The sequence below is a fragment of the Botryllus schlosseri genome, chromosome 4 (assembly GCF_051294905.1).
Source record: "Botryllus schlosseri isolate E-star chromosome 4, Bs_hap1, whole genome shotgun sequence".
Classification (NCBI taxonomy): domain Eukaryota; kingdom Metazoa; phylum Chordata; class Ascidiacea; order Stolidobranchia; family Styelidae; genus Botryllus; species Botryllus schlosseri.
The window spans coordinates 8,761,083-8,905,261 of NC_137239.1; the positions used below are offsets into that span (position 1 = coordinate 8,761,083).

The 144,179-nt window shown below is 40.0% G+C and overlaps 1 protein-coding gene and 3 long non-coding RNA genes across 15 annotated transcripts; 2 read left to right on the top strand and 2 right to left on the bottom strand.

The window, feature by feature from the left end:
- Positions 1-29,999: 29,999 nt before the first annotated feature.
- LOC145438071 (uncharacterized) lies at positions 30,000-94,767 on the top strand. Of its 12 annotated transcripts, none has more exons than XR_013914800.1 (3): positions 31,345-32,491; positions 35,450-35,553; positions 35,620-36,935. XR_013914800.1 is itself a non-coding variant. In XM_080315453.1 (2 exons), exon 2 carries the CDS (start codon positions 92,433-92,435, stop codon positions 93,318-93,320), a length of 888 nt encoding a protein of 295 aa, XP_080171579.1. In that variant the 5' UTR covers positions 31,342-32,491; positions 92,282-92,432; the 3' UTR covers positions 93,321-94,253. The 12 variants fall into 12 exon arrangements, 3 of the variants coding, with proteins under 3 accessions (XP_080171579.1, XP_080171580.1, XP_080171581.1); XR_013914801.1 differs by having other exon boundaries at positions 31,345-32,487; XR_013914799.1 differs by having other exon boundaries at positions 31,355-32,491; positions 35,343-35,553.
- LOC145438131 (uncharacterized) lies at positions 40,448-43,260 on the bottom strand. The gene is made up of 3 exons (XR_013914845.1): positions 41,461-43,260; positions 41,349-41,408; positions 40,448-41,287 (listed from the first exon to the last, which is right to left on the bottom strand). It is a non-coding gene; the product is annotated as an uncharacterized LOC145438131 (long non-coding RNA).
- A 26,698-nt stretch (positions 94,768-121,465) lies between the features above and the next one.
- On the top strand, positions 121,466-122,519 carry LOC145436989 (uncharacterized). Its single transcript, XR_013914523.1, has 2 exons — positions 121,466-121,752; positions 121,966-122,519. It is a non-coding gene; the product is annotated as an uncharacterized LOC145436989 (long non-coding RNA).
- A 4,589-nt stretch (positions 122,520-127,108) lies between these two features.
- Positions 127,109-133,940, bottom strand: LOC145436990 (uncharacterized). The gene is made up of 6 exons (XR_013914524.1): positions 132,771-133,940; positions 130,424-130,535; positions 129,902-130,081; positions 129,482-129,694; positions 128,176-128,263; positions 127,109-127,250 (listed from the first exon to the last, which is right to left on the bottom strand). It is a non-coding gene; the product is annotated as an uncharacterized LOC145436990 (long non-coding RNA).
- Positions 133,941-144,179: the final 10,239 nt, after the last annotated feature.

The following is a 144,179-nucleotide window of genomic DNA, read 5'->3' on the forward strand; positions in this document are numbered from 1 at the left end:
GAGGACAGATTCTAGGTGGGTCAGTGCCTGATCAATATTTTAATCTATATTTTCGGAATCTGTGCAACAGTAGCTTTCGATCAAGACCAGATTAAGTAATTTCTGCGCTCGGGAAGATAGCTTTTGGATTGCCAGAAATCCTACAGTCGCTTACGCAGAACAATTCGCCACTCCAGCCTCAGCGAAGCGGAACGAAGTTGCAAAATCGGTCGTTGCCGTTCCATGTTTAATTTCTATAGTATTACACTTGAGATAACATATTGCTCGTTAACTTAGGTGCGTCAACCTGTACTGACGCATAAACCAGTCCTTGTGATAGCTAGCCATCGGCTCATTCTAATTCGGATCTGGTACACCCCTGTACACCCCATCCGAGTGGTACACCCTTTGCAAATTCTGGTACACCCTAGGGTGTACGAAAACCCCGGTTGAAGAACACTGCGATATAGGACAGGGCATCGATTCGCAGCTCCGTGAATATGCCATAACACGACGATTTTTGTGATACAGTAAAACTTTGGATGGGTATTAGCGCCCGTATAGAATGATGTTGACAGTACCGGATTTAAATCAACAGTATCCAGCAAATATGACCGGTTCCAGTCAATATTCCCTCTAAGTTGCGCACGTGTGAAATTGCACAATGCTGGCACGGTCTCTGCGCACAGAAAATCGAAGCTGCGCACAAAAAATCCGAAGTGATAACTATTTTTTGTTATATTTTAGTCGTTCCGCACTGTTGTCCAAGGGACCGCGCCGTGAGTTAGTGAGTGCACGCAGACTCGGGAAAATTAGAGGGAACATTGGTTCCAATACATTTTCAGTTCCGGTCGCGGCTGGCTTGTATAGCAGCCGGCCCAGCATGCTGTATCCTTACAATTATACTCGAGTCACACGCAGTGGCGGCCCTACGATTGGGGGCCGTAGGCGAAACCTTCCAGGCCCCCATATCTGTGTTATCGCAACTTCTGAGGGGCGGAGCCCCCAGACCCCCTCTGCTTACGTTGAACGGAACTTGAATTGTTGTACATCCGGATGTGACTGTTCAGTGTTCATGTGTTCAGTGCTCCTTTCAAAAAGAGAAAGCATATAAAATAATTGTAATGCCGTGCCGAGGTACAATAAACGACCTGTTATATTTGAAAACAAGTGACCCAAGTGAACTATAGCGCGTGTTGAGCCAGACTTGGATCAATTACATTATTTCAGTTCAATTACAATTACAATTACAATTACTTTCATGAATGTTTCAATTACATTACAATTACAATTACTCCATGCTAAAAATATCAAATTACAATTACAATTACAATTACTCCTTGCATGCTTCAATTACATTACAATTACAATTACAATTACTCCTTGCATGCTTCAATTACATTACAATTACAATTACAATTGCTGCTGTTGAACATGAAATTGAATAATCATAAATTCAACCGTGCTCCTTGACAACCGTATCGTCGTATTTAACAACAATTCAAGTCTAGTTCAGATTGTGTAGTAATAAATGCGTTTATGTGCGTACACCGTACAGAGTATGCTATGTAAGATGTCATTGTGACGTAATATAAACGTGTTTTGTATGCTCGGTAATTATGGCTCACGTAATTGAAATGTAAAATGTTATTTACGTAATTTCCTATGGGTTAGGATTAAGGATAGGGCGCAGTATGTCGTTGAAAAAGTATTATAATATATGCACGTGTTGGATTTGCGTATATAGTATATAATTAAAGAAAAATTATTATTTTTATCGAGGGACGTAGGAATTAGGATGAGGAGTAAAAACAAAACCGTGATTTGTCAGATAAGACGTTATATAATATCCAGTGGTCTGGTTAGTTAGGCAGACGAAGTAACGATTCAGCATCGTGATCTGAAATCGTATTGTAGATTGCCAACCCACGGATAGATGCGCAAGATGTGAGTCACGGATGAATGCACCGACAAACGTACTGCCCTGCAGAGCCGGCTAAAAGCAGCAAACTTTGTAGTCCTAGAGCTGGCGATCCATGCGTCCAAATTCGATGCAACTGGTCTTTATCGTAAGCTATTGATGTACTAATTCCGAAAATACAAAATAAAATCTCGTCAGGGCAATGTAACTGGTCCAAAATAGCCGTTTAAGGCCGACTGTTCTGAAAAGTGAGAGCGCTGCAGCAGCATGACCACAACAATTACCAATTACGCCCAGCGATTGTTCAGAACAATGCCGATTCCCAGACTTTCGCGACTATTTTGGGATGGTACCATTGCCTGGAAATATACTTTTATTGCGGAATCAGTGCGACACTAGCTTTCGATTAGGACCATACATATCAAATTTCGGCGCTTGGATCGCCAGCTATAGGATTATCAATTCTGCTGCTTTTAGCCGGCTCAGCAGTTCGCTTCTCGGCGTATTCAATCGTGAGTCACGTGTTGCGAATCCATCCGTTGATTAGTAATCTAAAAATTGTATACAATGGCAGCCGAGGCCATCATAGCGGTAAAAATGAAAAAAAAACTTCGCCCGCAAGGGCGCAGTCAAGGGCTTCCACGAATGGATCCACCAAATTCCTTGTCGACATTTAAAGATAATGCATTATAAGTCAATTATTTTATGTTGTGCTTGTCAGGTCTCAATAGCAATTTAATGTAATTGAAATTGTAATTGAGCAAAATTTTTGTCAAATTACAATTACAATTACAATTACACAAAATAAAAATGCTTCAATTACAATTACATTACAATTACATTGAAAAATGTAATTAAATACATTCAATTACAATTACAAATTACAACTGATCCAACTCTGGTTGAGACCCACCAATTTAGAAGAATTATGGGATGTAGCATGGCATAATAGTATACCAAGACAACTTCAACCCAAATGGACCACATATATCCATAAAGTTGTCGGGTGACATTAGTAATAAGCCAGCACACCACGTCAAGGTTTCAGCCAGGTGCTGGATTAGGACTGTGTATTTTCTACGAATAAGATTTTGTTGCATGATTAGGCATAAAAGCAAAATGTGTGGCAATGTGGTACAACACCAGTAATACCACAGGAACACATCATACTGGCATCACCTGTGAAGAGCTAGTTCCACGATCCGTAAGAACTTGTCTCGTTGGATTAAACCTATAAAGCCACAAATAACATAGACAAGAGTCCACTACAATCAAATACCATAGGTATTTGACAGCACTGTTACATCTTTCAAGTCAATAAGGCTATATCATTGGTGGAAAAGCAGCAGCATCTTCAATTTGTGTAGAACATTCCTGAGCTGCCATAGATGGCATGAAATATTTGTGTAGCAGTTTAAAATTTGCATTGTCGCTTTTTTTCTGAATCTGAACCAACTTCCTTTTATGAGACCCAGACTTACATTTAGCATGTAGGCCTACTCACAGCATTGTAGCATATACTTGACTACAGTAATTAGATACTGATGCTACCAATTACAACATGACATAGAAATGAGTGATACCAAACTCATAGTAGCTAATGAAATTTATGGTCGTCAACTGACGGGTGCGCCATACTAAATATGCTATTTACCGAGTGAGTCATCTTTATATTAAGCTGGTAGCCCGTTTCAAGAATGTAATTGTAAAAATTGTCTTATGAACCACTTGATCTAAGGGCAAGTTTTGGTTGGAGTCAAATCTGTGGAAAGTCGCACTTCTTTTTCATCAAATCTCAAGCAAGAAGTTGCATTCATTTTTCACTAAAGTTGCACTAAAGAGGTACATTTATGTATAAGTTCCTTGAAATTATTAAGGTATGAGATATTCTAATCGATCCGTATCCAAGGCAATGTAGCAACACTCAGTGTAGGCGACTTCAACAAAATCCATAGCCTGAAGAAATTGGGCCAGTGGTAACATAATTTTCCGCAGTCTAGCCTGAATGTACATCAAATTACCTTAAATTTAATCGACAGTGAAATAATCAAGCGATTTATTTACATATAGTAACCAAATATTTCCAGTAAAACTTTAGTTGCATGAGAAATCGAAAAGCTGCAAAAAGTTACTTGAATAAATGAAGAAAAGTTGCAATATCAGATTCCTCCAAACAGCTTAAAACACCAGCATACTGCATAACTTCTGAGTATTTAGGTAGCTGCCGGAAGCTGCAAAAAAAGTTGCAAAAACTTTAACGTGATCATTCAATTCTTTCCCCTGCCCTGCTGAAATTGATTCCATAGATAAATTGTTTGGTCATATTTTGGGACATCTTTTTCTGTGACATCACATCAAATTCATCAACCTCACAACAAATTGAATGTATGTAGCCTTCTGTACACCTTTCTCAATGATAGCTATTCAAACCTGTGAAGTATCGACATAGATCTTTGAGGCATAAAATATCAGGCATCAGGCCGCTAGAACCTTTCCTGCATAGACATCAACCACTGATAAAAAAATCTGCCAACCAGCAGACTTGGACAACTAGAAAATTTTCAGCTTTTCTGAATTAGATTGGAACTAGAATTAGAGCTCCACAGTTTTTTTCAAATTAGATTAGAATTAGAATCAGAGCTACACAGTTTTTCCAAATTAGATTAGAATTAGAATTAGAGCTACTAAGTTTTTTCCAAATTAGATTAGAATTAGAATTAGAGCTACTAAGCTTTTTCCAAATTAGATTAGAATTAGAACTACTTAGTTCGCAAAAACTTGGAAATTGAATGAAATTGTATATGGGAAATGAATACAGCAAAATTCAGTTCATATCAAATCACAGTGCGTGGTGCAAAAGGCCGTCAGGCGATAAGAGCCACATATTTTTGTTTAATAACCAACAACAACAGTGCATTCCCATAACCACGAGAATGGTTAACTTCTATACACCAAGCTTGGCTCGATTTTAACTATACTACAAGCTACTCTAGCAGGGTATTATTCGTCATAATATCTACTATGACTGCACGGTGTAAGTAATGCGATGGCGGCTTGGCAATGGATTTTCACTGGATTTCCCTGCGCAAGAGGGATATTCTTATGTTAACTCACTGAAATAAATAGTGCAATATGCCTCGGCAAAGAGGCATTTTCAGGAAAACAATAAGTAGATTAGAACTAGAATTAGAGAATAAGGACATTCCACAAATTAGATTAGAATTAGAATTAGAGCATAAGAACATTTCACAAATTAGATTAGAATTAGAATTAGAGCATGGAAACAGTTCACAAATTAGATTAGAATTAGTTACCGGCATTTCGCTCTAATTTAGTGAAATTAGACAACTAGAATTATCTAGTTGTCCAAGTCTGCCAACCAGGGCTTTGGAGCCGGAGCCGGAGCCCCGGAGCCGTGCATTTATACCGGAACTGGAGCCGGAGCCGGAGCTCGGCATAAAATTCAGCCGGAGCCGGAGCCCGTTGTTTGAGGAGTAGCTCCGGCTCCGACGTATTTACTAAGATGCTATTATATATGCAACAACCATATCTGCTTATTTCACATAATTTAACAGCAGGCCTAAGATTTAATGTTGTGCTCAGCAATGGCATGGAGTAAAGTGCGTTCTAGTGCAACTATGATGTTATCGACAATTGACAAGTGTTCATTATGACTTCACAAGCCGGCACCTATGTCTTCGTTGCTGTATCCGATGTAACTGACGGCTGACAGACTCTAGATCAGTGATTCCCAACCGCGGCCCCGAGGGCCACATGCGGCCCCCAGCTAGCCTTTCTGCGGCCCCCACAAGAATATTGACTAATCGATTTATGAAAAATCAATTATATTTATAAAATACTCTTGCTTGGCTTGGAGTCTGGAGTTTTCAATTAGGATTGCGGGAAAGTTGTGAGTAGACTACTAAGATTACGTCACTGCTGTTTCAATGCAATGTGCCCTAGGGGTGCTGCAGTTCGATGAAAATTATTGGATTATCCACCGATCAAGGATAATCCCAGAATTATCAAAGAAAAACTGATATAACTCCACTTCTACGGCTTGGAATTGAGTCAAATTTGTTTTGCATAGTTTTTGAAGACAGCCCAACATTTTCATGGGGTTGGCAGAAAAATTTGAAAAAAATTTTTTTTGCGTTTTTGGGCTAATTCAAAATTTTCAAACTCTACGTAAACCGCGAATATTGGTTGGAATGAATTCAAATTTGGTGTGCGTCGTTTTTTAAGGCTACCTAACGATTTAATCACGTAGCCCGCAAGATTAAGGAAAAAGGGTTATTTTTGAACCGCCCTAATGTACAAAATACATATAGGTATAATTGAACAAAGGCGCCTAAATGACTGGTGCCGAATATTCCTGTCTTGGCAATCTGAACCTCACGAGACAAATAGGCTACCATCCCACAGGGAAGAATTATATGCCAGTGAAGAACTACCAATTCGAAATCGTGTGCATCTTTGAGCTTAGTACGTTTGGGCGATTCTATATTTTTTGATATAGCAGACTGGAGGTCACGAAATAACATCATGTTGCGAAGTCGTACCAACGGGTCCGCCCGTCCGAATATGTTCAATTATTATTTACGGGCCCAACAGTTTCCAAGACACCTCACTCAGCTCTACCGGTAAATCTAATTACGTGAGCAGAGAGGACAAGTAATTGATAGCAATATATATGCAATTCCCGATCTTATTGACCTACTTTATTTTGAATTATCGAAAATTTTCGCGCTCCACGCTGGCTCACTTAACGGTGATCCTGATTTCGTGGCAGAGCGAACAACGGGACGGGGGGTCGGTTTATCACCCTATGGGAGGTCAAGACCTAAGTGTTTTGAGGGGCCTGACGAAGTGCTGTATCGTTCCTGCCAACGGGTATACGCCCGAAGATGTTTAATTATTATTGAGTAGTCCTACCTTTTCAAACACAACTCACTCGGCTCAACCGGTCAATCTGATTACGTGAGGAGAGAGAGAATAAAAATCGATACCAATATATTTTCAATTCCCGATTTTATTGACCGATTCAATCATGAATTATAGAAATTTTTCGCGCTTCGCGCGATTAGTCGAGAGAAGCTGCCTAAAACGGACACCCGATTTAGATGATAAATAGCGGTAAACAGCCATCTGGCCTAAGGTGGCCAAGAGCAACGTTGGGGGGGCTGACGAAGTGCTGTTACGGCCCTGGGTATTGATAACTAATTTACGGATAGATGTACAACAAGTGACTCACGATTAAATACGCCGAGATGCGTACTGCTTAGCCGGCAAAAAAAAACAGCATAATTGGTAGTCCTATAGCTCGCGACCCAAGCGTCCGAATAATTTGATATGACGGTGTTTATCGAAAGGAGGTGTCGCGCTGATTCCAAAAATACGAATTGAAATCTCGTCAGGGCAATAAAACTACTCCGAAATAGCCTACAAAGGTTGATTGTTCTGAACAACGGGAGCGTGGCAACACAATGACCAATGGCGTCAAGCGAATGATCGGAACAATGCGAATTTTCATATTTTGGTGACTATTTTGGGTTCCTTTCATTTCCCTGGTATTCGTGCGGCCCCGACCGTACTCTGAAATTCTAAATTTGGCCCTGCCACCGAAAAAGGTTGGGAACCACTGATCTAGAGCGTCACATTGTGCATGTGCAATGTGCACAGACGAATCTCGCTAATTGGCAACACGCTTTTCGCTAATTGACCTCTCGCAACCAGGGCTGTGGAGTCGGTAAATTTTACCACCGACTCCGACTCCGACTCCACACCTTTTCAATATATCGACTCCGACTCCGACTCCTGAGTCTTTAAACGTACCGACTCCGACTCCGACTCCGACTGCAACTCCTGGGTCTTTAAACGTACCGACTCCGACTTCGACTCCCGACTCCGACTCCAGCATTATTACCAATTTACTTCGAAAATTATATGCCACATTGTCGGTTGAATGACTATCATACAACCATTAAACATATGCAAACATATGATTACCGGTGGCATGGTAAATTGTTTCATTGTGGCACAGCTCGAATTATCCACTATGCAATTAACATGAAAGAAAGATTTGCTAAATACACTTCCTTTTTCAAGTTTTTATAACATGGACTCTCTAATATCCTGAAATGTATGGATCATCCAAATATGGCAGATATCCAATCCTGTATAGTAAAAATGTAGATGAAAAATCCAAGTTTGGCTCTTGTGTATGAGTCAGCAACTAATAAAGAGATTGAACTTACTAATTTTGTCATTGCACACTATCCTGATTACAAGCACACGCACTCTTACTACTAATAGACATTGGTCATAAATGGAATTTAGTTAAGTAGTCAAGACCATAGCTCAGTGGTTCTCAACCTTTTTCACCTCGCGGACCGGTAAAATTTCAAAAAATGTCCGGCGGACCGGTGAACTTTAAAAATTGTAATCAAGTCAAAATGTAAATTGTGCAACCGCTGTTTGCAGTTATAGGGGGCTAGAGAGTGACATTTAGAGGGTTTTGATCGTAATTAATTATCTTCCTGACGGCATCCATGTGATTTTAAGGTAGTGAGTCTGCTGATTCGTGGTAAAATTGCCTTGTCCAGATAAACGTGCTACCTCCGAGAATCGTTAACAGTCTTACGCACCGAAGGCCGTGGGTTTTACTTAGTGGTTCCCAACCTTTTTCGACTCATCGCCCTCTTATCAAGTTCGACACTAATTTTCGCCCCCCCCCCCTCAAATATACGGATCCGAAAAAGAGGGCATATAATTAGGAAATTTATTTACCTTTATTCACCTAACTCTGATCACTGATGGAAACTGACTGAAACAAAGGGTAATTTTTCCGAGTAGGTGCTCGGAAAACCGGTTTCCGCGTCTACGTTCCGTTGAGTTGAGCTTTTTTTCGCATCATATGCAGAATAAGTCCTCTTTGCGTGCATATTTTGGCCGCGTTAATTAAATATATCTCACTGGACGTTGTAACATGTTTTCCCCCCTTTGGTATTTTCTACCACTTGTTTCTCAAAATCACCCACTGGGGGGCGATATCGCCCACGTTGGTCGTTGGGAACCACTGGAACCGATCGCGCCAACTCGAATATAATCTTCTCTTTGACAATATCGAGAGAAAAAGCATTACAGCCACATCGTCGTGCTACCTTGCTCATTGCCCACTGCCACCAGACGCAGGCTACTCTGGCAACTACGAAGACAATGCATGCCGCAAGAAAGCATCTTACAGCAGCTATACCGGCGATGCGCAAATCCGGGCCGAAAAAGCACTACGTCAGCCCACCCCGAAAGACGTTGGTCTTGGAATCCAGTGGGCGACAAGTCAAACTTCCGGAGGCTTCGCCCGCAGACCCTACATTCGCGTTGATGTTTTCACCTGCACTTATGAGCACTTTCATTCTGCTCGGTGTAAGCAGAGAGTTCATGTAGCTTCATCGCGCCAATAGCGAAAATATTCGATCATTCATGACTCAATCGGATTTTACGCTGCCGAATTTTTGGCACATCTTTCGGAGTCCCATGTCAGCGTAAACTTTATTATATGTTGGTACGTCGTGGCGTTGTAATGGCTGACGCCGAAATGCCTATTTCTATAAATCAGAGGGGGGGGAACATACGGCCTGCGATAAAACCATTACCGAAAATGGACACCACCGAGAATGCAATGTATGCAGTGCAGGCATGTCATGCATACGTACAGGTCCTGTTCATGTGCATGACGGCTCTGCCACATTCGGTGTCGATTCTCCGGTATAAATTTTTCGACAACGCATTATCAGTAAGTTAGATTCCTAGCATTGGCCGTTCTCGGTAATGTCCATTCTCGGTAATAGTTTTCTCGGCACTGGTAGAAAACCGTAAATGCCGATGGTGCTAGTCTTCTTGCTTCTACTAACATACGCGTAAGCTCCACTCTCGCACGCTGCGCACACACGCAAATAATAACATAGAATCACTAAAAATTGACGTAGTAAGCATGTGATGGGAATCTCGGCAGACTAGGGCCGCGGGGGTTCTATACCAATATCGAGAAAACTATTAGCGAGAATGGACATTACCGAGAATGCGTGCGAGAGTGGAGCTTACGCGAAAGTTCGTAGAAGCGAGAAGACATGCATTATCGGCATTTACGATGTACTCAACACCAATGAATTGATATCTTGGTAAATTTGAGGTACCTGGCTTATCGAAAGCCTTGAAGTCTTAATTAAGGATTGCACCATGTGTTGATTGATCAGAGAGAAGCAGACATTGCGGCGCCTGTATGACAATGCTGTTCTCAAATCCACATTGTCTTCGTCATTATCGGCGAGAAATGGCTTTGAAATGACTTTGTTGTCGTTACAATACATTCATTGCATGCGATTTATTCCTCGTATATATGGAAAAATGGGCGAATAATGTATCGATTCAGCTATCCGGCCCGCCAAGTACTTAACTTTCCTACATCCGACCCGCCCACTGAAGAAGTTTCCCGCCCACCTAATAAGCAAGACATTCAGTGACACTAGATCGCGCAAAGAAATTGAAAAATGTTGAAAATGTTTCAAAAAAAACACGCTATGATTGATGTTCATCTGCAAAATAATTGTGGGCCCTTTTCAAGCGCGGCCCCATTCCAAAAGGTATGAAATTGTAATATGCCTGGCGGACCGGCGGTTGAGAACCACTGCCATAGCCTATGTCTAGTCTACATGTACTTAATCAAGCATTCAAGGATTGGGACTTGCAGTATTTCTTAATCATTTGTTCGACCAAAACAGCTAATATACACTACAAATATTTTTAATTTTGTCAAGTGGGAAGCATCGTTTGGTCATATTTACATCATTTTTACAATTTTACAAAACCAGCCGATGCATTTGCTCCGTCACAGTATCATGGTATAATTCCAAAAATTGCATCAATTTTGACTGCATCGCGAAAACTCATCTTGCGATTTTCTTCCCCTCTGCAACTGAGTTGTAATTTGCAAGTAATGTCTAATTTTATCCATATTAGGGGTGGGCAACTTTTTCGGCGAAAGGGACACATGAGTCTTACGAACCTTTGCGCGGGCAACTGGAATGTTGATAACCTTTTTTTGTCGTCGATAGGAGCGAACCGAATTAGGTTATATTGCAAACAGGACTTATATTAATACGCTCTAAATTGATTACAATATGTCATGCAACAGTGCAGTGCGCAGTCAGGCCATGGTCGCGCGAAGCGCGAAATTTTCGCATCTGTATACTACTGGGCTCATTTGGCAAGGACAGGATTATTCGACGTTTAGACATAGCAAAATCGACGGTATCAGTGAACATATCTATATCATTTTGTGCAAATGTTTTGTCGACGATCTCGCTGCGAGTGCACAAGCGAATCCGCATGTTGGACGACACGTTATCTCCTAATTGCGAATAGTTAGACTCATTTCTGTGAATATTATGTATTTATAATTTTCAGAAGGGGGCTCAAATACTGAATGCAAGAAATCTAGTGACAATGAATCATGCGAAGTACCGAGAAAAATTTCAAGTCAAATAAATCTGCTATGAAATATTCTACTTTATGGTCATATACGAAGATCTGGGATAAATGTTGCTGGCCCCTGGATACGTCAATGCGTCAGGACTGTTGTTTTAGTCATCATCAAATTTCGCGGTCATGCTAATCAAATTTAGGTTGGCCTTGCAATTGTACCTGATGTCATAAATAATTTCGAGAATTACCTCGCAGGCCACACCTAACCTTCTCCTGTGCCAAATTTGGCCTGCGTGCCACTATAGAGTATGTCATACTCTATAGTGCCACGGGCTGGCCGCACCCGATCTGTATGGTTATTAATAACAGTGATTGGTGGTACATAAAAATTATTTTGAAAATTCTTTGAAAGTAAATGTTTTCATGATAGAGAAGTTGGAGTCGGAGTCGGAGTCGAAGTCAGGGTCATTCTCACAAACTCCGACTCCGACTCCAGTCAGTATTTTCCCACCGACTCCGACTCCGACTCCGACTCCAGCTATTATAGTTTTCACGACTCCGACTCCATCAAGCGAAATTTACCCCGACTCCGACTCCGACTCCACCGACTCCGACTCCACAGCCATGCTCGCAACGGGTTACCTCGCTCACATCGCGGCAGCTGGTAATGTCGTAAACGGAAATACATTGCGATTTGTTCTAAATAACACAATCGGGGTCCATGCCGATACATGCGAAACCGAATTCTAGGTATGCCGCATACCTAAGAAAATGTCTAGGTATATGCGTGGCATACCTTGCATACCCAGGTTCGGCGCCTATGCTTGAGTACATTGCGGGTCTACTGTATACCGCCCGCTGGGCTCAGTTTGCAAGGACACGACTATTCGGCGTCTTGACAAATCGATATCGTAGGTTTCCGGTAATATGCAACAATCATTTTGTGCCTAGATTTCATCGTCGTCGATCTTCCTGCGAGCGCAAACGCGAAAAGAATTTCGCCCGTAATTGCGAATACAGTTAGACTCAAACGGATAAATTAGACGTTTTTTCATTTTCAGGAGGGGGTAGGCTACCATGCAAGAAATCGTACGCGTGAAGAAAAATTTCACTGCTATTTTAGTTTATTGTAATGTACGACTATTTACTAAAAATGTGACTTGACCCTGGATCTGCCGATGCGTCGGAACTGATATTTTAGTCATCGACATCCCAAGTGTCGCAGCCAGACTGGTAATTATTGGTTGGCCTTGCAAGTTCACAATCCGAGCCATTCATTTTCGATAAATTATCAGGATTTCGACAATATAATAGGAAATTACCTCGCGAGCCACTCAAAACCCTCTGCGGGCCAAATGACGAGCAGAAAATATGTTTTAGCTGTATTCTCAAGCGTATTGTTTATATTTCTAAATTGAAAGCAGTGAATTACACTAAATGGTGCTTAGTGGAAGTGTTGATATTGGGAAATGAGAAAGTGACGGTTAATTACCAAAAAATATTCATTTGCCGTGATATTTCGAAACGATGTTCAACATGATACATTTTGAACTCTCTTTAAACCCATACCCGCGTTTTCTACCAATACACGTTGGTCTTGGGCACCCCATATAGTTGTAAACCAGACCCCAGTCGGGATGCACGGTTTAACGCTACTTCCGAGTGAGATATCTTGTATACACTAATTGTTAACGTTTATGCCAGGACTCGTAAGAAGGATAACGGCTTGATGTAAAATGACCAAGGTTGTGGTCCGTGGAAACGCTGTTCTTGTATTGTTACATCGAAGAAGACTGTGATGTCGGGCATATAAGCCGAGGGGGATTCCTGATTAAGAGACCGCAACTGGTCGCCTCGGCATCCCCTATCTGTTCATTATATCGCGTTATGTCTTGTATATAGCATTGTACGTTGTGTGTGTGTCTTGGCAGATGAAAAAATAATCTGACGATTATAATTATATTATTACGCCATAGATACAAAAACAATAGCACCACCACGAAATCCGTATGTTGCAATGATGAGTTGAAGTCGAACATCTGATTGCGAAAACGTTTGCAATTTTTCCGCCTAAATCTATCAAGTTATTGGGTGCACCGTTTTGAGAAACCATTGTTAAAACTTCAAAGACATTATTGATAGCACCATGAATTCAGGTCTGCCATGATAAACTCCACTTCTGCCGTTACATTAGTAATTCTTATAATCAGACGCTATCAATCTCCCCCATATTTTAGCATTATGCACTGTCAGTCATTTAATCAATGATCAGTTGCGATTCTGCGATTCAAAATTTAAACAGCGCTTGACATAACCAATTTAGCGATGGTGTGAACGTGAGGTTCACGTTCGCGTTCTGATTGTGAGCCTCCGAAATTTAGAGGTTCACTTTCACAAACAAACCTTGATAGGTTCTGCACTGTGAACCTTTTTTAATGTATTACAATTTTCACGTCAGTACAACATCTTTGGTTGAAATTTATTGCATTTCAACTACGGGCCACTCTATGAATCGCGCTGGCAGCATAAAAAATCAACACTTAACTAGCATGCACATTGACAATCTCGAAAGTTTTGCCTGCTTTGTTACAAAAGTTTGCTCGAAATATTCAGCTTTCCGGTTGTGATTCTCTGCTGTGAGCTTGACCCGCAATCACACAACATCAAGAGCGAATGATGCTTATTCAATCAATCAATGAAATTGATATCGTTGTCTGATGTAAAATATCCAGCAGGTGCACGGGTTCAATCTTGATTTCATATGTTTATTGTATCATAAAAACCAAATCAGTGCGATTGGGGTGTTGGTTATTGCTGTATAACTTGTTAATGGAGTAATATTGGTAGCAAGTAAAGAAAACCGTGTTACACTCTGCTCAATATCAACGTAGCAATACTCAGACGCCGAATTGATTGTCCGGTCTTGCCTTGAGCGTGAAGGCGTCAGCTTATATTCCCTTGCAAATCCTCGTCCAAATTGTTGAAAAGCGACGGAAGATATTGATTTTATGGGAATAATACATCTTTTGATTTCCCCAGTTGATACATTTGGCGACGTTTAAATTTTCAATATATACTTCAGCATTGTGTCATTATATGGCCCGAGTCGTCGCTAGGTATCGTATACATTATTATAGGCCAGGGGTGGGCAAACTTTTAAGCTCGCGGGCCGCATTCAACATCTGAATCCATTCGTGGGCCGCACTATATAAACTTAGGATAATAAACCAAAACGCAATATTGGTAGTGAGGACATGGAGATAATAAGTGCTTATTTAAAACAAACCGAACATTTCTTTGATGATATCGTACACACGTCAGAAACACAGTGGCGAGATTTCATAGGCTAGTTGATCTCAATAACCAATTTGTCAAAACTATTGAGATGAAAGTCGGTTGTCCCGATTCTTAGAACAGGATTGAAATTTAAATCTGTGAGCAGCGATCTGTTCAAAGATTTACTAATTTCCCTTTTGGTTCAGTTCCAGGACACACAATGCTGACAGCATCATATAACCATGTCAGCTTCAAACACGCTTCTACTATGCGTAGATAAAATATAAATACCTCAATTCTACGCATACAGAGAACGAATCTACCTAAGACATACACGAATCGTTTTTTATAAGCACATCACAGAAATAATCACAACTGGGGTGACCAAACTGAAATCCCATTCGTGATCCGAATTATATCAATCTCGTTTAGGATTTATGTGATGTTAAGTAGTTGAAACCTTTTAAACTGCGTCGGTCTTGATATCTGGCTGTCGCCCCAGAAATTAAACATAAAAAATATTATAGGAAGTATTTACCTTAGAACAGCGGTTCTCAAACTTTTTAAGACACGCCCCTTCCCCTTATGATGTTGAACGATTTCGCCCCCCCCCCCCCCCCCCTTATCGTGATATCACAAACGCATCCAGGATGCTAGCAAACCTGACGGATAGTTTGTTGGATGGAAGGTCACGACTGTAGATGAGAGATTTTTAAATAGGAAATTCAGACGAAATACAGAGCAATCAATATTAATTGGAAGCGCGAAAAAAATTTCAGTCGAGCTCAGCTTCGCGCCCCCCTCCAGTTGCTTTCACGCCCCCAAGGAGGGCGCCCATCCCCCGTTTGAGTACCACTGCCTTAGAATTTCCTGGTGAAATATACCAAGAAAAAGTATTATCAAGTCCCTGCATTAATTCGATTTTTAGTACGCATTTTATCAATGTTTTTAATAGGTTTCTTAAGATTTTCGCGGGCCGTGGTTCACCCACCCCTGTTATAGGCTATCACTTAACTGAAATCTTGGGTTGGAATTAGCAACATGACGGTATGTGACGTCATGAGGTTCACGTTCGCGTTCACACAGAACCTTTCAAAAAGGTCCGCGTTCACACGAACCTGAACCTTTCGGAGATTCACACCATCCCCCGTTGCTAGTTCTTTATGGGGCGCATCATTTTCCTTTAAAGTTCGCATATATACTGTACTGTGGGTGTCTGCTTGAAAAGGGCAATGCTACAATAAAATCGAAAAGTTAAATCGTATTGAATCGCGCCTAGCGCGAAGAAAATTCCAATATTAATCAATATCTCTCAGAAACTCTGTTCTCAATTCGTAAATTCAATTTCATGCCGGCCGCCAGCGCATAATAATCGAATTATGTGTCGACGGCCGCAGAATTTTCCTACTACGGCCGCAGGTTGACCACTCCTGATATAGGTCTACAAACAAACTCAAACCGACTAGAAAATGACGACAGCTGTATAAAGATTGGACTCAAGTTGGCGGTGGGGTACCATTGAAATGGTCATAATATATATCATAAAGCATAAAATCGGTCATATTGATGGTCTGTGGGCATTCTACAATTTCTCTAACGACGCGACCAGTATATAGTGAAGACATAATTAATCACTGACGTGATATGCTGCGTCATATTAATATAATCTATTGAATTGCTGCAGCCGAGTGGCTTGCAGCTTCTGTTTATTCAGGCGCATGAGATGTCTTTTTAGTCTTCTGATATATATAATAAGGCTCCAGCACGTAGCCTAATTGACTCGATCGGGTGAGACGTCACGATTATACAAACATGTTGGGTGTTGCCCACCCGCGTTTAGATTATTAATGTGGCTATTAGTGGGTTTTACCAAATTTGGACTACGCTCAACAGAATTTGTATCTTTGAGCAACCTTTGTTGAGAAAACTCATTAAAGCAATGATGAAGAGGCTGATTACGGAGGCCTTGTGAAATATGGATGCAACCTTGGATTTGATGAGTGTATTTTGGATAATTTCCGGAGCGAAATAGAAACAGTTTGACTTGTTCAAGAGTAGATGGAGATTTCGTCCCCCAATGTTCAATAGGCTACGCAGCCTTCTTGCAACATGATCTGCTAAGATGGTGTCTATTGTGCGAGTCAGTGTGTCGTCGTTGCCAATGATAGAACATTTTTATCGTGTTTGTTACATATAAGAAAAGCGTCATCGCTGAATGACCCAATCCTCTTTATCCTGCTCAAATTTTCATATTCATAGAATTTAACAGCAGGTGCCTTTAACCGAATTGCGCAACAATTTTCTGTTTCTTCCTGTATATGAAATTGTACAGTGAATTGACGTATATTCTGTGTGTGTGTGTGTGTGTGTGTGTATGTGTGTGTGTATGTGTGTGTGTACTGTATCATCTTATGATTTGTTTAGTCCACATTAATTGTTCACTCAATAGTAGTAATAGATAGGTCAAGTATAAACTCGATTTATAACTGGCGTGTGTTCTATCTTGTGTGGCATTTTAATCGAGTTTTGCATATATCAACCCGGTTGTATTTCTGCGTGTAAGAATGTAAGAATAATTACACATGTATGTTGACTATGTAACTATATGAATGTTGGTCGTCACTGTCGTGTTTGAATGGTTCCGTATATTCAGACAACTTGACTCGCTATTATTCGAGCGCAATCGGAGACTAGATTTGCAATTATTCGATCCCTATTCAATCAACAGCTCCGTCACAGTTCCAACAGTCAGCGGTGGAGGGATCAGTATAGTTCATAAAGTTGTTTTTCTATCGACGAATGCTGCAGCACAGCCATCGAAGACACCATACGAATAGCATGCATTTAATGCAAAATAATCAACGACGATGTTGTCTGATGACTCGGAATGGGAAAATCAGCATGCCCAAGATAAAGCGAAGGACCAGAAAAAAGTGAAATCGATTCCAAACAATCGCACGGATCAACGAGGACTATTTGATGGAATGGAGCGTTAATTTAGATATCTACAATCGCCAGATGTGGTCAGTGACTAGTCCCTTCTATTTTTAGGGTTATTCCAATAGGCCATCACTATACTTGCACTAACGTTTTGTCTGTTTCGAATTCTATACCTCATCGGATTCTAGAGTCAGACTTTTAGATTCTGTAAATTAGGAAGAATTGTAGGGCTAGATTTTGATCGCTTTTGTGAAATCGGTATAGTGATCCGAATGTAGCTTATGTAGGCCTATGTATCACTTAGGTATAACAATTTCACTAATTGCACCTATTTCAGGCGCCACTAGTCATACTGCGTCGGTCGTAAGCGATGAGTACAGCATAATTTTGAAATCGGTAACCAACGATTTAATATAGCCAAGATCAGTAATCCGCCGTCCCAATTCACTTTTTCTAACAACTTACCTTATAGCAGCCAACTTTTCAGACTTCAACTTTTTTCATTCACCCCAGGGAGTTATGGAATGTGTTGGGAATCGCTTCTAAAGGGTATTAATTGACCATTACTTTTCATGAATACAACTTAACTTTGCAGTCGGTTATGCTTGATAATTCCATAAATGTATCAGCGCAGTAAAGGAGGTCTGTTACGGGTATAAGCCGAACCTCATTCTATACTCTGTCTAGCATATGAACACCATTAACCATTTTTAATGGAAAAGAGGTGAGTCACCAAATATTGTAGAAACTGGCTGGTTTGATAAACACGGGTGAACCCAAAAAGTCGAAGTCGATATTTCTATATTTATATGGCACGACAAACGCAACGGTAAATGTGTTACAGCGTTCATTAGAGTCATTGTGAAGCCTAATGCAAAGTTTGAAACCGTTGACGAAGGCGAACTTGCAAAATTGAACAAACCAACCGGTTGATAAAGGCTGTGAATATGCACGGTTGGGCGTACAAAATCGATTACGGAAACGTTGCACGAAGTGTAATACTGAAGTCTGTCAAGATTGCGACAGCACGAATTGCCGCCGTAGCAATCGATAATGCTGTATTGCTCAGCTCCTGCACAGTTGTTGGAGACTTCGGAATACATTAGGACCAATGTTACTGCAGAAGCCAGGCCGTCGACGAGCACTAATGAACGAGCTGGTGCATATGTCGAGCTCTTAGATCCGACGTTGACGCGCAGTGTTGGTGCAAGGTTGATATTTCCCAAGTCCGGCGTTACAAGAACGAGATATGACAAACAGATGAAATGGTCGAAGATAATTCCCCTAGCTCAGGGTTTCTCAATCGTTTAGTAACTTCATTCCCATTAGATTTATCTGCATGAATGACTACGCCTCAAAAATAAAGAACACACATTCAAATATTTCCCACATTTAATGCAATGGAGGAGCTTGACGCCTCTCTATTTGTGGAGGTGTTTTGGAAATGCATTCGCGAAAATTATGCACAGTCCAAAGTCACGCACACGTTGTTCTTTTTCATGCACATGCTTCAAACACCATGCTGTGAGAGAGGAGTGATGTAAATGTATGATGATCGAAGCCTCAAAATATGCATTTAGTAAGCGTCAACTTATATCTCGCTTATCACGTAAATTTCCGTGTCGCTGTTGCAGAATATTGCCGCATTGCCAGCAAAATGAAGCTGCTGAAGTACCTCAGTTTGGGAACCGCTGTAATATCTTCTCACCAGACGTGACATAAACCGTCAATTCCAGGTAATTGCGGTGAATCACTTCCCGCTTTTCCATAACTAACATAGGCAATCACAATAAAAAGTACTACATAGCCTCGTGTAAGTGCGATTATGAATACGGCGATGTTCGTGGCAGGCAGGAAGAATGACCTATAGATCACACGAAGACAAAGTATTCTGGTAGAAAAGACGGAAGGATATTTAGCCAATGTGTAAGGAAAATATAGTTTGGAACGGAGCGCATATAGGAAATTAGCCGGTCGTGCAATAAGGAGACCAAAGAGCGAACATCCATCGATGGAGGCACTGGTACTGATTCAACTGCTTTGCATAAGTTTTGTCCAAAGTAAAATTATGCGTGCGACCAGGGCGGATCCAATAAACTATGTTGCTCAATACCACTGATTAAAACGTTTTAGAGAGGCGATAAAACAATGCCTAATTCAGCAACGTTTTTATTGAATGCAGGATAGCTGTAGAAATTCGATACACTAAGTATAGTTTTTTTTTTTGTAGTTATGGGCAGCTAAGCCTAGCAGCATCATAACTTGTTATGCTTGTAATTATAAAACGTCGGACGATACGCGATAGTGATATGTGATCATCAATGACCTGCGAGGTGTAATATTGCTAGATGTCGTAAACTTAGATATTGAAACATTACACGCTAACATGGCCCTGCGGGTAAACACCTGAGCAGTTAGTTCGACAAAATTTGTAGCGATCCCTCGTTATCCCGCGATAGTGTTTCCCATGAGCAAATGACTCAGTATGATTATTTTACCAGTCCAGTAAAATGCCAGGAGCACACTTACTACCGAGTTCACGCCAGCAACGGCACACTCTTAGAGGGAAGATTGCATATTTACACCCAAAAGGTGGTATAAAAAAAACAGAGGCCGACTGAAAATTGTATCGCATTCATAAATCCTACGTGCATACGTGCATACCTTTCGTGTAAGTATCCTTTGGATTAAAATGTTGTCATTGATTTATACGCTGGTGTAAGTCTGTTTCATGCAGCCCAGTGTATATTCACGCTCGTTTAACACGGGTGGTATAGGTGCACGGGTCTCAATACATACTTTTCTCGCTAAAAGTGCAGGCACATAAAGTTCGTTTGGACCACAATTGGGCCGTAGCGAGAGCGACAGCCTTGGCGATCAAAATGTGCATATGCGAATATGCACGCAGTAAAACATCGAAAGTCCTACACTGTAAACCAGTGGTTCTTAACCTTTTTTCCTCCAGCGCGCCTCCTGTAAAAAATATCGTGCTCCAGCGCCCCCACCTCATATTGTAAGGACTGTAATAAAGACAATGGGCGAGATGGAAGGCCGTAAAAGCACTTCATCACCCCCCTAAAAACGATAGTCTTGGGCACCCATACCGTGATAAATCAAACTTATGAGGGCTTGGTCCCCAGGAACCCCGTTGCGTGATTTCGATGGTCAGCAAAGTTTATGTGGCCTGGACGCCTTAGGAGCCAAAATTTTCTATAATGCATGAATGAATAGGTAGTAATTGCACATATATGTCACTATAAACTTGTTATCCTCCCAGCCCACGTAATCAGATTAACCAGTAGCGACGAGTGAGCTGTTGTATATTGGAAAATGAAGGCCACGTAATTATTAATCGAACATATTCGGGCGTGCCCGTTGGTACAATTACTTCGTTAGATGTAATTTTGTTACCCCTTGTCCGCTATATAGTACAAAGTTATTAAAACACATAAACGTAATAACCTAAAGTAAGCACGCGATTCAAAATTGGTATTTCGTCACTGGCAAATAATTTTTTTCTGGTGGATGTTGGTTTGTTTGTTTTGGGGTATTCATGGTGTTTATCGACTACTATTGTCATTTACACCAGGCCGATATTCTTCTTATTTTCCGTAACTGCCGACTTATAGCACGACCCACCTCTAGGCTTTTGTAAGACACCGCTGACGCGGATGAGGTGGCTAAGAGGACTGGTGGATGTTATTTGTCCTTTGGGGTGCAGATTGCGACGACATGATAATGCGGTTCGAGCGATTTAAGCACCTATGGATAATTAGACTTATATACATCGAAGTTTACGCTCAACATAAGGGCAATCCTCTTCGGCTAAGGTTTTCTTGCTGACAATCTTTTTGACACACTTCTCGGGGTCCCATATTCACCGGAACCTCATATGTCTTCGTGCATCCTGGCGTGGTAATGGCCGACGCTGAAATGCCTATTTGTATTTTCTATAATTATGCGTATCCTTCCGTGCGGGATGCGCAAAAACATCATGTTTGATTTATGTCCATTCACAGTATAATTTAGGGCAGCCTTTGAGCTAACCGATTGGGGGTTTGGGTTGTAGCAGTTTCAGTCCTGGTGAGAGGTCATAGTTCAGTCGGTCATTTCTGGACTTTAGTATTGGAAATACTTCGCGCTTTAATCGCGCTCGAAGACCATTCGACTATAATAAACCATATATTAATTGTGTGTGGTATTTTCAGAGTCAAATCAAGGTTGTTATATCAACAATCGGGTAGGGTCTCATACCCTGTGGTTCCAACCCTCCCGAATTCACATCGGCGATTGGCAATACGGCGAAATTAATGGTATTGTGGCTATAATGGCTTTGCGTAACTATAAGTAAGTCAACTGAGAATTGGATGCATATATCTGCTCACATTGAATTTAGTACTGTACCCAGTTATTATTTTCAAAATGAATGTATTCCAAACAAAGCAAATCGTATTATACGACGTTTATGTGAGGTTGTGAGCCACAACACTGGATAGTATCATCCTTTATGATACGATGAAGAAATATTATGACTATTTAATTTTGTAGCTCTCAAATACAAGTATGTTTAGTTATTCATTTCGAGCCCAAAGCTTCATTACTTATTTTATGTACAAGGGGCTCTCACTCTCAATCAAAAATGATATACAGTGCCTCCTTCTTCGATTTTCACACGCTGTGCGCTGCGGGATCTTATACCTAATTCGAAACATTTTGTTGAAAATAACCCTAGCAAGTGTGACGTCGATGTTTTAAATAACGGGAAATTGGCGATCTAAAAGTACGCGCAATTCGCTTTATATGAATTATAATAACGCACTACATTTTTGTAAACATCTTAGCAAACATCGTCGCATAGCGCGAAAAAAATTCCGGGATTTGATATGTTTTGTGGACTGTTAATTTGTTCCGAATACTCATTAAGAATATGTCCTACTACCCCATCATCTACGGCGAAGCCATTTTTCTTCAGCACCCCATTGTAGCCTCCATGAGCCCAGCTCCCCCCGTATCGCCCCCTGAGCGTTTCCGCCCCCTTCAAAAATGCCAGCGCCCTTGGGGGGCGCTGGAGGCAAGGTTTAGATCCCCTGCTGTAAACCAATCGTTGGAAAATAATGTGTTGTTCAGTTTTTCACAGTAGCGTTGGGGGGGGATGAATCAGATACATGGTACCCACAGGACTCAACTTCACTCCATTCCAATGAGTGTTTTAGACCGACTTTGAGAAATATGTTTACCCGTATTTTACGTGCTTATTATAAGTTCATTTCCTTTTCATGGTCGTTAATTTCAGTGAGTAAAGTACTCTATTTTAAAATTATCTCATCATCGTTTAACGTGTCTATATAAATCAGGGTTTCTCAACCTAGGGGCGCGGGAAGCTCTCAGGGGGGAGCGCGAGAAATTGACCACGTTTGTATGAATTCTGACTAAGAATAGCCTTCACAATGTTTCTGAGAAGACGATTGTTAAAGATGAAACTTATTTCGTATTCAAGAAATCTCGCCAAATTCCAACTCCATCAGTCGCGCTCAACGTAGTATAGGCTGATCTCAACTTCATTTGAGCAAATTTTTGATATTCTTTGAATATTTGGAGCAATTGCCACGTGTAAGTCATTCATTACTTCATAGCTTGGGCAGTAGCCTAAAGTTCGGTGCGCTGGGTAGCTGTTGTTAATAATTGGCGAACTTCACTGCCTAAGACAGATTTACATGCAAGTTGCCCGGTTTCGCCCTCAATAAACTACCCTAAATAAACACAATTTATTCAATTCGAAAAGTGATCAAATTTAGCATGGTAGTACAGAAAGATGCCGTCGTCTCTGTAGTCACTACCAGCATTTGGATTAGTCTCAGTGCAACCTACCTTGAAATAATTTGATGTCCTGTTCAATGTTATTTTGCTATTTTCAACAAGTTTGGGGAAATTTGTCAGAAATGTTAAAGACTCAACAACTAGAATGCGGATTCAAACTGGGCATAAGACATACCATATCTATACTATATTAGATCAGGGAAGGGCAGCCTGTTGCTGTAGATGGGAATTTGTACGACCGTCGACTCCTAATTCAATTAGTATGTGTTGGCATCCGTGGACATGCAAATTGAAATTACAAATTCACTCCCGAATTTTTGAGAGATTTTAATTAATCTTGAAATTTTCTTCACACTCCGCGCAATTCAACATAACTTGATTTTTCGATTTTAATATAGTAGCGCCCTTTCTCATCCTGAGCCGGAATCGTGTGCTCCTCACGAAAGAAATTTGTTTGTGGTACATTTGGACGAATTCAATATATTTCCACTACCGATACAATCGACAATCCTGATCGGGGGTCAAGAAATAACTGCATGCAACCAAGTGACTAATAACATTTGGCCCACCCGAAGATGCATTATCATTACCGGTGTATCTGATCCCATGGGCTAAGAGAGGATAAATATTTGATAATAATATGTGATACTGCTACTATTAATTACGGAATTCAGTCGTGAATCTGAAAAATTTTAGCGACAATAAACAATCCCAGCATCTATTCATTGCGACATTGCGACTCGCGATTTCGGTACGTACAAAAGGCTTTTGTTAAAAGTATAACAGTCCGGACCCCGGAGTTCACCGGCAATGGATATGGACAGATTAGGTATTTCGCGTCCAGTTAGTTCATTACGGATATGCCCTGGAAGGCGGCCTTGGGCTACATAAGTAATCGAAATGGACCGTGTTTAGCAAAAAGGTTGCCTACCTCTGTACTAGATGATGTGCATGCTCGTTTAGACATGACGAAAAGTGTAGGGGGGGTCAGGGGGTCGCAATATTTTCGACCATCCCCAAGGGGGGCGCATGTCCAAAAAGGTTGAGAACCGCTGATTTAAATGAAGTGGACTAATTTCCAGCTAATCCACGTCATATCTTTTTTCGTTTACTGGCGATGTCTTCATCCAAACGCCACCGTAGGCCCTTTTCAACATCAAAGTAAGTGGAAAAGACATCCTTGCCTCTTCAGGCATACCTGGAACACGCTTTTTGGTCATGTCGGTGTGACGAAATTGGTAACCGTAAAAACTATTATTTCAAAAATGGCCGGCATTTCAATTTGACTGACCTTAGTTTCTACTGGTTAGAGTTGAGTCAAATTCGGCGTGCAACGTTTTTTTAAGTAACTTGACGATTTGACAACCAAGCCGATGAAATTTGCAAAAAAAAAGTTTTTTTAACACCCCTATTGGTCACCCCTTATTGGTACACAACGTTATATATACCGTGTGTTTAATCTGATGCTTGCCTGACATCTTGTCATCACCTCCACGTCGCATATGGGTATTTGTTATAAAATTAATCTCTAACGCGTAAGCATGATTCGCAGGAGAGGAGTATCTCAGTCTTGTCTGTCATTCAACAATTAACGTGATATCGAGAACCTGCGTCACATAGCCTACTCTCACTCACAGTTACTGTGACGAATGGGCAGAGGTGGTCAAAGTAGCCACGCAAGCTACTCAATTAGAAGTAGAAGTAGCGAAGAAAAAATCTACTCAAGTACGAGTAGAAGTTCTTCTTTCCTAAGCAACCTAAAACTACCTGAAGTAGAAGTAGAATTGACTGACTTCAAATATACTCAAGTAAGTAAGTAATTGTGAAAACGATCGTAATTCGTTCGCATGGACTGTCAAAAGCTGCAAATGAAGCTATGCGGAATGTGTAGAGAGCTTGATTCATATTGATGCATCCCAGGATGTGTCAAATTTTCGACAGAATAAGCAGTCGTCTACATCAGAGGTCTCAAACACGCGACCCGCGAGTCGATTTTATGCGGCCCGAGTCGGCATTTTGGATTTTCAAGTAATCGACATTATTTAATCGCCACATATATTTTTTTAGATTTGAGAGCTTGAAATTCACTCCAAAACTACCCAAAAACCCGAAACTACTCACCAAACTTCAATATTGCAACACTTTTAAAGGCTACCGTGCAGTGGCAGACCAGCTATAATGTCACATCACCTGTTCATTATGATGAAACATGACTCGTTGATGATTTGTGACTGAAAATTGTGATTTCGGCATATCCGCGATCTTCCGTAGAAATATATGTATTCGGGCTGACTATGGGGTATATATGATGAAAATGACTTGAGTTGAGTCGGTTCAAACGCTAAAATTAGAGAAGGACTTCTGACTTGGAACGTCGTGGGTTGGTAAAGCCATGGACGCAATGAACTATCAAACTTTCATTATGAATACTAATATATAAGAATAAGGTCGTAGCCGGCGTTGCGTAGTGTAGGGTATTTCCCTATCCAGGCAAGTCGTAATGGCAACCATTGGCACTATGTTGCCTCGTTGATATGTAGTTAGTCACATCTTGGCTAAATGTTGGATCTCTATTCATGCTATTATCGACAATCAAATGTGGCGATTCACAAAGTAGTTCGTTCGACAGCTGTGACACCAATAGGTTTGTAGGCGATTGGAAAATTCTTTATTATGACACAATAATTTTATGTTGTTATTTATCTGATATCCGCTAGCTTCAAAATTGTAACGCGACAGCTTTCACGATGTCATTATGTATTTGGCTCCTTGCATTGTTTCTGTATTTCAATATTTCGACAAGTTATGCCATGTACAACAACAATTTTTGTTGTTGTTTTCGTGTCAGGCGTGAATATTACGATACTACATTTCACGATGTGAGTGGAATGCCATCAGTCTACAAGGTTCCATCAGATAATGCATACTTGAAAATACAATGAATACCCCTATTATTGATGCCGCGGCCCGTGGCGTCATCAAAAACTAGGAAATTGGCCCGCGAGCACATTTGAGTTTTAGACCTCTGGTCTACATCATGGGCTGTAAATGATAGTATTGATATGGAAATACGATACTAATCCTTTGTTTACTCGAACACCCCGTTTTAGAGAATATCCTGGCACCCGCCCCCACATTATGAGGCCCCTATTTCAGTCGAAGAACGATACGGAGAAGTTGTGTCGGATACGGCACTTTGCGTGATTAGTAGGCCTATACGTTAATTAAAAATATGGCAGATCGTAAAAATGCCATAGTGTATAGCTTTATTTTCGGAAAATATAAGACATTACTATACATTTGCTTTTATACTTCCACATATATGTTCTCCAGACAGAAGAACTGAAACTATAATTAGAAATCAACGTATACTACTCGTATTTGAAAGAAAATACAAATACTACTTCTAAAAATCGGAAAATATTTTTCATGTCTTTTGTCCAGAAAGTTTCAGCGATAATCTGCTAAAACAGGTCTAACGTTAAAAAAGTCAAAGTCCACTTTTCCAGATTAGGACAAGTCATGTGCTGCTAGGTATAAAAGGTAATTGCTAGATTCCGAAACCGTAGTTTCAAACGTTATGGGGGTCATACTTACTGTGATGAAATATTTGATATAGGCGACAATGCGGTGTGAACGGAACCACGGAACCCGGTATCCAAATTATATTCAGTGATACTCTCGTTAAAAATATCTGTCATTTCATATCTAATGTGCGAGAAGCGCACCGAAAATTCTGGGTATTACATGACTTTTATGAAAATTAAATGTTTTTACTACTTGAAAATAGCCACGAAATTCCTTAGGCTATCTTACTTATTGGGGGATTAAACTACTTCTACTTGACAAACTGAAAATAGCGAAAAGTAAGTAAGTAGTTCACAAAACATTACGAAGTAGAAGTAGAAGTAGCGAAAATCAGATCTACTTGAGTAAGTACCAGAAGTAGAGGAAAACTACTTGAGTACTTCAAAAAAGTAGAAGTACTTCGTTACTGACCACCTCTGCGAATGGGGTTCTGCGTTATTGGTTTCATTCGCCTTAAATCATCGGCTTCATTTCATCAAAACTGAATCCACATTGCGAGTTGGTAGGTTTGGTTCGCGTGCACAATGGATGCATGGAAGAGGCAATGCGGGCTTCCTGTTTTCGAGAATGGCACTACCTTGCGCTGCAGATGGAACTTCCTATCGCAAGATAGAGTAATGACGATAAGCCTACCCACGATGAAACCTAAAACCGCAAATAATGGAAGCGTTGACAAAATTTACTGAGTCCCTGTCGAAAGTGATGATTTTCATATCACTTGAGACATTGTTAAACTGTTTGTTAAACTTTGTGTGTCCTTTGCTCAGTGTACTGGTCATTGAAATATTGTGGAACTTTGATAGCTAGACATAAGTATCCCAGTATGAGTGAGGATGGCATATTTTGAAAGTGTTCTGTTTTCTCGGTTTGTTCTGGTTTCTCATATTATAAAGTATCGTACGCAGAATATTGCATGTAGGACGGTACAGATTCAGAATCTCATCAGACTTGAATAGGCATATTTGTGATGTAACTTATCGGCTAGCCTACATCTAGAATTAGGAAGCCCGGATCGACTAAAAAGTAATGAGAATAAACACGATAGGAAATATCTGTCTCGGTTAGACAGTCGTATACTGTACATTGAAACGGGGCTCTATTTTGCCGATAGCATGTTCTTCACCTTCATTTCGTTCGGTACTGTAATTTTGATCTCATATCGCGCAGAGACTGTAGTTGATCAGATCAGTCAAATAAATGGAGGTTTTGCTACATTCTGGTAGGAAGGAAATGACTTTAATCTGGGAAACAGCGGGCCTCGAATTTAGGCCAAGCGGGCTTAACGATATAGTGTAAATATTTACAATATAGATATCCAAAGCCTCAGTTAAACGGGCAGTAAAAGATGCTTAGTACACAACAAGACGTACCCAGAAACTTGTCCACATGGTAATATATCGTGAGCTCACCCACGAAAGCAAATATGTAGACTTGAGTTCGCAGTAATATAGGTGGGACTGGCGAGTGAATTGGAATTCTATTGCGTCATTGGGTTTCGCAGAAATATCTGAGTCATGTTGCTAATCAAATTGTCCTATAGCTGATATAGGTATTATTTTACAGCTAGTAGTCTACGCTTGAGGTGTTTAGGGCAATAGGTACAATAATTGGAGCAATAATTATCATTTTGCCATAGTGCACAGGGCAGCAATTACCTTACTATACGCATGTAACTGATAAAGTCGACGTGTCAAAATGTTAGATGTAGGTATTTGCAGGATTGTATGAATGTAAGATTTTAGTATTACGGTAGTTTGTATTGCTAGCGAAACACGGTCGAGCGTCGCGTATATATTGAATTCGCATTATTTCCTGCTATTGCATTACGAGTTCTTGGCTCTTAGGCAGCGAAGAGTGTAGCCGTATGTACTTTATGTATATGCGCGCATTGTACAGGTTGTTTCTGAAGCCCTCATCATTTAATTTTGTCAAATTCTGATGGTGGCGAGTTAACTTACTTCTGAACTATTTCAAAATCAGGTAATTTCCTTTTAAATGCATCTCTCGAGGTTTAGGCATGTTCGTTACATGGTCGTTAGTATGTTATTGCTGTATGTATAAAAGTGGCATTTGTTCTTCGTGAGCAACTGCGCAGTGCGCATGTATTATTACAGTCTAAATCAGGGGTCGATAACTCGAAATGGGTCGCGGGCCACTTTTCAAATTTCCTACAGCCCGCCTGCCTCATAAATTCGATATCGAGATGAAATCTGCCATACAGTTGAATACCCACGTTTTTAAAGCTACGTCAGTACAACACTAGGGCACAGGCACACACAGGCATAGTTACCATAAAGGAAATAATATTTTATCCAAGGAATACAAAAACAACAAAAATTATCATGATCTTCGCTTTGAATATATTTTGAACAATTAGGTGTGCACGATACCTGACAACACTTTTCATCAAATAAGGTATCGATTCTGGGGTCGGCTAGACACGGTACTTCTGGAAAACTATCGCCCCGTTAAGCTTGATCTTAATGGGAGCGCCCAAGTCGTTTTCTAGGCGTGTCGGTCTTGGCACTGATTGGACGATTGCATGTCAAGGCAATATACCCATTCATATCAGCTAATTATTCCTCGACGGAATGCTATTACCATCGCCGAAACCATATCAGTTAGTAAGGAATAGTGGTGTTGACCATAGGGGAATAGATTAAGTTAAACATCAAAAACAACACTTTAAAACAGAAATCAATTTCAGTATTTTAAAATGCTTTACTAAGCGTTCCTCCGAAATCTCAAATGCGGTCGCATGCCGCAAATTATGACCTCACGGGCCGCATGTTGGTGATCCCGGGCATAAACTAAGGATGTCCAAACTGGGGTTTTGCGTACCCCCAGGGGTTTATGTGGCAAGCGAGAAAAAAAGATGAAGCTTACGAATGAAGCGTTTATTTATGTTTAAACTAACATGCATTTACATTGCCGTATAACGTTACTTGCCTTACTTGTAACGTTACACTATCGTGCGAATAATGAAAAACTTCCAGCTAAACCACTACCCCTTTAGGTATCGTAGACATTTACAGTGCTTGAAATTTGAAATGGGAATTTACGTAAGGTCATCCTTGGCTTGCAACTGATTTTGAAAACCTGTCGCTCAGTTCACTTTAATGATATTGATTTATATTGGCAAATTCTTCAGAAATATTCGTAAACGGCCAGTTTACATAGAGCGGAAGCTAACTAAAGCGTAGCAAAGCGAGGCGTAGCTGAAGTTCGCTTCACTGTTCAAACTGCCGGCGAAAAACGTATCCAGCCACGCGTGACGTGCTATCGTTCGACCGGAAATAGATATTCGTATTCACTAATGTCTTGTCAATTCTCGGTAATATCCAGCGAGCCGAGCCGAGCCGAGCGGTTCATCTAATGCTAATCTGTGAGGTAATTCCCGGCACTGTCTGCAGGTCTGTCTTCTACCAACATCCTTCGCAGCAGACGAATCATTCTAAAAAATATGAAACTGATACAAAACTGATGCTATTTTGGGTGGACTAGGCACGATGGTCTGGATTTTTTTTGTGATCAAATCTGCTCGCCTGTAGCTTTGACGCTGTTGAACAAATATATCATAAATCCAATCGAATTTCGTAGTCATAAAATCTCAGTATCAGGACTGATGGAAAAGCGGTTGGCACAATAACATTATTAAAAAGCAAACTATGCAAATATTTTCATTCTGACATTTTATATTTAAAGTTATTTTGGTCACAGCGAACATGTTTGCTGCTATAAAACATTTTGTTTAAATTGGAACTGGAAAATTATGAACTATCGGATTGACCACAAAATGCATCAATGCCGACAAATCTTGACGTGTATGAAGCATCAGCTGTTGCTAATATCATAATGCCAATATATTGAGTTTTTTATAGTTGAATGATATGAGCCAGAATTGGCTTCTGCTTTTAACATATCCATGTCGTAGATCCAAGGCAATTAAGAAAATGCCACATCATGTTGAATTAATGAGCTATCGTTTACCATTCACTTTGTCATAGAAACAATATGTAAAAAGATTTGCTGATTCAATATGAACACATTTTGTATGTCAAAGTTGGAAAATAATGAACTATCACATTGCACCACCGATTGCACCAATGTCAACAACTCTGAACTTGTATGAAGCATCACTGCTAATAGCACAATATTGATATAGTCTTTATATAGCGAAGGAATAATGAGCCAGAGTAGGCTGGAACTTGTAACATTACATGCTTTCCATCTATAGATCCAAAAGCATCTCGATGGTGCAGACGAAACAGAATAGCCCCATTCTCTCTCTCTCTCTCTCTCTCTCTCTCTCTCTCTCTCTCTCTCTCTCTCTCGCCATAGTCTATTGATTTCATCCGCAATCTCTTCCCATCCTTTTTGTCACGAGCAAATGTTGGGAAACATCCCATGAGATTTGCAGATCATTTGAAGCAAAGTGAGACGGAGCGAAGTCAAGCGGAATGATTTGCTCAAAATTATGAATAATTGATCAGAGTTTTTGCCTGCTGTGTAAATCTGTGTCGCGTCCATTGGCCTATCCCAAACTTCATCCATTATTGATGGATTACTACGTTTGGCTCGCGCGCAGAATGCTGGTGTTGTTTTCGAGAGCGGCAATGCATCGCTGTACAGATGTCGCTTCCTGTCGTGAGATCGAGGTATGGCTAAGCGTGCTCAAGCACACGCGCATCGTTGCGTATGGTGAGGTAGCTTTCGTGTTTGCGATGTTACCTTAAAGCTTAATAGAGTAGCCTACCTCAGTAGTGGACGCGTTGGCAGCATTCTAGTCTTGCCAGTCTCAGAAAACTCGAAGACGCAGCTACATATTGCTGTCTGTACTTAATATTGGACCATAGCGGTCACAACAACTGCTGTAACGATAGCAATTACTGAATTGAATTTGTAGTTCATCGCTTCGACTACTTCATGCTTCGTATATACATATTATGTCAGATCGTTTGGTTATCTTCTGATATGATAGTGATTATAATGGAGTCAGAATCTACCTAACTACGATTGATACCAATTTTATCAATTTTTGTGCTCGGTCAAAAATTACTGTCAACTTGCCTTTGACCAAAAGGAAAGTGCGACGTATATCAATCGCAGAGAGCCGTGAGACTTACTTTTGTCCACACCATTGTAGGTATGACACCATGTTATCATTCGACAAAGTTGCAGCCCATAGGAAATATAACGAAGTTATAGTCGCTTCAATCTTATAGCGTCGTATCTGCAGGGTATCGTTTGAGTAATTCTTCGCATCAATTTTCTCAGAAAACAAGGCTATTATAACTACTATATATCATAGATTGGGTTCAGATTAGGTGTCTCTACCTTCGAAAGTTTTCACAACAGCAATCTCGTGCTTGCCTGTCTGATCCATGCGCTTCTTCTCGGTCAGTCGTTGCTGATTTTGCTGGATTATTAAAAGTAAGTGTCGTCGTTCGTTATCAAGCTCCAGCATCAATTGCACATCAATAGTAGGTAAGTCACGTTGACTCAGGGGTTCTCAAACATTTTCAGCTGTGCACCCTTTCGATTGTCATACATTGTACCCCTTGAAGTAATGTGAAAGTATAAGTGTCTGTAGAGTCCATTGTTAGGGTTGGGGGTCATAACTAGGTCTAACGGCAAACAATTATTTTAGCCAAATGACATGTGCGGCAATGGGGATACTGTCTTTGCATTGAATTTTGCAAAAATAATCTACCTTATATCTCACTTATATTAATAGATGTATATTGTATAGTTTTAGTGACCTGACGAAAGTTACCCTAGTCCAGTGGTTCTTAACCTTGCCTCCGGCACCCCCCAAGGCGCATTGGTGATTTTGAAGGAGCCGGAAACGCTCAGGGGGCGCTGGGCTCAGGGAGGCGATATGGGGGCGCTGAAGAAAAATGGCTTCGCAGTAGATCATGTAGTAGTAGGACATATCCTTAATGAGTATTCAGAGCAAATTAACATTCCACAAAACGCGACGATGTTTGCTACATAGGTTTTCATAAATGTAGTGGGTTATTATAATTCACGTAAAATGAATTGCGCGTACTTTTAGATCGCCAATTTAGCCTTAAAACACTGCCGTCAAGCTTGTTAGGGTTATTCTCAACAAAATGTTTCGAACTATAGGTGTTATATGCTGCAGTGCACAGCGTGTTGGAATCGAAGAAGGAGACACTGTATATCACTTTTGAGAGTGGAAGTCCCTCGTACATAAAATATGCTTTGAAGCCTGGTGCACGAAATGAATAACTTACTATACTTTTATTTAGGAGCTACAAAATTAAATCGTCAGAATATTTCTTCATCGTATCATAAAGGATGATACCATCTAGTGTTGTGGTCCACAAGCTCACATGAGTGTTATATAATATGAGTTGCTTTGTTCGAATACATTCATGTTAAAATTAATAACTGGGTGTCGTACTAAATTCAATGTGATCTGATATATAAATCGCATTCTCAGTTGACATAAACATTAATTACAAATCATGTTTTGACGAATCTCCCACGAAAAATATAATTATATAATATGTATATAGAAACATAATTATAGAAAATAGGAATAGGCATTTCGGCGTCGGCCATTACCAGGCCACGATGCACAAAGACATATGAAGTTGCGGCCAATATGGGACTCCCGAGAACTGTGCCAAAATGATCGTCAGCGAGAAAACCTTTGCCGAAGAGGAATGCCCTTATATTGACCGTACATTTCGATGTATATAAGTCTAATTGTCAATAGGTGCTTATATCGCTCGTGCCCAATTATCATGTTGTCGCAATCTGCGCCCACTAGGACAAATAACATCCATCAGAGAAATATTATTTACCACCAATATTTAATCGTGTGCTTACTTTAGTTTAGTACGTTTATGCCTTTCAAGATCTTTTGACTATATAGCGGACAAGACGTAGCAAAATAACAACATGTAACGAAGTATAATTGTGCCAACGGGCACCCCCGTATATGTTTAATTATTAATTACGTGGCCCTAATTTTCCGAGACAGCAGCTCACTCAGCGCTACTGGTAAATCTGATTACTTGGGCTGAGAGGATAAAAAGTTTATAGCGACATATTTATGCAATTACCATCAATTCATTCATGCATTATAGAAAATTTTGGTGCCTTGGGGGGCTTGGGCGACCAGGTCGCACAATCTTTGCTGACCATCGAAATCACGCGACGGTGTTCTTGGGGGCGTAGCCCTCAGAAGTTTGGTTTATCACGCTATGGGTGCGCAAGACAATCTTTTTAAGGGGGCTGACGAAGTGCTGTTATGCCCCTCCTTCTTAACCATTGTCTTTATTACAGTCCTTACAATATGGGGTGGGGGCGCTAGAGCACGATAATTTTTGAAAGGGGGCGCTGGAGGAAAAAAGGTTAAGAACCCCTGCCCTGGTATGAAGCAATCCAGAATCTGTTTTGGCAGTAAAGCTGCTTCACAATGATCATCGTAAATCCCATAAACCAGGGGCAGGCAAATTCTCCGGTCTGCGGGCCTTATGTAGGAGAATGAAGTTCTTGGCGGGCTGGATCACATAATCAATACATTAATCGCGTATTTACCCACCTATATACAAACAAAAAATCGTATTTAATGTAAACGATTTGTTTGAAGCTTAAAGTTTAACGTATGTAGACCAGAACGGAACAAGTAGATTCATGACCATCTTTCTCAGGTTGGCACACTTGGATTCATGCTGTGACGCATAAAATTTGTCAATGCTTTCAGATTAGAATTTCACTTTCACGATAGAAACTCTCTGCCGGCCGCTCAAAATCCCTTCGCCGGCCGTATGTTGCCCGCCCCTACTATAAACTATAACCTGCTTATCATTGTACGCAAGCAAAGCACTGGTGATTGAAATAGCTAATCAAAAGTGGCCTTCATGACATGGAAATGACAGGTTCTAGTACACCGCATCATCACCGCGGCTATAGAGAAACAGAAATTCATTACGGTTAATGTAAAAGCATGGTGGTTTATGCACTAAACGCTGTATTAAAAAATTTTCGCTTGACACTTAAACGTTAAAATCGTTGTGACTGAATATTGTCACAGAGCCAGAAAAACGATGTTGCTTGCGATTTTGCGTACCCCAAAACTAGCGCGTTTACCCGGATTTAAGAACCCCTGTGTTAACTTATTATATCATCAATCTACAATTTGACGTCAGACACGTTCAAGAAACAATCAAATTGTAATATCGGATTGATTGCATTAGCGACGCCAGTTAGTTGCTGTGGTCAGGTCATGCTCATCATTACTTGACACTGTGGCTTGTGGCGTAACATTTGTCGAAATTTGAAACGTGAATCTTTTTCATAGATACCGCAGATTGAAGACTGACTTCCATCTCAAGCATATTTTACGGTACTTCCGTACATTTATTGAGTAAGAAAGAACTAGATCGTCGTATTCTCCACTTCACCCAGAAACAGTGCAAGTGTAGCGGCGAATCTCGGATTCACAAAGATACTGACATCATTGTCACGACAATACTTTACTGTTGATGGTTTCAGGAAGCTTTTTTCATCTGGTATTTAAAACTTCCAAATTTGCTGCTCAGACGCAAACGCATTATAATGAGTTGCTCACTTTCAAGACAATCACGTATGGCGGGTGTCTCTTCATTTGCTCAGAATGCCGACTCAAGCAGTAATGGTCGTAATATGGAAGAGACTGGAAGATACAGAAAGTCTGGGCGGGCACAACTGGACACACCGGTTACAAGCCCTTCCGTGAAAGGCGAACGGATGCAAAGTTCTGATAGGCATACGACTAGCAATACCATCTCCTACCGACAGGGCAGGGGTGAATCACGGATTACTACAGGTACAAACAAGGAGGAAGGGACGCCATCACACCAGCTTCACTCCAGACAGGGACACCGGGGAAATGCTAACGAAAAACAAAGTGATGATGGAAATAAGTCACCGTCGCGCCGATATACAGGTTCTGCAGATGACGCCATAAAAATGATAAATGCTTCTTACGAAGGTCGTATTGACATATTGCAAGGCTCCCGCAGAGATAGTACCCAACTACCACCAGTTGGCAAGCGGCAGATACGCTCAGCAAGTCTGCAGTATGCGCGGAAATTGATTGGTTGTGTTGACGGAGTGAAAAGGAGAAAAAGTGCGGATACGGTGGAAGCAAAACGGAGAAGTAGGGATATGAGAAAAAGTGCGGGTATGGTGTTGGTAACAAATAGAAAAAGTCTCGATGCGAGGTATGTAAAAAGAAGAAAAAGTGCTGATATGATGGACGTGTCGCTACCGTGGCATAAAGGGTATCTGTGTTATAACTGCATGCATTATGGAAAAGCATCTCGCTCTTGCACAGAACCGCATTGTACAGCCGATCCAAAACCGTCTCAAAGACTTGACTTCAAACGGAAACGGAGCATTGATTTCGATGAAAACGCTGAATATTCTTCCTGGCAGCCATGAACGATTCGCATTTGCCTGTTTTTACCCTCGCTCCTGCCTTGAACCGGAAAAATGTACAGCCGATCCATTCCACCTCCAAGACTGGACTTCAAACGGAAACAGAGCAGTCATTTCGATGAAAACGCTGAATATTTTTCCTAGCATCCATGAACGATTCGCCTTTTTTATACTACTAGATAGTCACGGCACTATACTCTAAGAACCGATTACGTCTGCGTATTTTGTGACACTGCCAATGTTATTCAAGTTCGAGAGTCACGTAGTAACGTAGCGGCTGATTGTAAACTGGATAATCACCAGGTAGATCTCGCCTGTCTTAGCGTTTCCAACAGTTATTATGAACACTGAACGATGATAAACATGTTCGACAGTTGCTGCTTCGGGATATTCCTTTTATGGAAGTATTTTGTTCGAAAAATAATCTTGCCTTTCGATAGATATGTGCCGAAATACAAGTATTTTTCAAGTACCAGGAATTGCATCGCGGGCCAATATGGGATCAAGCGAGGAAAATATCTGTGACTAGAAGCGGTCAAAGTACACATTCTTGTTACTCAAGTAGAAGTAGCGTCGTAAATTTCTGTTCGAGTGCAACTACACGTACAAGTATTTATTTCCAAGTATATGAAAAAGTAAGTGTTCTAAGCCCAGAAAACTGTCAAGTAGAAGTAGTTCAGAGCCATAAAAAGTAGAAGGACCTCGTTACTGACTACGTCTGTGTGTGGCATGCCTGATTTGAAACATTTTAAATATAGTCCTAAAACATGTCTTCGTTAGAACGCAAAGTAAGGGGTTTATTCGTTTATGCCATACAACAACATTTATGATTTATATTAGATTTTTATGTTTCGCCGTAGGCATGAATAATTATAGATATCTGCAAAAGAATGTAGCTGTTATGTTACAAAGGATTGCGATTGTTGAGCACTATATAAAAGGGTGGAATCTAAATATATTCATATGAGGAATAATTAGGGGAAATCAAGCGATCGGACGAAGGTATCAGAATCTTGGACGATTCGTCTCAATCAAGAAGACATCAAATCATCTCAATTACAGCGCATAAAGCGTGTGAAATTTTTATACTAGTTTCCGAAATTGGTACCATCACTGACGACTCTTACATGCCTACCTTTTCCATTCCTCGACAATCTCAGAGACGGTGCATTTCAGAGTCAACCTGCCGTGAATTTAATGATTGTGACTCTTCAATCTTCATTCATCACAGATTATTATAAATAGCGCATCGATGCCAGTAAATTGGCAATATTGTTGATGATATAGTAGAATTCACGTGAAGTAAACCAAGGAATTCCTATATTTGGATGTGGCATTGCATAACGCTCCAGCTTATGACTTCGTATCACGGCAGAGAGAGAGGGAGTGAGAGATGCCGATAAGCAGATCATTCTCACGAATGGACCAAATAACATCAAATAATTTCCTTCGTTTGCTCAAATAAATTATAAATGTGGTGTGCAGAAAGCGAAAATCGATTCAGAATATACTGTTACGGTCAAAGTATTTCCAACAACTCTGAAATAGAGGTTGACAAAGTCAAATCCAAAGTATGTGCATTGTGTAGGCAACTGCACAACTACACACAACTGCATGGTTAACACAAATAAGCTGTAAACGACTTTAAGGTCCCGGGCCACTCTTCTTATGAATACCGAGAAATATATCGTCAACATCGTTCACTGAGGTATATGAGTTATTCGGCAAGTATTGATCATAACGAACATATATTATGATTGTTGTTGTTTATTCGACAAAAAGATTTGGCGCTTTAACGCTTTACGGCTTTTTGCACCACGGTCATTGCACAATATATGCAAAGAAAGGAGGTAGGTACGAAAAACGGATATTGGTCAACCTAGCCATATGGAATAATAAGTGGCAAAATATTGTAATAGGCATCAATCAGTAGTTGACCTCGACTCCAGATCGTGAATCTAGAGCAGGAGTGGGCAACATACGGCCCACGGGCCGGATCCGGCCCTCGCCGGGATTTTGTGCGGCCCGCCGACAGTTTGCGGTCTTACGTGATGATGTGGCCCGCGTCGCCGTCTACAGGCATTTGGGCGCAAACATTTTCGACCATCAACATCAACATGGATGGATTCAAACGCGATTTAGTGTGTCTAACTATAGTGTCTGGATTGTGAGAATACATTATCATAGATATACCAGAATCGCCCGAGGCCGTTGGGTTGCAGGAGTTTTGAATGAAGTAAATAATATGAATGAACCTGCCCGGAGTGAATAATCTGCGACAATATTCTTATGGCATGACCAATGTTCCAAATTATAATTACGTGCCATAACTTTTCGAAGAAACCACTTGCTCATACACGCACCAATATCATTTATCGCTTCGCGCGACTGGTGGCCAAATGCACACTGATTTTTTATCATATTCATAAACCGATTTGGGCTCGCCCGTGAGTTAGTCGCCTAATACTAGATATAGTTCGCATCTGCTAGAATGTGTGCGTCTCTGAATTGTATGTACAAAAGGGTAGTACAGGGTAGGATGTACGGATCTGTGGCGCGTACCCACGGAGGGAGTTCCCCGAAACTCACAAAAAATTTCAGGAATCCGGCCCGCCTTATCTTCATGCTCCTCTATCCGGCCCGCCGGGTGGAGAAGTTGACAGCCCCTGATCTAGAGAAAAAAGAGCAGAGACGGGTGAACAGATACGAAAGAGGATGAAAAGCGGAAGAGAGAGAGAGTATGGAAAGAAGTTCGCCAAGATTGCAGAAGTGATGAACTGGGGACTGTTCCATGATTTTTTTTTTAATAACTAATAAAAGCATTGGTATATGGCAGGGTGGGCAAACTACGGCCCGTGGGCCGCATGCGGCCCTCGACATCGTTCTGTGCGGCCCGCGAGAGTCTAAAGAAACTTATCAAAAATATTGATAAAATGCAAACTAAAAATCGAATTAATGCAGGGACATGATTAACCTTTTTCTTAATATATTTCATCATCATAATTCTAAGACAGTGGCTGTCAAGCGGAGGGGCGCACCCTCCTTGGAGGTCGTGAAAGCAGCTGAAGGGGGCGCGAAGCTGAGCTCAACTGAATTTTTTTCGCGCTGCGCGCGATTTACATACAATTCTAGGGTAGATACTTCCTGTTTTACTTTTATGTTCAATTTCTGGCACGACAGCCCGATCTCAAGGCCCACGCAGTTTAACTGGTTTCAACTGGTAAATATCACAGGAATCCTAAACGACATTGACATAATTCGGATCACGAGTGTGATTCCGGATTGGCCAGTCCAGTTTTAATTATTTTAGTGGTGTGCTTATAATAACGATTCGCTCGTGTCTTGGGTAGATTCGTTCTCTGTATGCGTACAATTAAGGGATTTATATTTTATCTGCACATAGTAAAAGAGTGTTTAAAGCTAACATGGTTAAGATGCTGTCAGCATTGTGTCTCCTGGAACTGTACCAAAAGTGGAATCGGTAAATCTATTAGCAGATCGCTGCTCACAGATTTAAATTTCAATCCTGTTCTAAGAATCGGGACAACCGACAAATTGGTTCTTGCGGTCGACCAGCCTATGAAATCTCGCCACTGTTTCTCACGCTTGTCCGATATCATCAAAGTAATGTTTGGTTTGCATCGAATAGGCATATATATTATCTCCATGCCATCACTATATGATATAATCAAACACCACTACTGCGTTTTGGTGTACAGTCCCAATTTTATATAGTGCGGCCCGCGAATGGATTCAGATGTCAAATGGTCCGCGAGCTCAAAAGTTTGCCCACCCCTGGTATATGGTATAGGAATATCCATGGATAAATTCTATAGTCTTGGTTGTGTATTAGGAGGCTAGCCTCATATGCAGCCTGAATATTTAGGTGTTTTGGGGGACCGAAACGATCCCCCATGATTTCTCCGGCGGTTTCCCAAAATTTGCAACTACAACAGATTGCGGATCTTTTTTTGCATGAGATAGAATCTGAAAATTTGTTTTGCTTTGATTGTTCAATGCCAGAGCCTAAAAAATAGGGCGATTTTTTGCCATGTCAAAATAAGTCAAAATTTTGTAAAAAATGTAGAGTTAGGTCAAAAATTTGTCAAAATTGTTTGCAAAGTCAAAATTATTTTGCAGCCCGCATTTCGTTTGTATCGTAGATGTTTGCACTGTTGGTGAACTAATCATTGTACATTTCACATCTTGGGCATTGGTTCTTATATCAAGAAGCGTATCACGAACAATTGTCTCAGAATGAAGCAACACGGTGTGTCACCAGCAGTGTACGCATAACGTCAATGTTGCCAGCTAACAACTGCTGTCGTTGAACGTTCTTTCTCCATTCCTGGGAAACTACTTATTAAATACATACACTTTCTAAAAGAGAATGCAGGAAAGTGTATTTCATTGTACTGCAGCAAATTTAAATTATTTCTATCATAACGCTTGATGTAACAACTGGAATTCTTGATAGATCCAGATTTCGTTAACATAAAGCTTTTCCATGCCAAAATCTGGCAGTTTTTAAGTCAAAAAAGTGTTTTCAGGCAGAACTACTTCGTAAAGACAGACAGTTCCAACCAGAAATGAAGATAAGAGTACAATTCTGACATTGTGTGCGGAAACACCTAATTTAAGTACATGAGGTCAGAATTCTGTCAGAATTAAGTTCTTTAAGGTCATAAAATGTCAAAATTTCGATTTTTTTAGGTCAAAATCTTTCGTGTTTTCGGTCGGGTATTCAGTCGGTTTTGCAGTCGGTTTCATTTCCGCTTTAGTTCGGTCATCAAGTTCCCTCATGTCCGACATCATTTCTGGACCCTACATCAAAGTAAACAGAGTAGAATTGCCATCGGTGACGTAAAGGTGCTTGCATGCTAACGCCACAATCTTCCTCTGAGATTCATCTATCACCGGTGTGACTTCTCGAGCAAACTTGAGCCTAAAAAGAAAAATATCAATCTGATTCGAAATGGAACAGGCATTATTCGTACTGGGTGAACGCGAGCAGATCGCGGTCCAGAACATGATGAGGATCCAATACTTGCGTGACATTTCAAGGACTGAAATTTAGATAACCATGATGGGGTAGGTGTCGTGGCGTAGTAATCACTTTTCGGTTCTGGATCTGCGCCAGGGGCGGCAGGCTGCATGCGGGCCGGAGAATGAAGCTGCACAACTGGGCTGTTGAAAAAAAATCCAAATCTTTCTCGCTTCGTGATTAAATCGTCAGGTTGCCTGAACAAACAATTCTATCTAATTTAACTCAATTCCAACAAGTAGATGCCGATTTATTTCAAATTGAAAATTCGGCCATTTTGTTTATATAATAGTCTTTACGGTGACCAATGTGTGGACCTATCCACCACCAATCATCTTATAAATTCCAGTTGTGAAAATGTCGCTCAAGTATTGGCTCCTCATTATGTTCTGTATCGCGATCTACTCGTGTTCATCCGGTACGAACAGTTCCTACATATTAGCCACCATTACTCAATGATTTGACGACTTTGCAACACAATGTACATCACGCAGGCTCATTGGGACATCGATTTTGCCAAAATATCAAGTCATGTTAAATGTAGATAAAATTAGCGTAATATGCACATGCACAGGTTTCGACTTGAATGAAGGTGAAAAAACTGCTTACACGGCTATGGTCCGCTGGTCTAATCAGGGAAACATGCCCGATTCTAGTAAGTAATGCGTCTTTAAAACTATTCAGCACGTTAACGCCAGCTTCCAATGATATAGTAATGCAAACTTTATCATATCATTGCTATAGCTCAGTGGTCGGGAACCTATGGCTCGCGAGCCATATATGGCTCTTTTGTGTATAAGATCTGGCTCTTTGCCAAATATTAATTTTTGTAACGAATTGATCAATATTGCAGCGACTTGTTGGTAAATTTTCATCACGGCCAAAATAATTATTCTCGTGGCATTATAAATATGTCTTCGAGAGGTGAAGACAATGTCGTCTTCAGGTTTAGGGGCTCGGACCCCCTCTTTTCAAAATCATCAAATTTAAGTTACTGTCACGCCGGCGGCCAATATCACTCGCGAATTCTATTCATCCGACGCGAAATCTTGAATTGTGCGATACGTTGATTAATCAAAGAGCATAGCAGACATGGCGACGCCCATTTCATAACGCAGTTTTATAGTACACATTGTCCTCCTTATCTACGGCGCGAAATGAGCGGTTGTAGATGTGACATTCCCAATTACAAACTCGAATTACAAACAACCACACAGCTATCCACGTTCTTGATTGGTACGTATAGCTTTGTGTAGTACCAGCGATAAAATGTATGGGTGTAGCGCAACGTTATGTTACCGCCGAATATTTTGAGAATTGAGACGTCCATAAGTATTTAGATTTTTAGATTTTCGGAATCAGCGTGACAGTTACATTCGATTAATATCAGGTATAATAAATTCTTAGCTACTTACGACAAATTGCGATATCAATGGTGAGGCTTGGCCTGTCTGTGCCGTACCTCTCGTTTAGAGCTTTATTTTCGAACAATAAATGCCAGTTTTTACGGAGAAAATATTGCGCACACTGGGATTCCGATGTAGTGAGTTCGAATTAGTGCTACCATGACGTCACGAATTTTCAACTGTGACGTAACAATGAATTGGCATGTATGACTCTTTGGGAGTTGAGATGGAAAAAATAGGGCCAATATGGCTCTTCGGACAAAAAAGGTTCCCGACCACTGCTATAGCTCCTATATAGCTCCTCAAACAAGTAGTGCTGAGGGCGCCTTTGTTTACAGCATAACTGTGTACGCGATAAAGCGTGACTACGAACACGCTGTAACGCAGAACTCAAGGGAGTGTCCAATCATTGTATGTATATCATCAGCGTGTACTCAAAGGTGGTGTGGACACTCGGAAAATCCCGTGACTGTCATGCCCAGATACCTTTGACGACTTTGCTATTGTCGATCCGACTGCAACAGTAATTAAAGGCAAAGTCGCTATTGCTCTTCGTTGAGTTTAACTATGTAACTATGTTCCATATCGAGTTGGGTGACAGAATTTCGTATGGTATATTTGAATGCTGTCATCTTGCGCTGTACCAAGTTTCAAGACTATGGCTTTATGACACCGATTATTGTCGACTTTGATAACGGAATTACTATGCTAATCATTGAGTGATGATACTAAAACCTACTGCGAAGCTGCATAACACAACCAAGATATACCATGCCGATTTTCGTCATCAATCCCGGTATGGAACACTTTCTAAATTCACATATACCAATATCAAATTTTGCAAAAATTCATTTATGCAGTAGGCGCAATGCCAAACCAGCGCACGCAGACCCTGGATACTCGAATTTGATAACGTACTTACTACTGTAATGATGGAGTCACACCCTTGAAACTTGGTACAGTGTTAGATTCCTTCATCAAGATATACAGAACGAAATTTTATCATCCATAGCCGTATAGAATACATTTAAATTGTATACATACAGTCACTTGATTTTCTGAGTGTCCACACCACCTTTGAGTTCACGCTGATATCATTGAGTTGACCAATACTCCTTTTGGTATGCAAAATGATTCTCAGTATAACTCACAATCTCTCATTTGATTGCTGTGTATTATGTAGCCCTATTTCGTCTGCCGCTTTTGCGTATAGTGTCACAAAAATCGTCGCTGTGAAATCAGAAAACTTGATCTCTGGTTATGTTTGTCTATAGATAACTAACCTACGGATAGATATGCAACACCCGTCGTCACGCTTGCTTGCCCAGAGAGAATTACTGCTCAGTGCTCAGCAATCTGAAAGCAACATAATTGATGGTCTATCTATAGCTATCTAGAGTTTGTCACACTGTTTGAAAGCTCACCATGACAAAGAAATAGCCGAAAGAAAATTAAAAAAAATCCTAATTCTATCAAAATGTGTAAATTAGACATAAGCCAGGCCCCGCAGCTGTTATAGTAACTCTGATTCGACAGCGACAATATTCGGACTCGCACATGTTAAAAACAATTTGTATATTGCAATTGTTGCGGAATGAATTTCATGGTCAGTATATCTGATTTTACGTCATACTCTACCATGTTTGTTTCACATTTGAATTTCTTTAGTGTGCCGGCAGGTGGTAATTCTCCATAAGAGGCACCCGAGTATTCTTCGGATTATATCAATTGCACTCTTCCAATGGATGTTGTGACGCAAGCAATATACAAGTGCTGTACCACGAACCAGCTATTCAAGTATAATCTCGAAATTGTAAGACGCATATTTGCGACCAATATGAAATGACTATGTACATGCAGAATATTCGAAAATATATCCTGTCACCGTGATACATCGGCAATTTCATTCGATTCCAATGACAACTTCACTCGTGATAGTGATACTAACTAACTTAATCCTAAACTGCCTTCTCCTTTACCAAATCAAATTTGTAAAATATGAGGGGTCACAAGTCAATCTCACTTTTATAGTTGTGACTCGAGTCAAGTTGAGTCATTTTCAATTCACCACCGAATCAAGTCAGCTAGTAGATAGCAGTGTTGGGATCAAGTCACTACCTTCGAGTCACGAGTCATTTCGAGTCATTGCACCTTTTGACTCGAGTCAAGTCAAGTCAATCGATTTTCAAAGGTGACTCGAGTCAAGTCAAGTCACTCAATTTTTGGAGGTGACTCGAGTCAAGTCGAGTCAAGTCAAGTCAAGTCAAGTTGCCTTTTCGAGGTATGAAGCATGATTAGGTCATTGCATTTTGCTAGCTGTCTGAAATACAGATTGAGTGGTCATTGATTTTGAACCAATTAACGAATATAGAGGTAAATATACATGCATGAAGGCGCTGTATCGCTCACATATACGTAGAACTGCTAAACTACGTAAGGAATCGCATTGCCCCAGTTTATATAGTTACCAGCCAAAATAGAGAATAGAGAAACGAATTGATAAGATGCAATACATTAACCATTTACAAATTGATATGATACAATTCGATGGTTGAGCACTATATAAACTATATAAAACAAAGAGGTTTAGTTAAGGTAAGAACAGAGAACAGAAATATACATTTTGCTGTTTAATTACTATACTATACTAGTTTACGAAAACGTAAGCTTCGATCACTTTGTTTGTGGTCGTTTATTTGTGAGAGAACAATGGAGGCCCAGTAAAATGTACGGTCATTGAATGGTTGGTCTCTCTCACGGCTTACACCAGCGTTTCGCGAATAATCCGACCATTTGCAAGATATAGTGATTTTTATCGACACCGATTACTATATGACTTGAAATTGACTCGTGAATTTTGCTCCGAGTCACGAGTCAATCCACATTTCTGATACGCCGAGTCAAGTCAAGTCAAGTCATTTTAGCAGAGTGACTCGAGTCAAGTCAAGTCATACGAAAAAAGTGACTCGAGTCTGACTCGAGTCAAGTCATGACTCGAGTCATCCCAACACTGGTAGATAGTCGAGTCCGGGCCATTATGTTATGTTCACTTCAGAAAACTTTTCCAACTCAACTCGAGTGATACATTCATAATATGGTTGGCCTAATTTTCCATAGTCACAGTTTCTGGCCCTATTTTCCAAGTATCAGAACTGCTTGACGAAATACCAATAATGGTATTACAACCCTGAAATGCACCAACAAATATTTAGAAAAGCCAACTCCCCTGTACAAATCTCTCCTAAATGCCTATAGTTCATCCAGAAACTAACTAATCAAATGAACATGTAATATATATTAAATGAGCACCGTGACAACCACTAGAAATAAAAGGTTTTACTTTATTGAAGGGCTTCAACCAAAAAGAAACACTGCAAATAATGAAAATGCCTACACACCGCACAGGAGAACAGCAAAGGTTGAACAAACTTAAAAGGCGTGGTGTCATGCATATATTGTACAGTAACGAAAGAAATAATATATCATAATCTTTCACGCAATACTGGTGTGGCAGATTGCACTTTTACTGCATGGATCCGCCACATCACAGGTAACACCACAGTGAACTACTTTACAGAAGCACAGTATTGCAAGTGAAAATCACTAGTGAACTCTTATCCAGGGCCGTAACAGCACTTCGTCAGTCCCCCCGCCAAACCGTTGGTCTTGGGCCCCCCATAGGGTGATAAACCTAACTTCTAGGGGGATTCGCCCCCCAGACCCCCTTGTCTGCCCGCTCATTTGGATTACCTGTCATCATTATTGGGTGTCCGTTTAGTGGGCCTCCCACTCACGCCTACACGCGAGAAGCGCAAAATTTTTCCACAATTCATAATTGAATCGATCAGTATCATCGGGGATTGCATATATATTGCTATCAATTTTTATCCCCCATCTGCTGACGTATTCAGATTTACCGGTATAGCTGAGTGAGATGTATTTAAAAAGGTAGGACCCCTCAATAACATCATTAAATATCTTCGGGCGTGTGCCCGTTTGACAGGAACGAAACAGCACTTCGTCAGGTCTCAGAAGAACTTGGGTCTTGGCAGGGATATCTAGTCTAGATATCACTGGGTCTTGGTCTCCCATGGGGTGATAAACCGACCCCGGTAACCGACCCCCTCCCCATCTTATTGAATGCTGCACGAAATCAGCCGTACCGTTCACTGAGCCAACGCGCAGCGCTAAAATTTTCGATAATTAATGATAAAATCGGTCAATAAGATCGGGAATTTCATATATAATGCTATCAATTTCTTGTCCTCTCTGCTCACTTTATCAGATTTACCGGTAGAGCTGAGTGAGGTGTCTTGGAAACTGTAGCGCCCGTAAATAATAATTAAACATCTTCGGCGGGCGGACCCGTTGGTATGACTTCGTTACATTATGTTACTTCGTGACATCCTGTGACGTACTAAACTAAAAGACGCACACGATTTCAAATTGGTTTTTCTTCGCGACTAGGCTATGGACAATTAAAGCTATATGTATTTTGTATATATAACGAAGTTTTCGGTCAGCGTAAGGGCAGTCCTTTTCGGCCAAGGTTTTTACACTGCCGATCGTTCTGGCACACTCATTGAAGTCGCATGTAATATGACCTAAGCCGTTATATATCTTGGGGCGTCGTGTCGCGGTATTGGAAAACGCCGATATGTCCATTTCTAAAAATCTTTCGTGTTCATTTCTTGGGGGGAGAGTATCAAAAATTCGCGCGCAGGGCGAAATTTTTTTAAAAGTTGCATAAATTTTCAAAAAAATACTCTATAAATTATGCTAATTCACGAAATAATTTTGGGCCCCCTTCGAGCTCGCCCCCACCCCCCACCCAATTGGGGGTTTTGGGGGGCGGCAGTTACGGTCCTGCTCTTATCCCTTATGAACCAGAGATGCCACTGGGATATTTCGGAAAAACCCAGATGTGGAGGCCAAATAAACCCAGAAAAACCCAAATCCCATATTTCATTCAAATTCATATAAGAAAGCTACGAAACTGGAACCTGATACTCATCAATTACATTCATACAGCCTAATTGGATTTCAAACAGTTCACAATATAAATTTTACTCCGTTAACATTCCATATTGCACATAAATATGTTGTTTTCCTCTCGGCGCATCACTATGAACCAGTTGTTGCGCGGCGTCAATGCATTATAATAGTGTATTAATTATATCATCGCGCACGCGAAATTTCGTAACAATGCCATCCTTTCCTCATTTCTGGTGGTGATTGTCGCGTATTTTCAGTCACCTGACTAAATTCAAAGTAGCTTTCGATTGATTAATCCTGGGACACTCATTTTTATTTGGGATAACGACACAGACCCATGTTTAGTCAAAAAATAAATGCCAATCATGAAATTCAGGGTGCTTGCAAATGGGTTTATAACCAACGCCTGTGACCAACTTGCTGAGGGAGTTCAATTATCTCTCTCTGAACGTCTCTGTTGGAACTAAATATAGGCCTACTCCGATAACAATACGATATATATAACAACGGATCATCACATGGTCGACCCATGTGCAATCGTGCCTACGATACAGTTACAATGTATTTATATATACGACGAATTCGCTGTAGCGATATTAGCATGAAAGCATTCAAGTCCTAAACGATTCCAACGAGTTGCACCATGAACCTTCGTTTCTGCCAGAGACCATATGAAGCTCCATCGCATTACTCCGAGGCCTCTTATTTTAGCAGTGAAACAGTCTCTCAAGACTCTGTCGCTACAATAACTGAAAAATACATCAATAATGGCGAACTGAAGTACGTTTATTGCGAGATATTAATATCTTATTATTCTAATAGTTAATTTTCGAGCGTAAAGTGACCTGACGAACATGACGTGGAAAAAAAGCAGATTGTCCGGACAAAAACGCAGAAACCCAGATGATGCTAAAAAGAACAGATCTGGGTGGAACAACCTAGGAGTGACCTGTCCGTTATGAACAACATATGACTATGCAGACGGCGTTGCAATAATCCATGACACTGTGACGCACACAAATAAATACCGGAACTGGCGGAACAAATTATGTGATATCAATGAAAGCAACGAAATTCAGCATAAATTTAGCGATTTACAAATACTTCCCCTATACAGTATGTGAGTTATTCACCGAGTAGTGTTACTTCATAACTGATGAACAATGTGATATTTTTTTACCGGAAAACGGAAGGTTTTGACTTAAAAATTCACAACTTTGACATTTGACCCGTAAAAACTTAATTTTGACAACATTTTGCCGCATGTTAGTAAATTAGGTGGTTTCGCTCATCATATTACAATTGTACTTCTTATCTTCATTACTGGTTGGAATTGTTTGTCGTTACGAAGTAGTTTGGCCTGAAAAAACATTTTCGACTGAAAAACTGATGAATTCTACATGACAGAACTTCACTTCAACGGAATCTGGACCTATGAAGAATTCCAGCAGTTAGCCTACATCACGAATTATGGTAAAAATAATTAAAATTTGTTATGGTACAAGGAAAAATACTTTACTACATTCTCGGGTAGAAAGTGTCCGTCCTTACTAAGTGGCTTGACTGGAATGGAGAATGAAAGTCTAACAGCAGCAGTTATTAGCTGGTAACACTGAAGTTGTGCGTGTTGCTTCAATCTGACAATATTGTCTACAACACAATTTTCCATCATACGCTTCTTGATATGAGAACCAATGCCGGTACAGTCCTGTTTCAGTTAGGATATTACGGTACTTTGAGCATAACATCATGTCAACCTATTCATTTCATTCGACAGTACTCCGTATCCTTATTCGAATCTGAAATCTATCAAAGATACCAGATTTAAGCTTGCTTCTCCTGTGATACTAGAGGTAGACTTGGGCTATACGCACTTTGTTGACGCAGCTCCATTTACAAGTCAAAAGAAATTAGACGCAAATGAGTATTGTAGTTAGGCTTTTCAAGGACAAAATTGATTGCTTTATGCTACTCTTTGGACTTTGTAGAATGACCAGTTGGTACAGGAAAATGTGTTAGGCTAGACAAAATGCTTTTTCGACAAACAGATATTTCGCATCAGGTCATGTTAATATTGATAGAATGACTGAGAACGACATGAAGGTTCTTCATAGTCAATTATATATTTATGCGCAGTATAAAATTAGAAAACCCACCATTTTCTTCCTACTAAATGAAATATTCAAAGCTAAATACTGTTATTTTGAGCTTTTTAGGGGTATGAATATCTTCTGAACAAGTGCCAATCTGGCATAATTAATGTGATATTCGTAATCAGAAACCTCGAAAACCCCGTAAACGGATCTCAGATGTTCTGCCCCAAAATATTTTTTTTCATTTTGTTGGCTAGTGTAATCTATGAAAGCTTGTGTTGTTGTGCAGTACCAATACACCTGCTCATGCCTCACTTTTACAATAGAACTCTTGATGTCTTGCAGGTATTATATCAAATCACGCAGAATTTACAGGTCTTCTATAGGGGTTTGCAGGCTTTACAGAGATCTGGTCACCAAACCGTACATTGACGTGCATCAATTTTGCTACTCTGAAGGCTAGACACATGCACCGGGCAGGATCGATTCTGTCTATAGTTGGGACATCGGAATTTACTACCGAGAAACTTGACTTGGTATTAAGGTGTTCTGACACTATTATTCAGCAGATATTTGTACGTTCATCCGCAGTTTAGATTCAGTCAATGACATTTCAGGGTTGCACTCATACCAAGCAATCACATTTGTCAATGAACGCGCATACAGCTAAATGTCTGCAATTACTTTAGCAGACGAAGCGCCGCCAATAACATTACAGCTGGCACGGGCCAACCTTGCAACTGCAACACGCAGGATCATTTTTCCAGCTACCTCTGTTTCCAGTTACCTCTGTTTCCAGTTTATATAAGCATAAATAGTCGTAATTTATACCCGGTAAAATGATCTGTGTAGATAGCTTATATATCAAATCAGAGATGAGCATTGGATCGGTTAAGATCTGGACTATGGGTGTTTTCATATCGTCTGGATCGTACCGGATTGTGAATTTCTTCGAATACATTGGCTCGGGATGGACTTGGATTTTGCAATATTTACTGGAAATTTTGTTGAGATGACTGAAAAACGGGTCGTCGCTTTCGTCCGACTCCCGAATGACCCGCTCCAAGTTTTTTATTTCACCTATTTCCCGTAATCCATGCCGATTTTCAGTTGAACCTGTCCATTATGCTAGCTGTAAAGGCTGTAAAGGGGGAGCAATTGCCAAAAAGGAGGACATTTCGGCGTCCTCGGGGGACATTTTAAAAAACCTGACAAAGGAGGATAAATCCTTCTAAAGGAGGACGTATGATAACCCTATCACATGCCAGAACACGAACCAAAAACACGCGATTAAGCGTGAGAAACAAGTGACCATCGTGCTGTAAGCCATCTGTTCTGAGACTTTTTATTAGAGCGTGAATCATATCTGAGTTAGAATAGGCTTTTCGAAGTACAGAACTTCAATATTGCAGCAAACAATACGCTCATATTGTTAAATTTATTCCACTGGAAGCTTTTCGACTGGCTCTCTTCAGCAGTGAACGCCAGTAAATGAGGTTAACCAAGTTCGAAATATAGGAAGAATTTTGTCGTTGTGACGTAATAATGACAAGTACATAAGTTGCGAACGGCAGTAAACAGCGCACGGTCAACACGTCCCACGTCAAATTAGGAATTCGCAGGGTGATGACATGTCTGCTTCATCATCACAGTCCCTAGTTACCATGCGTGATTATGACCAAGTAACAGCATGTAATTCTGCCATCGGACAGCACCTATTGAGACACCCAGAGTGTGCAAAACATTACAATATCAATCAGTTTTCCATAGTTGCTCGTGGTCGTTCTCTTTTTCATTTAAAGGTCCTTGAATCAACCATTATAAAGCTGCAAAAGCCGATCCTCTGCCGCCAGAAGGAACATCTCTACACGCTGGGAATCTTCCATTAGTGTTGTTTTGTCATTCGGCTGTTTTACAGCTTATTTTGTGTGTGCTGTACCGTAACCGTGCGCTGTTTACTGCCGTTCGCGACTTGTGTACTTGTCATTGTTACGTCACTACGACAAAATTCTTCCTATATTTCGAACTAGGTTAACCTCATTTACTGGCGTTCACTGCTGAAGAGAGCCAGTCGAAAAGCTTCCAGTGGAATAAATTTAACAATATGAGCGTATTGTTTGCTGCATATCTGAGTTACATTAACATCTCGCGACCCAAATCTCGTATAGAATCTACTCGTACACAAATAATAATTAATATTCTACAAATCATGACCACAGTGCCCGGACTACAGCTTGCACTATTAACGTTACTTCCTAGAATTGGGAAAATAAATCCTGCATAAATAGAAGCGCAGCTCATTGATTTACGAAACGACCCATATTGTAATACGTTGTATCGACAAAATATGATGATTTTGACATTCTGCTTCCGAAGCCTATCCCGTGATCGCTGTAAAAGCAATTAAACTGGTATTTCAACTCACTTGTTCACTGTTCATGGCTATATTTCGACATGCATTTCCTGTTTGACATAAATTGAAGTTTGTAAACGAGAACATTGCCTGGAATTCAATTCAACATATATATGTTCAATTATGCCGCAAGTGTGTTATGGTTTTTCTAGTGTTCCGCAAGCAGAAGAAGTTAACGAGTCCCTGGTATAACCGCTAGTCTACTCCTTGCTTGATGTAGTTCGTGGAGACTAAGTCGCCTATATACAGATATTTTCGGTGCGATCGTTGCTTTTTCATACTTTTCATTCGAGAAAACGTATCCCATGCTATGTTATAAGAGTTGGTCAGTAGCGAAGTACATCTATTATAGATGATCTATACACTCTTCGAAGCAACCATGCTCAAGAGAACATGCTCAAGTAGTTGTGATTTTACTTCACTGTTTTCAGTTTTCAGTTTAGGTTATAGGCCTATAGACTATGGATGGTGGGAACGCGAGGTTCACGTTCGCGTTATGTGTGTGAATCTCGGAAATTTGGAGGTTCGCGTTCGCAAGCGAACCTTGGTATAGGCTCTGCACTTCGATATTTTTAAATCTATAAGAATTTTTCACATCATTATAAAGTTTTTGGTTAAAATTCTTGCATTTCATTTTTGCACCACCCTCCACACTTTCTGTTTACCAATATTTATTGACTCTCTGCTGTGAGCTTTGTCCGCAATCACACAATAGCAAGTACGAAATATTCTAGGGTAAACTGCGAGTCGTGGTTAATCAACCAATCAATCATTTAAATCAGCGAAATTATAAACTGTGACTACTTTGATCACATCTGATGTAGCCTATGCTGTATTTGATGCATCCGCATTCCGTATATAAACATATACTGTTACTAAAAATTCTCAACTTATTGAGTATAGTGCCTTCACGATTACGTGTCCACTCCTTAACATGAACAACTGTATACTGTAGTGCACAGATTTTCATAGGCCTACTATATGTCTAACTTTTATGACGATTTCCGAACAGCTGATGCTGCTCAAACCTACGGGAAGTTGAAATGCGCAGAATTAGAAATTCATAAAGTACAAGCTATCCGTGATGTTCTGAAGCAATATCATAAAATGGCGAATGGCACGAAGTGTGGATATTTACTGGACGTCGGGTGCGGTCCGGGGACTACAACGAGAATTTTATCCGAATCATTTGAACAAAGTATCGGTGTGGACCCAAGTGAAAATCTATTATATCAGGCACAGAATACCGCATGTCCTAATTCAATCACGTTCAAAGTTGGAGGTGCTGAGTCATTGCCCGTTGCGGAAAGCAGCACCGACGTGATTACCGTCGTGTTTGCGTTGCATTTCATACAGTGCGACCGGTTCATTGCAGAATGCAGGCGAGTCCTTCAACCCGGCGGTATCGCAGTGTTTCACGTTGCTGTTCTATCGAACGTACTATTTACTGGGCGACACCAGATCATGCCAGATGCAGCACCGCTGGTTAAAGAAATGAACGACAAATGTGCAGATATCGCAAAAGAGTTGAACCATCCTGAACGCCACTTATTAGATAGTCACGAGGCACTGTATAACGATATCGAATGGAAAGGGAAACGCCGAATATTAGCGGAGCATAAAGTGGTGTTCCCTCTCGCAGAGCTACGTCGCCACTACATGTCTATTCCGTTTTATCGAAGACTTGGTGATGGGAAGCAAAACCCGCTAATCGAATTTGTGGGGTCTCTCAAAAGATTATGGTCGATAGAGGATGTGGATGACGACAAGTTTGAAATCTGCGCGTGTTATCGCGCAGTTACGATTGTGTTGCCAAAATAGAGGTTGTCCGTTAATACTGTCGATGATAATGATTTATTATACATTTTAATAATATATTCATATTAAAACCCGAAGCTTTTCGAGCTGACACTTCTCAAGGGCAATCGTCGGCAAATGGAGAATTTCAAAAACATGCATCTAGCTACATTGCATACAACCAATTATGACGTCATAGAAACAAACAACATGAAATACAGGCAAACCGCGAGCGCAGCTAGTGGACAATTTTTAGATTCACTACAAATTCCTTCTGCTGGCACAAGCGCGGTCGGTGGATTTTAATATAAGTCGATTCCAGTGCAGACAGATGGAAATTAGTGCGGCCTCTACCTAATATCGAAAATCTTTCATCGCGATAGTTTTTAGCGCAAGTTGCATCGACTTATATTAAAATCCACCGACCGCGCTTGTGCCAGCAGAAGGAATTTGTAGTGAATCTAAAAATTGTCCACTAACTGCGCTCGCGGTTTGCCTGTATTTCATGTTGTTTGTTTCTATGACGTCATAATTGGTTGTATGCAATGTAGCTAGATGCATGTTTTTGAAATTCTCCATTTGCTGACGATTGCCCTTGAGAAGTGTCAGCTCGAAAAGCTTCGGGTTTTAATATGAATATATTATTAAAATGTATATTAAAGTTCTGTACCCCAAAGAGTCTCTTCAAATAATGATTTTAGTATTTCTTGAGACATTGTTAAACTGTTGTATGCATTTTACTGTACAGTGTAGCCTGCATCTTGCGCACGGCGCTTTGAACTTTGATAGCCAACCATAAGACTCATTTTGGAAGTTGTCTGGCTTCTCGGGTCTGTTCGAGTTGAAACTGTTCATGCTTTGACACTCAGTTATGTTGAAATTTCACCTGAATCATAGTAAGTGTGTCGTGCAACACATTGCCTGCTGTATAAAACAGCCCGCTGTAATTTTCTCTGCGGTGTGTCAATTAAAGAGATATTATCTAGTGCAGTGGTTCCCAACCTGTGGTACGCGTACCACTAGTGGTAGGCTACGCGAAGGTCTTCCGGGTGGTACGCGAGTAGATGCTGTTTTTTTTCGAGCAAAGGTAATTATTACTGAAGGTTGGGTTGAACACAAAGATTGTTCTCCAATGAACTTCAGGCTTAGCATGGCCTCCTCGTACTCGACTCTAGCTTCTCACGCTATTCCCCAGCTGCTAATTTTCCCTTCTACGTGGGAGTGCGAGCGAGGATTTTTATCTCTGATGACTATCAAGTCGAAGAAACGAAACCGACTAGTTGCGCCCATGCAGGACTTTCGATGCGCTGTGTGCAAACATATGCCACATATGATTGCGCACAGCGTTTGCCCACGTATGCAACATATGCCAAACTGTCATAACCTTCCATGCCAACAAATTATTTGTTGGGATTGCTAGCATTCTGGTTGCATTTTGCCAAATTTTTCACTATCATAAACGGGGGCGTGTCTATAAAAGTTTGAAACCGCTGAGCTAGTGGAAAATAATCAATGCAGCCATCGCATTAAAACCATTGACGTTTGTTGTTTGCTGTTATTTCATTATGTCGTTCTTCTTGTGACTGGAGGTGAAAAAAATAATTTCATGCATCCCATTAACCCTGGCTGATAATGCCTAGTTTACTAGTATTTGCTATTACGCCTCGCATAGGTCAAATACGTCATTATGACGTGATAAATGACGAAACATTTTTGACCGCTTCCAGCGCGCGTAGCCTAATTTATTTAGGTGGTACGCCAGCACTGCATAATAGGCTACCTCAAAATGGTACGTGGGTGAAATAAGGTTGGGAACCACTGATCTAGTGCAAGAACGGATCTCAATCCGTATACACGAGGGTATATACAGATTTCGAATCTCATCATTGTGATAACATAATGCTTGCAAAGTTATTACATAGGCTTTTCGAAGTACAGAACTTCAATATTGCAGCAAACACCACAGTCCCTAGCAGGTGTGTGGAATCGGAGTAGGTAGAGTCGGAGTCTGGGTAATTTTCGCTTGATGGAGTCGGAGTCGGAGTCGTGAAAACTATAATATAGGGTTACCATACGTTCTCTTTTAAGAGGATTTGTCCTCATTTTTGACTTTTTTGAAGGTGTCCTCGGAGGATGCCCTTTTGTCCTCTTTTTTGAGATTTTGTCCTCTTTTTTGAAAATTTAGGTCAGATTTAGATCAAATTGCGAGTGCTATGCCGTAAATTAGCACAGAAGAGACGCTCCGGCGGGAATTTCGGAGCGAACAACGGTGATTTTAGCTCTGAGCGAAAAGATGACTTTTTTTAGTTTTGAGCTCTGAGCGGAAATATGACCTTTTTTTAGTCAACCGATCACAAAATGGGAAAAATTCACCAGTTTTTGAGAATTCTTCTCCGGTTTTGCAAGTCTCAAATTTCTAAAAAAGTGTCCTCTTTTTAGATTTCCAAAATATGGTAAGCCTGCTATAACAGCTATAGAGTCGGAGTCGTGGGGAAAATACTGACTGGAGTCGGAGTCGGATTTTGTGAGAATGACTCTGACTTCGAATCCGACTCCGACTCCAACTTCTCTATCATGAAAACATTTGCTTTCAAAGAATTTTCAATATAATTTTTATGTAGGCTACCACCAATCACTGTTATTAATAACTATACAGATCAGGTGCGGGTGCGGCCAGCCCATGGCACGCAGGCCAAATTTGAAATACGAGAAGGTTAGGTGTGGCCTGCGAGGTAATTCTCGAAATTATTTATGACATCAGATACAATTGCAAGGCCAACCAAAATTTGATTAGCATAACCGCGAAATTTGATGATGACTAAAACAACAGTTCTGAAGCATTGACGTATCCAGGGGCCAGCCACATTTATCCCAGATCTTTCTATATGACCATAAAGTAGAATATTTCATAGCAGATTTATTTGACTTGAAATTTTTCTCGGTACTTCACATGATTCATTGTCACTAGATTTCTTGCATTCAGTATTTCAGCCCCCTTCTGAAAATTATAATTACATATTAGGCTATTCACAGAATTGAGTCTAACTATACTCGCAATTAGGAGATAACGTGTCGTCCAACATGCGGCTTCGCTTGTGCACTCGCAGCAATATCATCAACAAAACATTTGCACAAAATGAATGAGGAATGTTCACTGATACCGTCGATTTTGCTATGTCTAAACGTCGAATAATCCTATCCTTGCCAACTGAGCCCAGTGGTAAACAGATGCGATCCCCAATGTATGTTAGCAACATATTTATTGATATAATTCAGTCATTATCATGCAAAAAAATTTCGCGCTTTGCGCGACCAGAGCCTGATTGCGCACTGCACAGTTGCATGACATATTGTTATCAATTTTAGATCGCATTAATATAAGTCTTGTTTGCAATGTTACCAAATTCGGTTCGCTCCTATCGGACGACTAAAAAGAGGTTATCAACATTCCAGTTGCCCGCGCAATGGTTCGTAAATCTCATGTGTCCCTTTGGCCAAAAAAGTTGCCCACCAAGATATAGATAAATTAGACATTACTTGCAAATTACAACTCAGTTGCACAGGGGAAGAAAATCATAATATGCGTTTTCGCGATGCAGTCAAAATTGATGCAATTTTCGGAATTATACCATGATACTGTGTCAGAGCAAATGTATCGTTGGTTTTGTAAAATTGTAAAAATGATGTAAATTTGACCAAACGATGCTTCCCACTTGACAAAATTAAATATATTTGTAGTGTAGCTTAGCTGTTTGGGTCGAACAAATGATTAAGAAAGACTGCAAGTCCCAATCCTTGAATACTTGATTAAGTACATGTAGGCTAGACATATAGGCTATGGTCTCTGACTTCTTAACTAAATTCCATTTATGGCCAAATGTATGTTAGTAGTAAGAGTGTGTGTGCTTGTAATCAGTATAGTGTGCAATGACAAAATTAGTAGGTTCAATCCAGTGTTGGGATCAAGTCACTACCTTCGAGTCACGAGTCATTTCGAGTCATTGCACATTTTGACTAGAGTCAAGTCAAGTCAATCGATTTTCAAAGGTGACTCGAGTCAAGTCAAGTCACTCGATTTTTGGACGTGACTCGAGTCAAGTCGAGTCAAGTCAAGTCAAGTCACGAGTCAAGTCACAATTCAAGTCAAGTTGCCTTTTCGAACTATGGGGCATGATAACGTCATTGCATTTTGCTAGCTGTCTGAAATACAAATTGGGTGGTCATTGATTTTGAACCGATGAACGAATATAGAGTTAAATATACACGTAAGAAGGCACTGTATCTCTCACATATACGTAGAACTGCTGAACCACAGTTTATCAGCCAAAATGGAGAATAGATGCGAATTGATAGGAAGCAATACATTACCCATTTGCAAATCAATACGATACAATTCGACCCTGCGCCAATGGCTGAGGACAATACATAAACTATATTCGAATTCGATTTCAATAAAACAAGAAGTTTGGTTAAGGTAAAAACAGAGATTAATTACGTTACTATACTAGTTTGCGACAACGTAAGCTGTAAGCTTCGATCACTTCGTTTGCGATCAATTTATTTGTGAGGGAACAATGGAGGTTCAGTAAAACGCACGATCATTAAATGATTGGTCGCTCTCACGTTTACACCAGCATTTCGCGAACAATCCGAACATACGCAAGATTCAGTGATTTTTATCGACATCGATTACTTGTTGACTTGAAATTGACTCGTGAATTTTGCTCCGAGTCACGAGTCAATCCGTATTTCTGATACGCCGAGTCAAGTCAAGTCAAGTCATTTTAGCAAAGTGACTCGAGTCAAGTCAAGTCATTCGAAAAAGGTGACTCGAGTCAAGTCATGACTCGAGTCATCCCAACACTGGTTCAATCTCTTTATTAGTTGCTGACTCATACACAGGAGCTACACTTGGATTTTTTATCTGCATTTTTATTATACAGGATTGGATATCTGGCATATTTGAATGATTCATACATTTTAGGATATTAGAGAGTCCATGTTATAACAACTTGAAAAAGGAAGGATATTTAGCAAATCTATTTTTCATGTTAATTGCATAGTGGATAATTCGAGCTGTGCAACAATGAAACAATTTAGCATGCCACCGTTAATCATATGTCGACATATGTTTAATGGTTGTATGATAGTCGTTCAACCGACAATGTGGCATATAATTTTCAAAGTAAATTGGTAATAATGCGAGAGTCGGAGTCGCGAGTCGGTACGTTTAAAGACCCAGGAGTCGGAGTCGGTATATTGAAAATGTGTGGAGTCGGAGTCGGAGCCGGTGGTAAAATTTACCGACTTCACAGCCCTGGTCCCTAGTTACCATGCGTGATTATGACCAAGTAACAGCATGTAATTCTGCCGTCGTAAAGCACCTCTTGAAACACCCAGGAGTGCAAAACATTACACTAACAATAAGTCTTCCATAGTTGTTCGTGGTCGGTCTCTTTTTTATTTAAAGGTCCTTGAATCAACTATCACAAATCTGCAAAAGCCGATCGATCCTCTGACGCCAGAAGGAACATCTCTACACGCTGGGAATCGGGCATCTTCAATTAGTGTTGTTTTGTCGTTCGGCTGTTTTACACCTGATTTTGTGTGCGTTGTACCGTAACCGTGCGTTGTTTACTGCCCTTCGCGACTCTGTGTACTTGTCATTATCACGTCACAACGACACAATTCTTTCTATATTTCGAACTTGATTAACCTCATTTAATGGCGGTCACTCCTGAAGAGGGCCGGTCGAAAAGCTTCGACTGGAATGAATTTGCAATATGAACGTATTGTTTGCTGCAATATTAAAGTTATTACAATTCGCGCAGATATGATTTAATAACATTAGTGAGTTATCAGGGAATACCGTTGCCTCTGTTCACCTACAGATAACTAACCTGTACTGAGGTTATTTATTCGACTCGAAACTCTTGAGGAATGTCCAGCAGTCAAGTATTCCTTTATAAAACGTGGCACATTGCAAAATTTCTCATACTTCTCACTCTCACCTTATCTTACTATTAAATCCATGTAAACTATATAGTGAGAAAATTGTCCTAATGCCCTATTTGGGGATTGAATAAAATTATCACTCTTGTCATTGTCACAGAGGAAAGACTGTGAACTTATCACCATTTCGCAAAAGGCCCTGACTTCAACTGTACTTCTGTACAAAGCGGGGTATGGGAATTCAAAGGTTAGTACCGAGGTGCGGAATGCTGTTGCTAATCAACATGACAACAAAACCAATCAACATGTTCAACCAGAGCACACACATCTTCGTACTTGCGAACACGGGGATTTGACTCCTCCACGGCGATGTTCCAATGAAGGTATATATTCAAGTAACAGGGGAATGGTGCAAATTTGTTAATCTGTTGTTGAGCTTCTGATTCCGTTGTATACCAGAAGCTGTACGACGTGATATAGGCCTATTCGAGACGTATGATGAATGACATATATCAAACAGTTGTCAGATTTAAGTAGCACTTGGCAGGGTTACCATATTTTGGAACCGGGAAAGGAGGACACTTTTACCAAGTACGAAAAGCTAGTTGATCAAAACCGAAAACAGTCTATTTCGCTATTATTCCTGTAAGATTTGGTTGGTTGACTGGAAAAAGATCATCACTTTCGTTCGACTCCCGATTTAAACGCATTTTACTTAAAATTAGTGGTGTTGACTAAAAAAATGCGTCAGCTTCGATCGAACCGCGAATTTCCTATTTAGCGTCATTTATGCCCATTTTCATTCGTATCTCTCCTTCATCATCATCATCATTAGTTTATTAGCAATTTTTATCAGCTCAATACACCACAAAAATGCGATACAATGAAAAGACAGGAAGATGTCGAAGTGACTTGGAGTAGTCTATGGAATCAGACACCCACCTTGGCTTAGGCGATGTAAAGAGGAGGCATGCACACTGAATGAAAGTAAAGAAGATGGTTAGAAAAAAAACGTCATCGTTTTCGATACGCGGATTACGCGCGTGTGCCAGGCGCGTAGCCACGGGTTTCGGGGTTCGAATCCCCTGTTTGAAACGCGAAACCCCGTCATTTTGAAATGACCATTCTAACTCTAATATTCAGTTGCAATTCAATAATTGTGTTCTCAGTGTTGCGCGCCGCCGATTTGCGAGAAGCAAGTTGTTAATTAGAGCGAAGAGTCTGTGATGATCTCCCGCAGAGATGGTCACGAGATTAGGTCATTCATACCCGTGCGCGTGGCAATCGTCGCTAGCCTGATTTATCGCATCTCGAACAAGCCTGGTTCCGCTGGCTTGAACTATCGCATCTGCAATACGCCCAGCTCACACCATATCATCGCTTGCCTTCGCAATCGACCGTTGTGCACGATATTATCGCTGGCTTTCACGACAGCATCTCTAATAGGCCGAGTGCGAAGAATATCATTTCTGGCCTAACTATCGCGTTTCTGACCTAGCATGCTTTGGCTCCTATCTCTCGCTGCTTTGGAGACAATGCGGTCGAGTATACGCTGATAAGTGATTGTGTTATGTCATATTGATTTGAAGAGCGATATCACGAAACTGAATAACATCGAATCCCTGCAAACAGACTCCAACGTGCGTAGGCTACTTGATTTCCGCTAATCCTTGAACGTAACGATCAGAAGATGTATATAATGGCCTGAGTTCTAAAAGAAGACAGAGGTCTGAACCACCTTAAATCTGAGCCATCAGGTTCGGACATTTTGATTTGCGAAAACTCTCGCAGAGACTGTGTAATACGGGCGCGTATTCAATTGTTTACCAGACATCAGGGACTCGCTAATTTACAGCACTTCGATATCTTCAGCAAGCACATCATATACACCTAAAATCGTCAACAAGAAGAGATAATATGATCGTCATTTACACATGTACTTAACCCGAATCGAATTGATGCGATATAGGTAAATTTGAAAAAGTCCAAATCACCCTAATTTTCCGACTGGCTTCGCGCCTAGCGTGTGCTGAGAAGCACCATCATAGGTCTCCTCTCTCGACCAGGCGCCCAATCAGACGTTCTGCTTTTCTAAAATCTAAATTATGTTCGCCCATATTCGTTTACAATACCATTCGTAAGCTAGCTAGCTTCATGATAGTCTTGGTAATCGCAGCGCGAAATTGGAGGGAGTATGCCTGTAAATGGAATTCATTTCTGCGCATATTCGTTTCTCTAACAAGGCTCAGCCAGTGACATTAATCAGGAAATGTGGCAATACAGATTTAACACCGATAGAATGACAAAACAATTGTCGCGACGAAAGCTACTCAATATGGTGTCAGACTCAAAACCCAGTCGTGGAGATAATGATTAGAATACATGCTTTGTCGTTTGCCGACATCTATTTCTTGTTGTCTGCTTGATACATTCGTACTCTGAAATGGTCGCACAATGTCACTTTTTAGTGTTATTTTCAATATTAACGTGCAGTATGCCATGCCATTGTCAAATATTGATGCATCACGATATTCTGAGTGGCACAAACTCTGAATATATTCGATTCGATGGAACAGGGAACCTTCTATATTCCGGCTAACTTGACTGGTAGACGCACTCGTATAGAAAACAACAATATCGAATCTCAAACTATTGGGCCTTTGGTCGACAGTCGATTTCTATTGATAAGATCGTGGCATGCGCCCGGAACTGGAATTAATTCTAGCCCAGGGGTGGCCAACCTGCGGTTGTAGAAGGACATTTGTGCGCTAGGGCTCTTCAAAAATGACTTTTTTTCTCAAATCGTACTGGCTACTTGATAAAATTGTTAGGTTACCTAATTTAAGCCTACACACAAAATTTGGTTCAATTCCAGCCAGTAACAATAAAAATTTTTAAAATTTTCTGTTCACCCCATAAAAGCGTTAGGCTGTCTATAGAAACGATGCTCGCCAAATTTGGTTCAATTCCAACCAGTGGAAGCGGAGATATTGCCGTCGAAAAATTTGGATTTGAATAAAATAGTATTTACGGTGACCGATTCTTTGTTTATTTATTATAGTTGTGCTCACCGTAAATACTATTTTATTCGAATCCAAATTTTTCGACAGCAATAACTCCGCATCCACTGGTTGGAATTGAACCAAATTTGGTGAGGATCGTTTCTTTTGACAGCCTAACACTTTCATGGGGTGAACAGAAAATTTTCAAATTTTTTATTATTTATTTTTATATAATAATTAGAAACTTTCTTCTCCTGTAGCAAAGCGGTTACTGGTTGGAATTGAACCAAATTTTGCGTGTAGGCTTAAATTAGGTAACCTAACAATTTTATCAAGTAGCCAGTACGATTTGAGAAAAAAGTCATTTTTGAAGAGCCCTATTGTGCGGCCGTCAACACGTAATTCAATTAGTATGTGTTGGCGGCCGTCGATTTTGGTGCGTATAATAAACCGATATGAAAACATATATTAGTCCGGAATTCACCGGTAATGGACTAGGACAGTTTAAGATGGATATTTGGCGTCCACTTGGTGTATTACGACTATGCCCAGGAATGTTGCAGTAGGCTGCTTAAGTAATCAGAATGCGGCCGTGAATAGCAAGACGGTTGGCCACCCCTGTCCTAGCTCGTTACATTAAATAGGAATAGGACATTATATATATTGTACCTAGATCTATTTGTGGCATAAACACCGATGAACTCCAAAAATGCTTCGCGAACGTAATTTCGGGAAATGCTCCAATGCCGCCAAAATAGCTGTTTTAATCTGCAAACAATTGCCGCGATGCGAGCTACTCAGCGCGAAGCCAGAAACCGCAAGAGACAATTGCTGATTGTTTGCGCGATTTCGCGTTTGTAATCATCAACATTGTTGTCTGCTTGAAACCTCATATTCGATAGTTGTCGTGTGTTACTTGCGAACTTGCCAGGCCAGTGCGTAGTGTGTTTCATTTCTGACACGGCGCATTGCGCAGCAACTCCAAATCCTCAGTGACGTGAATTCTGATATTTGCTCGATGCATTCAGTCGAACGAATGATCGCACCGTTTTAAGATTCCATTTAATACGTCGACTGCATGCTTTGATATCAATGAGTACAGGGCCGGTATTGAAACGTCCCACAAATGGTTTAACGCTGTACAGTGTACGTACACCAGCAGCATGTAGTAAAGCGCGTTTTATTGCGACGGTGACGTCATCGATAGGGAACAATTATGATGTCACAAGACTTCGCCACAAGACTTCACGTCGTAAAAAAATAAAAGTCGGCGCCTATGAGTGTAAGTTAGGGCTGTTCAAAAATAACCTTTTTTCCTGAATCCTGCTGACTACGTGATTAAATCGCTAGGTTATTCGATAATTCTGGGATTATCCTTGATGGGTGGATAATCCAAGAATTATCATCGAAAAACTAGACTAACTCCGCTTCTACGGCTTGGAATTGAGTCAAATTTGTTTTGCAAAGTTTTTGAAGACAATGCCCAACAATTTGATAGGGTTGGCATAAAAATTTGAAGAAAAAAAATTTTTTTTGCGTTTTTGGGCAAATTCAAAATTTCCAAACTCTACGAAACCGGCGAATATTGGTTGGAATGAATTGAAGTTTGGTATGCGTCGTTTTTTTAAGGCAACCTAACAATTTAATCACGTAGCCAACAAGATTCAGGAAAAAGGGTTATTTTTGAACAACCCTAGTGTAAGTATTTACAATATAGATATCCGAACCCTCAGTTAAACGGACAGTCAAGATGCTTAGTACGGTATGTCCGTATGGTTATCTAACGTGACTACATCCACGAAAGCAAATATATAGAGCTGAGTTTACATTAATAGGTGGGACTGGCGAGTGAATTGGAATTCGGTGGCGTAATTGGGTTTCGCAGAAATATCTGTGTCATGTTGCTGATCAAATTGTCGTATAGCTGATACAGGTATCAACTCGCAGCTATTAGATCACGCTTGAGTAGCTTAAGGCAATAGCTACAATAATTGGTACAATAATTAGAGCCTATCATACTGCCGTAGTGCACAGGGCGATGTCAAAATGTGCGATGTAGGTATTTGTAGGATTGTACGAACGTAGGATTTTGATATTACAGTATATAACACAGGGTTGTAATGACTCGAGTCATGACTCGACTCGAGTCAGACTCGAGTCACGATTTGAGGATGACTCGACTCGACTCGAGTCATTTTCTCAAAATACAGAAATGACTCGACTCGACTCGAGTCAATCTGTGTATTGACTCGACTTGGACTCGAGTCATTGCGCATGACTCGAAGCAAGTCATTGACTCGAGATTCAGACGGCCAAGCAAGTTTCTATGACGTCATAATTGGTTGTATGCAATGTAGCTAGATGCATGTTTTTGAAATTCTTCATTTGCTGACGATTGCCCTTGAAAAGTGTCAGCTCGAAAAGCTTCGGGTTTTAATATATTTTCACTATGAATATATTATTAAAATGTATATTAAAGTTCTGTACCCCAAAGAGTCTCTTCAAATATTTGCTTCTGTAAAACATTTTGTTTAAGTTGGAATTGCGAAATGATGAACTATCGCATTGACCACAAAATGCATCAATGCTGTCAAATCTTGACCCTCATGAAGCATCAGCTGCTGCTAATACCATAACACCAATATACTCTTTTATAGATGAAGAATATGAGCTATAATTTGGTGGTGTTGAATTCATGAGCTATTGTTTACTATTCACATAGTCATAGAAGCAATTTGTGAAACAGCAGATTTGCTGCTTCAATACGAAAATCTTTTGTTTGGTAAAATTGAAAATTGGAAAATAATGAACTATCACGTTGCACCCGTAATTGTACCAATGTCAACTACTCCAAACTTGTATGACGCATTACTGCTAATAGCACAATATTAATATAGGTCATTATAGTTAAATAATAATGGGCCAGAGTAGGCTGGTGTTTGCAATATAACGTGCTTTCCATCTATATATCCGAATCAATCAGGGAAATGTCACATCCTGTTGATTTCATCAGCTATCTTTTGCTGTCCATTTTGTCACGAACAAAGGTTGGGAATCATCAATCATCCCAGATTAAAGAATGTTTGCAATAGGATATTTGCAGATCGTTTGGAGCGAAGTGAGATGGAGCAAAGTTAAGCGGAATGATCCGCTCAGAATTATAAATAATTAAACATAGTTTTCGCCTGCTGTTTAAATCTGCGTCGTGTCCACCGGCCTATCCCAAACCTCATCCATTATTGATGGATTACTCCGTGTCCCTCGCTCGCAGAATGCTGGTGTTGTTTTCGAGAGCGGCATATGGCTTCGCTGTGCAGATGTCACTTCCTGTCGTGAGATCGGGGTATGACTACAAGCCTAACCCACGCGCATTGTGGCGCATTATAAGTTACCTTTTGTGTTTGCGGTGTCACCTTAATAGAATACCACATAGTGTGGACGCGTTGGCAGCATTCTAGTCTTTCCAGTCTCAGAAGTCTCGAGGACGCAGCTACACATAGAAACAGGAAGGCGGGATCGACTATAAAGTCATAAAAAGAAATCCGACTCGCTATACGAAATATCTGTTCTTTAATTATGCACGCTGTGTATTCGACAATGGACTCTAGGCAATGACACCAAATTTTGCAATAGCATGTTCTTTACCGTTTACGATCCCCTGCGAAAAGATGTAATGTAAAACACATGCTGCATCGTGATAAATGATCATAGACTGCACTTGACCGCTCAAAAAAGGCCGGTCTGCTACATTCTGATTGGAAGTACAGAACTTCAATTTAAGAATCAGTAGGTCACTAATCTCGGGAAAGCTGACTGATGCCAGTGGCGGCTCGTGACAGTATCGGGTGGTGGGGCAAGGGCTGCAAGCGACTTTTTACCAACATAACGTCACAATGGCGTTTCCAACGGAAACAAGTAACTTAATGATGGTACTATAGAGATTGTACATTGTACAATCTCTATAATGGTACCGTAACATGAATTTCCCGGCAACAGTGATTTTAACGTATGTGTCACGAGAGGTCCGCCGGTGAGTTGTGACTTGAAGTGTGGTAACTGCGTAAACGGCGTACGGAACAAAGATTCAGCACGGTTCGCTTTCGAACTAGACCTGACTAATTATCTGCAGATATGGAAATGACTATAACTCGAGAATTGGAAAGGTCAACGAGTTCGGACAGATACGAAATTGTTATCTCATAGATTGGGCCTGTCATATTGAATCCAAAATATCATTCTGAAGAACTAAGAATAGCAGCCTCGGAAATTCGGTCTCGGTACAGCATAGGAGATTTTGGCCTTGAAACTGGACGCTGTAACACGACACATACGACTTTATTACTGTCTATAGGTCTGCTGCGAAATCGCCTTTGGAAAATATATTACCGTATAAATACGTGGATGAAAGCATTAAACTGTACACTGTTACATGACATCATCGAGAAGTGGCCTCATGGCCCTTTTCGGTATGGTACACTGTCAAAATTAATGCGAACAGACCAACACCGAATTTTGAATAAAATTTACTGCGGAATAGGCTGATCAAGTGATCAGCTGTTAGCCGCCATCGAAAACGAAATAGCTATCGGCCCAGGCCGTGTTATTTTTGGCATTTCAGGAGCCAGATGCCAAAACTGCCAAAAATAAAAATTTGAAAATGCCAAAAATAAGCAATTTTTGGCATATGCCAAAAATAACACGGCCTGCCAAATAGTGTATTTCGTTCATGGTAGTAGTTATATAGATCGCTCGTGACGGGCTATGGGGTTCTTATGGGCGGGGTGGCACGGTGCCGAGAAAACCGGGGGTGGCACGGTGACCCTTATCTCTTATGGCGGGGGTGGCACGGTGCCATTGTGTCTTATGGCGGGGGTCGCATGGTTACCTTTTCGGGTATAGGCTGCGGCGGCACGGTGCCGTGAAAACTCGTGGTGGCATGGTTACCTTTTCAGGTATAGGTGCGGTGACATGGTGCCTCGAAAACTCGTGTTGGCGGGTCGTACTTTCAGGTATAGGCATCTCTCACACAGTGCCTCGAAAACTCGTGTTGACAAGTCGTACTTGTGGGTATAGGCATCTCTCGCACGGTGTTGAATATGTATCAAGTAAATAGTCACGTGATTGATTCTTAGTTAATGTGTATAATACAAATTATTAAATATGACCGATTCGAGTTAATCCCAACGTTTACGGTGAGTACGACAATGATATATCGTTATTCTTATGGCGGGGGTGGCATGCGGCTATTGTGTCTTATGGGTGCGGCCGTGAATCGCCCTTTTGGGTATAGGCATCTCCCGCCCGGTGTTGAATATGTATCAAGTAAATAGTCATGTGATTGGTCCTTATTTAATGTGTATATTCCAAATTACGGCAAGTACGACAATGATATATCGTTATTCTTATGGACGCGGCGATGATTCGTACTTTCGGGTATAGACTGCGGGCGGAATGTCGTACTTTCAACAAAAAAGGCGTGAAAATAGTTTGCAAAATCTAGGAATTACTCTCATGATAATGTTTGAGTAATTAGATTACCCCAGAGCCGGCGTAGACGGCGATTCGAATACCAACAATAACCACGCTCACAAACTAACACTTCAAATAGGTGTGAAATATATAACAAACCCCGCAATCGCTGACAAGATAATGTCTCGGACATAACCATCTTTAGCGACTTGGTGTTACAGGCATATCGATCACTCACGCGGTGAAATTTTCGTAAGCAGTTTGGCACAGAGCTTGATTTCACTCGTACGATTTAATAAGTAACGAATAACAGACCGCCAGTGTCGGTAACTTGAATAGCGACAAATTGTCACTTATTTCCGCTCTAACCCTAATCCTTTGTGAAGTGAACGCTTATTCAAAAGGGTGTGATATCATTTTAAAATCCTACGACACTCACAGGGTAATGCTTCAGACAAAGCGATCCCTCATGCCCGCTCACAAGGTAATATTTCCGTAATTAGTTTGTCACAGAGTCGTCGCAGACGGTGATTCGTAAACCAACAATTTGACACTTTCTGGTATGGTCGCTATATGTTTTTGACACTTTGTCCGTGTTTGACTTTAGTTGTATGATAAGAATCATGCGAATATTCAAGCAATGTATCAATTGAATGGAATGAAACTTACTACACAGCTCAAGTTGATTCGTATCTGAATGTGTTAATTCGGTACAATTCTAATTAATTTGAGAAATCTTTTTAATGTGATCTTTTGATTCGACCGTAATCTGAATATTACTGACACCGACTTTCAGTCACATTGAATTATTCACACATTCCACGCCGCTGTTTTAACAGTTATAGAATCAATACCAACTATCTCTAACCCGATAATATTCAATCATTTTGGTAATTTACCAACTTTAAATCCATTCGCGGATGTACTAAAGGTAAATCCAAATAATCCAAAATAAAATATTTGGACTTTGACATAGTCTGAATTGAAATAGATTGACAAACATGACTACCAACTTTCCCGCAGTCCCATTTCGATATTATATGCACATTGATTTGAAACAAGTAATGAAACATTGCAACTCTATTCGCGATCCCGCTTTCCGTTTGTCAAAGAGATATTTTAGCATCTTACCATACTCAAAAGAATTCTTCACAACATTAACAATTGTTAAAAATCTAGTTTTCACTTACTTGATTATATCACTACAACTCACAAACTTGAATTAATTCATCCTGGCTGTATTCGTATGATCGGTCTTTTTTATTCGATTGTAAAGGTCGTTACTACTCTGAAGACAAAGTATTTACTAATCGGTACATATACGATTTGACTTGGACATATTATATTTTGAGTATACGAGATTTGAATGTCCGAACAATAACTGAGAATTAATTTATCACAATTAAATCCGTATATTACAGCGTAAAAGATATTGGGGTGTCAGCAACTCTGTACGGTCGTAGTTACAACCACATTAACTAATCTACCCAGGCAACTCGTCATGATCATTCCTGAAATCAACACAAACACGACCACTGACTTGAGTTAACCACGAAACAGCATCAAGTTTTAAATCCGCTTGCAGCTGACGGATTATTCGAATGCATCGATGGAGAATATTATTGAACTCGTCGGTATTGTTACTTCAACAAATTACACCGACTGCGAAAGTTAATATCGAATGGTAAGACTTGATCACATATTTGTTGATCACAGACATGACAAAAAAAAACATTACCGAGATTTTATAAACTAGTCATATTACTCTACACATCTATCAATATCAAAATGCGAGTCATCCAATTTTTCTACTAAAGTAACATTGCACTTTCGGATTCGGATTCGGTATAGTCATACAAATTGTATTAAATCCAACATCAAAACAAAAGGAATTTTTTTAGTTTATTGAAATCAAATCATTCGTCTTCGACTTGTGCTTTTCTAGATTGCACGCAACAATTCGTTACGAATGAGCTGTAACCAAAGTTAAGAATTCTTTGTGTCCACAGATATAGAAGATGAATATAGCTAACACAATCACGAATCGACGTTTCAGAGTATTTCACGGATGTAATAAACTTGTTAGTGTCGCCTATCTAAAAGTATGCATGCGTTCGATTTCCATACCGACTGTTGCGATGTTTAGGATTCGCTTACAATGACCAAGAGTGAGGATTTAACATCAATGTCGTTACTGGAGGTATTCACAACAGAGAATCGAAACATTACACAGTGTGAAAATATATCTTTGATATCAAAGCACTATCCCAAGTACACGATTAATACTCAACTCCGTTCACACTTTCTATAGAACGTGCTAAACGTAAAATTTTACGAGGTTGCACTCTAAGACTTTGATCATTACAAAAGTAAATTGAATATGTTTGCTCGACGCATTCAATTCAACTAGAAATGTCTAGTGCACAACAATCGTAATATTAAGGAAGTACTTGCTACACTGTAATTCACTAAACGTGTTTTGCATTGTTGTTCATTTGTAGCATTGATTGATATTGTTTTTTGAACCCTCAAATAATAATTCCCGACATAAAACCAAACCGCTGAAAGTCGTTACCAACACAAAGAAACACTTTGTACGATGTTTGCCAAATGTACCCTATGGTTAGGTGTACTAGAATTATTTGTGTAACACATACACCGACAATGTAATCGAGAATTTTTCCGTTGTCATTCGCTAAAGTAAATGTCATCACAATACTCTGTCACTAAAGATCTTACTTGTATCTGATTGAATCACCGATAATTAACTCGCTAAATCAAACCATAAGGAAATTTCACTCACTCATCAGATATGAAACAGCGTCGCTTAATCGGTGTAGATCGTTTTTCTAAATACAAATCATACCTGACCAACAGAAAACAATTTTCACTCACCTTGTAATGAAACCAATAAACACAGTGGAGTGGTCGAGCTTTACATCAGCAGACTGTAATCTGTAAATCAAGCTTACATCCGACTTGTAACTGTATCGTTTACCTAACCGAGTTGTATGCACAGTTTGATATTTTTTGTTATTTGGTAATTGCTGAATATACTACTTCGAAATACTCCCTTGAACGTAATTTCCATCATCGTAATAATCGAAGTACATTTGTGTCGAATTCGTAACAGCCGACTATGACATGATAAATTTTTGACAAGTTATGCTTGGAAGATTGGTTGTATATCACGAAAAATAATTACCGCTCATGTTGATACTGTTATCCATTGTTCGGTATTTTCAAACGAGTAAAATTTATTACTTGAGTTACTCCGCTTAATGCAAATGTAAACACAACCGTCTTTCAACATCGCATAGACATCGATACAAAGTATACAATCAAACGCAACAAGTTTTACTTTTGTAGGTTGTGTATGGTTATCCTGCATAACTCATTTCTTACCAAAGCCATATGAAATATATTCATGTTACACGAAAATATTCACTCATGCTACAAACCTGTACAATGATTGGTGGTGCTTTCAAACTGTTTCGATACCTCAAGAACTTTATTGTCTGAATGGTTGTTCATGTATCGTAATAATCAAGTAGTTCAACACAGAACTAGTACTAACAGAAACACCAGAGTTGTTTGCACAAAAGTTTGTATGTGCACAGTATACGAATACCATGTGTAAGTCCAGCACAATTGTGGTATCCATACGAGTTTAGTTAACACAATTTACGACACCGAGGTCGCGTCATCTTTCGTAAGACAACAAACCAAGGCTTCAGGGTATGTCCATGTCATAGCAATGAATCGGCTACTCCAACAACAGAGTGCATATGTTTTCTAGTTACGGTGCTTACATCTTACACACAAATCAATCTACTTTGCTAACGAAAAGTGGTGAGTCATCATACGGTTATCCTCACTAGTAAAACATACTATCATACAAAATGGTCGTTATAGTTTGCACACCAACGGTACATCGTACAAGTAACAAGTCTCGAGAATCCAGTTATTCAAAAAACGTGAAAGTATTTCTACACCAAGTCGTTATGTTGACGAAAGCGTATATTGTAATATCATGATCGATTTGCATTCGTTGGTCACAAACTGACACTACTCTAAATAATTCTTTTTCACTAAAACACAAACGCATACTTGTCACCATTCGTTTTCATCAAGTACGAGTTCAAGAAACTTACTACGACATGAATTTTTATTTTTATGTTGTGTAAATAGGTAATCATTAATTCAAGTAACACTATATCAACATCATCGAGTTGTGCTAATAGATTTACATGTGGTCTTGTGGTTTTCGTCGGGACATACAGCACGAACTAACTGTAGACTCCTCTCTGTTGTACAGCTACTCGGTAATCGAAATGCATTAACATGTAAACAACGATCTTGTTTCGTCACACCAAAAATATGTTCACTGTCGCGATACTCCGCACAAGACGTGCATAGCCTTTTCACACTCGTAATAGTATACCAACGTCAAGCGATAACGTTTAACAAGACCAACGACACTGAACCCACGACGTTTACCTATGTAAAATTACCACTTTCACTTGCCAGTCCATCGTTTACCTGACTAAACATATTATTTTCCTTTGGAGATCTGACGTTTACCCAGAGTAAGAAACCTTTTTCACTTGTAAATATATTTTTTCCTTGGCTAACAAACCTTTTTTCACTTGTAAATATATTTTTCCCCGGGTAACAAACCTTTTTCCCTGAGCAACAAACCATTTTAACTTGGGGGTCCGTCGTTTAGTCGAGTAAAAATATCATTTTCCTTTGGAGATCCGGCGTTTACCCAGTGTAACTATACATTTTCGCTTGGAAAAATACTTTTACCTAGAGTAACTAATCATTTTCTCATGGGTAACAATCCCTTTTCGTCTGGAAACTATCATTTAACTGAGTACCAATACCGTTTTCACTTGGAAATACATTTTTTCCCTGGGTAACAATACCATTTTCGTTTTGAAAACTGACAACCACACCGGTCAATTTGATATTTTTGTATATTGTTACAACGAACAGTGACGGAAATATACACAGACTACCGGTTTCAGAGTATACCCCATCGGTCGTATCACGTCAATATCATCGGTTAACCACATACAATATACTCTTGTACACCGAAATGCACGCTTTGGACAATAGGCTGCGATAGTTCTGTGATGTCCGGGTTCGTGCTTTGGATTTTCCAGAGTCAAAATGTCTGAATAAAACACCCCCTCGACGATGGTTGGTATGTGGATAACGGTGCTCGGAAAACGGTTGGATTTATGTCACTCATCGCGATAACAATTCCAGGTCGAGTTTTCCCCCACATGTTTACTATATTGTGTCTTTATTGGTCAATGTATGTCTCGACATTCAGTTTGAAATCGGAAACCCTGATAAAGTATGTAACCGGATCCGGATATCAACTCTGAATCGATAAACCAATGAACAATATTCAAAGTAAACATGTTACACCCTGTGTTTCCACGAAAAAATACCATCCAGACATACGTCGCGCTTGTTTGCCCACACCAGTATATGCGTAAATGGGGGTGTGTGACATTGCATGCAATGTGTTGGTATACAAACATCGATCCACAGACATTATCATAGCCGGTAATTTTGATGCAGATCGAATGTCATCACACCCGATAACAATACCAATAAGCCACATTGCAATGACTCTGAGTCAATCTGAAGCATGACATACAGACACACAAACATGGGACCAATATATGGTTATTCACACGACTACGGTTGGTGGTGAAAGTGAACTGTACAACATATACCAATTGGGCGTTCACAGTCGAATATGCGAACCATGCACAATCATATACCCAGATTTTTGTTGGATATGTACGAAACCGATAAATCGATACATTTCTTTTCCTTCAACGTCAATAATACAAAGGTCATTCCAATTCATCGCTCGAATGTGAGGTTCGTCTGGTGTAAAATCTATGTCAAATAACACCAAAGTGTGTCTTCCGTGTTTTATTATTTCCACCGTCGCATCTTGTCTGTGTCGTAACACTATGGTGCAGGGACTTGAAAAACGGTACTTTGTAAAACGGATTGACATGTTGTTCGATATGACCAACTGAATCGACGTCAATAGCCTTGTGGTGATGACAGTTTCAAAATGCTCCGATATGACGAGACCAACCCCGATCTCGCGTGGTGACGACCGTTTTTTGTAATGTTACCGGACGAACTAGACCCATACGAAGGTGTGTTTTATGATTGCGTGTGAAATCACGAGGTAGTGTTCTATTGTGGTGTACGATTGCAGTCTTCATTCCACAGAAACACACCTTATTGGATCACAGTATCAGTCCGAGACTTACAGAATCACTGTTCACGATCTTTATCTGGAGTCGTTATGTGGGAGTAGCGACATCCATGCATCGTGACTGAAAGACTGATCGCAATCATTTCGAGCACCCGTACTTCGATAGTTCACCTAGATCAAACGCTGCAGCAGAAAACTCCGGTGTCGACAACACGATGGATATTGACCGATGTATCCAATTGATCTGGGTGGTCCGTCTGCAGATAGGGTCATGACTATCTTGTAATGTTACAACACGATAACACCATCGAGTAAATCAGTGAACGGTGTCGAAATATCGATGTAATAGCGCGACTCAGAGTCATTGCAATGTGTCTTATTGGTATTGTTATCGGGTGTGATGACATTCGATCTGCATCAAAATTACCGGCTATGATAATGTCTGTGGATCGATGTTTGTATACCAACACATTGCATGCAATGTCACACACCCCCATTTACGCATATACTGGTGTGGGCAAACAAGCGCGACGTATGTCTGGATGGTATTTTTTCGTGGAAACACAGGGTGTAACATGTTTACTTTGAATATTGTTCATTGGTTTATCGATTCAGAGTTGATATCCGGATCCGGGTACATACTTTATCAGGGTTTCCGATTTCAAACTGAATGTCGAGACATACATTGACCAATAAAGACACAATATAGTAAACATGTGGGGGAAAACTCGACCTGGAATTGTTATCGCGATGGGTGACATAAATCCAACCGTTTTCCGAGCACCGTTATCCACATACCAACCATCGTCGAGGGGGTGTTTTATTCAGACATTTTGACTCTGGAAAATCCAAAGCACGAACCCGGACATCACAGAACTATCGCAGCCTATTGTCCAAAGCGTGCATTTCGGTGTACAAGAGTATATTGTATGTGGTTAACCGATGATATTGACGTGATACGACCGATGGGGTATACTCTGAAACCGGTAGTCTGTGTATATTTCCGTCACTGTTCGTTGTAACAATATACAAAAATATCAAATTGACCGGTGTGGTTGTCAGTTTTCAAAACGAAAATGGTATTGTTACCCAGGGAAAAAATGTATTTCCAAGTGAAAACGGTATTGGTACTCAGTTAAATGATAGTTTCCAGACGAAAAGGGATTGTTACCCATGAGAAAATGATTAGTTACTCTAGGTAAAAGTATTTTTCCAAGCGAAAATGTATAGTTACACTGGGTAAACGCCGGATCTCCAAAGGAAAATGATATTTTTACTCGACTAAACGACGGACCCCCAAGTTAAAATGGTTTGTTGCTCAGGGAAAAAGGTTTGTTACCCGGGGAAAAATATATTTACAAGTGAAAAAAGGTTTGTTAGCCAAGGAAAAAATATATTTACAAGTGAAAAAGGTTTCTTACTCTGGGTAAACGTCAGATCTCCAAAGGAAAATAATATGTTTAGTCAGGTAAACGATGGACTGGCAAGTGAAAGTGGTAATTTTACATAGGTAAACGTCGTGGGTTCAGTGTCGTTGGTCTTGTTAAACGTTATCGCTTGACGTTGGTATACTATTACGAGTGTGAAAAGGCTATGCACGTCTTGTGCGGAGTATCGCGACAGTGAACATATTTTTGGTGTGACGAAACAAGATCGTTGTTTACATGTTAATGCATTTCGATTACCGAGTAGCTGTACAACAGAGAGGAGTCTACAGTTAGTTCGTGCTGTATGTCCCGACGAAAACCACAAGACCACATGTAAATCTATTAGCACAACTCGATGATGTTGATATAGTGTTACTTGAATTAATGATTACCTATTTACACAACATAAAAATAAAAATTCATGTCGTAGTAAGTTTCTTGAACTCGTACTTGATGAAAACGAATGGTGACAAGTATGCGTTTGTGTTTTAGTGAAAAAGAATTATTTAGAGTAGTGTCAGTTTGTGACCAACGAATGCAAATCGATCATGATATTACAATATACGCTTTCGTCAACATAACGACTTGGTGTAGAAATACTTTCACGTTTTTTGAATAACTGGATTCTCGAGACTTGTTACTTGTACGATGTACCGTTGGTGTGCAAACTATAACGACCATTTTGTATGATAGTATGTTTTACTAGTGAGGATAACCGTATGATGACTCACCACTTTTCGTTAGCAAAGTAGATTGATTTGTGTGTAAGATGTAAGCACCGTAACTAGAAAACATATGCACTCTGTTGTTGGAGTAGCCGATTCATTGCTATGACATGGACATACCCTGAAGCCTTGGTTTGTTGTCTTACGAAAGATGACGCGACCTCGGTGTCGTAAATTGTGTTAACTAAACTCGTATGGATACCACAATTGTGCTGGACTTACACATGGTATTCGTATACTGTGCACATACAAACTTTTGTGCAAACAACTCTGGTGTTTCTGTTAGTACTAGTTCTGTGTTGAACTACTTGATTATTACGATACATGAACAACCATTCAGACAATAAAGTTCTTGAGGTATCGAAACAGTTTGAAAGCACCACCAATCATTGTACAGGTTTGTAGCATGAGTGAATATTTTCGTGTAACATGAATATATTTCATATGGCTTTGGTAAGAAATGAGTTATGCAGGATAACCATACACAACCTACAAAAGTAAAACTTGTTGCGTTTGATTGTATACTTTGTATCGATGTCTATGCGATGTTGAAAGACGGTTGTGTTTACATTTGCATTAAGCGGAGTAACTCAAGTAATAAATTTTACTCGTTTGAAAATACCGAACAATGGATAACAGTATCAACATGAGCGGTAATTATTTTTCGTGATATACAACCAATCTTCCAAGCATAACTTGTCAAAAATTTATCATGTCATAGTCGGCTGTTACGAATTCGACACAAATGTACTTCGATTATTACGATGATGGAAATTACGTTCAAGGGAGTATTTCGAAGTAGTATATTCAGCAATTACCAAATAACAAAAAATATCAAACTGTGCATACAACTCGGTTAGGTAAACGATACAGTTACAAGTCGGATGTAAGCTTGATTTACAGATTACAGTCTGCTGATGTAAAGCTCGACCACTCCACTGTGTTTATTGGTTTCATTACAAGGTGAGTGAAAATTGTTTTCTGTTGGTCAGGTATGATTTGTATTTAGAAAAACGATCTACACCGATTAAGCGACGCTGTTTCATATCTGATGAGTGAGTGAAATTTCCTTATGGTTTGATTTAGCGAGTTAATTATCGGTGATTCAATCAGATACAAGTAAGATCTTTAGTGACAGAGTATTGTGATGACATTTACTTTAGCGAATGACAACGGAAAAATTCTCGATTACATTGTCGGTGTATGTGTTACACAAATAATTCTAGTACACCTAACCATAGGGTACATTTGGCAAACATCGTACAAAGTGTTTCTTTGTGTTGGTAACGACTTTCAGCGGTTTGGTTTTATGTCGGGAATTATTATTTGAGGGTTCAAAAAACAATATCAATCAATGCTACAAATGAACAACAATGCAAAACACGTTTAGTGAATTACAGTGTAGCAAGTACTTCCTTAATATTACGATTGTTGTGCACTAGACATTTCTAGTTGAATTGAATGCGTCGAGCAAACATATTCAATTTACTTTTGTAATGATCAAAGTCTTAGAGTGCAACCTCGTAAAATTTTACGTTTAGCACGTTCTATAGAAAGTGTGAACGGAGTTGAGTATTAATCGTGTACTTGGGATAGTGCTTTGATATCAAAGATATATTTTCACACTGTGTAATGTTTCGATTCTCTGTTGTGAATACCTCCAGTAACGACATTGATGTTAAATCCTCACTCTTGGTCATTGTAAGCGAATCCTAAACATCGCAACAGTCGGTATGGAAATCGAACGCATGCATACTTTTAGATAGGCGACACTAACAAGTTTATTACATCCGTGAAATACTCTGAAACGTCGATTCGTGATTGTGTTAGCTATATTCATCTTCTATATCTGTGGACACAAAGAATTCTTAACTTTGGTTACAGCTCATTCGTAACGAATTGTTGCGTGCAATCTAGAAAAGCACAAGTCGAAGACGAATGATTTGATTTCAATAAACTAAAAAAATTCCTTTTGTTTTGATGTTGGATTTAATACAATTTGTATGACTATACCGAATCCGAATCCGAAAGTGCAATGTTACTTTAGTAGAAAAATTGGATGACTCGCATTTTGATATTGATAGATGTGTAGAGTAATATGACTAGTTTATAAAATCTCGGTAATGTTTTTTTTTGTCATGTCTGTGATCAACAAATATGTGATCAAGTCTTACCATTCGATATTAACTTTCGCAGTCGGTGTAATTTGTTGAAGTAACAATACCGACGAGTTCAATAATATTCTCCATCGATGCATTCGAATAATCCGTCAGCTGCAAGCGGATTTAAAACTTGATGCTGTTTCGTGGTTAACTCAAGTCAGTGGTCGTGTTTGTGTTGATTTCAGGAATGATCATGACGAGTTGCCTGGGTAGATTAGTTAATGTGGTTGTAACTACGACCGTACAGAGTTGCTGACACCCCAATATCTTTTACGCTGTAATATACGGATTTAATTGTGATAAATTAATTCTCAGTTATTGTTCGGACATTCAAATCTCGTATACTCAAAATATAATATGTCCAAGTCAAATCGTATATGTACCGATTAGTAAATACTTTGTCTTCAGAGTAGTAACGACCTTTACAATCGAATAAAAAAGACCGATCATACGAATACAGCCAGGATGAATTAATTCAAGTTTGTGAGTTGTAGTGATATAATCAAGTAAGTGAAAACTAGATTTTTAACAATTGTTAATGTTGTGAAGAATTCTTTTGAGTATGGTAAGATGCTAAAATATCTCTTTGACAAACGGAAAGCGGGATCGCGAATAGAGTTGCAATGTTTCATTACTTGTTTCAAATCAATGTGCATATAATATCGAAATGGGACTGCGGGAAAGTTGGTAGTCATGTTTGTCAATCTATTTCAATTCAGACTATGTCAAAGTCCAAATATTTTATTTTGGATTATTTGGATTTACCTTTAGTACATCCGCGAATGGATTTAAAGTTGGTAAATTACCAAAATGATTGAATATTATCGGGTTAGAGATAGTTGGTATTGATTCTATAACTGTTAAAACAGCGGCGTGGAATGTGTGAATAATTCAATGTGACTGAAAGTCGGTGTCAGTAATATTCAGATTACGGTCGAATCAAAAGATCACATTAAAAAGATTTCTCAAATTAATTAGAATTGTACCGAATTAACACATTCAGATACGAATCAACTTGAGCTGTGTAGTAAGTTTCATTCCATTCAATTGATACATTGCTTGAATATTCGCATGATTCTTATCATACAACTAAAGTCAAACACGGACAAAGTGTCAAAAACATATAGCGACCATACCAGAAAGTGTCAAATTGTTGGTTTACGAATCACCGTCTGCGACGACTCTGTGACAAACTAATTACGGAAATATTACCTTGTGAGCGGGCATGAGGGATCGCTTTGTCTGAAGCATTACCCTGTGAGTGTCGTAGGATTTTAAAATGATATCACACCCTTTTGAATAAGCGTTCACTTCACAAAGGATTAGGGTTAGAGCGGAAATAAGTGACAATTTGTCGCTATTCAAGTTACCGACACTGGCGGTCTGTTATTCGTTACTTATTAAATCGTACGAGTGAAATCAAGCTCTGTGCCAAACTGCTTACGAAAATTTCACCGCGTGAGTGATCGATATGCCTGTAACACCAAGTCGCTAAAGATGGTTATGTCCGAGACATTATCTTGTCAGCGATTGCGGGGTTTGTTATATATTTCACACCTATTTGAAGTGTTAGTTTGTGAGCGTGGTTATTGTTGGTATTCGAATCGCCGTCTACGCCGGCTCTGGGGTAATCTAATTACTCAAACATTATCATGAGAGTAATTCCTAGATTTTGCAAACTATTTTCACGCCTTTTTTGTTGAAAGTACGACATTCCGCCCGCAGTCTATACCCGAAAGTACGAATCATCGCCGCGTCCATAAGAATAACGATATATCATTGTCGTACTTGCCGTAATTTGGAATATACACATTAAATAAGGACCAATCACATGACTATTTACTTGATACATATTCAACACCGGGCGGGAGATGCCTATACCCAAAAGGGCGATTCACGGCCGCACCCATAAGACACAATAGCCGCATGCCACCCCCGCCATAAGAATAACGATATATCATTGTCGTACTCACCGTAAACGTTGGGATTAACTCGAATCGGTCATATTTAATAATTTGTATTATACACATTAACTAAGAATCAATCACGTGACTATTTACTTGATACATATTCAACACCGTGCGAGAGATGCCTATACCCACAAGTACGACTTGTCAACACGAGTTTTCGAGGCACTGTGTGAGAGATGCCTATACCTGAAAGTACGACCCGCCAACACGAGTTTTCGAGGCACCATGTCACCGCACCTATACTACCTGAAAAGGTAACCATGCCACCACGAGTTTTCACGGCACCGTGCCGCCGCAGCCTATACCCGAAAAGGTAACCATGCGACCCCCGCCATAAGACACAATGGCACCGTGCCACCCCCGCCATAAGAGATAAGGGTCACCGTGCCACCCCCGGTTTTCTCGGCACCGTGCCACCCCGCCCATAAGAACCCCATAGCCCGTCACGAGCGATCTATATAACTACTCATGGTGTTGTGTTAGCAGGACCGCGTTACAAGCGAGAAGGGCGTTTGTGAAAGGCAGGTTTCTTAATCTGGGTCCAGCCCACCCATTAGGGGTGAAAGCATGGTGTCCTAAATGGTGTGGGCACAGCGAGATTGAACGGCTGACTGCATTTGGTTTACGTTATACTTTACATTTGTCCAAAGGCAATTTTACGACCATTTTTGACCGGCTTGTCGAGCGGTAAATTTGATAAAACGGGTATCAATGAGAAGCTGCCGCAGTACTGATTATTAAAATACAAATTATATTCTGCTCATGGAACTGGAACCCCCAAAATCAACCACGATTTTTGCATTGTGATCGAGTTGAACATTGTGACGCAACAAACTCTCTGGCTATTTCTGAGCAGCATAGTCTCGTTTTGCCAGACAGTCTTGTTGCGTCGATGTTCTTAAACCAGCTAACCATCCCAGGACTCTTCCATGCGAGTTGGTAATATTAAAGCCACCTGAAGTGACAAAAGTCCTCCGAAAATATATCGGTAGACTAAAGGAGAAATAATAGTCGGGCTACTAAATAGAATGTGTTGAAGAGAGACAACACAGGAAACTCCTGAAAAAGGATCGGGAAGAAAATTCTTTCCGCGATGAGATCGATGGCACTGGCGAAGTGATCTCTTTTCGTGATGCATGGAAGCCGGTTCGGCCCTCCAAAGATATTGAAGCTCTGAAAACCTTTTGTGAATGAGTGGCAACATTCTTTCCCTCAACGGCTACTGTTGAAGCCGATATTTCCCAGATTCGCTGGGCGAGAAATGAATTTAGGAGAAACTTAGCTGACCTGAGTTTAGAAGCATTGCTACAGTGCAAACGAGTTAAGTCTATTCAACAGCTGTAACAATCAGCTGTTCAGTGTGTTTGTTAGTCTTTTCTTTCTTTTTTTTCTGCTTATTGGCACCGATTCCGATGGATACTGCACATTTTGTGGTTTCGTTTGATATTATTAACCTATGAAATCGTTAGGTTTTTTCTTCTTATTATTGTTTGTTGGCACTGATCATACGTGGATGCTGCACATTTTGTGGTGTCTTTTGACAAACTAGTCCAAATAAAGCGTTTTTGTGGCTAATTCGAGGCTGAAACTATCTATTTAGAAGAAGATGCCAAAACTGCCAAAAATAAAAATCGAAAAATGCCAAAAATAAGGTCTTTTTGGCAGTTTTGGCATATGCCAAAAATAACACGGCCTGGCTATCGCGCTTGACAGGGGGTTGTAAGCAAATGGCTTGAAGGCCACAATTTCACGGTGAAATTGACATTGGAGAATATAATATCAAAGTAAATATTTGAATGCAAACTGAGAATGATATCATCATCTCAGTAAACGTTCAGTGACAAACTTAAAACTTGGTACAGCGTTCGATACTAGCATTAAGACTTACCGTGCCAAATGTCATAACCGATCTCAGTATTGAACATCGTCAAAATCAATGGATACCAATACCGGCTTTTGAGTAAAATCTGTTTGCGATACATGACGGATCAGCACACACTCAACTTCGGAAACGGAATTACTACCCTAAACGTTAAGTAGAAACCATGAAACTTGGGGCAGTGTTAAATACCACCATCACGACATGAAATACCAAGTTTCAAGAGTTTTCATGGTGTGAAACACCATCAAAATCGACCTATACCAGCAAAGGTCGACTAAACGCATATGACGGTAACCGAGTTCAGCTATAGATACGATTGCTACATCACACCTTAGGGGCACAGAGCTATTGTGCCCCGGTTGCTCGGTAATTTTATGAATAGGAGAGAGTAAATCACCGTTTCTTTATTGTGCGCGACTTTGAGAGAATAGACAGTGAAAGCTTGTTATGAGCGCTACCGGGGCATGCCCCGGCTAGGCATTCGCAAAGCGAAAACACAGAAGGGAATTCGATTTTCGCAGAGACTTCGCTATATATGGGCATTTACAAGCGAAAGGACAAGAAGAATACGATTTTCGCTGTGATTTCGGTATGTATAGATTGGTGTGCGTCTATAAATGGTAAAGAATTGTTATTGAACAGAATTGTAGGTGGGGCAATGCCCCAGTTGCCCTATAGGACGAGCCGCCACTGACTGATGCACTCCCTGTACACTGTGCTGTGTAGTGTATATTTTCTATTTTCCGAGGACGCTTAGCAAAATAGATGTCGAATGGGGGGCTATATACGATGCCTGGTGAAAATGAAGATGTATCCCGGAACTTGTGCAACACACGTTGTAATGCAGCATACTCATTATGCGTAATTACATCCGCAACGGCAAATTTATACAGATTAGTTTGCAGTACTAGGTGAATTGGGCTATTGGGGTTCGCAGAAATGTCTATCGGTTGGTGATAAAACTGCCGTGGAGTAGATGATATTAGTTTTCTTTCGCATTAGATTAGATCGTGCTTGACTAATTTACTACAATAGCTACAACCGCCGAAATATATATGGCAGCAATTAACCAAAATACGTCTGTAACTAGGACAGAACGAGAGTATTCCCATAGCAAGGCGGCCGGAAATCAGTCAAGCGCCCGATCGAAATGTACTATGACTTATATTATTATTTGCTCGTTAAAGTGTTGGTGCACAATGAAGGGTACAGGCTGAAATGCACTGTTGTGTAGTTCAGTATTAGTTTGGTAGTAAGTTGATCAGATCAATACGCGACGTGATTGCGATATTATGAAAAGATAGGAAGGCGTCAAAACGACTTGGAGTATAGTCTTTGAAATCAGACAGAAATCAGACCTGGGCCTAGGCGATGTAAAGGCATGCACACTGGATGAAAAGAGATAAGGGATAACATGAAAGGCCAGTTTATTACTGCAATGCTCAATGACCTATGTGTAATGGTCTTGTGGGCATCGACTAGTACGCAACAGCCGGGTTCATTGAAATGTGGTAATAGCGATAAGTCGGCTTGTATGTGCTTAGGAAGGGATTAACAACACACTCTTAGCGGAAGGGTGCGTATTCACGCCCTAAAGGTGGCACAGGAAAACATAACCGAACTCGGAATCATATCGCGGGTATAAATGTTTCGTTCCGACGTGCATACTATCCTACGGCCTTACGTGTACACATTATTTGGATTAAAATGTAGTTAGGGTTCGTATCGTGGTGTAATACTGAGGTATGTTCTGGTTTCGTATATAACGGGTGTATAGTAACACCCGTACATTACGGGTGGTAGACGGCTGTGAAAACACACTTTCTTCGCTAAGAGCGCAGGGTTATCAAGTGATTTCCTTTGTAACTCATTTAAGACTCGCCGAAAGCTTCAGCCGCGGGTCTGTTTCGTCGAGCACGTACAAATATCAAATTGCAATTTCTCGACAGAACATTATTAACATTTTTGAAGTATATATAATAGTGGCATATGGAGTAGGGGTCGTCAGAAATGACTTATTTTGTCAAATTGTACTGGCTACCTGATAAAATTGTTGGGTTACCTAATTTAAGCCTACACACCAAATTTGGTTCAACTCCAGCCAGTAGCCGCATTGCTACAGGAGAACAAAGTTTCTATTCATTTATATAAAAATAAATTAGTGAAAATTTCAAAATTTTCTGTTCACCCCATGAAAGTGTTAGTTTGTCTATAGAAACGATGTTCACCAAATTTGGCCAATTCCAACCAGTGAAAGCAAAGTTATTGCCATCGAAAAATTTGGATTTGAATAAAATAGTATTTACCGTGGGCACACCTATAATAAATAATTGAAGAATTGGTCACCGTAAATATTATTTTATTGATAATCGAAATTTTTCGACGGCAATAACTCCGCTACCATTGGCTAGAATTAACCAAATTTGGTGGGCATCGTTTCTATAGATAACCTAACACTTTCATGGGGTGAACATGAAATTTTGAAATTTTTGTTAATATATTTTTATATAATAAATAGAAACTTTGTTCTCCTGTAACAATGCGGCTACTGGCTGGAATTGAACCAAATTTGGTGTGTAGACATAAATAAGGTAACATAACAATTTTATCAAGTAGCCAGTACAATTTGAGAAAAAAATTCATTTTTGAAGACTCCTAATATGCATGGTACTTTGCGCGTAACTCAGCATTAGGGATGGTGTGAACGTGAGGTTCACGTTCGCGTTCTGTGTGTGAAACTCGGAAATTTTGAGTTACGCGTCCACAACAGAACCTTGGTAGTTTCTGCATTGTGAACCTTTTTCATATATTACATTTTTCACGTCATTATAACATCTTTGGTTCAAATTTATTGCATTTCAACAGCGGGTCACTTTATATGCATGGTGCTGGCAGCATAAACAATCAACACTAAACGAGCAAGCACCTTGACAATCTCAAACGTTTGCTCGAAATATCCAGCTTTCCGTTTGTGAATATTTATTAGCGACTCTCTGCTGCGTGAGCTTGACCCGCAATCACGCAACACCAAGAGCGAAACACACTACATGTAGTCAGCGAATGATGCTTATTCAATCAATCAATGAGATTGATATCGTTTTCTGATGTAAAAATCTAGCAGACGTACGGCGTCAATCTTGAGTTCATATGTTTACTTATCATAAAAGTCAAATCCGTGCGATTGGGGTGTTGGCTACACCTGTATAACTTGTTAGCTACACCTGTATAACTTGTTAATGGGGTAATATCGGTACCAAGTATAGTAACCGGTTTTGCACTCTGCTCAGTATCCATGTTTGCAATACCCAGACGCAGAATACACTGTCCGGTCAGGACTAGACAGTTAAGGCGTAAGCTTATATTCCCTGGCAAGTCCTCGTCGAAATTGTTGGCAAAGCGAGGGAAGATATTGATTGTATGGGATCATTTGATTGTCTCAGTTGATACATTTAGCGACGTTTAACACGTCAATATGTACTTCAGCATGGCGGAATTTACGTGGCCCGATTCCTCGCTAGGTATCGTGTACAAGTACATTAATATAGGCTATCACTTTATCGAAATATAGGGTTGAAATTATCAATATGACGTCACGTGACGCCATGAGGTTCACGTTCGCGTTCACACAGAACTTTTCAGAGGTTCACATCAGAGTTTGGATCAATTACATTATTTCAGTTCAATTACAATTACAACTACAATTACATTCATGCATGTTTCAATTACATTACAATTACAATAACTCCATGCTAAAAATATCAAATTACAATTACAATTACAATTACTCCTTGCATGCTTCAATTACATTGCAATTACAATTACAATTGCTGCTGTTGAACATGTAATTGAATAATCATAAATTCAACTGTGCTCCTTGACAACCGTAGCGTCGTAATAAACAACAATTCAAGTAGGCCTACTCATGTTTCATTCATGATACGCAAATACCCGTTTATTAATAAAAAGAAAAACGTTTCCGAACTATTCCAGTATGCAGTATGTCGTTGAAAAAAGTATTATAATATATGCACGTGTTGGATTTGCGTATATAGTGTATAATTAAAGAAATAATATTATTTTTATCGAGGGACGTAGGAATTGGATGAGGAGTAAAAACAAAACCGTGCTTTGTCAGATAAGACGTTATATAATATCCAGTGGTATGGTTAGTTAGCCAGACGTAGTAACGATGCAGCATCGTGATCTGAAATCGTATTGTAGATTGCCAACCCACGGATAGATTCGCAAGATGTGAGTCACGGATGAATGCACCGACAAACGTACTGCAGAGCCGGCTAAAAGCAGCAAACTTTGTAGTTCTAGAGCTGGCGATCCAAGCGTCCAAATTTGATGCATCTGATCTTTATCGTAAGCTATTGATGCACTAATTCCGAAAATACAAATTAAAATCTCGTCAGGGCAATCTAACTGCTCCAAAATAGCCGTGGCCGACTGTTCTGAAAAGTGAGAGCGCCGCAGCAGCATGACCACAACAATGACCAATTACGCCCAGCGATTGTTCAGAACAATGCCGATTCCCAGACTTTCACGACTATTTTGGGATGATACCATTGCCTGGAAATATACTTTTATTGCGGAATTAGTGCGACACTAGCTTTCGATTAGGACCATACATATCAAATTTCGACGCTTGGATCGCCAGCTATGGAACTATCAATTCTGCTGCTTTTAGCCGGCTCAGCAGTTCGCTTCTCGGCGTATTCAATCATGAGTCACGTGTTGCGAATCCATCCGTTGGTTAGTAATCTAATAATTGTATACAATGGCAGCCGAGGCCAGCATAGCGGTAAAAATAAAGAACTTCGCCCGCAAGGGTGCAGTCAAGGGCTTCCGCGAATGGATCCACCAAATTCCTTGTCGACATTTAAAGAGAATGCATTATAAGTCAATTATTTTATGTTGTGCTTGTCAGGTCTCAATAGCAATTTAATGTAATTGAAATTGTAATTGAGCAAAATTTTTGTCAAATTACAATTACAATTACACAAAATAAAAATGCTTCAATTACAATTACATTACAATTACATTGAAAAATGTAATTAATTACATTCAGCTCAATTACAGATTACAATTGATCCAACTCTGGTTCACATCATCCCTACTCAGCATCCATTCCTGTCTGCACTTAATATTGGACCATAGCGGTCAAAACAATTGCTGTAACGATAGCAATCATTGTCATATGTCAGGTCGTTTGGTTATCACCTGATATTATACTGATTGTAATGGAGTCAGAATCTACTTCTGTTTCGTCTTATGCATCATCATAGATAATTTCGATTCGAGAGTATATTTTCATTTTGTGACCCAGATAATATAGCGCACTAATATGTCAATTGTCTAATGTTATAGCCTCAATTCCCCGAAGTATCATCATAGTGTCCTACAATGGTGTGGACACAAGCCAATCTCACGGCTCACAACGATTGGTCTGCGTCTCACTTTCCGTTTGGCCTAAGGCGATTTGATGGTAATTTTGACGGGCTTGCCGAGCTCGAAAATTGATAAAATTAGCATCAATCGAAAGGAACCGCGTTACTGATTGCGAAAATATAATTTTTATTTTTCTCGTGGTCCTGATACCCCTCAAAAACAGTATCGAATGGTGCATTGTAACATAGTTTGGTATTGTGACTCAACCATGCCGTCTGGAATAATACGGTGCAGCTCGGAGCAAGTGTACAGGAGAGTGATAATGTGAATGCTCAATCGCTTGGGCAACAATGGCCAATACGCTTGCGGTCTGCGCTGCTCCATACCTGCTCCCAGACGTTATTGTTACGTCACAATACCAAATTCCGTTACAATGCAATATTTGAGGCTGATTTTGGGGGGTTCCAGGACAGAGAGCAGAATAAAATTTATATTTACGCAATCTGTACGGCGGTAGCTTTCGATTGATACCAATTTTATCAAATTTCGTGCTTGGCAAGCCGGTCAAAAATGACGGTCAAATTTGCCTTGGGCCAAATGGAAAGTGCGACGTAGACCAATCGCAGTGTAGGATGCTATGGTATCATTCAACAAAATTTGCAGCCCATGGTAAATAGATCGAAGTTATACTCGCTTCAATGTGATAGCCTCGGGTCTGCAGGGTATCATTTGAGTAATTCCACGAATCAATTTTCCCAGAAAACAAACCTATTATAGGTAATATATATCATAGATTACGTTCAGATTCGATGCCGTTTTTCTCCGAAAGTTTTCACAATAGCAATCTCGTGCTGGCCTGCCTGATCCATGTGCTTCGTCTCGGTCAATTGTTGTTGATTTTGCTGGAGTATTAAAAGTAAGTGCCGTCCTTTTTGATCAAGCTCCAACATCAATTGCATGATATAGTAGATGTGTGACGTTGACTCGGGGGTTCTCAAACCTTTGTAGCTGTGCTTGTGTGCCCCTTCGATTGCCATGCATTGTCTTTTGTACCCTTTCAAAAAAATGTGAATATACATTAGGGTTGTCCAAAATTTGGAAAATCTCAAGAATGATGGGTATCAATGTCTCATTCTATAGATTATTGATAAAAAACAACAATGAGCCTGGAATAAGCTCACAGGAACGTCGTTAAGATTTGTCGCAAAGCGTTTGAAAGTAGCTACCGACGAGTGGGCGTGCTAGCGACCATAGAACGGCAACAAGACTAGTAATCACGAAATCACGGCTCTCGATTGGGTAATCGGCTATGCTTCAGTGATCACGACGGTAGTGGCTTGCTGATCAGTTGTTAAAGGAGTCTACTAACGGCGGCGTTCTGTAAGCGCATTGTAGGTTGGTTGGCAGATAATGATTTAAGATTGATTCAGGACATGTTGAGTGACTAGATACTTGATGATGAACAAACAACAGCTACTTCACACAAACTTAAAGCATGACTGGCTTACTGTGAAGGAAACCGCCGTAGCCTACACATGTCTGTTTTGACCGATGGATAGCACAGAACATGCGGAGTAATATTGCAAAGGCGCTTATGCAAGAGGCGATCGAATTTCTTGTCTCAGAAGAGATGCATCATAGTTGAATACAAATATAAAGCTTAACAATGACACTACTTGGTCTGATCTTATTAGGCTTCAGTCGTGCTGTATAACACAAGTCTTGAATGCTCTAAGGATTGGCTGAATCAGTTTTATGCTGGGGACTTATTAAACTCTTACAGCAAAATGAATTCACTCGTAAGTGTTGTCAAAGTCGTCAATGAGGCCGTAGAAAGAGGTGTAGAGGTAAGCACAGACTATGCTGGATTGCTGGTATGACCAGCAAAAATACAGTACATCTTAGCATGTCCTGAAGAAATCTTGAATCATTACCGGCTGTAACACTACAAATGCTGGAATGTAAAACGAGCTTAAAATGCAATGAAGCAGTGCGATAGTTACATTTCTTCGTGGTTCCACTAAGCTATATGGTCGGCCAATATAACATCTTCTGAGCAGATAAGATTTTGTGCGGCATCCATCTCACGTATGGTGTGCTGTACCAGTTTGCGATGACTAATATACTTTACTTACGCCCAGTCTGACGTATTTGCAACCATAACTAGGTATTTCTTGGATTTATATCTAGTTCTCAAAGAGCACAATCATTCGCCGTTTCACCTCTGTCATGCCTGCAATTCTCTAAGGCTAGGTTAAGCTATACAATGAAACTGTCTTTTTAATGGGCATAATAGCAATGCTATAGCTATAGCATATTCTGTGCTTATACCTTTTAACTCTTTGTGCGGCATCACTGACGACTTTGACAGTCCCCAGCATATACGGCTGATTCAGCCAATCCTTAGGGCATTCAAGACTTCAAATATACCACGACTGGAACCTAATAAGATCAGACAAAGTATAGTGTCATTGCTAAGTTTTATATTTGTATTCAATGATGATGCATCCCTTCTGAAACAAGAAATTCGTTCACTACTTGCATAAGCGCCTTTGCAATATTTCTTCGCAGGTTATGTGCTATCCATCGGTCAAAACAGATATGTAGGCTACGGCGGTTTCCTTCACTGTAAGTAAGCCAGTCATGCTTTAAGTTTGTGGGAAGTAGCCGCTGTTTGTTCATCATCATGTATCTAGTCACTGAACATGTCCTGCATCAATCTTAAATCATTATCTGCCAACCAACCTACAATGCGCTTACAGAATCACCGCCGTTAGTAGACTCCTTTAACAACTGATCAGCAAGCCACTGCCGTCGTGATCACTGAAGCATAGCTGATTAGCCAATCGAGAGCCGTGATTTCGTGATTACTAGTCTTGATTCCGTTCTATGGTCGCTAGCACGCCCACTCGTCGGTAGCTACTTTCAAACGCTTTGCGACAAATCTTAACGACGTTCCTGTGAGCTTATTCCAGGCTCATTGTTGTTTTTTATCAATAATCTATAGAATGAGACATTGATACCCATCATTTTTGAGATTTTCCAAATTTTGGACAACCCTAATATACATGTACAAGCGTCGGTAAAGTCCGTGGTTAGGTTTGGGAGCCTTAACTAGGTCTAACGGTAAACAATTACTTCAGTCAAAGCACAGGTGCTGCAATGGGGATACTATCTTTGCATTGAATTTTCCAAAAATACTCTGCCTATCTCACTTACAGTAATTTATGTGCATTGTATAATTTTAGTGACCTGACGAAAGTGACCCTGGTCTGGAGCAACCCAGGATTATTTTGGCAGAAAAGCTGCTCCACGGTGATCATCGGAAACCCCATACACGCATGCAAAACATTGATGATTAAAATAGCTAATCAAGTGGCTGAACAGAAATTCATTTCAGTCAATGTAAAATCATGGCAGTTTAAACACTAAACGCTGTATTTAGTAAGCTTAAACTTTTTTCGCTTGGCACCTAAACGTTATAATCGTTGTGGCTGAAAATTGTCACAGAGCCGGAAAAACTAGGTTGCTACCGCGTTAACCCCGATTTGAGAACCCTGTGTTAACTCATTAGAGTATCTACAATTTGACGTCATACATGTTTAAGAAACAATCAAATTGTAATAACGGATTGCATTAGCGATGCCAGTTTGTTGCTATGCTAACCATTATATGACGCTGTGGTGTCCCATTTATCTAAATTTTAAACGTGAATCTTTTCGTAGACACCGAAGATAGAAGACTGTCATCTCACGCATTTATTACGGCACTTTCGTACATTTACTGACAAAGAAAGAACCTGATCGTCGTATTCTCCGCTTCACCCAGAAACAGTGCAAGTGTACCGGCAAATCTCGGACTTCACAAAGATACTGACATCGTTGCCACGCCAGTACTGTATTGTTGATGGTTTCAAGAAGATTTTGTCATCTTGTATTTCTAACGCACAAATTTGCTGCTCTGACGCAAACGCATTATAATGAGTTGCTCACTTTCGAGACAATCACGTACGGCGGGACCCTCTGCATTTGCTCAGCAAGCTGACTCACGCACTAATGGTCGTAATTTGGAAGAGGCTGGAAGATACAGAAAGTCTGGACCGGCACAACTGGACACACCGGTTACAAGCCTTTCCGTGAAAGGCGAACGGATGCAAGGTTCTGATAGGCATGCGACTAGCAATAACATCTCATATCGACAGGGCCGGGGTGAATCCCAGATTACTACAGGTACAAACAAGGAGGAAGGGACGCCATCATACCAACTTCACTCCAGACAAGGACACTGCGGAAATGCTAAGGAAAAACAAAGTGATGATGGAAATAAGTCGTCGTCGCCCCGATATACAGGCTCTGCAGATGACTCCATGAGAATGATAAATGCTTCTTACGAAGGTCGTATTGACATATTGCAAAGCTCTCGCAAAGATGGTAACCAACAACCGCAAGTTGGCAGGCGGCAAATACGCTCAGCGAGTCTGCAGAATGCGCGGAAATCGATTGGTTGCGTTGACGGAGGAAAAGGGATAAAAAGTACGGATATGGTGGAAGAAAAACGGAGAAAAAGTATGGATATGAGAGATCTAAAAAGGAGAAAAAGTGCGGATATGATGTTAGTAAAAAATAGAAAAAGTCTCGATATGAGATATGCAAGAAGAAGAAAAAGTGCCGATATGAAGGACGTGTCGCTGCCAAGGCATAAAGGGTATCTGTGCTATAACTGCACGCAATATGGAAAAGCAGCACGCTCTTGCACCGAACCGGAAAAATGTACAGCCGATCCAAAACCACCTCCAAGACTGGACTTCAAACGAAAACGGAGCATTGATTTCGATGAAAACGCTGAATATTTTTCCTGGCAGCCATGAACGATTCGCATTTTCCTGTTTAGCACCGCTTGATATAGTCGTGGCACCAACCCCTAAGCACCGATTACGTCTGCCTATTTTGTGACACTGCCTACGTTATTCAAGTTCACGAGTCACGTAGTAACGTAAAGGCTGATTGTAAACAGGATAATTATCAAGTAGATCTCGTGTGTCATATTGTTTCCAACGCTCCTTATGAACACTGAACGATGACGAACATGTTCGACATTTGCAGCTTCGGGATATTCCTTATATGGAAGTATTTTGTTTTAAAACTAATCTTTCCATTCGATAGATATGTGCCGAAATGCAAGTATTTTTGTAGTACCAGGAATCGCATCGCGGGCCGTGATGGGGTCAAGCCGAAGTATATCTGTGACCAGAAGCGGTCCTGATACTCATCCTTGTCACTTAAGTAGACGTATACCGTCTTAAATTTTTACTCAGGTGCAACTACACGTACAAGTAGTTATTTCCAAGTATGTAAAGTACTGTTAAGTTTTGCTCAGAAAACTGCCTAGTAGAAGTAGTTCAGAGCCATAAAAAGTAGGACTCCGTTACTGACCACCTCTGCGTGTGGCATGCCTGATTTGAAACGTTTTAATTATAGTCCTAAAACATGTCTTCGGTAGAACGCAAAGTAAGGGGTTTATTCATTCATGCCATACAACAACATTGATTATTTACAATAAATTTATGTTTAGCCGTAGCCATGATTAGTTATAGATATCTGCAAAGCTGTAGCTGTTATGTTGCAAAGGATTGCTACTGTTGAGCAGTATATAAAAAGGTGGAATCTGAAAAGGGTCCTACGAGGGATAATTAGGGAAATCTAGCGATTGATATGGTAACTCGACAAGAACTTTGATAATGCTGAAGGGACTGGAAAAATCCCTGTACCACAAATAAGTGAGAGCCATTTCTGCATTAAAGATGCTTCGAAGCTTTTGGTCAAAATGATTAACTAAATATATTTGTATCCAAGAGCTTACAAATTTGAAGCTTCAGAAAATTTCTTCATCGTGTCGTAAAGGATGATACAGTTTAGCGTTATGACGCGCAACCTTACATGATCGTTATATAACCTGGGTTGCTTTGTTTGGAATACATAAATGTTAAAGTTAATCTACCAGATGGTGTGAGCCTGTACCCGATGGTTGTTATTACGACCTTTACTTGATTCCTAATATAGCACATACAATTATATCATAGCGTGATTTAGTCGAGATGTCCTCGGCCGCGAATCCAGTTATTTCCAACAGTGAAGTCTCAGCCCGAAAAGACCGACCGGACTTCGATCTCGTACCCTTTGTTTTACTACCGTCCCTAAAATATGGGGGAGCCAGACCCAGGCAACTTTCCAAATGAGCGTTGCAGGATAAAAGGTTAGGAACCACTGTAGGTGAACAAACAGCGGCAACGGTTTTCCCTTATAACTCACTAATGTTATTAAATCATATCTGCGCGAATTGTAATAGCTTGGCAAGCATTTTATTGTCACAATGGTGAGATTCTGAATATGTATATATACTAGGGTTACCATATTTCAGCGACTCAAATTCCGGACACTCTTTAGCGCCCACTAGTGGATTTCAAAATGAGTTATGACGTCACACTAGCAAAGCTTTGCTCGTAGACCAGAGGTGGTCACGATCCGGTTCAGGCGTATGTGGCTGTGTGTTGTGTACCGAAAACACATGTTTTCAGCCACATCTCGCCCAAATAAACAATGATTTTCAGCCCACACGATAGGGTAATCTATGCAACTTCTGAGGAGGGGGTTGCTTTTTATATGAACCTGATATCTATATGCATCTGGTCGTTAAATTATTTGAATGAATTCTGTCAGGTCGTACCATATATTACTATATAGATACTACTCTTCGCCCACATTATCAGAGTTAGCGGTATAGAGCTGGTGGAGTGGTGGTAGATGATGAGTTCTAAAATACAGGAGAGAGAGAGAGAAATATTTATTGATTCGTCCAACCGAAACGAAAATAACATTGGCAAGGAGCGTAATTGCACATCGTTAAGTCATGTTCATGTCCTACCGATAAGATTGTTTATCAGCTTTATGCCGGTGCGCACCACGGAGCTTTATAAACACCCCACATCCAGTGGTTTCCAACCTTCTATGGTCGCGACTCCATCTCCGATTTGAAAATGTTCCGTGGTCCACATCAAAATTTTACGAGCTGACTACTAAAATAACTCAGCACCTTTGCCCAGACTTAATCACGGGCTATTTTGGAAGCTGATTACGTTCAACATGTTCGCAAACCCCAGAATAAAAGCAAACGACCCCCCTCCCGTTTTGAACCAGTATCTTTGGATAAAGCATTTAAACGGCCTTACCGATATCTAGGAATATACCGTTCTCCTATAAATGCGATTACAATTAGGCTTCTTCCAGAAAATGAAGATTGTTTTTATTTATATTATATTGCAGTTTTTGCGAGGGTGGTAATCTCCATATTAAAATCAATAAATGTGATAGTATATCGCGCGCAGCGCGAAGAAAATTATCATGCATCAGCATAAATATTCCCAAAAAATATTGTTTTTATGCTGATTTACGAAAAAATTATGAGCCTACGTCAAGTCTTCAAAATTCCGAACATTTGGCATATTTTAGAAATTCCTCCCGGACGCTAGTTTTAACTGTGGGATTCCGGACATGTCCGGGAAATTCCGGACGTATGGCAACCCTATAATATACCCTCCTGTCTACGGCTTGAGATCCGTTCGTGTGCTAGATAATATAAGCCTATGTTTGATTCGCACACAACAGAGTATATTACAGCGGACCTGTTAATACAGCAGGTGATGTTTTGCACTACACAACTACTATGAGTCAGGTGAAATTCCAATGTTCCTGAGGAGCAAAACATGAACAGTGTCGACTCGATAATGAGTCTTATTGTAAGCATTGTAGCATGGCGACGTAGCTCCGCAAGAGTGAACACCACTTTATACTCCTTTACTATTCGGAGATTCCCTTTCCATTTGATATCGTTATACAATGCCCCGTAACCATCTAATACGTGGCGTTAGGGATGGTTCAACTACTTTGCATTATCTGTGAATTTTTCGTTCATTTTTTTAATCAGTGGTGCTGCATATGGCATAATCTTTCGTTGCCCAGTAAAGAGTACGTTCGATAGAACACCAATGTGAAGCACTGCAATAGCACCGGGTTTGAGGACTCGCTTGCATTCTGCAATAAACCGGTCGCATTGTATGAAATGCAACGCAAAAACGACGGTAATCACGTCGGCGCTGCTGTCCATAACGGGCGATGACTCAGCATCACCTCCAATTTTGAACGTAATTGAAGGAGGATATGCGGTATTCTGTGCCTGATATAATAGATTTTCACTTGGGTTTACACCAGGGGCGGACAACATACGGGCCGCGGGCCGGATCCGGTCCGCGATGGGATTTGTCCGGCCCGCGGACAGTTTCCCGTCTTACATGTTGATGTGGCCCGCGGCCCCAGCCTGCCGAGATTCCCCACTGCTTGCTTACTACGTCAAATTGTAGTGACTCTATGTTGTTCTATACGTGCTTGTGCACTGCGTAGCGTGCGAGAGTGGAGCTTACACGTAATTTCGTCGAAGCGAGAAGACTTGCATTATCGTATTTACCATGTACTCAACCCTAATGAATTGATATCTTGGTAAATTTCGGGTACCGGGCTTATCGAACGCTTTAAAATTGCACCGTGTGTTATTTGATCAGAGAGAAGCAGACATGGCGGCGCCCGTATGACAATGCTGTTCTCAAATCCACATTGTCTTCGTCATTATGAGCGAGAAATGACTTTGAAGTGACATTGCTGTCGTTAAAATACATTCATTAAATACGCTTTATTCCTTGTATATGTGGATAAATGGGCGAATAATGAATCGGTTCAGCAATCCGTCCCGCAAATTATACTTAATTTTCCTATATCCGACCCGCCAACTGGAGAAGTTGCCCGCCCCTGGTCTACACCAATGCTTTGTTGAAATGATTCGGATAAGATTGTCGTTATATTCCCCGGACCGCACCCGTCATCCAGTAGACATCCACACTTCGTGTCTCTCGCCATTTTATGACATTGCTTCAGAACATAACGGATAGCTTGTACTCTCTGAATTTCGAATGCTGGACATTTCAACTTCCTGTAGGCTTGAGCAGAAGCAGCCGTTCGTAAATCGTCAAAAACATTAGACATATAGCATAATTTCTGTGCAGTACATTATACAGTTGTTTATGTTTAGAACACGCAACCGTGAAAGCACTATATCTAATAAGTTGAGAATTCTTGGTTCTCAGGCCTCATTATGCCACAATGCTGAAGTGCATGCTGACTTGTTAAACGTCACTAAATGTATCAACTGGATCAATTAAATGCTATAATAATTCCATAAGATCAATATCTTCCGTCGCCTTGCCAAAAATTTCGACCAGGACTAGGCTAGGCTGGCCAGATGCATTCAGAATATTGATACTTTGATATTGATCTGAGTGCAACACCGGTTTCTATACCTGCACCTGATATTATCTCAAAAGCAAGTTATACAGCAGTCAACATCCCAATCGGACGGATTTTGTCTTTATGATACAATAAGCAAATCAAATCAAGATAAATCCCGTACCCCCGATGAATTTTTTAGCATTAGACAACGATGCATTCATTATATCAATTTCGTTGATGTTAAGCACAATTCGCAGTCTACCGTATTATATTACCTCCTTGCTATTGTGTGATTGCGGGCAAAGCTCGTAGCAGAGAGTCACTGAATATTCGGAAACGGAAAGTGGTCCGAAGTAAAAATGCAAAGAATTTTAACCAAAGACTTTATAGTTTATAATGACGTAGAAAATTCTAATAGATTTAAACGGTTCACAGTGCAGAACCTATACGAAGGTTCGCTTACGGACGCGAACCTCTAAATTTATGAGGTTCACTTCACACACAGAACGCGAACTTGAACCTCGCGTTCAAACCATTCCTAGTCTTATAGGTCTATTACCTACACTGAAAACTGCAGTAAAGTTACAACAACCTGAGTAAGTACTCAAAAATCTACTTGGCTACTTCGAAAAGTAGGCTATTGATATATACTTCGCTACTGGCCAACTCTTATAACATAGCATGAGATACGTTAAGTAGTGCTTATAACGGCGGATCCTTATCTTTTTCTGTTTGCGGCACCCTAGAAAAACACTTGCGGTACAATCGAATATATATATATATGACTACTGTTGTATACACGTTGCAGTATTGACGTGCATACTCGTATTTAATCTTGAATTACAGGGATTTTTTCTCGTTTACAAACTTTAATTTATGTCAAACAGGAAAGACATGTCCAAATATAGTCATGATTATTGAATATGCGAGTAGAAGTATAAGTTCGATTGCTTTTACACCGATCACGGGATAGGATTCGGCAGCAGAATGCCAAAATCATCCAGTTTTTAGAATACAACATATCACAAGACGGCCAGACGGGTCCTTTCTTAAATCAATGAGCTGTGCTTATATTTATGCAGGATTTATTTGCTCAATTCTGGCAGGTAACGTTGCAGTGCATGCTGAAGTCCGGACACTGTAGTCATGATTTGCTGAATAGTTATTATTTGTTTACGAGTTGATTCTAGCCTCCCAATTATGAAGTTGCAATATGTGGTTAACTGTTTATATTTATCGGCTGTTGCATCAGTTAGAGCGCTTGGTGACATGCCAGGGTTTAAATAACTAAACAGTTAATATAGAATCCCAAAAGGATTCAGGCATCCTTGAGAATCTTTGTCGGCACACTGGTGAGCCAATGTTGACGAGATAGCGTAGTGTTAGTAGTTAAGTAGATCGGTCGTGAGCGGCTAATTTTTGCATGGGGTTCTTATGGGCGGGGTGGCATGCTAACGAGAAACCGGGGGTGGCATGCTAACGTTTTCGTCTTATGGCGGGGGTGGCATGCTAACGTTTTCGTCTTATGGCGGGGGTGGCATGCTAACGTTTTCGTCTTATGGCGGGGGTGGCATGCTAACGTTTTCGTCTTATGGCGGGGGTGGCATGCTAACGTTTTCGTCTTATGGCGGGGTCGCATGGTAACGTGAAACTCGTGGTGGCATGCTAACGTTTTCGGGTATAGGCTCCGGTCGCATGATAGCGTTACAGAGATAGGGATCGGTCGCATGCTAACGTTTTCGGGTATAGGCTCCGGCGGCATGCTAACGTGAAAACTCGTGGTGACATGCTAATATTTTTTGGTATACGTGCGGCGACATGCTAACGACGATAAATGTGTCTGTCATGTATTCTTACGGGATATGTGGTGATGTGTCAATGTTTCTTATGGGTGCGGTCGTGAATCGTACTTTCGGATATAGATCGCGAAGTTTGCCACAGAGCCGGCGTAGACGGTGATTCGAATACCAACAAATTGTCACTTATTTCTATTCTAGCCGTAATCCTTTGTGAAGTTAACGCTTATTCAAAAAGGTGTGAAATATTTGTAAAATCCTACGATCACCCACAAGATAACACCTCAGACATAGTCATCTTTCACGACTTGGTGTCATAGCCATACCGATCGCTCACGCGGTGAAATTTTAGTAATCAGTTTGTCACAGAACTTGATTTCGCTGGTAAGATTTAATAAATACCGACTAACAGAACCATCAGTGTGGGTAACTTGAATAGCAACAATTTGTCACTTATTTCCGATGGGGAAATTCACTAAACCGTAGTACATTGTGCGATTTTGAAAAACAGATGTTTGCGCTTGCTTTTTGATATGTGTGACCCACTAACTACGTCCGCTTTGGAAACGCGATCTGTTGTGAGGATTTCGAACGCGCACTATCGTATCGATTATTACACTAATCCAGTCAGCACTATTACATTCAGGAGTATTCAGTATTCAGCAGTGACACAAAAAGCAACCAGCAAATAACCACACTCGTAAATTAACACTTCAAAAAGTGTAAAATAGATTGCAAATCCCGCGATCGCTAACAAGATAATGTCTCGGGCATAACCATTTTAGTGACTTGGTGTTAAAGACATACCGATCGCTCACAAGGTAATATTTCGGTACTTAGTTTGTCACAGAGCCGTCGCAGACGGTAATTCGAAAACCAACAATTTGACACTTTCTGGTGCTTGCTATATGTTTTGACACTTTGGAACGTGGTTGACTTTAGTTGTATAATAAGAATCATGTGAATATACAAGTAATGTGTCAATTTGTCAACTTGAAATGAAACTTACTGCACAAACCAAGTTGATTCGTATCTGAATGTGTTAATTCGGTACAATTCTAATTATTTTGAGAAATCTTTTGATTCAACCGTAACCGAATATTACTGACGCCGACTTTCAGCCGCATCGAATTATTCGCACATTCCGCGCCGCTGTTTTCGCACTTATAGAATCAACACAACTATAACTCTACAAGAATCAAGAATCACAAGTATGTGTATTATACAGTTATTGTCTTTATCAACACGAAATCAAACTCTTAACAAAATCACGCAACTAATCATTTGCCAGCTCTAACATTATCAAAAAATTCCAGTATTGTTGATTGAAAATCCTCGAGTCCTTATCATCAAAAACGTTATAGTACGGTGTCGGAATCCATTCGCGGGGTGTACTAAAGCTAAATCCAGATAATCCAAAATGAAATATTTGGACTTTGACATAGTGTGAATTGAAATAGGATTGACAAACATGACTACCAACTTCCCCACAGTCCCGTTTCGATATTATACACACATTGATTTGAAACAAGTAATGAAACATCACAACTCTATTCACGATCGTGCTTTCCGTTTGTCAAAGAGATATTTTTACATCTTACCATACTCAAAAGAATTATTCACAACATTACCAATTGTTAAAAATCTAGTTTTCAATTACTTGATTATATCACTGCAACTCATGAATTTGAATTAATTCATCCTGGTTGTATTCGTATGCTCGGTCTTTTTTTTATTGGATTGTAAAGGTTGTTACTATTCTGAAGACAAACTATTTACTAATCGGTGCATATACGATTTGACTTGGACATATTATATTTTGAGTATACGAGATTTGAACGTCTGAACAATAACTGAGAAATAATTTATCACAATTAAATCCGTAATATTACAGCGTAAAAGATATTTGAATGTCAGCAACTCGGTAAGATCATAGTTACTACCACATTACCTAATTTACCCGACCAACTCGTCATGAGCAATTGAGCATTCCCGAAATCAACACAAACATGACTACTGACTTGAGTTAACCACAAAACAGCATCAAGTTTTAAATCCACTTGTAGCTTACGGATTATTTGAATGCGGGTTATGTTTTGTTGTAATTGAGTGTACGGAAATAGTATTACGTCTTGACATCTTACCATCTTACGATATTCAAAGAGTCAACCACGAAAACATTGTCAAGTAAATCCGTTACCCGACCAACTCAAGCAGTTAGCCAAGCATACACGAGTCCATACAAACACTAAAACCTAAAATCCATAGCAAGTTCGGTTGTACTCATATCCCTACGACACCTCATTTTTATTCAACTTTAAAAGTCGTTACTATTCTGTAAGAAAGAGAAATTACTACGCGGTATATTCTGCAAGACAAAGTAATTATTACTCGATATATTTTGTAAGACAAAAGTAATTACTACCCGCTGCAGGTGACTTGAGATTAACATAATATGTTTGAATATACGAGATTTGAAAGTCTGATCAACGTAGTTGCGACTTCATTTCTTACAATCGAACGCTGGTGTTATATTCAAAGTTATGATATCAGAAAATATTTTACAAATGTAATTGTTTCCAGTACCCAAGACTAAAGATGTAATAGTTCCAGTATTCATACATTGAACAACCGATACAAAATGCTTTATTAACCCGATTCCCAACGAGTAATTGAAACGACTAAGTGTAGAGTCAGTATATCACAATATCGTTACTATTGAAGCCAGCAATTGATACGATTTATTGTCGGAATTTGTGACAGAGAACTGAAACATATGCACTTTACAGAGTGTGAAAATATCACTTTGAGTATCGAGTACCGTTCGAAGCTGGCGATCAATTCTTAATCATTTCAGTAACTCCCCATTGTGCGTGCTAAATGTGAAATATCGCGAGGTTATACACTCTAAGACTTTGATCATTACAAAAGTAAATTGTGATATGTTTGTTAGATGCATCCAATTCAACTAGAAGTGTCTAGTGCCCAACACTCGTAATATCAAAAAAGTACTTGCTACACTGTAATTCACTAAACGTGTTTTGTATTGTTGTTCATTTGTAGTATTGATTGAAATTGTTTTTGAACCCTCAAATAATAATTCCCGACATGAAACTAAGCCACCGAAAGTCGTTACCATCACAAAGAAACAATTTGCATGATGTTTACTAAATGTGTCCTATAGTTAGGTGTGCTGGAATTATTTGTAAAACACACACACACAGGATCAGAGAAATTGGAAATTTTTCCGTTGTTATTATCTAAAGTAAATGTCATCACAATACTCTGCCACTAAAAGACGTTACTTGTATGTGATTGAATCCCTAACAATTAACCCACTATTCCAAAGAAATTTTACTCACTCGACAGATATGAAACAGCGTCACTTAATCGGTCTATCGTTTTTCTAAAGGTAAATCATATCCATCCAATAGAAAACAATTTTCACTAGCTTGGTAATGAAACTGAAGTCTCCATTCGATATTTTGTTTGTGTCAAATACTTTACAATGAACACATTTGAGTGGTTGAGCTTTACATCATCAAGCTGTTATTTGTAAATCAAGATTTCGGTAAACTTGTAAATGTATCGTTTAACTAACCGACATTTAGTGATTGCTGAACATACCACTTCGAAATACTGCGTTGATCTCAATTCCCTTTATCCTGATAATCGAAGTACTTTTGTTTTTGAATTCATAACAATCGGCTTTTCTATGACATGATAAATTATTGACAAGTTCTGCTTAGAAGATTGGTTGCATATCACGAAAAATAATATACCACACATATTATTACTGTTACTCCATTCATCGGTATTTTTTCCGTTGTCGATTTTCAAACGAGTATAATTTATTACTTGAGTTGCTCTGCTTACTATATTTAAATGTAAACTCGCCCGTCTTTCAACAACAAACAATGTTAAAAAAGTATGCAATCAAACACAACTAGTTTTACGATACTAATTATTATCCCACATAACCCATTTCTTACCGATGACATATGAAATATATTCATGTTACACGAAAATATTCGCTCATGCTACAAACCTGTACAATGATTGGTGGTGCTTTCAAACTGTTTCGATACCTCAAGAACTTTATTGTCTGAATGGTTGTTCATGTATCGTAATAATCAAGTAGTTCAACACAGAACTAGTATTAACAGAAACACCAGAGTTGTTTACACAAAAGTTTGTATGTGTACAGTATACGAATACCATGTGTAAGTCCAGCACAATTGTGGTATCCATACGAGTTTAGTTAACACAATTTACGACACCGAGGTCGCGTCATCTTTCGTAAGACAACAAACCAAGGCTTCAGGATATGTCCATGTCATAGCAATAAATCAGCTACTCCAACAACAGAGTGCATATGTTTTCTAGTTACGGTGCTTACATCTTACACACAAATCAATCTACTTTGCTAACGAAAAGTGGTGAGTCATCATATGGTTGTCCTCACAACTAAAACATACTATCATACAAAATGGTCGTTATAGTTTGCACACCAACGGTATATCGTACAAGTAACAAGTCTCGAGAATCCAGTTACTCAAAAAACGTTAAAGTGTTTCTCCTGCACCAAGTCGTTATGTTGTAATATTATGATCGATTTGCATTCGTTGGGCCACAAACTGTCACTACTCTAAATAATTCTTTTTCACTCAAACACAAACGCATTCTTGTCACCATTCGTTTTCATCAAGCACGAGTTCAAGAAACCTGCTACGACATGAATTGTTATTTTTTATGTTGTGTAAATAGGTAATAATTAATTCAAGTAACACTATATCAACATCATCGAGTTGTGCGAATAGATTTACATGTGATCTTGTGGTTTTAATCGAAGTATACAGCACGGTCTAACGTAGAGTCATCTCTGTTGTACAGCTACTCGGTAATCGAAATGTATTAACATGTAAACAACGATCTTGTTTCGTCACACCAAAAATATGTTCACTGTCGCGATACTCCGCACAAGACGTGCATAGCCTTTTCACACTCGTAATAGTATACCAACGACTACCGGCGACAACGTTTAACAAGACCAACGACACTGAACCCACGACGTTTACCTATGTAAAATTACCACTTTCACTTGCCAGTCCATCGTTTACCTGACTAAACATATTATTTTCCTTTCGAGATCTGACGTTTACCCAGAGTAAGAAACCATTTTCACTTGTAAATATTTTTTTTCCTCGGCTAACAAACCTTTTTTCACTTGGAAATATATTTTTTCTCTGGGTAACAAACCTTTTTCACTTGGAAATATATTTTTTCTCTGGTTAACAAACCTTTTTCACTTGGAAATATATTTTTTCTCTGGTTAACAAACCTTTTTTCACTTGGAAATTTATTTTTTCTCTGGATAACAAACCTTTTTCACTTGGAAATGTATTTTTTCTCTGGTTAACAAACCTTTTTCACTTGGAAATATATTTTTTCTCTGGTTAACAAACCTTTTTTCACTTGGAAATATATTTTTTCTCTGGGCAACAAACCTTTTTCACTTGGAAATATATTTTTTCCCCGGGTAACAAGCCTTTTTCCCTGAGCAACAAACCATTTTCACTTGGTGGTCCGTCGTTTTCCCGAGTAAAAATATCATTTTTCTTTGGAGATCCGGCGTTTACCCAGTGTAACAATACATTTTCACTTGGAAAAATACTTTTACCTAGAGTAACTAATCATTTTCTCCTGGGTAACAAACCCTTTTCGTCTGGAAACTATCATTTAACTGAGTACCAATACCGTTTTCACTTGGAAATACATTTTTTCCCTGGGTAACAATACCATTTTCGTTTTGAAAACTGACAACCACACCGGCCAATTTGATATTTTTGTATATTGTTACAACGGACAGTGACAAAATATACACCAACAACGACTCCGATACATTTGTGTAATCGCATACTCACTTGCTCTGGCGCATTCCATCAAAATCGACGGTTAGCCACACACACACACAAACACAATAACAATGTGCTATTTCGATATGACTGCGATGTCCGGGTTCGTGCTTTAGATTTTCCAGAACCAATCCGTCTAAAGTTGTAATCCACCACCTTTGTTAACTGGTTGATACACGGATAACAATCTTCGGAAAATGTAGGAACGCATACTACCCATCGTGCTAACGATTCCGGGTTACTTGCGATTAATTTCCTTGCTCACCCTATACAGATTATACGTACAGCGATATGTCGCGGTAATCGGTTTGGTCAATACATATCGCCCCATTCAGTATGGAATTACAAACCCAATACAGGTCAGTTCATAACCGGATCCGGATATTCAATGCAAAGCGATAAAGCAGAACCAATGACCAAATGTAATTAAACATGTAGATTCACAACCCTTGATTTTTTTTTCGTGAAAAATGACAATACATATCGAATATATATTTTACGATGGTTCAACCCTACCAAGTATTCACGTAAATGTGGTTTATGACATTACATACAATGTATCAGTGTATCAATGTTGGGTGTTTATGCACACATCGGTATGACCCATAGACAACATCATCATACCCTCCAGGACTTCGTGAGGTCAATAAAATCAATCGGAGGCATAGACGACAGAAGGCTTGGAGATCCAATGTAAAATTCAGACAAACAAACGGATATATTTGTCCATCTTGGTTATTTACTCAACTACCATTGGTGCTCTCGATACAGCGAACGGTACAGTATGCAACGCATATCATTAGAGTGATATATCCACAGGTAAATATGGGGCCTGGCCACAATAATTGTACGACGCCGACAAATCGATGCACGCAAGGTGTGGTTGATAATAATTGTTTCATGTGTCAAAGAGACAGCACTCTCTCGTAAAGGTTAGCAGATCCCGCAGAAACACACCTTGGATTACATTATCAAATCGATTTTAAACTTAAACCGAATCACTGGTGTTGAGAGTAGTGATATCCGATTTTTCGAATATTCATATCGACTTAGTGAACGATCGGTAACAACACTTATCATAAACATTATGAATATTAGTAATTCCAGTCGTATCTATCTTGTGTTGTTACAAGTTGCTAAAACCATCGAGTGAATCAGTGAATGGATAGTAATCTGGGTTAAATCTCGATACAATTATTGTGGCCAGGCCCCATATTTACCTGTGGATATATCACTCTAATGATATGCGTTGCATACTGTACCGTTCACTCTAATGATATGCGTTGCATAGGGGAGATGTGGTACCGATGGATCAAAAATTACAAAATGATCTCTGGCCCTCAAATCTTCAGCCGAGAATAGCAGATCTTTTGCTGTCTCAACACCTCGATACAAGCTCTACCTATCGCAGACATTTACATGAATATCCGCCTTTTCAAGAAATATCTATAAACGTTTAAAATTTGTTGCTCGAACGTGTCATCGGTCCCCACCCGGTGGGTCCAAAGGCACACGACCATGGGACCTATGAGACATACGCTCAAAAACTCAAATTAGTTCACCTGTTCTGTTGTGTACTATAAGCTAAGCTGCAGCAAGTCAATGAAGAATGTTTCGTCGCGACCTTCAAGAATAAATTAGGTTATATCAACTCAAATGTTGGCATAAAATCTTGTTTTGATTTACGCTAAAATTTACAAAATTAATGCCACATAAATATTACCCGCAAATAGACATTTTGACTTTCAAATACCTCGTAATAGCGATAAAACACCACAGGTAACTATGATTTATAACCTATATATATGTAGGCGAGTTTCTGTTGTTAAGTGATTAGTTGGTCCATCTATTTTGCTTGATTTGGCCATGGTACCATAGGTCCCCCACCCCATAAATATTGTAATTGACTTGAATATAGTCCACTCGAGGATGGTATTGATTAAAAAAATATGTGCCATTATATAGCCTGATACAAGCCCTATACTTCACATCAAAAATTATGGCGGGTTTGTTAGTCTGAAAGGTGATATAGAAAAATGCAAATGTCTATCCAAATTTACTTTACACCCCCTAAAACGTAAATCATTCGTCACAGACCCCATAACTCACGCCGGTCGAATTTTTTTGCATGTGAGGAAAGATTCTGCCAGCATGCAATTGTGGACAAATTCATGGAGTGTAATCATGGAATTATCATGGAGAATTTTTCAAGTATTTTCGGTCCCAGTGATCCATCGGTACCACATCTCCCCTACTGTACCAAGGTGTGTTTCTGCGGGATCTGCTAACCTTTACGAGAGAGTGCTGTCTCTTTGACACATGAAACAATTATTATCAACCACACCTTGCGTGCATCGATTTGTCGGCGTCGTACAATTATTGTGGCCAGGCCCCATATTTACCTGTGGATATATCACTCTAATGATATGCGTTGCATACTGTACCGTTCGCTGTATCGAGAGCACCAATGGTAGTTGAGTAAATAACCAAGATGGACAAATATATCCGTTTGTTTGTCTGAATTTTACATTGGATCTCCAAGCCTTCTGTCGTCTATGCCTCCGATTGATTTTATTGACCTCACGAAGTCCTGGAGGGTATGATGATGTTGTCTATGGGTCATACCGATGTGTGCATAAACACCCAACATTGATACACTGATACATTGTATGTAATGTCATAAACCACATTTACGTGAATACTTGGTAGGGTTGAACCATCGTAAAATATATATTCGATATGTATTGTCATTTTTCACGAAAAAAAAATCAAGGGTTGTGAATCTACATGTTTAATTACATTTGGTCATTGGTTCTGCTTTATCGCTTTGCATTGAATATCCGGATCCGGTTATGAACTGACCTGTATTGGGTTTGTAATTCCATACTGAATGGGGCGATATGTATTGACCAAACCGATTACCGCGACATATCGCTGTACGTATAATCTGTATAGGGTGAGCAAGGAAATTTATCGCAAGTAACCCGGAATCGTTAGCACGATGGGTAGTATGCGTTCCTACATTTTCCGAAGATTGTTATCCGTGTATCAACCAGTTAACAAAGGTGGTGGATTACAACTTTAGACGGATTGGTTCTGGAAAATCTAAAGCACGAACCCGGACATCGCAGTCATATCGAAATAGCACATTGTTATTGTGTTTGTGTGTGTGTGTGGCTAACCGTCGATTTTGATGGAATGCGCCAGAGCAAGTGAGTATGCGATTACACAAATGTATCGGAGTCGTTGTTGGTGTATATTTTGTCACTGTCCGTTGTAACAATATACAAAAATATCAAATTGGCCGGTGTGGTTGTCAGTTTTCAAAACGAAAATGGTATTGTTACCCAGGGAAAAAATGTATTTCCAAGTGAAAACGGTATTGGTACTCAGTTAAATGATAGTTTCCAGACGAAAAGGGTTTGTTACCCAGGAGAAAATGATTAGTTACTCTAGGTAAAAGTATTTTTCCAAGTGAAAATGTATTGTTACACTGGGTAAACGCCGGATCTCCAAAGAAAAATGATATTTTTACTCGGGAAAACGACGGACCACCAAGTGAAAATGGTTTGTTGCTCAGGGAAAAAGGCTTGTTACCCGGGGAAAAAATATATTTCCAAGTGAAAAAGGTTTGTTGCCCAGAGAAAAAATATATTTCCAAGTGAAAAAAGGTTTGTTAACCAGAGAAAAAATATATTTCCAAGTGAAAAAGGTTTGTTAACCAGAGAAAAAATACATTTCCAAGTGAAAAAGGTTTGTTATCCAGAGAAAAAATAAATTTCCAAGTGAAAAAAGGTTTGTTAACCAGAGAAAAAATATATTTCCAAGTGAAAAAGGTTTGTTAACCAGAGAAAAAATATATTTCCAAGTGAAAAAGGTTTGTTACCCAGAGAAAAAATATATTTCCAAGTGAAAAAAGGTTTGTTAGCCGAGGAAAAAAAATATTTACAAGTGAAAATGGTTTCTTACTCTGGGTAAACGTCAGATCTCGAAAGGAAAATAATATGTTTAGTCAGGTAAACGATGGACTGGCAAGTGAAAGTGGTAATTTTACATAGGTAAACGTCGTGGGTTCAGTGTCGTTGGTCTTGTTAAACGTTGTCGCCGGTAGTCGTTGGTATACTATTACGAGTGTGAAAAGGCTATGCACGTCTTGTGCGGAGTATCGCGACAGTGAACATATTTTTGGTGTGACGAAACAAGATCGTTGTTTACATGTTAATACATTTCGATTACCGAGTAGCTGTACAACAGAGATGACTCTACGTTAGACCGTGCTGTATACTTCGATTAAAACCACAAGATCACATGTAAATCTATTCGCACAACTCGATGATGTTGATATAGTGTTACTTGAATTAATTATTACCTATTTACACAACATAAAAAATAACAATTCATGTCGTAGCAGGTTTCTTGAACTCGTGCTTGATGAAAACGAATGGTGACAAGTATGCGTTTGTGTTTGAGTGAAAAAGAATTATTTAGAGTAGTGACAGTTTGTAACCAACGAATGCAAATCGATCATAATATTACAACATAACGACTTGGTGCAGGAGAAACACTTTAACGTTTTTTGAGTAACTGGATTCTCGAGACTTGTTACTTGTACGATATACCGTTGGTGTGCAAACTATAACGACCATTTTGTATGATAGTATGTTTTAGTTGTGAGGACAACCATATGATGACTCACCACTTTTCGTTAGCAAAGTAGATTGATTTGTGTGTAAGATGTAAGCACCGTAACTAGAAAACATATGCACTCTGTTGTTGGAGTAGCTGATTTATTGCTATGACATGGACATATCCTGAAGCCTTGGTTTGTTGTCTTACGAAAGATGACGCGACCTCGGTGTCGTAAATTGTGTTAACTAAACTCGTATGGATACCACAATTGTGCTGGACTTACACATGGTATTCGTATACTGTACACATACAAACTTTTGTGTAAACAACTCTGGTGTTTCTGTTAATACTAGTTCTGTGTTGAACTACTTGATTATTACGATACATGAACAACCATTCAGACAATAAAGTTCTTGAGGTATCGAAACAGTTTGAAAGCACCACCAATCATTGTACAGGTTTGTAGCATGAGCGAATATTTTCGTGTAACATGAATATATTTCATATGTCATCGGTAAGAAATGGGTTATGTGGGATAATAATTAGTATCGTAAAACTAGTTGTGTTTGATTGCATACTTTTTTAACATTGTTTGTTGTTGAAAGACGGGCGAGTTTACATTTAAATATAGTAAGCAGAGCAACTCAAGTAATAAATTATACTCGTTTGAAAATCGACAACGGAAAAAATACCGATGAATGGAGTAACAGTAATAATATGTGTGGTATATTATTTTTCGTGATATGCAACCAATCTTCTAAGCAGAACTTGTCAATAATTTATCATGTCATAGAAAAGCCGATTGTTATGAATTCAAAAACAAAAGTACTTCGATTATCAGGATAAAGGGAATTGAGATCAACGCAGTATTTCGAAGTGGTATGTTCAGCAATCACTAAATGTCGGTTAGTTAAACGATACATTTACAAGTTTACCGAAATCTTGATTTACAAATAACAGCTTGATGATGTAAAGCTCAACCACTCAAATGTGTTCATTGTAAAGTATTTGACACAAACAAAATATCGAATGGAGACTTCAGTTTCATTACCAAGCTAGTGAAAATTGTTTTCTATTGGATGGATATGATTTACCTTTAGAAAAACGATAGACCGATTAAGTGACGCTGTTTCATATCTGTCGAGTGAGTAAAATTTCTTTGGAATAGTGGGTTAATTGTTAGGGATTCAATCACATACAAGTAACGTCTTTTAGTGGCAGAGTATTGTGATGACATTTACTTTAGATAATAACAACGGAAAAATTTCCAATTTCTCTGATCCTGTGTGTGTGTGTTTTACAAATAATTCCAGCACACCTAACTATAGGACACATTTAGTAAACATCATGCAAATTGTTTCTTTGTGATGGTAACGACTTTCGGTGGCTTAGTTTCATGTCGGGAATTATTATTTGAGGGTTCAAAAACAATTTCAATCAATACTACAAATGAACAACAATACAAAACACGTTTAGTGAATTACAGTGTAGCAAGTACTTTTTTGATATTACGAGTGTTGGGCACTAGACACTTCTAGTTGAATTGGATGCATCTAACAAACATATCACAATTTACTTTTGTAATGATCAAAGTCTTAGAGTGTATAACCTCGCGATATTTCACATTTAGCACGCACAATGGGGAGTTACTGAAATGATTAAGAATTGATCGCCAGCTTCGAACGGTACTCGATACTCAAAGTGATATTTTCACACTCTGTAAAGTGCATATGTTTCAGTTCTCTGTCACAAATTCCGACAATAAATCGTATCAATTGCTGGCTTCAATAGTAACGATATTGTGATATACTGACTCTACACTTAGTCGTTTCAATTACTCGTTGGGAATCGGGTTAATAAAGCATTTTGTATCGGTTGTTCAATGTATGAATACTGGAACTATTACATCTTTAGTCTTGGGTACTGGAAACAATTACATTTGTAAAATATTTTCTGATATCATAACTTTGAATATAACACCAGCGTTCGATTGTAAGAAATGAAGTCGCAACTACGTTGATCAGACTTTCAAATCTCGTATATTCAAACATATTATGTTAATCTCAAGTCACCTGCAGCGGGTAGTAATTACTTTTGTCTTACAAAATATATCGAGTAATAATTACTTTGTCTTGCAGAATATACCGCGTAGTAATTTCTCTTTCTTACAGAATAGTAACGACTTTTAAAGTTGAATAAAAATGAGGTGTCGTAGGGATATGAGTACAACCGAACTTGCTATGGATTTTAGGTTTTAGTGTTTGTATGGACTCGTGTATGCTTGGCTAACTGCTTGAGTTGGTCGGGTAACGGATTTACTTGACAATGTTTTCGTGGTTGACTCTTTGAATATCGTAAGATGGTAAGATGTCAAGACGTAATACTATTTCCGTACACTCAATTACAACAAAACATAACCCGCATTCAAATAATCCGTAAGCTACAAGTGGATTTAAAACTTGATGCTGTTTTGTGGTTAACTCAAGTCAGTAGTCATGTTTGTGTTGATTTCGGGAATGCTCAATTGCTCATGACGAGTTGGTCGGGTAAATTAGGTAATGTGGTAGTAACTATGATCTTACCGAGTTGCTGACATTCAAATATCTTTTACGCTGTAATATTACGGATTTAATTGTGATAAATTATTTCTCAGTTATTGTTCAGACGTTCAAATCTCGTATACTCAAAATATAATATGTCCAAGTCAAATCGTATATGCACCGATTAGTAAATAGTTTGTCTTCAGAATAGTAACAACCTTTACAATCCAATAAAAAAAAGACCGAGCATACGAATACAACCAGGATGAATTAATTCAAATTCATGAGTTGCAGTGATATAATCAAGTAATTGAAAACTAGATTTTTAACAATTGGTAATGTTGTGAATAATTCTTTTGAGTATGGTAAGATGTAAAAATATCTCTTTGACAAACGGAAAGCACGATCGTGAATAGAGTTGTGATGTTTCATTACTTGTTTCAAATCAATGTGTGTATAATATCGAAACGGGACTGTGGGGAAGTTGGTAGTCATGTTTGTCAATCCTATTTCAATTCACACTATGTCAAAGTCCAAATATTTCATTTTGGATTATCTGGATTTAGCTTTAGTACACCCCGCGAATGGATTCCGACACCGTACTATAACGTTTTTGATGATAAGGACTCGAGGATTTTCAATCAACAATACTGGAATTTTTTGATAATGTTAGAGCTGGCAAATGATTAGTTGCGTGATTTTGTTAAGAGTTTGATTTCGTGTTGATAAAGACAATAACTGTATAATACACATACTTGTGATTCTTGATTCTTGTAGAGTTATAGTTGTGTTGATTCTATAAGTGCAAAAACAGCGGCGCGGAATGTGCGAATAATTCGATGCGGCTGAAAGTCGGCGTCAGTAATATTCGGTTACGGTTGAATCAAAAGATTTCTCAAAATAATTAGAATTGTACCGAATTAACACATTCAGATACGAATCAACTTGGTTTGTGCAGTAAGTTTCATTTCAAGTTGACAAATTGACACATTACTTGTATATTCACATGATTCTTATTATACAACTAAAGTCAACCACGTTCCAAAGTGTCAAAACATATAGCAAGCACCAGAAAGTGTCAAATTGTTGGTTTTCGAATTACCGTCTGCGACGGCTCTGTGACAAACTAAGTACCGAAATATTACCTTGTGAGCGATCGGTATGTCTTTAACACCAAGTCACTAAAATGGTTATGCCCGAGACATTATCTTGTTAGCGATCGCGGGATTTGCAATCTATTTTACACTTTTTGAAGTGTTAATTTACGAGTGTGGTTATTTGCTGGTTGCTTTTTGTGTCACTGCTGAATACTGAATACTCCTGAATGTAATAGTGCTGACTGGATTAGTGTAATAATCGATACGATAGTGCGCGTTCGAAATCCTCACAACAGATCGCGTTTCCAAAGCGGACGTAGTTAGTGGGTCACACATATCAAAAAGCAAGCGCAAACATCTGTTTTTCAAAATCGCACAATGTACTACGGTTTAGTGAATTTCCCCATCGGAAATAAGTGACAAATTGTTGCTATTCAAGTTACCCACACTGATGGTTCTGTTAGTCGGTATTTATTAAATCTTACCAGCGAAATCAAGTTCTGTGACAAACTGATTACTAAAATTTCACCGCGTGAGCGATCGGTATGGCTATGACACCAAGTCGTGAAAGATGACTATGTCTGAGGTGTTATCTTGTGGGTGATCGTAGGATTTTACAAATATTTCACACCTTTTTGAATAAGCGTTAACTTCACAAAGGATTACGGCTAGAATAGAAATAAGTGACAATTTGTTGGTATTCGAATCACCGTCTACGCCGGCTCTGTGGCAAACTTCGCGATCTATATCCGAAAGTACGATTCACGACCGCACCCATAAGAAACATTGACACATCACCACATATCCCGTAAGAATACATGACAGACACATTTATCGTCGTTAGCATGTCGCCGCACGTATACCAAAAAATATTAGCATGTCACCACGAGTTTTCACGTTAGCATGCCGCCGGAGCCTATACCCGAAAACGTTAGCATGCGACCGATCCCTATCTCTGTGACGCTATCATGCGACCGGAGCCTATACCCGAAAACGTTAGCATGCCACCACGAGTTTCACGTTACCATGCGACCCCGCCATAAGACGAAAACGTTAGCATGCCACCCCCGCCATAAGACGAAAACGTTAGCATGCCACCCCCGCCATAAGACGAAAACGTTAGCATGCCACCCCCGCCATAAGACGAAAACGTTAGCATGCCACCCCCGCCATAAGACGAAAACGTTAGCATGCCACCCCCGGTTTCTCGTTAGCATGCCACCCCGCCCATAAGAACCCCATGCAAAAATTAGCCGCTCACGACCGATCTACTTAACTACTAGTGTTGCGTGCTACCCCTGTAACACCAATGGGTTGCAGTTTCGGACTAAACAAATCCTACCTCAGCGTATCTAGGCTCGTCCTCACCATTCGAACCACGCGTAAGCGATGTTAAGGTGTAGAACGAAAGTGGGCCGTCTTACAAATCGGCTGATAAGGAATCCTGCTAAGGACTGGTGTAAAATGGTCATATAGATGTCAAAACGCCATGAGCACTAAAACCACAACATTAGTATGCCACGAAACGCAGTTTAGGAATCACTGGATTGTAAGGTTGGACTATGTATTACCGATGCAGCCATAGCGTGAAGCGCCTTACCCCATCGCTCCGGTGGTGGTCACGTCGAGATTATATGCAGTCAAAAATCCACCTCTCGTGGGTCGAATGAAATGTATCGCGTGTATTATTATTATTATTTGCACAACACAGTGGCGCTTATCGCCTTTTTCGGGCTATGTGCACCACGTCACGAATGTTTGTAATTGCATCAGTTCTTTTGCTTTTTCGTAATATTGGGCCGACTTTCATACTCTTCTCTCGGTCATTGGCCAGGCTCTCTCGAGCGGCTTTCGCTGAGCAAGGTAGACTGATCGTATTCTCAAATTACCCATCATATGAAGCTGCAAGCGGTTCCACTGATGTGAGATCGAGTGCATCAATGTCTGATCCGATTCCGAACGTTAATTATGTAAGTAAGTATAGGTAAGTAAGTGCAAAAATGATACTTGTACACAGACTTGAACAACGAGAATTTTTACAGCTTTTCCAAATTAGATTAGAATTAGATTACTGGCATTTCGCTCTAATTTAGTGAAATTAGACAACTCGGATTATCTAGTTGTCCAAGTCTGCTTGTACAATGTACGTACATTCGCCATCTCAGTAACAACAACAATCGTTGGATTATAATTTTCATCTGAACAAGTTACACACAATGTACAATGAGATGTAATGAACAGATAGGAGGATGTCGAACGACACGCAGTTGCAATCCTTTAATCTAACATAGGCCTACACCTCGGCCTAGAGTGCTCGATATCACAGTTCTCTTCGATGTTGATCTTTTTGAAGCCGCGGCCCATTCTACAGTTTATTTCCATTCATTGTGAGTGCTTTCTTTCTTCTCTCGGGTAGTAGCAGCGAGTAGCAGAAATGAGCGGATATTGGTTTCTGAGAATCCGAATCCGTCCGACAGCTCGAGTCTCGGAGGAACTATCTGTCCGAATTACGAACAATATCAACCAAAAATCCATGCGAATCCGAATAATGCCGTCCAGAATCCGAATCGAATAACTTTTCTTCCGAATCCTAATTGTACACTGTTCAGCTGAGCTGCGTGTCGTTTTTACAAAGGCTACGGGTAGGGTTGGCTAATATATATTTGTTCGGGCCTTTGGTAGAACAACTTCACAGTGTTACCAGTCGCATCAGAACCTCATTACTGCCCGTGTTTGGTTGTCGAGCTAACCATTTTTTCTATTGACTTAATCGAAATCACGTCACGTCTGGTCAAAATTATCCAAAAATATCCGAAGCAGAAGTTACAGCTATGCGAAAATATCCGAATCAAAATCTGCAGCAGAATCCGAATCCGATCCGAGTTTCTCAAAATCGTGCAAAATCCGGTCCGAACCCTATCCGAGTCCATCCGATGCTCATCATTGTTGAGTAGTCGCGGATTGAGCTTCAATATTGCCTGACGAATCCTTTGCAATAGAAATCTCGGCCATAACTGACCAGAATACAAACTGCGAGAACACAAACAGTCACGGTGAGCGGTAGTGAGAAGGGGTATCGTATACTGACGTCATAATGCACATTCTGCATTTTCTCTGAACATATTTTTTTGGGGACTTTCAGTCAGTCTGCCATTTCAGAATTAAAAGTATCTTCTTAGCATTATTCCGCGAAGTTGTCTATGGAGATGTAGTTGACATTTAACATTTAAGTGTATTTCTTCCTATGTACGAGACTTGGGTCGCGCTAAAAATTTTGAGAACAGATGGCTTACAGCTCAACGGTCACGTCTCTCCAGCTGTAATGTGCATTTCGTACGGATTTTGGGATATCATGAAAGTTCAAGTTCAAACAGAGGCAATGTCTTCAAAGAAATTCACAATCTGGTACGACCAAGATTAGATGAAAAGATCTTCACCGATCAAATGCATCGTTTCTGATTTGATATAATATCATAAGCCTCATCCACATTATACTTTTACCGCGTATAAATTAATACTATTTCTGCTTATATTAACTGGAAAAACAATCCTGCGTCTGCGTGCTGCAGTCAGGGTTGGCCCGCGTACGCTGTAATCTTATAGGCGTCGCTCCACTGCTAATCATTGCTGACAATTAGCTATATGCGCGTTCATTGACAAATGTTATTAGTTGCTGTGACTAAAACCGTGGAATGTCGTTAACTAAATTACGGGTAAACGTACAATAAAGCTTCCGAATAGGAGAGTCAGAAAACCTGAATAATAAGTCCGTTTTTTTATTGAGTGATTAGTAAATTTCAAATGCCCCAATTATAGTCTATAGACAGAATCGATTTTGCCAGTTGCATGTAGTTGCCAGCCTTCTGAGTTGAAATACTGATACACATTGATATACTGTTTGGCTACCCCTTGACCGGACTCTGTTGAATCTGCAAATCCCTCAGGCATGTAAAATATGCATGATATCATTATAATACCTGCAAGTCATCATGGATTGCAAGAGATGCATGTGCAGGTGTATTGCCACTGCATTACTATACAATCTTCCATAGATTATGGTCAAATTCATTAACACTATGCTAAACAATACGCTAAATCCGATGAACTGATCAAACCGATACATCAACATAGGACATTGTATAACAAGGTTATATATCTTGTGTGCATTGATTTATTCCGGTTTTGCTGGTTCCCAAATTTATGTGTGCGGGCCGTAGAGATTATGCTGTTTGTAAGGTTCAATGTGCTCATAACTATAATATCTACAATCTTGATCACAGACCTTTCGATATGTGCTGAACTAAACTCCTGAACTGAGTTTTGCAAAGCCGCATACTTTGGTATGTAAACTGAACGAGGAATAGTGTGATACATGACATTGACAGTAGAAATACCAATTATTATTGAACCTCATCGCTTATTGTTACATCACATTCTTCGGCTTTATCCACATATAGTTGTGAAGATATCAGATCTTCGTTGTGCTTAGGACTGGTAGCTGTAGCTCGTAATAGAAGGATGGTTGGCATCACCCATCTTGGATTATAACTTGGCCTGGGTAAATCAAGTAGTCGTTCAATTAGAATTGAGTATTAGGCATCGAGTATCACTCAATTATGACTATACAAGTCAGCCTATGCCCAATGTGCAAAGTAGTATAGGCTAGGAGTACACTACAAAAAAAAATTGGACAATTTGGTCTCAAAATTAGACAAATTTGGTCTCAAATTTAAGAAATGAGGATGATTTGGTCTCATTTTACCACCCACTCACCAGAAATGCTATTTTCGACTCAGACAACCATATATATATTGATCTGAATAGTACACGTGAGTAGTAAGTGGCATGTACCTTGATAACTATATCTAGTGAATACCTTGTAAACTTAGTACAGGATCATCTCAACACTGCAATTTCTGGTCTCTCTCATCCTTCCCCTCCTCCGCTCAGACCCCTAACATTGAAAGGCATGCCCCCAAGGCACTGCTACCATTTTCGATCAATTTCTGGCTTACTTTTAAGACATAAAGTACTTGGTAAGACTAATTGGTCTTTAAGACATTTTTTCATAAAAAGTCACTTTAAGATAATAAGATAAAAAATGTCTTATTTTTTTTGTAGTGTATGTACGGGAATTCGAAACAAGCTATATGAAGTTAATCGGTCACACTCTAGCCTCGGCCTACAAAGGAAGCGGGATGCACACACAAATAAAATAAATTACATATATCCACAGTGTCCCCTTTCTAACCTACATGAATAATGCCAAATACCTCCGTTGATGTTCTATTAGATTCGACTCGACTCGATCATTTCCTCGAAGATTCCGATCCGTTAGCTCGAAGCTAAAACCCGTCCACGAACTCCGGACCGTCAAAAATCCAGTTTCTATATGCGCAAATGAATTTATTGAATTCACGGGACTGTGATGGAAAAATGCATATTGAAACTGATATTATACGAGAAAAACAAATTGTTTTTAACATAAATACCCGCTTGAACCTTTCTCTATAGGAAATGATCATGAATTCTAGGAAAAAGGTAATGCAGAGGCGTCCAGGTCCGCTAATCTAATTGACGAACCTGCGGGGCTCGTTCACTTTCGGACCAAAAATCAATTTTCTCCATGAGGATGTAGTTGAATTGGTCCTCAAGTGAACGAGCCCCGTCCCGGTCCGTATTGGGGCGCGTGTAGTCGCGTTTGTCGCGGGCGGACAGGGGTATCGGCGGTTGTTTTTGTTGTATTTCTGCGTATTCGGGTCGGATTCCGTCGCATATTTTGTTTGTGATTTTTTGCCGAGAACATATTAAAAAATTAATAAAAATGTTCGTGGTATCAGAGGATTTACTCAGATATCTACACCATCGAATGTTTACTTTCGACATAGAAGCACTGTTGGAGCTCAAAAACTACCCATGCTTTCCAAATGAAAACCTGATTTTCAGTGCTGACATAAATGTATCACCGGCCCATCTGCATCCAGAGGCCTGCCCTTCTCTTTTCAAAGCCTGAATCTGATCCTTGTTGAAAAAACCTTCCTATCCTCCTCCATATGTTCCTTGTTATCCGAGCTTACATCCAAGTTCCAAAACGATCATAAATTGTGCAATTCCGCTATTAATCACAGCATTTGGGTAGCCTATCTTGTATGGTTTTCATTGTGTATTTGTATCGTCAAAATGCTACAATTAATTTCACAATGTTTTCGCATTACCAGCGATTTCAACCGCGCAATTTCTTCGTCTTTCTCCTGACACCGGCCTTTTAGCTGCAAATTGTAAGATGGGTGACTTTATATCGTATTGGGTTGGGTGGTCTATGCTGTTACAGTATGTATGCGGAAAGTTTCTATTGGCCATATTGAATCTTACTAGCTCCATCTCCTGCTTCAACAGGATACAATTCTCACAAGAAGCCTTTAGGTTGAGATTCTAAATATATCGCCATATGTAGGCCTACAATTCGTTGATGCAGCCCAGAAATGCATTTTGCTGTGGTAGTCCGGGGTGATCTGAAATAAAAACGACCAGCAGACAACGAAAATACATAAATTCACCTTGGTTTCTATGTCCAATATCCCAGTTGCGGGCGTAATCCCATAAATATCACTGCCAATATGACCGAAAACTACAGCCTCCCACATAGGTTCAGGCTGTTTTTGTGGCCTTTTGAGACCAAAATGGATGCCGCAACGTAACAGTGGCATGACGCAACAATGACCTCGCACTTCTTGCCCTTCTACATTCTTTGGGCGTAACCATACCGTATACTTTTTCGCTCTTCATTTTCGCCTTTGGTGGGAAGGATTCGAGCCCCGGCGGCGGCGCGGCGGCGAGGCAAGCACAGTGCTTATACCTATTAGGCCGGCCACGACGCCCTCGAGAGCGGGAGACGATACGCGGCAATTCGAATTCGCACGCTCGCGTCATCCGCTGGAGGTCTCTCGCATGATCCCGCGGTTCCCGCCGTCCAGGGCTCGTAGTTTGGGGCCGGGCGAACACAATGGCACGGGCACTCAAAAATGAACAGAGTAACAATTTTAAAGATTCTAATCGTGTAGTGATACATGATTTCTTAGCGTACTGAAATTAGACGATCCTGTCGCTAAGAGTTAATTTATAGTTTCGTAGTCATTTCCCAATGTGTTAGTTTTAAAACCTCGTTTGGTCGCGTTGCGGCATACGAAGCGGGGTGCGTCATTGTATATGAGATATCTGTGAAGTCGTCGTCGAGCCGCGGCAACAGTGACAATGGATGCGCAATAGGACTGTTGAAAAATAACCTTTATTTCTGAATCTTGCTGGTTACGCGATTAAATCGATAAAACGACGTACACCAGATTCGAATTCATTGTAGCCAATATTCGCGGATTTAGTACAGCATGAAAATTTTGAATTCCAAGCATTTTGAATTCCAAGCCGTAGAAGTGGAGTGATTTCAATTTTTCTTTGATAAATCTTTGCTAATTCCGGGATTATCCTTGATCGGTGGATCATCCCAGAATTATCATCAAAATGCGCAATTAAACAGGTACGCTCGAAAAATATGTTACCTGTCCTGTCGCAATTACATTTAATCCGATGCGAAACTGACATTTTATTCGCTGTGGCCACTCTACATGTATAATTTGTATACATTTCAACTTTCCACGCCGTTCTCATTGATAATCGAACACTCGACACGACTCGAAGCCCACTACACATTAGGCCCATTTACATGACGGTTTAAGTCAGCTTCGAAGCTGACTCGTCGATCCGACTCTCTCGTATTCGATGAAGAGAGAAAGGCAAACTGCTTCAAGTCGACTCGAGCCTCAAGCTGTCGGGTAATGTGGTTTACGATCGGCTTGAGTATTCGTCCATCGGCGTCAGACGATTTTCGTTCGACGGCGCTGGTTTTTGCCGCGCGAGCTCTTGACATCGTAATTCATGTTTTTCATCTGTTGTTGAGAAATTGGGCAAACATGGCAAGGAAAAGTGGGGTTACTTTGTAAGTGCTCGCAATTGTTTACGATGGAATACATGTAATACACCAGTACCGGTGTAGCAACCGTGCTCTTTTATGGCAGTTTTATTAGCGATTCCCTATGTGTTCTTTGATATTTGGCTGCGACGCTTCGATCTGCAGTAGTCTAGTTGCTGTCATCGGCTACATAAAATGGCAAACAAGGTAAAACGTTACATCTGTATTCCTACTTCTCAGACTACAGTTCGGAAGATATGTGGACTGTACCGGTATTACAATTCGCCTACGACATGCATAGTGAACCGATTGAAGAAGCGGCTGCGCAGTGTGCTACATCGATACGGGAATACATGAACGATTGCTGCATTTCGTACATACTGTTCCACTGGCTAAACTGATGTGACCGTGCGTGTGATGGGATGGAGCTGGTGTCTCTCCCGGGAGGATGATATGGAGATTTGTGACTCTCCTGGTGATGCTGAAGCGCAGCGGTGTTGGGATTATTGCTTTGTTTTTAGTTCTGGGTTATAGTGTTCTGCTGATATGATGCGGTCGTGCGGGTGTTCACGATATTCAGCTTGCCGTTTTGAGATTGTATTCATGGTAGCCTATGTGGTTGTTGTGAGGGTGCTGAAATTGGCACTTCTCAAAGTTTAATTGGTGGGTAGCAATTTAGTAGTAGTGCTCTATATTGCTCTTTATGACAGTTTTTATATACATATTCTTGGTATTGTTAACTTCCTATTTGGTATATCATGCCAACAAGATGCTTCAATAAAGTCTCTGCAGTAGTTGCTGTATCGTGACTCTTGGGTCACCGGCATACATGGGGTAGTCTGTTACAGAGGAGCGGCCGAACAACTAGAGGCCACATGGGGTTTGCAAGTGGGTCACTTGAGTGTTAATGACCTTATTTTAATCGCGTCGACAAGTGATGCCTGAAATATCAAAACAGTCGTTACTCCCGCCCATTCCACGGCCCATCTTCGTTGACGCCGAAAAAGCTAGCTGATAACTTATACTTGTTGGTTTCCTCTACAATCATAATATATGAACAATATTATTTTCCTCTACAAATATCGATATTATGAGTATCTCATGATCCCCGTTAATTTGGAGGATAAGAAACGTTTCAGAGTACGACCAAACACACATTGTCGTTGTACCTTTGCCCACCAGACTTACCACGAATATATATTTGTAAGGGGTAAAGCGGTCGTCCACGATACAGCTTCGTGAAGGATCATGTAAACAGGGCGCTTTTACGAGTCAGCTCGGAGATGACGCGTGACGTCACCGAAGACGACTTGAACGCCAAGTCGAGTTGAACATGTAACCAGGCCTATTGTCGTCTACTTATGACCCGTCGTTTCTAAAAGCTTATCGCTCTTTCAATTTAGAGTCCCAATTTCCAGCGCGGCGCTCGACGCTCAGGCTATCGCTCTCCCCCGTGGCGAGCGAGGGCCGATCAAAATGGGCTTTTGCCGCGTTGTAGTACTGGTTGGCGACGTTGCAGAACCGGGCTGCGGTCATCGCCTGACAGGTCTGAACTGCCTCTCAGACGAGCGCGGGTCAGATGGGGCTGCGGGGTTTTGCTAGCTCCGCGAAACGCGGCTTTAGGAAGTAGAAGTGTTAATTTTGCACAGCTCGATCGAGCCGCCCCGCCGTCGAAAACCGGTCGTTTACGCAGCCGTCTCGCGCGGATCCGGAACTTGCGCGCCGGTCAGCGCGCGAACACGTTCCGCCCCGCGAACCGATTCGGATCGGTCGGCCACTTCCGGGGTCGGCGCCATGGCCCGGGTCACGACGAACACTAGCACAGAAAGCCGTGCCCCGACCGGCGTCGGCCGTCGCCGAGAGCTTCATCGTTTCGTTCGCGTCTGCTCGTTCGGCAGTCGTTGGTTATATACGTACACTACAAAAAAAAATTGGACAATTTGGTCTCAAAATTAGACAAATTTGGTCTCAAATTTAAGAAATGAGGATGATTTGGTCTCATTTTACCACCCACTCACCAGAAATGCTATTTTCGACTCAGACAACCATATATATATTGATCTGAATAGTACACGTGAGTAGTAAGTGGCATGTACCTTGATAACTATATCTAGTGAATACCTTGTAAACTTAGTACAGGATCATCTCAACACTGCAATTTCTGGTCTCTCTCATCCTTCCCCTCCTCCGCTCAGACCCCTAACATTGAAAGGCATGCCCCCAAGGCACTGCTACCATTTTCGATCAATTTCTGGCTTACTTTTAAGACATAAAGTACTTGGTAAGACTAATTGGTCTTTAAGACATTTTTTCATAAAAAGTCACTTTAAGATAATAAGATAAAAAATGTCTTATTTTTTTTTGTAGTGTAGCCTATGTAGCCTACCTGTTACGTGTCAATGAAAATATAGTTCTACATCACATTTCAGTTAATTTGGTTTTTTATGACCATTGGCCACCCATTTCTCGACTCCTCTTCGTTTTACGATCATGACAAGCCAGTGTTCCCAATTACACCAATAAGTGTTTCGTGTGAACATGTCAAAATAAATTGTTTTTACTCCTTGGGGTTAGGGTTGGGGGATATCATGGTTTTGGAGATGGGTTAGGGTCAAGGTCGGGATATGGGTATCCCAAGATTTAGAGTTGGAGATGACGGATATCAGGGTTGAGTTGAGAGTATCATCTCCCTCACCCCAACCCAAATCTTTGGATACCCTAACTTTGACCCTAATCCACCTGCCCTAATATCCCCCGCCTCCAACCGTGATACCCCCCTCCAAAGCTCATATACCCCTCTTCCGCAACTCTAATATCCCTCTCACCCAACCCTAATCTTGGGTCACCCTTATTCCAACGTTAACTGGTTATATTATCTAGGAATATGTGTTAGGCTTAATTTCAATGTAATGATTAGGACAATTTTTTTTACCTAAACATGGAAGATTTTGAATTATCGGTACGGTAAAAAATCAAAATTTTGACATTTTTGACCTCGCGTATGCAAATTACCGTAGGCCTAGGTGTTTTCCCCCATAATGTTAGAATTGTACTACTTATCTTCTCTCTGGTTGGAACTGTCTGTCCTTATGAAGTATAGTTTGGCCTGAAAAAACCTCTTATAACTCGAAAACTTTTTTAATGAAATCTGGCCTTATGAAGAATTCCAGTAGTTACAGTATGGTATAAATAATTAAAATTAGTTGTAGTATAACGAAAGATACTTAACCACATTCTCAGGCAGAAAGTGTCTGTCTTTATTAAGTAGCTGGCCCAGAATGAAGAAAAAACATGCAACAGCAGCAGTTGTTGTCTGACAACACTGAACACTGCGTTCATTGTTGGTGACATGCCGTGTTGCTTCATTCTGACAATGGTGTCTATATCACAATGTTTCATCATGTGCTTCTTGATATAAAAACCATGCAATGCCCAAGAAGTCTTGCTTCAGTAAGGATGTTGCGGTGCGTTTAGCATAACACCATGTCAACCTATTTGTTTCATTTGAATGTTTATGATTCACAATGAGCAGACAATGGACCGTCTACAACGGTAGGCCTATAAAGTGGGCTACAAGCTGTAAAATGTCAAATGATAAGTTCACCGAGAGTGCACAATCGACGATCCAAAGAAATGCACGTTGCTAAAAAATTTTCACATAGTAAAAAATTTTGACACTTTTTGACCTAACGCTACAATTTTGACAAAATTTTCACTTCTTCTGACATGTAAAAAAAAATCGCCCTAGTAATTATCATGAACACGGTTTCCATGTAATCGTAATCAGAACTAATTGTCATCATATTAGATTTCATCCGATTTTTACACACTACCCATGTAGTTATTTGACGGTCAATCACCTACTATTTTTAAGTAGGCCTAGTTCTAGTTCCAGTATCGCATTTTGAAAATCCAGTAGTTTATACAAAATGGATTGCATTGATATAGTGATCGTCTGTTCAGCATTGCATCCCGGGCTGTGTTAAATCATCTGTTGGCTGTATGTTTGACATGTCTGACTTAACCTTTATGATACTGGCTTTGACTGGTGCTTAATTACTTTGATACAACAACTACACTGTAAAAAATAAAGGTGTCCATAGACATGTTTACACCTGGTACCTCTTAATACATGTCCGTCATGTAAATCCGTACGACAGGTTTAGTTCCACCTGTTGCCTAACATGTTTCTGCCCGTCATGTAATCTCGAAAACACGTCTGACCTGACTTCAATTGACCTTTCACCTCGGACCGACTGGCACAAAATCTGTAGCCAGGATATGAATTAAAACAAGCAATTCAGTGTTGGATCAAATGATGGTATATTGAGAACAAATGCATCAAACAAGAAAAATTCTGAAATGGCGAGAGTTTCGGATAATACGTAATGAAATAAGAATACTATAACGGCTAAAAATATTTACATGTCATGGCGCAATTCATTTACTACTAACAGCCACAGTACCGAACGTTAAGAAGTTTTGGAACTTATGCAATGAAAGAAGAGTTATATACAACAAAGGCTGAAAATATTGGCCTGTCATCAATGAATTAATTTACTACGAAAAGCCACAGTGTGAGCCGCAGAGTGCCTAACGTTAAGAAGTTTTGGAACTTATGCAATGAATGAAGAATTATTACAACAACGGCTAAAAATATTGGCCCGTCATCAATGAATTAATTTTCTACAAAAAGCCACAGTGTAAGCCGCAGAGTGCCTAACGTTAAGAAGTTTTGGAACTCATGCAATGAAAGAAAAATTCTTACAACAACGGCTAAAAATATTGGCCCCTCATAAATTAATTAATTTACTACAAAAAGCCACAGTGTAAGCCGCAGAGAGCCTAACGTCAAGATGTTTTGGAATTTATACAATGAAAGAAGAATTGTTACAACAACAGCTAAAAATATTGATCCGTCATCAATGAATTAATTTACTACAAAAAGCCACAGTGTAAGCCGCCTAGTACCTAATGTTTTGAAGTTTTGGACATATGTAATGAAACCAGAATTATAATAACGGCTAAAATCATTGACCCGTCCTCACAAAATTAATCAAATTAAATTACAATGAACAGCCACAGCCAGCCACACCTAACTATATCGGCTTGAAACATTGACCGGTCCTCGATTAATTAAGTTATTACAAATTGTCACAGTGAAAGGCGCCGAGTACCTAATGCAATGACACAAGAATTATAACGGCTAAAAATATTGACCTGTCCTTGGTGAATTATTCGAATTAATTTACTACGAACAGCCAAAGTCTACCTAACGTTACAAAGTTTCGAGACAGCCGCAGTGTACTTAACGTTCGGAAGTTTCGAAGGAGAGTTCGTGACGACGGACCATGAATTAGAGGCTGATGGAGCGAACTTGATGTTGAACAGCCAGTATATTGCCAGTATTATGGCCATAGCATGATGGAAGCTTCTGACCCCTTTGATAACTTTGCCAGAGAAGAGAACTTTCCATTCATTCAGGATCGTATTGTACCTGATCGTCGGATATAATTCTATGGCTCCTGATAAATAAAAATGATATTAGCTTAGTACTATCGATGTCGTCTGAGATTAAGAATTGAGTTGAGTATGAGGCCTAATAATAGGGTTACCATGCGTCCTCTTTCAATAGGATTTGTCCTCTTTCTTGACTTTTTTAAAAATGTCCTCGGAGGACGCCCTTTTGTCCCCTTTTTTGAAAATTTAGGTCTCATTTAGAGCGAAATGCGAGTGATATGCCGTAAATTAGCACAGAAGTTACTATATGGCGGGTATTTCGGAGTGAAAAATGGTGATTGGAGCTCTGAGCAAAAAGTTGACCTTTTTTAAAATTTTTCCAGTCAACCGGTCACAAAGTGGGCAAAATTCACCGATTTTTGAGAATTCTTCTCCGGTTTTGCAAGTCTCAAATTTCTGAAAAAGTGTCCTCTTTTTAGATTTCCAAAATATGGTAAGCCTACCTAATAAGTCATTACCGCGCGAGTTGGGGTCATGCAAAGAGGTAAGAAAACGATCGTACGTGATGGTGCTTTCAAGGATATCGAGCGAGCATAATGGTACCCAGAGTGGAATGATTTTAGCATCAGTCGTAACACTGCAACTTTCTAAGTGAAATAGGAGGGGCCAATATTGGTTTCACATCATCTTCTTTGATTGGACGCCATATACTAGTGACAATTTCACCATGGTGTCCTACAGTAGCATGGACACGGGAAAATCTCGTTACTCACTGATATTGGATTACATCATTCTTTCGACTTACAGTGACCTGTCGAGATACCAATTTTTATCGAATACAGTGTTAATACAGCAATACAGTGTTAATAGTGCCATAAATTGCCTTTTTTGTATGATGCGAATGATGTAGCCTGATGGCAGTGAGCCATGCGATTTGCTTGTGTCCACAACACAGTGACATAATGCTTTCACATACACCAAACAACTTACTTTGTCAACAAACAGGAAGCTGCCATAGTTGTCATTGTAGAATTGAAGATCGTTAGGATCCCGACCATCCACCCCAGTTCTTGACGGCCTGAACGAGAAGTGTCAGAAATCAATGCCAATGTACGTTTTGACGCGACTGCGACGTCGTAAAGTAAATCAGCGACTTTGAAACCTTGCGCGGGCCCCTCTAACGTTGATAAAGATTTTCAGTCATCCGACAGGAGGTAACACGGTTGGGCAATGGTTAAAACATGACATATATTACTACGCAGCAAATTCGATGACAATTATGTTACGACAAGCAAGTGTGCAGTCATGTCCTGCAAGGAGTTGCAGGTCGCCTTTGTATAATTCTGGGCTCATTTGACAAGGAATATTCCAAGCTTGGACATATGAATATCAAGGTTGCAGCGAGGCTGCGTACATCGCGTTGTGCAAAGGTTTCACCGCTGACAATATTTCTGCGAGTACTAATAAATATTATAATAAATTTCTAGAATCGCCTTGCAGCCCGAGGGATGGTCGCCCTTATATCTAAGGAAGAAATGTCTACGTCTGGAAGTATGTGCGATTAAAAAATTCAAGAAAACTAAAATCTGCCCAAAAAGAATTTAAAAAATATCTTTAGGTCACCGACGAGTTTTATACATTTTGAAAACTGACTTCACCTTTTGCTAACCCATGGTAATAATTAGGGCCATTCAAAGCCATATTTCGTTCTATGCAACAGCACGTCGTGAAATCAATTTCAACACAAAACCGTATCCCTTTGAGCTATATTAAAGCTATGAAGTCACATTTTCCTGATTAGGTCATAAAGCTCAAAATTTACATTAAGAAGCGATTGGACAAAAACGAGGTTTAACAAATAATGGAGCTGCAAATACAAGATATTTCACCAGCGCTTTATGCATCCCTGCAGAAGTGGCAACCCACATCAGCGTCTGTGGAGCTCTCAGTTTCCTTACCAAAGTCATTTTACGTCCGAATCGTAACTTCAAAGACTTTAACATTTCACACTACTACTGTACTGCAGCAGTGATTTAGAATAAAAAAATGGACGTGTATAACTGTTGTTGCATAGGTTTTACTCTTTAGTTCCGTCAGTGCCGATATTTGCATGTAAAAATACACCATTCTCACATAAATTCATATTTTCAAAAAAATAAGGTCATATTATTGATTTTCTAAGGTCATATAAAAATGGCCCTAGTTATAATATATATGTCATTTGTTGTGTCATGAAAAATGATTGCCCATGTCACAAATGCCGAGGGATTGTGCCGTCAGTAACACTGCTTTATACCTACGGTACCCAATGCGCATCGATCAAGATCGGGTAAATCTCCAGCAGACTGTGTTGACATCCCATTCAGAATGGCCTCGCGACGCGATTCGAATGTTCTTTTCATCCTATCCAGAATCGTTTCCTTGTGAGGTATTCTCCACTTGCCTTTTATCGCGTTTTGATGTATCTCGATGCTGCGCTCGTCGTATGTGTAGAGTATACATGTTGACTCTGTAGGACAAAATAGATCCTAATCAAAACATGACCGGTTATCGGTGCAAGGTTTACTTCTTGCCAATGTTCCTTCTAAGCTGCTCGCATGCGCACAGACACGAGAAAAATTAGACGTAACATTGTCTGCTGGCGTTATCAGTATCATATCAAAATATTCATATTGAGGATATCTAGATGAAGAAAGCATGATACTAAAATGCTCACATTGCATGTTGAGACTCGAGAATTCTTGCAGCGTTGACTAGATTTTTCCACAAGCTGCAGAGATTTCCATTTGTCGCAGCGTCCATGCTTCTGCTATTTCAAGTTCAAGACGAGAACTTCTTTTTCATGGTGTCTTCGCCATTCCCTCAACTTGTTGCAGAGCTTATCTTTCCATGATCCCTGCAATGTGGCATAGTTGAAGAAAGGTTTGGATCAAGTTTGGACCAACTTCTGACATGTCTGTCACCAACATTGAAAAATTGGAATGTAATGCAGCCTCTGCTGTATGATATTACACATTGATATTAATCGTCAATAACTGGTGCGTGCATACGTCGTAGGACTAGCCTATTGCATGAACGTGGTAGGGGGATTGTCATTATCAGTGACTTGATCCCAACACTGCTTTATACCTACCCAATGCGCATCGATCAACATCGGCTAAATCTCGAATAGACTTTGTGTTGATATCCCATTCAAAATGGCCTCATGACACGATTCGAATGTTTTTTTCATCCTAACCTGAATCTTTTCTTGTCACGTATAGTCTTTTCACCCACTCGACACTTATTGCTTTTTGCTATACCTCGATGCAGCGCTCGTCTCCTGGAGAATATACCGATGCAGGTTGACTCTGTAATAAATATCTTCATCAAAGCCCAGCGAATTATCACCTTGCCGGTAATATTGAGTCAGTTTATTGCAGAAATATTAAAAGTTTATTTCAGGCCCAACTATTTCATAAGAACAGACAGTTCCTACCAGAAATGAAGATAAACAGTAGCCTAAAATTCTAAGGTAATGGGGAGGAAACAGGCAATTTACATATACAAGATCACAATTTCATCAAAATTAAGATTTTCAGGGTGAAAAATGTCAAAATTGTCAGAATGTCAGATTTTATCGGTCAAAATTTTCGGTTTTTAGATAAAATAAAATCACTCATATCAACATATTTAATTCGGGAAACAAAAAAGTACTACCGTAATTTTCCAAGTATAGTACGCCCCCATGTATAATACGCACCCCTAAAATAGCATGCAAATTCTGGGAAAAAGCCTGTACCCATGTATAGTACGCACCCTGCATTTCAGTACATGAATAGTTCCGATTTCGTATACGATGTCATTCTATTTTGCGATGTCACTCTTGAACAATCATTACATAACGATCGCTAATCAAGTAATCATCATACAATTAGCGGGATTGTCTTTAAACGATAGTAGATAGCAGTTAAAGCCTGCGAAGCGGGCGGCGCGATAGTTCGGGCTAGCGACACGACACCTTGAGCACGAGGAGACCTTTTACAGATGCGATTGCTAATAATTATACAAATAACGGTATTGTCTCGAAACGATAGTAGATAGCAGCCAAAGACTGCGAGGATGCGGGGAGTTAGTTTAGGCCAACGAACCGACATCCAACATCTTGCTCACGATGCCTATTATAGATGCGATTGCGCCTAGGCTAACGGTTATGTCATGCGCAACAGGTCTGTTGGAGATGCGACTGATTACGCAAGCGTTTATATCTTGCGCACATGGCCTCTTGTGTATGTATAAATTGCGTATGCGATTGTTCGGGCCTGTCGTTGACGCGATGAATTGGCGAAAATTGCAGCGCGCGAGTGTCTGTTAGTGACCTAATTTCGCTTGCGTTCAAACAGCAAACCAACTCAGCAGGAGATCGCATGCTTTTGCACACGACTCTCGTTAATTGGATACACGCTTCCCACTAATTACTACGCGCGATGGCTGAAAGTGACGAGCGATTGGAAACAAACATAAGAATGAGTATAAGTGTGATTTCAAGTTTTTTATCAAGAGAGATTTCTTCCAAGCGTGTTGTTCCCATGTAAAATACGCACCACCCGATTTTAGGGCAAAAAATCGTGAAAATTTTGCGCATTATACATGGAAAATTACGGTAACCTATGGTGGATTAGTAATCTATATAGACCATGAATGGCCAACCTTTTCGGCTGAAGGGCCACATGCAATTGACGAACGAGTGCGCGGTCCACTAGCCACGCCAAGCGGGTAAAATTTTCGAAGTTTTTAAATGAACAAGGTCAATAATATTATTACTGGAGTATTGCGGGTCTATTGTATACCACCCGCTAGGCTCAGATTGCAAGGACACGACTATTCGGCGTCTGGCCACATCGATAACGAAGATCTCCAATAATATGCGACAGTCATTTTGTGCCTGCATTTCACCATTGACGATCTTTATGCGAGCGCAAACGCGAAAAGACTTTCTCCCGTAATTGCGAATACAGTTAGACTCAATCGGATAAATTGGGCGTTTTTTTTTTTCGTTTTCAGTAGCGGGTAGGCTATCCAAGCAAGAAATCGTGCGACAATTACACACGCAAAGCGTGAAGAAAAATTTCGCTGCTATTCTAGTTTATTGTAATGTACGACAGTTTACTGAAAATGTGACTGGACCCTGGATCTGCCAATGCGTCAGAACTGATATTTTAGTCATCAACATCCCAAGTGTCGCAGTCAGAATTGTAATTTTTTGTTGGCAATGCAAGTTTGCAATCTGAGCAATTCATTTTCGATAATATAACAGGAAATTAGCTAACGGGTCACGCAAAACCCTCTCGCTGGCCACCCCTGATATATACAGGCCAATGCGATAATTTCGGAGCCGGAGCAGCAGCTGGAGCAGGAGCAGTTTCAATTTGCGGCTGCTCTAAAGCCCTGCATATAACACGGCGTGATTTTGACTAAAAATCTATATTCGTTTCTATTACAGATATCGAACAAGACAAGATAATTTTAGTACAGTATGATCACCATGATCATCGCTTTACGATGATAATTATGTTGTCATGCATAGAATATAATTACTCACTTACATCTTCAAAACCAGTCATATTTTCCCATATCTTTGGCAGACAATTCATAAAAATCGCCGTTCCATTCAAGCGATTTGTCGTAATATTCCGTAGTGAATTTTCTGTCCTAGATGGTACTACGAACTACACATCTCACAACATCATAAATCTCAGGTAGGTGATCAACTGTGATCACCTTTCTAATATTACCATGGATTATCAGCATTTTAATATTTAATAGCACTAGAGTAATAAATCGCTAACCAGTCTGATGAATCTGAAAAATAGAACGCCATGTTGAAAATTACGCAATTTTAATTACTGGTACTTTTCTTTATCGGCATATAGTTCCCTAATAAACTTTGAAACATATTCTATGATGCAGTCTAATGTAGCCATCTCACCATCAATGTTCCCTCTAAGCTGCGCCCGTGCGCAAATGCACAGGGCTAACACGGTCTCTGTGCACAGAAAATGTAAGTTGTGCACAAAAAATCCAATATGATGACCTTTTTTTTAGTCTTTACGCACTGTTGTCCAAGGGTCTGCGCAGTGAGTTTGTGAGTGTGCTGCTTTGAGCAGACTCGTCAAAAATTAGAGGAACATTGCTCACCATATTGTAATTTACCGATACAGTATACCAGTAAATTATGGAGTCTCTGGTATAATATTTCACCAGGTTGTAAAACACAAAGGAAACCGGTTTCTGTCAGCCTCACACTGAATAACAGTGTAAATATCGGCCAAAGCCTGTCTTGAGGATACCACAAATGTGACAGTGCCCGTCAAAATCTTCATAGAGAAATATTGGACCACCTTGATCCTGATTGACAACATGGATTCTCTTTTGCCGTGTTTGTCACATAATTTTACAGAGCAAACTTGTCCTTCCATATCTTGCATTCGACAAAATGCAACATATTGGCTGGGTATACACATCCTCCCAATATGTTAACTGGCTCAACTTTCTTGGGTTCATCATTTACATAGTTAGGCGAAGACATTCCCAACATGATATACTGTAATCGACTGGTTACCGTATGCACTCTGAAGCTATGGTAAGTGCTGAACGTCATCGGTGGATTGCTGTCTCCACACGGTACCATACTACAGGTGAATGCGGTACACCAACGATGCACATAACGTACATGATTTAGCAAGACTTTCCCGGATGAAAACTGACCACAAACGCATCTTTTAACTGGGCAAGCCCAATCCATAACAGTCAGTCAGCGTTGACAATAAATTCTGTTCTCAGTGCGGTTGGCTTGCTGGCGGCTTCCCGGCAATACAAGATTCTCAACCAATCATGGCGCATACTGAAATCACGTGTGCCGTGAACTTATTCAACCAATAACAACGGATACTAAAATCTTGTGAGCCGTAAACTAATAGATTACAGCCATTTTTCAACCAATCACGACGGATACTGAAATCGTGTAAGGTGTGAACTAATAAATTACGACGAATACTCACATGTTTTATAATAGATAGCTAACCTATAAGGATAGATTCGCCACAGCTATCGTCACGCTTGCTTGCTCAGCAATATGAACGTTACATAATTTCATATCCCATAGCTTCAGACCCGAGCGCTCAAATTAGATATAGTTGATTTCATTTGAAAGCAACATTCTGAAAATATACATTAAAATTTCAATAGAGCAATGGAATTACCCCGAAGTAGCCTTCAAAATCTGAAAATCAGCATTGTTCCAAACAATCGCAGCGACGCAGCACAATGGCCGTAACGGTGTCCGGTCAATACCGAGAAAACCATTACCGAGAATGCCATTACAGAGAATGGACACAACCGAGAATGGACATTACCGAGAAAGGACACCACAGAGAATGGACATTACCGAGAATGGACACCACCGAGAATGGACATTACCGAGAATGCAACATATGCAATGCATGCATGCTATGCATATGAGCAGGTCGTGTGTTTGCATCAGGGCGTTGCCACATTCGGTATCGATGCTCAGGTATTAATTTCTCGACAAAATCAGTCCCAGTAAGCTATATTCTTGACATTGGCCATTCTCGGTAATGCCCATTCTCGGTGGTGTCCATTCTCGGTAATGACTATTCTCGGTATTTTCAATTCTCGGTAATGTCCATTCTCGGTATTGGCATTCTCGGTAATGTCCATTCTCGGTAATGGTTTTCTCGGTATTGGTATAGAACCGGCCCTAACGCGTGGTTGCGAATGTTCGGAACAATGCCGAATTTCATACTTTGGGGTGTATTTCGAAGGCGTTCCATTGCCCTGATTAGATTTTAATGCATATTTTCGGAATCAGTGCGACAGTAGCTTTCAAATCAGAGCAACGTTATTCCAAACTGAAACGCAACATGTTTTTTACATAACATGTTACGTTTCAGTTTTGAACTTGATTAATTGGAAAACACGTCGCGTTTTCGGTTTTAAACTTGATTATTTCGAAAACACGTCGGCGTTTTTTGTTAATAAAGGTGTTTTTGGAAAAAACATGCAAAAAACACGTTGAATACACGGTATATTTTTTACAGTGTAATTTAGTAGCCTGTGATTCACACAGCACCCTATTGCTTTTTTATGCAGATGCCGGGTTTGGAATTGCAGGTGTGGTTTAAAGTGGTGGTTTTGTTTGATCTCGAATTACCTGTGGTCTAGGCCAGACTTGGACAAATTGTTTTTTCCAGTTGCCTAGTTAGCCTAATGCCGACAAGATAGCGTAATGGTTAAGCGTCCGGCTTCTTGATCGGTAGGTCGTGGGTTTGATTCCCGGCCGGGTCAGACCAAAGTCCTGATTAGTAACACTGGTATCCATGGCTTCCCTGCTTGGCGCTCACGCATTACTGGGATAGCATGGAGGGGTGGTGCATGACTTGGAAAGCCGTAAAAGCTATATCTGCACTTCCTTGTCCAGCGGCATATGCACATCATACACTCATGGTATGCATATGCGCAGATCGTGTGTATGTGTATCATAGGCTTACCATATTTTGGAAATCAAAAAAGAGGACACTTTTTCAGAAATTTGCAACTTGCAAAACCGGAGTGAAATTCTTAAAGACTGGTTAATTTTTCCCACTTTGTGATCGGTTGACTAAAAAAAAAAGGTCATCTTTTCCGCTCAGAGCTCAAAATACCCTTTTTTTTCTCCACATTGCCAGGTGGATGACTAAAAAAAAAAAAGGTCATCTTTTCGCTCAGAGCTAAAATCACCGTTTTTCACTCCGAAATACCCGCCGGAGCTTCACTTCTGTGCTAATATGCGGCATATCACTCGCAATTTGCTCTAAATCTGCCTAAATTTTCAAAAAAGAGGACAAAATCTCAAAAAAGAGGACAATGGGCGTCCTCCGAGGACACTTTCAAAAAAGTCAAAAAAGAGGACAAATCCTCTTAAAAGAGGACGTATGGTAAGCCTAGTGTATCATGAGTCGGTGTATATGCCGCAAAAACATCAAGGACAAAAAATAAACTACGTCCTCCTAATCAGAGCGAAATACCGATAATCTAATTTTAATAAAATTTCTGGTTGCACTTAATATTTGCACAAGGCAGATAGATGAAGGCTGCAAGCTAATTGAGTTATATTTGAACTATAACTTGGTGTGTGTGTGTCCGTGACGGTCCAAAGGGGGTCCGCAAAGACAAAAAGGTTGAGAACCAATGCCCTGGAGAGTCTCTTCGTAGGTAGAATTGATACAGACTCAACTTGATTGTTGTTGCATTACTTTGTAATTCGGCATTTACTTCAATTTCTAAGCTTTTGCATATTCAGTCCCGTAATTCTAATGTACTTTGAAAAATAATGTGTAGCTATAATTCTAATCTAGTTTGAAAAAGCTGGAATTTTATAGTTGTCCAACACTAGGATATGCTTCTTGATTAACCAACCCATCATCACGAGTTCACGACAGTAAATGCTGACTGCCAGAATGAACCCACACTTCTAAATGTTCGACAAGATAGCGTAATGGTGAAGCGTCCGGCTTCTTGATCGGTAGGTCGCGAGTTCTATCCCTGGCCGGGTCCGACAAGACACCTGAATATTGACACTGGTGTCCATGACTTCCCCTCTTGCCGCGCATGCATTATTGGCATAACATGGAGGAGTGGTGCAAGACTTACGGGGGAGATGAATAAAGTTAGCAGATCTGGGATAATGCTAATGTGATTAAAAACTGCAAATCAGGACACATTTTGAGCGGAGATAATAAAGTTAGCTAATCCTGCAGAATGCTAATCGTGTGATTAAATACTACTAATCTCGACGCATAAATTTGGAAGAGGTTACGCGCCATGATTACTCGAGGTGTCGCGAATTTTCAATCACGCGTGTTATCTGTTACATCATGATGCGAAAACGTGTTATTCGCAGTTGTTGGCAGTTGTCGATTTGTCGAATGAAACAGCAGCCTACTAATAACAATACTGCCACTGTAATAGGCCGAATCATCATCGTTAAATGAAAATCGTGTCCAATTAGTACCGTAATTTTCTATGTATAATGCGCAAAATTTTCACGAATTTTTGCCGTAAAATAGGGGGGGTGCGTATTATACATGGGTACAACAAGCCTTGAAAAAAATCTCCCGCGATAAAAAACTTGAAATCACACCTTTCTTCATGCTTGTTTCCAATTGCGCATCACTTTCAGCCATCGCGCCCAGTAATTCGTGTTATCAGTGTTACGCGCTGCCAATTAGCAAGAAGCGTGTTACCAATTAACGAGCAGCACAGCACGAGGTCTCCTGCTAAGTTAGTTAGCCGTTTGTACGCTAATTTATTGCGTCAAAGACAGGCCTGAACAATCGCATATACAACCGGCGATGCGCGCAAGATATAATCGCTTGCGTAATCAGTCGCATCTTCAAAAGACCTGGTTCGCACGACATAACCGTTGGTCTGGGCATTGGGCAATCGCATCTGTAATAGGCCTCGTGCGCAAGATGTCGTGTTGCTGGCCTAAACTATCGCGTCGCCGGCCTTGCAGGCTCTACTGCTATCTACCTTCGGTTACAAACAATGCCGTTAATTGTATAATGATTCGCAATCATATCTGTAATAGGCCTCGTGCTCAACATGTCGTCTCGCTGGCCTGAACTATCGGGTCGCCAGCCTCGCAGGCTTTGGCTGCTATCAACCATCGTTCAGAGACAATGCCGTTAATTGCATAATGATAAGCGATGGGCGATGGGTATGTCTTGATTGTTGAACAGTCACATCGCAAAACAGAATGACATGTCGACATAGTATACTAAAACACAGCTCTTCGTGTACTGCAAATGCAGGGTGCGTACTAAACATGGGTACGGAGTTTTCCCCAGAATTTGCATGCCATTTGAAGGGTGCGTATTATACATAGGGGCGTACTATACTTGGAAAATTATGGTAGGCCTACGGTACAGCTAAGAAACGGATTAAGTGATTTTGATAATGGTCTGCAATGGTGGGTATACATTGAAGTTGTCCAAAATTTGTAAAATCCTAAAAATGCTCCGTTGTAATGCCTTATTCTATAGATTATTGATAAAAACAACAATGGGCTAAAAAGAAGCTCTCAGGAAAGCCGTTGAGATTTCGTGCAAGCGTTTGAAAGTAGCTGCCGAAGAATGGTCTTGCCACCGACCATAGAATGGCAAGAAGACTATTAATCACGAAACCATGGCTCTTGATTGGCTAATCGGCTATGCTTCAATTATCATTATCGGAAATATGGCGCAAGGAATAATGAGTACGGAGTTTTTATAGATAACTAGTAAGCTATAGTTTTTTCCGGTTTGTTAAACCATGAGATTAAAATTAACCTACTGCACTTCGATCAACCGGTTACCTTAATCCTGGGTTGTTGAATCCCGATGAACGCGATAATTGCTTGTCGCTTTCTTTTTCTATACTATCTTCTTCATTTTTATTCAGTGTGCCTGCCTCCTCTTTACATCGCCTAGGCTAAGATGGGTGTCTGATTCCATAGACTACTTCAAGTCGCTTCGACATCTTCCGGTCAAGGACAAAAATAAGCTACAGCCTTTCCTTTCCTTGTTCATTAGTTATGATTAGGGCAAGTTTTTGCAACATTATTTACAACTTCCGGCAGCTTCCTAAATACTCAGAAGTTTTTGGTGTTTTAAGCTGTTTGGAGGAATCTTATACTGCAGCTTTACTTCATTTTTTCAACTCATTTTTTGTAACTTTTTCGATTTTTCATGCAAATTTTTGCAGGTTTTTTCGATTTTTTATGCAACCAACTTTTTATTGGAAATATTTGGCACTATATGTAAACAGATCGCTTGATCGCTGATTATTTCACTGTCGTTTAAATTTGAGGTCCTCTATGATTTGACGTACATTCAGGCTAGACCGCTGAAAATTATATTTTCACTGGGTCAATTTTTTCAGGCTATTTGTACTCGCCAACATTCAGTTTTGCTACAGTGCCTTGGATACGGAACGATTCGAGTATCTCGTACCGTAATAATTTCAAGGAAGTTGTCCATAGATGCGACATTTTAGTGCAACTTTTGTGAAAATTGAATGCGACTTTTTTTCTACAACTCTTGTGAAAAATAAGTTCAACTTTCCACGGATTTGACTGTAACGATAATTTGCCCTAGTTATGATTATGGCTGGGCAAAATCGAGTACGGTAACTTCGTGTTTCGATTCTGAATCACGTAATATGCTTCGAGTCAACTCAAGTAATCGAGTATCACTCATTATGACGTCATAACATAATGTAATACTGTACGTCAAAGTTCGAATATGTGCGGTTTATGCCACCACAGAGAACGTAATGCCTGATATCCATCTCATAAATGATACTTTAGTATTTTTCGACCATACCGATTTCATTCCAGTGTTCCCATTTATTTACAGTGTATTTTGTAACTGTTCATCGTGATTATAATTAGTTATTAACAATCCACCAAATACAAAGACAGATCCCTATTATATCATGATAGTGCTCTTGAACTGTTTCCATTTTTCTTTACAGTGTACTCAACAACTGCTCGTAACTATCATATCCATTAAACATGGAGCGAATAAAAAGACTGATTCGGTCTGTTTTAATGTCATCTAAAGAGGGAGTGCCTGCACACCGTTTTCAAAAGGATTTTCGAGATCTAACAATGGACAAATTGAATCCCAGAGAATACGGCTTCAACAGCATACAAGATTTTATGGCATCGATGAGAGATGTTGTGAGAGTCACGCAGACGCACGGTGAAGTTATTTACCATGCTGTGGAGACTGCTGAGACTCAGCACATCAAAATACTGGTATCGAATCAAAAATCCAAGATTAAAAAGAGCAAGGTGACGTTCAAGTGCCGAGCGGTGAACCAAAGGGCCTCATATCAAAGGCCCCGTAATTTTCATCGGTCGATAGCGGGATCTAATCGTAATGTGATCTGTGCTGGATATCGGCAGACTGTCAATAAACCAGTCAAGAGTCCCCCTCGACAAAATGTTTTTGATCCGAATAAGCCAAAAGCCACCAAAAATATCAAGAACCCCCCTCGACAAAATTTCAGTAATATCGATAAGCCAAATACCGCCAAAGCCATCAAGACTCCCCCTCGAAACAATGTCAGTAATCTGGACAAGCCAAAAACCACTACCGGCACGGTGAGAACAAGACCTGAAATTGCTGGATCTAATACCATGGATGGCTCTGGAAAGTTAAATCCTGTGTTTCTCAAGAATAAAGTCACGTATGCTAACTGCTCAAACTCTGCAATGCTTGGAAAGGTTAAACCTACAAACATGATTGGCTTGAGAAAGCTTGGTCCTGTTCGGATCAAGGATAAAACGGTGTACGTTAATCAGCCCGATTCATTATTTTATCAGGGATTAATGGGGAAGCTGATAGTTGTTAAGATAACGCGAGTCACGTGGCCGGATATTTTCATGGTCCCTGTCGAGAGACTCGTTCATCTTGAGACTATTACGGCTATGATTGCGCAGTATTTTTCAAAAGAAAGTGCTACTAGATACTGCCCCCTTTCCGCAGGCAGTAATGGGATATATGCTGCGATCTGCGATAGGTACACTGAGCCTGTCTGGAGTCGCGTTGAAATTGGCAATGTATTTGGAAAACATACATCTGTATATTTGGTGGACAGCGGTGAAATGGATGTGGTTCCTACCGGATCTTTACGTTGCCTACCGCGACATATCGTGAGCCTGCCAAAGCTTGCGATGGTAGGGCGACTTGGCGGGATAGTAATCAACGACTCCTTGTCCGTAGATGCGCGGAACTGTTTTGAAAAAATTGTTACCGGACACCAGCTAACTGCCCATGTGATGGATTGTTATTTTGAAAACAATATGACGATATTTGAAATCTGTATATACCGTGGTAACGGAAAAGAAGTTGAATGTATCAATGATGAGATGGTGAAAGAATGGAAAGTAGCTGATTACTTGACGATTTAATAATATGCGTTCAATTCATGATGACATATTACCACTGTTATTTGGATCAAAATTTGGAATCAGGCCTGTGATACTATAGGTTCTTTTCGTGATAACTACAGTATGTAAGATTGAGTAAGTTCAATTATGTCCCTTTTATGCTACTACTAAGAATACAATGGCAGTTTTCATGACATGAAGGATAATTTGGGTATTTTCATTGGACGTGCCGTGGGTTGATCACAACGTCACAGATATGTCAGTTCCACTAACGTGTCTTTGCAATAAATGTTTCGTATGCTGCGATATGACCAGTCGAGGCCTCCAAGTTTCCTCAGGGGAAAATAGTATGGAAACCACCTAATTTTGTTGATAAATTTTAGCTCTTAGTGGCAAGGAGCTTGTAATTTTAGTACTCGAAAAAAACATCTCTCACTTATCGACTCAAATCATTGGAACTAATCCTAACCCTAGTGGTAGCACGAGAAGCATTTGTAAATTGTTGAATCTGTGCTAGATTTTTTTGCTTTTATTGGTATCACATAATTTGTTCCGTTATTTATTTGTAAGCGTCACAGTGTCCTGAATTATTGCAATGCAGTCTGTAGTCATCTGTTGTTCATGAGTGATAAGAGTTCACTAGCGATTCTCACCTGTAATACTGTGTTTCTGTAGAGTAATTCACTGTGATGTGGTGAATTCAGTGGTAAAAGTGCCTTCTGCCACACCATACGTTTAGGATTATAATTTTTCTTTCGTTACTTTACAATAGATGCATGACACCACGCCTATCAAGTTCGTTCTAGCTTTGCTGTTCTCCTGTGCAGTGTGCCGGCATTTTCATTATTTGCAGTGTTTTTTTGGTGTAAGCCCTCGAATAAAGTGAAACGTTTTATTTCCAATGGTTGTCACGGTGCTCATTTAATAAATATCACATGTCGACTTAATTGGTTGATTTCTGGATGAACAAGGCATTCAATAGAGATTTGTACAAGGGAGTTGGCTTTTCTGAATATTTGTTAGTGCATTTCAGGTTTGTAATGACATGATTGGTATTTCGTCAAGCAGTCCTGTTACTTGGAAAACAGGGCCAGAAACTGTTGAGACTGAGGAAAATTACTGTATTATGAATGTATCACTCGAGCAGAGTTGAAAAAGTGGGTTGAAGTGAGCGTAACATGACTCGGACTCGACTCTCTCCTAGCTGACTTGACTCGATGGTGAATTGAAAATGACTCGAGCCACAACTATAAAAGTGAGATTGACTTGTGACTTGAAACCTTTTGACATGGCTACGACCATGGTTCAAGTAGTTGGTAAGTTCAGCAGGTGTGTGGGGATAGGTATTAGTGGGTATCTAGACTAGTTGAGGCATCCATGAAGTTAGCAGAGGTGGTGAGTAACGAATTACTTCAGCTACTTCTCATAGTTAGTACCAGAGATGGTCATTAACGAAGTACTTCTACTTTCTCAAAGTACCCAAGTAGTTTTCCTCTACTTCTAGTACTTACTCAAGTAGATCTGATTTTCGCTACTTCTACTTTGTAATATCTTGTGATCTACTTACTTACTTTCGCTATTTTCAGTTTGTCACGTAAAAGTAGCCAGAAAATTTCCTTCTGGATCGGCGTGCTTGTGCACCGAAGTTGATTGTTTGTGGATGCGGTATGAAATTGGAGGTAGGCCTACGTCGCCAACGATTATACATACATCAAAAATACATCAAAAACAATAGCTAATTTGATACTTGACAATACCCACGAATCGATTTGTTTTCATTACCATATTTTGTGAAGACGCCGCGCGCCAACCTTAGTATTTTATCGCAAGTTTAAATTTAAAACTTTCATAGACAAACATTGAATCGTATAGGCCAGTGCTTCCCAACCTTTTTGCATTCATTCCCCACTTCATATTCATTCCGAGCCTTCATTCCCCACTACTACGCAAAACTTCTGTCATTACGGTGCAGCTATCTGCTTGTTTTAGAACACAAGAGACACAACCACACCAGTACGCAAGACAATCGCGTGTAACTGCAACATAAAATGTAGAGTGAACCGATACCGGTACCCTCAAAATTTAGAGAAAGCGTTATTTCACGTCATACTGGTGGTGCTAGATGCGTTTGTAACGCCATGGTTGGTAATCCGGAGTTGAAATGAGTTTTTGTGAACAACGCGCAATATAATTGTCGATATATGCATTTCAGAGCAGTTAACTGGTAACAGTAATTGCACAATATGCACATTGCACATGTGTCTCCGTCAGCACCGTAACTGCCGCACCCAAACCCCCCAATTGGGGGGCCGAGCTCGAAGGGGGCCCAAAATTATTTCGTGAATTAGCATAAATCATAGAGTATTTTTTGAAAATTTATGCAATTTTTTCAATTTTTTTTCGCGCTGCGCGCGAATTCAAGTAGCCATTTATTTGTATTATTGGGTATTAGGCCATTACCGCGCCACGACCCACCAAGACATACAATCTAGTTTTAGGCCATATACAAAGGTGGTCAGTAACGAAGTACTTCTACTTTTTTGAAGTACTCAAGTAGTTTTCCTCTACTTCAGGTACTTACTCAAGTAGCTCTGATTTTTGCTACTTCTACTTCTACTTCATAATATTTTGTGATCTACTTACTTACTTTTCGCTATTTTCAGTTTGTCAAGTAAAGGTAGTTCATGCTCCAATCAGGAAAATAGCCTGAGGAATTTCGGGGCTGTTTTCACGGAGTATCAACAGTTAGTTTTCATAAAAGTTGAGAAAAGCCCAGAATTTTCGTCGCGCTTTGCGCGCAGTGGATACGGAGTTACCAGTATATTTCACGATAGTATCGGTGAATATAATATAGGTAGCGGGTTGGCGTGGTTCCGTTCACACCGCATTGTTGCCCTTCGCCCATATGAATTATTTCATCACAGTATATATGGCTAATTATAACGTTTGAAACTGATGTTTCGCAATATAGCATTTACTTATCATATCGTAATCTAGCATGTCCAACGTCCATTGA

Coding starts and splice junctions, on each gene's coding strand:
- LOC145438071 (XM_080315453.1), top strand. CDS start 92,433: ATGAGTTGCTCACTTTCGAGACAATCACGTACGGCGGGACCCTCTGCA.